General features: G+C 41.0%; 2 protein-coding genes and 1 pseudogene across 2 annotated transcripts in view; 1 reads left to right on the forward strand and 2 right to left on the reverse strand.

Moving 5' to 3' along the window:
• Positions 1 to 18,733: 18,733 nt before the first annotated feature.
• Positions 18,734 to 80,598, reverse strand: CD38 (CD38 molecule). The gene is made up of 8 exons (XM_032135675.2): positions 80,285 to 80,598; positions 46,437 to 46,566; positions 40,442 to 40,577; positions 31,228 to 31,313; positions 27,439 to 27,512; positions 25,500 to 25,592; positions 25,080 to 25,166; positions 18,734 to 23,160 (listed from the first exon to the last, which is right to left on the reverse strand). The coding sequence occupies exons 1-8, from the start codon at positions 80,515 to 80,517 to the stop codon at positions 23,097 to 23,099; spliced, it is 903 nt and encodes a 300-aa protein (XP_031991566.1). The 5' UTR covers positions 80,518 to 80,598; the 3' UTR covers positions 18,734 to 23,096.
• A 45,717-nt stretch (positions 80,599 to 126,315) lies between these two features.
• The window catches only part of BST1 (bone marrow stromal cell antigen 1), a 30,149-nt gene continuing 12,285 nt past the window's right edge, over positions 126,316 to 144,179 (reverse strand). Inside the window, exons 6-9 of the mRNA XM_032135872.2 lie at positions 143,776 to 143,868; positions 140,038 to 140,124; positions 136,067 to 136,126; positions 126,316 to 127,179 (exon numbers count right to left, since the gene is read on the reverse strand). Coding sequence (XP_031991763.1) covers positions 127,074 to 127,179; positions 136,067 to 136,126; positions 140,038 to 140,124; positions 143,776 to 143,868 — 346 coding nt within the window. The 3' untranslated portion in view covers positions 126,316 to 127,073. The remainder of the gene's footprint in view (positions 127,180 to 136,066; positions 136,127 to 140,037; positions 140,125 to 143,775; positions 143,869 to 144,179) is intronic.
• Positions 127,269 to 127,945, forward strand: LOC116456972 (large ribosomal subunit protein uL1-like; annotated as a pseudogene).

Here is a 144,179-nt window from a genome sequence, read left to right on the forward strand (position 1 = left end):
GGGAAAACTACCCCCATGATCAAATCACCTCCCATCAGGTGCCTCCGTCGACACCTGGGAATTAAATTCCAGATGAGATTTGAGTGGGGACACAGAGCCAAATCATATCAGAGTCCTTAACTTGCTGTGTCTTCCAGTCCTGAAGAACTGTATAATGATCCTTACCCAATTCTAATCAAGCCTGTTTTGAAAGACCCACCTTAAAACAAACCCTGAAGCCCCATGAACATCTAAACACCTTGACTTTGTCCTCTTTGCTCTGGGAGTCTACTAAGGCTCTGACGGGTGGCACTAAACTCCACTTGGCTGACTAACTGGTTGTTGCAGTGGTATTGTCAGAGAACAGGGATTTGAGAGTAAAAACGAGTGAGTAGCCCTGCATCTGAGCTCTGTGAAAGTGTGCTTGGGGTGTGAATGTGCGTGTGTCTGTGTGCACGTGCGTGCGCTCAGGGACTTTCTGAAGAAAGGGATATCTAAGTGGAGCCTTTCTTGGGCCAAATAGTTTTGCATCCTATTTACCTGTTTTCATCCAATCTGCTGTCATTAGGGATCCCTTTATTTGGGCCATCACTGAAGTTTGAAAATGGTAACAGTTTCAGTAATTGTAAAGGTCACATTGTACAGTGGGTGGACTTGGAACCACGGTGAGTCTTTGCCCTGCCACTTACTAGTACAATGGTTTAGGGGATCTCTCTTAGCTTTTGAGCCTCATCTTTAAAATGCAGGTAACACTATGAGTTAGTCATGGTTCTCCAAGGAAACAGAACCAACAGGCTGTGAGGAGAGAGAGAGAGAAAGAGAGATTGATTTTAAGGAATTGGCTCACATGACTGTAGAGGTTTGGCTGGTCCAAACTTTTCATGGTAGCCCGGCCGGCTGGAATCCCAGGGAAGAGTTGAGGTTCCAGTCCAAAGGCCCTCTGCTGGCAGAATTTCCTCTCCCTCAGGGGACCCCAGTCTTTTCTTTAAGGCCTTCAATTGATTGGATGAGGCCTGCCATATTGTGGTGGGTAATCAGCTTTATTGAAAATCTGACTGTGGTGTTATGATATATATTAGATTCGTCCACAGTTCCTGGCTCATAACTCTCAAAGCCCCTGTATGGCATTTTGTTATAATGTTGGGTGGGTTAGGCTTCACGGGCAGGGCTCTGATCTCCTGCCCTCCCTTCACTCTAATTTTCCCTTACATTTCTGACTGTGGGTCTTAAGACTCTCCTACAAGAGGGGCCCACCCTATACCTTGGGGAAAGGAATCCTGATGTCATGGAGCTTCTGTAAAAACCCGAGAGGGCTAGATTCAGTGAGCTTCTGAATAACTGACCCTGTGGAGGTTCCTGGAAGGTGGTGCACCCAGGGAGGGAATGGAAGCTCCATGCCCCTTCCGCCATAACTCACCCTGTTCATCTCTTTGTATCCTTTGCAATATCCTTTATAATATATCACTAAACATGTTTCCCTGAGTTCTGTGAGCTGCTCCAGCAAATTAATCCCACCAAAAGAGGGAGTCATGGGAACCCTAACTTGAAGTTCTGGAGGTACAGACTTGCACCTGGTGTCTGGGGATATGGGGAGCAGTCTTGGGGACTGAGACCCCAACTTGTGGAATCTGATATTGTCTCCAGGTAGATAGATAGTAGGTAAACAGTGTCAGAATTGAACTGGAGGACGCCCAGCTAGTGTTCACTGCTTGGTGCATGGGGAAAACCCCCCATACTTGATCACAGAAGTCTTCTCCTGTTCTGATAATTGTGGATTGAGAGTAGAGGAAAAAACACAGTTAGAGAAAGTTTTCCCTTCACTCTGATTTAAATACTAATTTCATGTAACAAAATACCTTCACAGAAACGTCTCCAATAATGTTTGACCAAGTATCAAGATATAATGTGGCCTGGTCAAGTTGACATATAAATTAATCATCACATAATATCAGACTTTGTTTTAGCAACAATAACAAGAAATCCAACTTGATCTTATGTCGTTTTTCCGAACTCCCAATCTTACCATTTTCTCCTTTTCTAAAGTCATCAATTAGCAGTTACTATTTTTCTTTAAATTGACTCAATTTTAAACTTGTTTATTTTGTTTTATTTATGTTTTTGAAACAGGGTCTCACTTTGTTGCCCAGACTGGAGTGCAGTGGCATGATCTTAGCTCACTGCAGCCTTGACCTCCCAGGCTCAAGTGATCATCCCACCTCAGCCTCCCTAGTAGCTGGACTACAGGTGAGCAGCACCACACCCAGCTAATTTTTCGATTTTTAGTAAAGATGGGGGTCTCACTAGGTTTCCTAGACTGGTCTGGAACTCCCGGGCTCAAGTGATCCACTTGCTTTGGCCTCCCAAAGTGTTGAGATTATAGGTGTGAGCCGCAATACCCAGCCTTAAATTTTTTTAAAAGGAGGGTTTATTTTGTTTTTTATTTTATTTTATTTTAATGTTAAATTAAAAGCTGGTATAATTTTATATATCAGAAAATAATTATAAAAATAAATACTCTGTGAAGAAATTTCAGTTCTTAAAGTCTAGCTGGAAACTGCTGCCTCATCTAGTCTCTGAGACTGAGTCCTGCTCCCTCTTTGAAGAAAGAAAGAAAGAGAGAGGAAGGGAGAGAGGCAATGAAGAAAAAAAGATGGAAGAAAAGAAAAAAAGAAAAGAAAAGAAAGATGAAGAGCATGGGGGAAAAAATGAGACATAATGAAAGGAGAAAAAAAAATTAAAGGGAATAGTTTTCTTCACCCAAGACTCGTTATTATGTTGTTTCTGGGAATTATCTAAAATCATTAAAAGTACCACCAAAAATTGTCTTTCATGGATATTTATTTTACTTCTTAGAAAACATAGATTCCTAAGAGGGAGGCTATGCTTTCAAACAGAGGGAATTCAGTGTGTAAAGCTAAGAAAGAGAGAGAGAGAGTCCATGTTTGGTGGATATTTGGGAAATGAAATGCTGCATGCACTGTAAACTTTTTTCTCTCTTTTCCCTAAAAACCTATCAGTAAAATCTACTTGGGATGCTAAGCAATTAATTCCTTTAGAATGTAGAAAAAGCACTGAGTTGTGCTTCAAAGTTGCTACTTGGCAAAAACAAAATCAGTCAGCCAGCCAACACATGGGCATAAATGCCAATTCACTCAACAAGCAGGGATTGGACATCTGTTAAGTCCAGGCTCTGGCCCCGGCACTGGGAGAGCATGGAAATGGAGAAGACCTGCTCCCTCCTCTTGTGGTGCTCATAGTAATTAGATGGATGTAGTGGGGGTGGGTTGTCTCCCACAGAACAAACGAGCTTTCATAGGGTTATATGTTGAATTCTCTATTTTTTTTTTTTTTTTACATTTTAGAGTAAGAAAAGAATGTTTAAAGACCATTGTGGTTTTAAAACAACTTAAAAAATGAGTTTCACTAGCCAGTGATTTTTGTCTCAACCAATCCTGACTAAAGTTGGAGCAATCAAGCTGGTAGCCCCATCGGTGTTACAAATTCAAGATTTCCTCTTCCTGTTTTAATCTGCTATCAGTGGCATACATTGGTAACCGCTTCAGAATGTTGCTTCTTAAGTCTGGCCAACAGATTCATTCATCAGTACTCTTGGGTCTGGAGCCAACCAAATACTATTGTTCAATAAGAGTCACAGTGTTCTGACATTTAAAGATGAATCAGATGTCCCACTGGTGACTTACTGCTCTATAGATGATTCTTGGATTATAAGAGCTTCCCTGTGGAGGAAATCTAGAGGGAAATACCAAGCAATCGAACTTGTATTGAACATGTTTGAGCCTAAAGATGGTGAAAAGGACATCAAACCTCTCTGCCCACCAGGCTGTCAGGACAGGGTTCAAAAAAGATTCTCGTTGAGACCAGTAATGAGTCACCTGCTTTAATCAGTTTCTTCGTGTCCCACTAAGTGTTAGGATTAAAGGAAGTGAACTTTGCATAAGCCTGGAGCATCTCTTAAAGTTCTTTCAATACTGGAATTGAACAGAAAAAGCACTAACCATTTGCTTAAACCAGTTAAGCAAAAAAAGACATAGAATATTTTATCATTATCATTATTATTACTAAAAATCCCTCTTAGATAAGTCTTTACATTTGCTCCTATTTCCAAATATCCCATATTAATGCATTTATTTGTTCACTGTCATTCATTAAACATTTGCTATTCATATCTTATGACAACCACATAAATTGCCTTTTCCCTTGAAGAACGGATGGATATAAATAAGCAAATTGGCCATTTTGGCACATTATCAGCAGCTAAGACAGGACGGTCAGGAGAGGCTTCCTGGTGTCAGAAAATGGGATTTTAGAGAGAACAGCACAAAGGAAGGACTAAATCTGGGAAAAGAATGAGAACAGCAGATGCTCAGTGTGACTGAAGAGATGGCACCTGGGGGTGATGGTGGGAGAAAAGTTTACAGAGTTTTAGCCCAATCACAAAAGTAATGGAGAGCTATTTAAGAAATTTAAATTAACTTGGTCCCTTCAGTACCATGTAGATGAAGTAGTAGTAGTACCACTGACGGTAAGGGCCATCTCACACAAATTTTTTTAAAAAGTACATCTAAAACCACAACACAGTATCTTCTCACCCCCATCAGACTGGCTAAAATGGAAAAAAAATAAACACCAAGTGTTGACAAGGATGCGGAGTGACCAGAAGTTTCATACCTTGGGAGAGTGTCTGTTGTGACAATCACTGTGGAAATTTTTGGTGGTAGCAACTACTAATGCTGAGCACATGTGTAACCTATGACTCAGCCATCCACTCCTTAAACATACCTAAGAGAAATGTGCACACAGGTTCGCCAAGAGGCGTGTACAAGCATGTAGCAGCGTTACTCTTATTAATCCCAAACTGGAAAGTACCCAAATGCCTATTAAGAGTAAATAAAGAAACAAATTATGATATATTCACAGAACAAAATACTGGGTAGCAATAAGAATGAGAAAATTATAGCACACAGCAGGAATGAATCTTGCAATCACAATGTTGATCTGAAAAAGCCAAATACAAAAAAGTTTATGAAGTGTCGTTCCATTTATATAGATTAAATAAATGTCATTGGAGACCATAGAGGGAAGAATTCTGAATTAATTCAGGTCCTGAAATAAGTATTGTTCAAAAATATGTGGTACACATAAAACTTTGTGGCACACAAAGTTCAAAAGAGGCAAAAAACCACTCTGTGGTGTCAGAAAGCAGGATGTGGTTATCCTTGCGGGTCAGCTACTGGAAAGGGTATGAGGGAGGTTTTACAGTGGTGCAAATGTTCTTTCTTGACCTGGGCGCTTGTTACGTGGTGTGTTCATGGGTGTTTATTGTCCATGTGTGGTGAGAGAGGCAGCAAGCTCTCTGGGACCTCTTCTTATAAGGACACGAATGCTGTCAGGACAGGGTCCCATCCTGATGACCTCCTGTAACCTTAATTACATTGTTAGAGGCCCCGTCTTCGAATACAGCCACATTGGGGGCCAAGGCTTCAATATATGAAGTTGGCAGGGAGTGGGAGCCACAGACGTTCAGCTCATAACAGGAGCCACAAACACTTCGTATCCATTTTTAATTTGCCACACAGGGAGTGTTCAAGGTACTCAAGGGCAAGAAATGGAGCAGGAGCTAACAGGAAGTGGAGCTGGACACTGGGAATCCCGGGAAGCTGAGGGTGCCTCTCACTCCTTGTTCTCCCTCAGTGCAAGTGCTCCATTCTCTTCTCTCTATACCGATTCCTGGGTCTATTGCTTGTGGGGTATCCCTGACCCTAGACCTTGAACTCCCAGTTTTTAAGACAGGTCTCACTCTCTCGCCCAGGCTGGAGTGTAGTGACATGATCTCGGCACCTTGCAACCTCCGCCTCCTGGGTTCAAGCAATTCTCCTGCCTCAACCTTCTGAGTAGCTGGGATTACAAGTGCCCACCATCATGCCCTGCTAATTTTTGTATTTTTAGTAGAGACAGGGTTTGACCATGTTGGCCAGGATGGTTTTGAACTCCTGACCTTGGGTGATCCTCCCACCTCAGCCTCCCACAGTGCTAGGATCACAGGCATGAGCCACCACGCCCAGCTGGTTTTCTATATCTAATCATTATTTTGAGGATTTAGAAAAGATATTTATTCCTCATGGATTAATCACAGATGGGACAAAATGGCTTGTTCTTGAAATTCTGTGAAGGAGGTAGGAGGCAATCAGATTGCAGCCTTCTGCACATGCCAGGAGACCATAAATTCTTTGCTGATTTGCTGAATAGCAAAGCACTTAGCAGAAATAAGGACATATCCATTCTATGACTGCAGATTTTATCAGACCAAACAGTTACCGTAACGGCCAGTCAATTCAGGACAGAAAAGTAATTTAGGAAGATGATTTTACAACTTTAACTGGAAAGAATATCTTTTTTAAAAAATTACTTTATTTTCACTGTCCTCAATCTCAATGAGAATGAGAAGAATGTCTTGACTGAAAAAGATACAATTGCCCCTGACAAAACAATGCAAACCTTGACCAAGCAGTATAATCCAAAGATGATCAACATTGCCAGATGGATATGCACCAGAACTGTTGGGTACAGACCAGACAGAGATGGATGTGAAATTCCAGACCAATTTGTTGTAGGATATGTCCTTGACTATAATTAATGCTTTAAGGATTTGAATCATGTTTGTGTCATTAGCAAAATTGGAAAAGCAAAATACAAAGGCAAAAATGAGGGTCAAGTTGAGTAGCAGAGTTTGGGAACATCTGGAGTCTCATTGACGTTGCCAGTAAAAGTGTCAAATGTTACATTTCTGTGGTCATCTGCATAGTAGAGCTTTTTGCATGGATCTTCTGAGAATTTTATCTGTTGTGTATTTTAGATGTAACAGTTGCTGCCATCCTAAACTCATTGTTAGCACTAAGAACCAATAGATCATCAGTTCCCTTTGGATAGGTTGTTATTCCACTTGTGAATAAAAAACCTCTCGGAAAAAAACAAAACAAATAAAAATCTCTTTAAGAAACATTGAAAGAGAAGATATATTCATTTATTATTTGGTATATTAATATTTATTTAGTCATGAATTTATGGAAAGAATAGAATTAAATACAATTAATTATTATACCACTTTAAAAACCAAAAAGCAGTCAGTTTTCTTATCCTACAGCATATAAGACGTTTTATTGTATTGCATAAACCACGTTTCCTGGAATCATCTTAGTAGTGTTTCAATAGTATTAACTGAATTTTCCCATTTGTTGAGATTATTTCTGATGAGTCAGTCACTTTCTATGGTTTCTTTAAATATAAATTAGTGTGTTTAAAAAACTTTTACACATTTGGAATTCTTCAATAAAAAATCCTTAAAAACTGCCTGTTTTTTTTTTTCTTTTTTTATTTTTTCAGAGTTTTGCTTTTGTTGTCCAGGCTGGAGTGCAGTGGTGTGATCTCAGCTTACTGCAACCTCCACCTCCTGGGTTCAAGCGATTCTCCTGCCCCAGCCTCCCGAGTAGCTGGGATTACAGGCATGTGCCACCACACCCGGCTAATTTTGTATTTTTAGTAGAGACGGGATTTCTCCATATTGGTCAGGCTGGTCTCGAACTCCTGACCTCAGGTGATCTGCCCACCTTGGCCTCCCAAAGTGCTATGATTACAGGCATGAGCCACTGTGCCAGGCCAAGACTGCCTCTTTAAAAAGGAACAAAGATATAGCCTTTTAAAACATCATCTATTGATAAGCTACATGTTGAATGGCAGGGACAAGAGATGAATGAGATGCTTAGGGTACTTGTGCAACCCTGAGAAAGACGTCTCCTTCGATTTTGTGCTCCCGAAGCCCCTCTTGCTTACCATAGTTGTGAACCTGCTGAATAGAATGGACTTGGAAAATACCCTTTACCTGGCTGTGAAGTTTCTTTTTTTTTTTTTTTGAGATGGAGTCTTCCACTGTTGCCCAGGCTAGATGCAGTGGCACGATCTCGGCTCACTGCAAGCTCCGCCTCCTGGGTTCATGCCATTCTCCTGCCTCAGCCTCCCAAGTAGCTGGGACTACAGGTACCTGCCACCATGCCCGGCTAATTTTTTGTACTTTTAGTAGAGACGAGGTTTCACCGTGTTAGCCAGGATGGTCTCGATTTCCTGACCTCGTGATCCACCCACCTCCGCCTCCCAAAGTGCTGGGATTACAGGCGTGAGCCACAGCACCTGGCCGGCTCTGAAGTTTCATATTCCCTTTGAAGTTTCTGATTCAAAACATACACGCACACTCCCAATTTGGTGATAGTTCATGAACAGAATGTCTTACTTGAGTTAAGAGGAAAACCCAATTTTCAAACACTCTATTATTTATGCAGCTTTCCATTTCATTCTACCAACTTTTTTTTCATTCATACATAATTTATTCAGGTAAAATATCTTCCCATCGGGTATTTTTTAAAACTATGTACTGATCTTTCTATTCAATTAGGAGACTAGACTGTATTTTAAACAAAAAAGACCACAAATATTTCCATCCCAAAACATTTTAAAGAGTGTATGTCTTAATTTATAGAAATAACACAATTTTATCTATCTTCTTCAGATAATTTTTAAACACCTGGGAGAAGCCTTAGGAGGGATGTCCTGGGGAACACACCTAGCCTTTCAAACACAATAATTGTGAACCCAAACAGTGAAATCCCAAGAACTTCAGAGCTGAGACGCTTTCTTCTGAGGAAGACACGTGGTCTTCATTTGAGCAAGTGTGTGTAGATGGATAATGATGATAATGATGATGGTAATGGACATTGGTTGTAGACTTACTGTGTGCCAAGGACTAAATGGTAAACATGTGTCTCAGCAAAGTAGCTGTCTCTCCAACACCCATTCTTACCTTCATCTAAAGGAATAGCATTTTTAGGTGGTTCATGGTTGGACAGAATAAAACTTTCATTTTCTTACCTCTTCTCTGAGTGATAAAGTCACATGACTAATTTCTAGTCAATGAGGTGTTACTACAGGTGTCCTATGGCTGCTTTCTGGAAACTTCCTTAAAAGACAGTGCAAAGTTAGTTACTCTTTGGTTCTTTGTCATGCTTTTTCCTCCCTTCCATTACTTGGAGCATCAGTTTGATGACTGGAGAGCCATCTTGGACCATGAAAATTACAGGATGATTTTTAGTGATAAGGAAGGCAGCCAGGATTCTGAGGATCTTACAGAGCAGAGCTGTCCTACAGGCCCCAGACAACCAGCCTCTGGGCTTTTACATGAAAGAGATGTAAACATCTATCAGATTTAACTCACTGTGATTGCAGATTTCCTGCCCCTTGGAGCTAAGCCTAGTTTTTACTAATTCTTATTCAGCCCTCACAGCAACCCAACAAAGGAAGTTACTGCTGTAATTCCCGTTTTACAGATGAGAAAAGTGAAGCACAGAAAAGCTTACAGCCAAAGGGAGAAGGAGCTGGAATCCTCACAGTCTCGTCCAGAACAGGAGCTCCATGAAGGCCCTGTTCTCATTCTTACTCGTTGTCTCTCAAATTGGAACTCTACAAGGCAGTACAGGCTTTAGAAAGTAATAATACTAATAGCAGCTATGTACTGAATCCTCATGGCAAGCTAGGCACTTACTATTTTATGCTTAGGAAAGCTGAGGACTGGAGATGTTAGGCACATTGGCCTAGGTCACACAACTCACAAGAGTCGCAATAGAATTCAAGCTCCGTAATTCAGCCCAGAGCCTCATTCAACCACTAAATTTTACTGCCAGACAAGAGTATGCCAGCCAGAAAGCAGTGTGTGCTGAGGGTGGTGGAAGAGCAGGCATGGAGGAAGCTGGGGCTGACGGCAAGAGGGAGAGATGGTGAGAGTGGAAGGATGAGCAGGGCTACACCTTTCCCCGAGTAATCACCACTGATCCTATTCATTACCTTTCTACTCACTGCTCAAGGATTAAAAACAGGGAATTTCTTATTCGAAAATGGCTCCCTGGGTGAGACGTGTTCTTTTATCAGGTTCCCTCATCTGCAGTGGAGTCTGTTTGTCCACCCTGTTCTGGTCACCTGCACGTGAAAGCACACAGCCACTGTGAGGATTTGCAATACTAACCTTCCTCAGTCGAGGGGAACCACAAGCAGTCTTGCACCTCTTGAGTCTTTCTATGTAGATTTAGAGCATTAGAAATCCTTTAATGCATTAAACTTCTAAATTCCTCAACCACCCCCAACTCAGAGTATTCCAGAAAGGATGTCATTAACCCCCCTGTTGCCAGTTTCAAGGGCTACCTTTCTGCCCACGATTTTCTTTATAATTTCTGACATTTCAATCATCTATGAACCTTCCCCCTCCCCTCGCTTTTCATAAGTGACTTTCCTTCTACCCCTCCGGCTGTTACCTTTCAGATTCTTACTCACACATTTTCCTTGGACTCCCACTGCCTGGGAGGGTTGTGGAAAGAGCTTCTTCATAGCCTCTCTGTGTCCAGTGAAGCTACTTTCCCATTAATTCTCTATAGAATCACCAGGGTACTGTTTCTATAATGCAGATCTGATCATGTCTCTTCCATGTTTAAAATCTTCCCAAGTGTTGTTGATTGTAAAAACAATTTCCACAAATTCCATGTTGTATTAGTCTGTTCTCATGCTGCTGAGAAAGACTTACCCGAGACTGGGAGATTTATAAAGGAAAGAGGTTTAACTGACTCACAGTTCCGCATAGCTGTAGAGGCTTCAGGAAACTTACAATCATGGCAGAAGGAGAAGCAAACACATCCTTCTTCACAGGGCATCAAAAAGGAGAAGTGCCGAGCAAAGAGGGAAAAGCCCCTTATGAAGCCATCAGATCTTGTGAGAACTCACTCACTATCATGAGAACAGCATAAGGGTAACCACCACCATGATTCAGTTACCTTCCATCAGGTTCCTCCTACCACATGTGGGGATTATGGGAACTATTATTCAAGATGAGATTTGGGTGGGGACACAGCAAACAATATCACATCTGTTCTTATGTATACACATTCCTTTGCAATGTTAACTGGTAGTTTCCCAATCACAAGGTAAAGTTTATTTCTCTACCTCTTGAATCTGAGGTTGGCCATGTGACTTGTGACTTGTTGGACTTGCATTGTTTATAATGGCTTGTTTTTCTTTTTAATAAATGTTATTTTTTCGAGTAGTTTTAGTTTCACAAAAAAATGAGTAGAAGGTACAGTCTCCATATAATCCCTGCCCCCACACATGCACAGCCATCCCAACCATGGTTTTTATAAAAAATGGAAATAAAATACATGTATCAAATTAGGGGATGAATATATTATCGCACAACAATATTCATTGCCAATGAAAAATAACAACGCAGAGCTCTATTTATTGACTTAGAAAGATATTCACAACATATTAGTTTGAATAAAGCTAGTCACTGTAGGGTGAGATAGCATTTCTCTAAACATATGATCCCATTTCTCTAAAATATACCTATTTCATTAGATCTAAGATGTCATCAGGTATAAGATAGACCATTAATTTATTCATTACTAAGAAAAAGGATGCTTCCACTTAAACTGTCATGTGTTGCTTTGTAAATACATTGATTCTAAGATACAGCCTGATTCTAAGATACAGCCTGATGTCAGAAATTCTAAAATCTTTTTAAAAATGTTTCTTAGCTTGTGTGTATGTGGTTGATACAAAAATATAATTTTTAAATTTATTGATACGTAATATTTGTACACATTTATGAGATACATGTGATATTTTGTTATGTGCATTGAATGCATAATTATCAAGTCAGAGTTTTTAGGGTATCCACTGCCTTGAGTATTTATCATTTCTATGTGTTGGGAACATTTCAAGTTCTCTCTTCTAGTTATTTTGAAAGATACAATACATTGTTGTTACTTATAGCTACCTTACTCTGTTATGAAACATTAGAATTGATTCCTTCTATGTAACTGTATGTTTGTACCCATTCAGCAACCTCTCTTCATCCCCTCCACCACACACACACACACACACACACACACACACACACACACCCTTAGCCTTTGGTATCATTCTACTCTCTACCTCCATGACATCAGCTTTTTAAGCTCCCACATATGAGGGAGAATATACAATATTTGTCTTTCTGTGTCTGGCTTATCTCACTTAGCATGATGACCTCCAGTTTCATCATGTTCTGAAAGTGACATGATTTCTTTCTTTTCCATGACCAAATAGTACTCCATTGTGTATATACACCACATTTTCTTCATCCATTTATTAATGGATAATTCATTAATTCATATCTTTGCTATTGTGAAAAGCACTACAATAAACATAGGGGTGCAAGTGTCTTTTGATATACTGATTTATTTTCCTTTGGATAAATATGCAGTCGTGGGATTGCCGGGTCATATGATAATTCCATTTTTAGCATTTTGAAAACTCTCCATACTGTTTTCTATAGTGACTGTACTAATTTACATTCCCACCAACAGTGTATAAGAGTTTCCTTTTCTCCACATCCTCATCAGCATTTGTTAATGTTTGTCTTTTTAATAATACCCATTCTGAGGTAAGATAATACCTCATTGTGGTTTTGATTTGCATTTTGATAATTAGTGATGAACATTTTTTCAAATACCTATTGGCCATTTGTATGTATTCTTTTGAGAAATGTCTCTTCCTGTCCTTTACCCACTTTTAAATGGGATTAATTGTGGGTTGGTTGGTTTGTTTTTTGTTGAGTTGTGAGTGCCTCGTATATTCTGAATATTAGTCCCTTATCAGATGAATAGTTTGCAAATATTTTCTCCCATTTGACAGGTTGTCTCTTTACTCCGTTGATTATTTTCTGTGCTGAAGCTTTGTATTCTAATATAGTCCCATTTGTCCATTTTTGCTTTTGTTGCTTATGCTTTTGAGGTCTTAGCCATAAAATCTTTGCCTAGACCAATGTCTTGAAGTGTTTTCCCTATGTTTTCTTCTAGTAGTTTTATAGCTTAGGGTTTTGTGTTTAAGTATTAATGCATCTTGAGTGGATTTTTTGTATATGATGAGAGATGGAAGTACAGTTTTATTTTTCTGCATATGAATGTCCAATTTTCCCAGCACCATTTATGGAAGAGGGTGTCCTTTCTCCAATGTATGTTCTTGGAGCTTTTGGTGAAAATCAGTTGGCTATAAATATGTGTATTCATTTCTGGGTTATCTATTCTGTTCTATTGGTCTATGTGTTGGTTTTTTGTTTCTGTTTTTGTTTTTGCGAGACAGTCTCACTCTGTCACCAGGCTGGAGTGCAGTGGTGCCGTCTTGGCTGACTGCAACCTCTGCCTCCCAGGTTCAAGTGATTCTCCTGCCTCAGCCTCCCAAGTAGCTGGGACTACAGGCCTGTGCCACCACACCCAGTTAATTTTTCTATGTTTAGTAGAGACGGGGTTTCACCATGTTGGCAAGGATGGTCTCGATCTCTTGACGTCGTGATCCACCCACCTCGGCCTCCCAAAGTGATGGGATTACAGGCGTGAGCCATACCACCATGTTGTTTTGGTTACTATAGCCTTGTAATACATTTTGAAGTGAGGTAGTGTGATGCCTCCAGCTTTGTTCTTTTTGCTCAGGATTGCTTTGGCTATTTAGTTCTTTGTTTTTGTTCCATATGAATTTTAGGATGGTTTTTCTATGAAAAATATGATTTATATGAAAAGTGTACAATATATACATAAGATGTTATCAGTGGTTACCCCTGGGTGGTAAGATTATCAATGAGTAGAAAGTATAGCACTGATAGATTTCAATGATTTTATCTTTATTTTTTATTATCTGTATTGTTTACATCAAAGAAATGGTAACTTGGTTAAAAAAAAAAAACAACATTTTAAAGGAAAACTCTCAATCTCCCGTTTGGGGAGGCTTTCATCATCCTCATATCACCCCAAATTGTACTTTGTGCTCATGGGGCATATGTTTGTGTCACTGACAGTCTTAACCATCTCATTCTCAGTCCTCCTAAAAGACCAGAGTTTTCCAGACAACCCAATGGGCAGCTGGAAAGGGGTATGGGGGAAATGACTTTAACCAAGTTCAGGCTGAAGTAGAGATTCCCCCTTGAATACACAGGGAGTGGGCCATCTGCTCCACGGCAGTAGCCCATGTCTGTTTCTGTCAATACTCTATCACCAGCACCTTGCACCTAGAAAAGGATCAACTAATCCTGATGATCAAATAATCAGCAGGTCAATTATTTAATAGTGAGGCTAAAGTGGCCAGCAAAGGCAAGTCTGGACAAAGAAACTGAGCTACACAGGTGAGGATCAAAGAGGGCATTATGGAGACAAAAGCTCTGAGAGCAAATACTGACTGAGTTTCTGCTATGTGTCTGGGATTGAGGATAAAGCAATGAAGAAAAAGACCAGGTCTAGCCATCATGGAAATGAGATTCTGGGTGAAACTATATCAGATGAAGAGAGGAAGAAAGAAATATCTTTCTCTAGAGTTTGGTACCCTCTGCTTATGGCTTCCATTTTCTAAGTCCAAGGCTGCTGCTGAAATTTCATTGTTTTTCAGCAAAGTAAAGGAGATAAAAATGAAAATTTAGTCCATCAATGATAGACTGGATCAAGAAAATGTGGCACATATACACCATGGAATACTATGCAGCCATAAAAAAGGATGAGTTCATGTCCCTTGTAGGGACATGGATGAAGCTGGAAACCATCATTCTGAGCAAACTATCACAAGGACAGAAAACCAAACACCTCATGTTCTCACTTATAGGTGGGAATTGAACAATGAGAACACTTGGACACAGGGTGGGGAACATCACACACTGGAACTTATTGTGGGGTGGGGGGAGGGAGGAGGGATAGCATTAGGAGAAATACCTAATGTAAATGACGAGTTAATGGGTGCAGCATACCAACATGGTACATGTATGCATATGTAACAAACCTGCACGTTATGCACATGTACCCTAGAACTTAAAGTATAATAAAAAAACGAAAATTTAGAGCAAGTGACTGTTTTTAAGGTGACTAGGCAATTGCATTAATCATGTCCATTCACATCCTATTGGCCAGAGCCAGCTGCAGAGCTGGGATCTGTTCTCTAGCCGTGAAGTCATGCCCTGATTAAAAATGGCAGATGGGGAAATACTGTTTATTTTTTTAAAAAAAGAAGAAAAGAACAGATAGTAAGCAACAGTTAGCAATCTCCACCACACCTGTTTGTGGATTCTTAGGCATTTTGATAGGGAAGAAAGACATGGAAGGAGAAAACCTTGACTCCTAAACTACTGCTCACAACTCAACACACACCCTCCACAACCCCAGAAGAAGGACTTAGTATCTTCACTTGTCAAGTAAAGTAGGTGAGCCACTGATCTGCCACAATCATTTGCACGGTTCTTTCATGATTCTGTAATAAATTATTACAGAAATGTCTATTTTGTTACTTTTACTGTGAAAGTATTTGACATGTCCATGGTTATGAGTGACACTTAGAAAACAACAGGCCTGGCGTGGTGGCTCACGCCTATAATCCCAGTACTTTGGGAGGCCGAGGCGGGAGGATCACAAAGTCAGGAGATCGAGACCATCCTGGCCAACATGGTGAAACCTTGTCTCTACTAAAAATACAAAAATTAGCTGGACGTGGTGGCGCATGCCTGTAGTCCTAGCTACTCAGGAGGCTGAGGCAGGAGAATCGCTGGAACCTGGGAGGCAGAGGTTGCAGTGAGCCGAGATCATGCCACTGCCCTCCAGCCTGGCTACAGTGTGAGACTCCGTCTCAAAACAAAAACAAAAAAACACATTTTAAAAATAATCCCATCTGATAACACAGAGTCACCTGTGTTCTAAAAGGCTGACAGCAGGAAGGACACCTGATGAGATTCCACCTTGCTTCCTTCCTCTCACATCACCAGGCCAAACAAGCTGTGCCTGGAGAAGCTCATGACTTCTGTGGCCCAGCGCCAAAGTCATCAAATTCTGAGCATCTAAGAAGAATCTGGGACTTAGCAGCAGCTCCCACAGGGCGTCTTTCCCTCCAGCTTGTATCTGATTATTCTACCAATGCAGGAAAATTCCCTGAAAGGCAATGCTGGGAAAACTGAACCAATTATTAAATATTATTCACAATGGCAATGCTAAAGGAGGCTGTTGAACTCTTGATCAGCTTGAAGGATGAGATTTATACATGTGAACTTCTTAGATTCGGAAGCAGCGGAGTCTATTGCTGCACTTTTTCAACCTCCAGCTTGGGATGGGCCAGCTCTTAGTGAAAGGTATCTGGCCCATTTCTCTCTTAGGTGGGAAAGTTCTAACCATCTAGGATGATTGATTCAAAGCTTGTGAGAGACTGTAGCTGATCCTGTTGGTTAGCAAGAGAGCCATTCTCTACCCTCTTCTCCATTGCCCCCAAGGTCTCAAGGTCTCAGCATCTAAACTAGGTAGGCTTGTCAAGGAATTTCCTCCAGAATAAAAACAGGATCAAAAAAATTAAAAAATTAAAAACCTAACATTGATACAGTTCTTCCTATGTGTTAAGGATTATCCTAAGAATTTTGCACATATCACCTTACTTAATGCTCAAAACAACCCAAAATGATAGACACTCTTATCACTCCCATTTTACAGAGAAACTGAGCTCTGTCCTAAGCATTTTACCTGTATCAGGCCCTACACACTGAACATATCTGTGCAACCATGAATCTGTGGCTGGTGAGGAAGGAAAGCAGGTGCCATGCACCATCCACCATTCTCTTTGGTTACTTCTATTTCCAGAAATAGCCACGTCTGTGTTCTGGCGGTGATAGGGCGACAGCCAAGTGTCTGCAGGGCAAGTGGCAACTTTTCTACATGACAAGCCAGTTGAGTAATTTGGAGTGTTGTTTTTGGCTAAGTGACTTCCAAACTATTTTCTCACCCTCGTAGACAATCTATAAGCTCTTGATAGTTTTTAGAAAATTCGCTTTCAGCCTGTGATGGTTAATATTGGGAGTCAACTTGATTGGACTGAAGCATGCAAAGTATTGTTCCTGGGTGTGTCTGTGAGGGTGTTGCCAAGGGAGATTAACATTTGAGTCAGTGGACTGGGACAGACAGACCCACACTCAATCTAGGCGAGCACCATGTAATCAGCTATCAGTGCAGCTAGGATAAAAGCAGGCAGAAGAACATGGGACGACTAGACTGGCTGAGTCTTCTGGCTTCCATCTTTCTCCCATGCTGGGTGCTTCCTGCCCCCGAACATCGGACTCCAAGTTCTTCAGCTTTTGGACTCATGGACTTACACTAGTGGATTGCCAGGGGCCCTCAGGCCTTTGGCACAGACGGAAGGCTGCACTGTTGGCTTCTCTACTTTTGAGATTTTGGGACTTGGACTGGTTTCGTTGCTCCTCAGCCTGCAGACGGCCTGTTGTGGGACTTACCTTGTGATCATGCGAGTCAACACACCTTTATAAACTCCCTTTCATTTATCTATCTATCTTTAGCTCTGTCCCTATAGAGAATCCTAATACACAGCCAGGGTGCTGTTCTGTTGTTGCAGCTGAGATCACAGGCTGATACGATGTGTGAAGTGCCTTGTACAATAAACATTGGTTTTCTCTTTTCTGCAGGTTGGCATTTTGCATCAAGTTTTTTTGTTTTTTGTTTTGTTTGTTTGTTTGTTTTGAGACAGCATCTAAATATCTATTGTCCAGGCTGGAGTGCAGTGGCACAATCTTAGCTCACTGCAGCCTTGACCTCCTGGGCTCAAGCAATCCTCTCACCTCAGCCTCTCAAGTACTTGGGACTACAGGAACATGCCACCATGCCTGGCTAATTTTTGTTTAGTTTTTTTCAGAGATGAGATCTCATTATGTTGCCCAGGCTGGTCTCGAACTTCTGGGCTCAAGCAATCCTCCCTTCTTGACCTCCCAAAATGTCGGGATTACAGGCACTAGCCACCCTGCCAGGTCTTTTGCATCAAGTCTTTAAGTGTTGCTTCATGTTTATGTCACTTATTAAGAATCACACACAAGATCCTTTGCAGGGACATGGATGGGGTTGAAGACCGTTATCCTTAACAAACTAACGCAGGAACAGAAAACCAAATACCTCATCTTCTCACTTATACGTGGGAGCTAAATGATGAGAACACTTGGACACATAGCGAGGAACAAGAAACATTGGGGCTTATCGGAGGATGGAGGGTGTGAGGAGGGGGAGGATCAGGAAAAATAACTAATGGGTACTAGGCTTAATACCTGGGTGATGAAATAATCTGTACAATAAACCCCCATGACACAAGTTTACCTGTGTAACAAGCCTGCACCTGTATGCCTGAACTTAAAAGTTTTTTTTTTTTTTTAAATCACACATTTTGTTTTCATTATGTTAAATCCTGTGAGGTCTCAAGGTGAGTCTCCTTAATAGAGAATAAAAGATGTGTCATCATGTGATTCTCGAATGTGAGACTCCTACTGAAAAGCAAACAACATTCTTCTTCAATGTGTTGAAGAATAAAGAGGTGTGAGTAAGGATTTTCAGGTCTTTGTAGACAGCAGCACTGGACCCTTGTTGGCATCTATTCCCACTTATTCCACCACTGAGACATACCAGGACAATGACCCATCCTTTCCCCAGCTACCTAACTCACTCAATCGTGGGGTGCGGTAGGTGGGAAGTCCTGTTGTCTTCAGCAGTGTGCCACCCACTGAACATGTCCCTTAATTCTTTCAAGCCCGGAGACAACTCCTTTTAAAAGAATTATTCAACATCGTTCTTTATTATACTTTTATTGTTTGTATAATTCATTTTGTCTGTTACAGATAAACTTCAAACTAGAGAGTCACAGATGTTAATAAACTTGCCCAATGCATCACCTGCCTCTTAATTCCATAGTTTCCACTGCCTTGTGCTACTTGCATTGTGATTGGAGAATGGTAATGTGTGCCTCTCTGAATCAAGTTCAAGAATAAATGCCCTGTTAGGGGATAGTTCAAAGCCTGTTGTGCTTTGTGTGTGTGAACTAAGGCCAAGCTAATCACCACTTCTCTGGGCAGCACCTCTCAACTGCCTACTGAGTTCTTGGTGGATTGCTTAAAATATATATTAAAATGATGACTATTCATAGTATAAATAAATTAGCTGCTTTGTTATTCTAAGAAAAACTGTGGGAAAATATCTGGATTAGCACTGTGTTGATAAAATGACTTAAAGTTATACAGTATTCTAGGTGTATTTTAATATTTTACTTTATACAATTTTTATCTGTCATACATAAAAATTATCTAGCACATATAACAACTTGCCTTTTAAAAACCCACAAAAGCAGTTTTTCTGTGCAGTATGGAATCTTCCTGAGAAACTTAAGTTACAGATTTAGGAATTGTTCTAAGGAGGAATAAGGCACCAAGAAGTAAGTCGATGCTGTCCCCCTTGTGTCACAGTGTGCAGACATGGGTTGAGCTTCTTCCAAACAAGAGCTACAAAAGGCACAGAAAGTTGCCAAGACAAAGCCAAAGAAACAATGCGTTTTGCCAAAATATTTGATAGCTCTGCCAGTTACACGAGAGACGTGGACATGGCACTAAACACGTTGACACAAATGGTGACTCAGGGCTAAAGTAAGACCTACTGGATGCTGCAATTACTGTGGATTGAGAGACACTGTTTTTGTAACAGGAAAGTGTATATACAGTCATGTGTCGCATAACCACTCTTCAGCCAATGATGGACCAAACAATGGACCACGTATATGATGACGGTCTCATAAGATTATAATACTGCATGTTTACTGTATCTTTTCTATGTTTAGATATGTTTAAATACACAAACATTTACCATCAGGTTAAAATTGCCCACAGTATTTAGTACAGTCACATGCTGTACAGGTTTGTAGCCTAGGAGGAATAGGTGATAACATGTAGCCTGGGTGTGTAGTAGGCTATACCATCTAGGTTAGTGTAAGTACACTCTATGACGTTCACACAATGACAAAATCATCTAATGATGCATTTCTCAGAACATATCCCCACTGTTGGCATATGATGTATACAGGCGTGTGTACGTGTGTTTGTGTATATATCATATGACTGTATACAGGCACATGTGTGTGTGGAGGGGTGTATACAGTCATATGCACTTACGTGTGTGTGTGTGTGTGTGTGTGTGTCCTTTCAAGTATTCAGTCTGAAATCAAAGGACTATATTTGAAAAGGTGCCTCAAACATTATAAGGTCAAGAACCATTACAATAGGAGAATGGTGAGCCTTAGGAATTTAGAAAAGGGGCATTAGGGCCCAGGTCATTCCCACAGCCTTTGGGTAAGCATGATGGTGGGTGAAAGTTGGGATGGTAAGAGAATTTTCTACAGCAAATGAGAATGGAGTAGGGAGACAGGGAGTAGTAGATTTATGAGTAAAATACGAGGTGTATGAGCAACCAGTAATCCAGTAGAGAAGTCACTTATAAGAAAAGTAATACATGTTGTGAAGGGGTATTTATACATGTAGATCAGAAAGTCCTTCGGGCCAGAGATGGCAAAGATACCCACGTTGGAACTACAGAGGGAAAGGAGGTAGAGATGAGGCATTGTGGTAATGAAGACAGACACACAAGGTCATGCACGGAGAAAAGAGCACCCAGCCCCTCACCACCTCTGTGGTTCCCTGGGGCCCTCTACAGCACAGTGCAAAATCCTTGTGACCAGCTTCCCCTAAGGTCTCCACTGGCTCTGAACTTGAACACTCAAATGAGTCTTCCTAGGAGAAATTTCAAAAATTGATTTCTAATATTTCCATTTCTTGTTTGGAAGGGGATGTGGCCCAGGCAGCCACTTCAAGGGGTATCCTGTTGAGCAAGGACTCGATGAGTCCAGAAAGCAGCAACCAAAGTGGAAAGGGTCTTAAGAGGAAAACAGTCAGGTCACCCAGTAGACCGACCAGGCCCTGACTCTGAAGACATTCTGGAGGGGGAGCTAATGGCAACTTGGGGCAAGTCTGACTCTCACTCAGAACTGGTCCCAAACTCCCATCCTCATGTCAAGCCAAGACTAAACTCCCACAACGATGTCCGCCAGGGGAGAAAGGGCTAGTGAAGAATCCCTGGACTGACCATGGTGGCTACAGCTACAAAGGCTCCTGTGGGAAACTGGATTGTCAAGCAGGGGAGAAGGAAAGGAACCAGCACTGCTGAGTGCTTGCTTATTTAGGAAGCTCTGTGCTGGACTCAATTTTTGCTGTCGTCTTTAGTGCTTACAGGGATAAGTTTTGTAATCCTTATTTGAGTGGCAAGGAAGCTGAAGTTCAGAAAGGTTAGGTATTTTGTTCAAGATGGCAGCACGATGTCAAAATATGAATCTAGAAATGCCTGACTGCAACATTTAGGCTATTTTCAATAATTGTGGTAATTCCCTGAAGGAGTCTGAAATTAATTTGTTAATGCTTTATTCAACACATATGGTTTATTTTATTATTTTTGTTTTTAGAGACAGGGTCTCACTCTGTCACCCAGGCTGGAGTGCAGTGGTGTGATCACCGCTCACTGCAGCCTCAACCTCCCAAGCTGAAGCAATCCTCCCACCTCAGTCTCTGCAGTAGCTGGGATTACAGGTGCACAACATGGTACCCAGGTAATTTTTTTTAGAGATAATGTCTCACTGTTTTGCCTAGGCTGGTGTAAAAACTCCTGAGCTCAGGCGATCCTCTTGCCTCAGCCTCCCAAAGTGCTGGGGATACAGGTGTGAGCCACCTTGCCTGGCTTATGTTTTTTTCAAAACTAGAAAATCTCCAGATGTTAAAAACTAAGCACATATTTTTATATAACAATGAATTTAAAGATATTTTTAACCGAAGGATAATAAAGAGAGGCATATAAAAACAAGAGCTGCAGCTAAAGCAGAACTCAAAGGAAAATGTATCGTTCTAAAATCTATGTATACAAAAAGAAAATGAGCTGAAGGATCAATGATCTAAACTTCCATCTCAAGAAGCTGAATAAATAAATCTACCCAAAGAAATTAGAAAGCATTTCTATGTTTCCAATGATAAAGATAAGAGCAAAACCCAATTAAATAGAAAAAATCAATGAAGCTAAAGCTTGGTTCTTTGAAAAAGTCATACAGTTGTTAAAGCCCTCAAGCAAGGTTAATCCATGAAAAAAGAGAGAAAACATAAGCTGCCAGTATCAGGAACAAGTATATTTTAACTGTAAACTACATATATAAAACACTGAGCATGAAGAGGAGGAAGAAGACAGGGGAAGAAAAACGTGTTTTGGAGCCATCCAGAAGAACTACATTCCAGATTCCATTCTAGTCAATTTAATCCAACAAGCATTTGTTGGAAGAGAATATAAACTACTATCAGTTTGGTATGAAAGGCCTAGAAGGAAAAAGCACGTGAATTTTGGAGTTGGACAGAGTTGAGTTCAAATTCAGTCTCTAGTTCATACTAAATGTAGGACTTATGGCTAATTATTAGGTTGGTTCAAAAGTAATTGTGGTTTTGCCATTCCTTTCAGTGGCAAAACTTGCAATTACTTTTGCACCAACTTAAATATATAAACTCTCTGAGCTCCCATTTTCTCATCTAAAAAATGAAATAATACCAACCTCACAGCACTGTTGGAAGGGTTAGAAGTAAAGCACCAAGGACGTGTAGCTTATATCCTACAGAATAATTTTAACCAACATGACTCATGACCATGAAGTTTATAGTTTGACTATCTGTAGGAAGGGTACAAAAATACATCATGCAACAAGGTCATTCATTTGGAAATGTAATGCTTTCTGAAAAACTTGAGCATTCACTTTTCTTCACTTGCCTGTTCTAATAAGAGAGGTTTCGTGTGGTGATTTTTCAGTAGAAAGGATGTTACCAATATATAAATAACATAAAAGGATCACATGAGAATTAAAGTGAAGTAACTTAATATACAATTTTCATTCTAATCTTATACAATAATTTTTCTTGACTATTGATAGATCACAATAAAAGGTATGCTGATGATATAAGTTATTTTAAGGCTTTGGGGAAAAGGCTTCCATCTCTGGCATTGACCTTATTGCGGAGGACCCTCCAAAATCTTCAGCTCTGCACCAGCAAGTACACTGAGTCATGTATGTTGACATAAACCACAAGGAGTCAAGGAGCTAAAACAACCACGGCAACTGGCTCAGATCTCAGATATGCAAGATGGATCCTCAGGATTTTTCACACACTGAAGAAACTTGTCAGGTCTATGACAAAAAAGCAAAAAAGGAAATCAAGAGGCCATAGGATACATCTGTCATCCAATTTGCTAATGGAGGAAGCCCCTTTTTTAGCGATGACAAGGTGCACAGACCCCTTAGCATCCATACAAACTCCCCTCCTGCGGTGACATGTCGGCAGAGGAGCTATCCATGTCAGCTGATGGTCAAAAAACAGCAGGAGCAGCAACCAAGGCCAGGGACCCCCACAGCTTCTGTGGCTAATTTGCTTCCCTCTCTTCTGAAGCTTCCTGAGGGAGTGTTGAATCCAGGGTAAGAGGCAGAGGTTATAGACCATCTGGGAAAAAGCTGGAGACCCTCAGCAAGGGGACCAAACTTGCTTTGAAACAAACCTTAGATAAGTACCTAACAGGTGAATGACTATTATTTTCATAAAAATTAGCTAAAGCAACAGGATCCAATGGGAGTGGCTGGCACATGAATAGGGGGATGGTGGATAGCGAGGAACGGGGTTCTTTAAATTTGATTTTGCTAAATATGAGCCAAGGAAGAGAGAGATCCTCAGAAGCAGCTGTCAGCATCCCTGGGCTTCTGAAAGGAAGAGGTGTCAGAACCTGCCCTTGTGATGGGTCACCCGGTTCCCATATGGGCCACTGTCTGTACAAGTCCAAATAGAAGCCATGCCCATATTTCTTTCCAGTTGGAGAATGAGTGAGCTCACTTGGAGCCTAAAGCAGACACAAATGAGGGGAGTTGATGAATTATAATATAAAGGTCTTCTGGTCATTCATGAGAAAAAGGTTAATGTTTAATAAGACAAAAAAAGATAAAAGAGTATTGGGGATAAGACCATCTTTATTTCCTTGTCTTTGTCTAGGTTTCTACTATTCTATTTTCTCCATGCAACATATCTTTGAACAGCTTAGACTGGTCAGATATCTGCAAGATCTCTTTTACAGTTGCTCCTTCATTCATTCTTTCTGTTTTCCTGTCTAACAGCTGTAGAATGCTCATGGCCTTTCCTGGCAGTTTCCAGATAGAAGCAAGGTGACTGATGGGCAATTCGGGTCATTTGGGAAACAAAAGCCATCAGTAGAGTCTCCAGAATCTATCTTTCTGCTTTTCTGATGTGGTTAGTGGGAGAAGGTAGTGACGTGGAGACAGGAACAATATTCTAGCATCTCAGCTTCTACCTCCTTTGAACAGCTTTTCCTCTCTGCATCAATCTTGTTCCAAGCTATTATATGTGGGAAAATCTCCAAAGATACTTCTACCAATGAGTCCCTACCTACACCATTGGTCACAACTGCTTAAAAATGAGTGAGGGGTCTCAGTTTTGAAACTAGAATTATAGATGACTTTAAATATATATATATATATCTGTAATTTTAAACTGTTTTCTAATAAACACAAATTATTAGAAAAATTTTTAAAATACTTTTTAATTTAAAAAAGATAGATCTTGGTAGACTGCCGTGTGACGCCTTATCACGTGTTAGGCATCTGTACTCAGATCCAACTAAGGAAGCTTCACATGCAAAATGATGTCAAGTCACAAGGATTTTACAACTTGGGAGAAAGGGCTTAGCAAAACATTCCCTTGCTCCCCTGAAACCTAGTAGGCCAGTGAACCCTGGGCTGGGCCACTCACACTGGGAACGAAAAAATATGCCATCAAAGGTTGTGTCAGCTTTAGAGGCAAGTCCTACTTGGGACCAATAGAGACGGATGAGGAAAGGTGGCCAAGTGAAGGCCACTAGCTTGGATACCTTCTGGACTCGGCTTGGAAGGAGGGACAGAGATCACCAGAGGTTGCCATCTGTGATCATCATCTAGGCCCAAGAAAGATTCACGCAGCCCTCCAAGCTCAGAGGAGGCTAAGGAAAAAAAGGAAATTCTACAGATGACAAGACAGTCATTTTTTTCTTCAAGAAGAATTTAATTACCTGTAGATATTCTTGCAGGAAAATTGAATATTCCTTTTGCTTATAATCGATTCCAGCTCTTTTATGGTGGGATCCTGGCATAAGTCTCTGGGGAAGAAAGAAGAAAGTATTAAAATTACAAGATCTCACAAACATTTTTGGAATCTCTTTGTTTTTGTAGCAGGCCCTGGATAAGGCCCTTGGATAAAGAGGTAAAGTAGAGGCCCAGCCTCTAAGAGCTCCTGGGTCAGCAGGAGAGCTGAAGTGTCAAGCAGTTAAATATATTTTGTGGAGATAAAGTTAAGGGGCTGTTGGGATTCATGTACATTCATGTACTTTCATTTCCTGAGTCAATTTGTTCCCAGCGCATTTTTGTGACTGTGGATTCTTTTGTGGACTGATTCATAAAATAACCCTTGGGTACAAAGTAGTAAGATATACCTGGAATCTTCTCTTTCACCATGTATCACCCAGGCCTCTAGTGTCTGAACCTTCTCTGGTTGCAAATTATGGACTTCCACACTCCCAAAAGTGCTAAAATAGAAGAAACAAAGAACCCCAAACGTCAACCCCAAACGAAAGCATCCACACCCCCCTTAAAACCCAGCAGGCAGAAAGGCACTAGCTAGGACCTATCCTTTGGAGTTGGCACATCAGATTGCAAATCAATAACCTTTTCTTATTCAGCATGACCCTCGGTTAACAAGATTCTCAAAATAAAATTCTTAATTTGTACATTAATGTTGATTCTTTAAATATTTGCTATTCAAAGAGTGGTCCATAGACCAACCTAATGAACATCACCTGGGAACTCATTAGAAATGTAGAATTTCAGCCAGGCATGGTGGCTCATGCCTGTAATCCCAGCAATTTAGGAGGCCGAGGCAGGCAGATCATGATGTCAGGAGATCGAGACCATCCTGGCTAACACTATGAAACCCCGTGTCTACTAAAAATACAAAAAATTAGCCGGGCGTGGTGGTGGGTGCCTGTAGTCCCAGCTATTCAGGAGGCTGAGGCAAGAGAATGGTGTGAACCTGGGAGGCTGAGCTTGTAGTGAGCGGAGTCCATGCCACTGCACTCCAGCCTGGGCAACAGAGCGAGACTCTGTCTCAAAAAAAAAAAAAAGAAAGAAATGTAGAATTTCAGCCACTATCACCTGCTGAAATGATCTGCAGTTGAACAATCCCCATGTGATTCACATGCTCAGCGAAGTTTGAGAGGCAATGCTTTGAAAGACTATGGTTGCCCTAATCCCATTCCTAAACTCTTCCCTGTTAGTCTCTGACAACTGACACTCCTGTTTCAAGTGCTTGACCCGTAATATCAGATCATAAAATTCTGAAATGTTAATGCTTTTACCCAAAAAATTTGGGATCAGAAGACAAAAGGACAAATGCTTCCTTGTAGAATTAAATATTAAAACAGGAGAGAAGAAAAATTAATTTGGGGCACCGAGAGTTTATAAGGCAAATTAATATATGCTTCCTCCTTTCAGTCAGCCTTATGTGGGATTGGAGAACAAAAATTAGAGAAGAAAGGCCAAAAAGGTAATCAATGTAGTAAAAACTGTAAGTATAGAAGGAGATCAGCCAAGGAAGGCACAGGTGTGGCCAGATTCAGTGGCGAGGATCAGCAAATGAGAATAATAGCTGATTCTCATTGAGCACTTTCTCTGTTGTCAGGCACAGAGCTCAGCATTTTTCATCTATTGTCTCAGTTAATCTTCCCGTCACCATCAACTCTTTGGTACATATGCAGGGGCTCACAGAGGTTGACTGCCCTGCCTAAGGTCACACAGATAATATGTAATGACCTCCAGTACCTGCTTTCAACCACTACAGTACATTGTTGACAATGTCTGCAAAAAGATAGTGAAGGCCAAGAGCCCAGCACAGTTCCCGATGTTCCCAGTAGTAGTTTTACTACTGAATTGGGGTACACAATTTTCCTGGAGGAGAGGAGAGTCAAGGCAGGTCTTCATGGATGGTGAGGATTTAGACAGAAGGGAGCAGGGGAGCAGGGGAGACAGGTCATATGGGGGAACAGTGTGAACAATGGTGAGCAATGGGTAGGGTGGAGTGTAACAGGAAAGAAAGCTGAGAAAATTACACCAGGCCTGGAAAAGTTAAAAGCAGGGGCCAGATACAGTGCAGTGGCCATTAGAACCTGGTAGACAATTTTTGGCAAAGGAGAAATCAGACAAACACATTGACTTAGGAGACAACTCTCTCCACAGAATTCAAAATTTTTACCTTTTTTGGCCCAAATCTTCAGAACTGACCTGAAACATGAAAAGCATATTCTTTCTAGAGATGAAATATCCACTGTGATATTTGCAACAGGATACTTGCAAACAAGATGCAAAATAAATGTGTACCTGTTTTTGTCAAAGATTTTACTGCGGGATCCATTGAGCATCACACGGACCACACCACAGGCAGCTTCTGCAAACTTAAAAAAAAAATGCCCACCATTCATCATGCAAATTTAATCACCATCCTCCAGCAGTTTCATTCAAAACAATACTTAGCAATAGCTGATTAAGGAAGGATATCCTATATGGTTTTAGCACAGGAATGTCAGGTCTACACAATTTTCATTCCAAGCCACTGGACGGATTATGCTTCATATCAGAGTTCTTGAAGCAGTTGCTCCAATCTGTAAGTGAACAACGTTCACTGTTATAGTTCATAGAGCTGGTGGTTCAGTGGTTCAGAAGTCAGAAGTCCAGATGAGTAAGATGAATGTGCTTTCTAAGCGTCATGCACTGTAGACACTATGCTTCACCTAGTGGGAGCAGGTGGATGATTCAGGGATAAGGGAAATGGGAACACCACAAGAGGGGAACCTGAGGAGAGAACAGGGGACCCTCAGGCCTGGAAAAGCACAGAGAGAAAGGAAGACTGAATAAGTGAATGAATAAATATGCTTGAGCAAAGAGTCTTATTTCTTCATGCAAGAAACATTCAGCAGGAATCTTTGTTAGACTTTGGAAAAAATGAAATGAACAAAATAAAGTGTTCTATATGCTCCCTCCAGGAGGCCTCCCCAACCCCAGGGACTAGCTCAAGTCCCGTTCTCTGACTCTGACAGCATCCTACATTCCCTCCACATTATCCAACTGTATTGTATTATAACGATGAGTTTAACCTACCCACAAAAATTAAACATTAAAAAAAAACACTGCCTCTGTTATCAGAAAAAGAAAGGGACAAGTCTGAAAAAAGAAGTCCATCCACATATGTCCATGAGTGATTGGCAAAATAAAGGTGCTGGTAGCTCACAAGGGCAGGATGCCTTCAATCACGTGCACCTCTGTATTCCTAGTGCCAGGGACTGAGTGGGGAACACAAGGAGGTTCTTGGTACATATAAAATGTGACTTGGCTTTAAAAGATTTTAGCAACAGCACTGCCCTAAAACATACCATAGAGTAGTGAAATGGAAACTATTCTCAGAAAAAGCAAACAAGCAAAAACTGTTAAGTGCCCATGAATGTTCACTGTCCATAGTAAGTACTCAATAAGTTATTTTTGAAGTGGGTGGATTTTGAGTTACTTTATAGGATAGTGGCATCTCATTTAAACATTGCAGTAGCCCTATGAAAAAGGCATATTTTGATTTCCATTTGACAAATGAGGAATCAGAAGATCAGAATGAGTAAAGGAATCTGCCCAAGTTTAAACATGGTCTCCTTATGTCAACTTCCAGTCTGTTTTCCTGTTTCCATCATACCAGGGTTTCCCTCTAAGACAGAGGTTTAGCTAGCTACCTACCTAGAGTTAAGATCAAACCTGTCATTTAAACGATAGAACCAATAAGCAGATTCAAAGAACAAAATTGAAGAGCATGGCTTTGGAATCAAGAAGACCTAGGTTAGGCTCTTGGGTCTGCAACTTATTAGTCCGGGGAACTTGGATGAGTCACTAAACTTCTGAGTCTTAGTTTCTTCACCTTTAATGTGGGGATTTGTCACACTACCTATGAGAATGACTCAATGGGAATGACAGAGGAATGCACTTCAAGGCTTGTCACAGATATGCTGCTATGATTTGAATGTCTGTGTTTCTTATGTTGAAACCAAAGACCAATGTGATGGTAATAAGTGGTGAGTCCTTTAGGAGATAATTAGGCCCTAAGGGCTCTGCCCTCATGAATGGGATTAACACCCTTAGGAAAGGGCTCCAGGGAGCTAGCTAGGTTCCTTTAGCCCCTCTGCCTCTGCCATGTGAAGATACAGCAAGAAGGCACCATTTTGGAATCAGAGAGCAGCCCTGACCAGACATCGAATCTGCTGGCACCTTAATCCTGGATTTCCCAAGTATCCTGGACAATGAGAAAATAAAACTCCTATCTTTAAAAAAATTACTAAGTCTCAGGTAGTTTGTGATAGCAGCACAAATGGACTAAGATATATGCACTTAACAAATACATTTCCACCTGCCCCAGCTCCTCAGATGTCTAAGTTTAATTTTGAAAGTTATAATTAGTATATTGTTACTCCCACCTTCTTTCATTTCTTTCTTCCTTCCTTTCTCTTTTTTCCCTAATACACTTGAAAAGAAATGTTTCCTTGTCCACTTAACACTGAAGCAACTTACAAGATAAATAAATATACACAGGTAGCTTTGAGTGAAGTCAGTAATAGATGGGGGTATATGTGCACAATGGTATTGTATTCAGGCATTAAAAAATGTATTCCTGGCCAGGTGCAGTGGCTCACCCCTGTAATCCCAGCACTTTGGGAGGCCAAGGTGGGTGGATCACCTGAGGTCAGGAGCTTGAGACCAGCCTGGCCAACATAGTGAAATCCCGTCTCTACAGAAAATACAAAAATTAGCCAGGCATGGTGGCCCATGGCTGTAGTCCTAGCACCTTGGGAGGCCAAGGCTGGCGGATCACCTGAGGTCAGGAGTTTGAGACCAGCCCGGCCAACATGGTGAAACTCCATCTCTACTGAAAATACAAAAATTAGCCGGGCATAGTGGCCCACACTTGCAGTCCCAGCTACTGGGGAGGCTGAGGTAGGAGAATCGCTTGAACTTGGGAGGTGGAGGTTGCAGTGAGCCAAGATTGCGCCATTGCACTCCAGCCTGGGTGACAGAGCAAGACTCCATCTCAAAAAAAAAAAAAAAATTGTATTCCTGTCATTTGCAGCAACATGGAAGGAACTGGAGGGCATTATGTTAAGTGAAGTAAGCCAGAAACAGATGGTTAAATACTACATATTCTCACTCATATGTGGAAGCTAAAATTAAGTTGATTTTATGGAAGTAAAAGGCAGAACAGAGGCCACTAGAGGCTGAGAAAAGTAGGAGGAGGAGGAGATAGGTAGAGATTTGTTAAAGGATACAAAATTATAGTTAGATAGGAGGAATAAATTCTGGTGTTCAATAACACTGTAGGATGACTATAGTTAATAATATGTAGTTTCAGCTAGCCAGAAGGGGGATATTGAATGCTCCCAACACAAAGAAATGGTAAATGTTGGAGATGACAGATATGTTAATTACCCCGATCTCATCACTATACCTTATATGTATCACCACATCACTATATACCCCATAAATATGTAAAATTATTATGTACCAATTTTTTAAAAAAATAGGTAGAGGGTGGAGTGGTGAGTATTTCCCAGCCTAGATTCTGAATCTGGAGTCAGACAGCTTGGGATAAACTCCCACATATGCCTCTTACTAATTCTCTATATTTAGTAGATTTCTTATTTACTTGTGCCTTCATGTTGTTATGTGTTAAATGGTCACAATACTCACAGCACCTGCTTCACAGGGTTCTGGTGAAGATGCAAGTTCTTAGTTCATGTAAAGATCTGACTGTACCTGCCACATAGTAAGGGATCTATACATGTAGATCGTTAAGATTGACTAATACCTGAATCAGAGGATTAAACCAAGCCCCAGGTTCCTGGTAGCCAAAGTCAGAGTGTGTACATGCAACTGGAGCCCATGGACCCTCTAAGAATGTTCTAAAATTGGATGTGTAAATTTTCTGACATGTGCTTCTGAACCTTTTTCTCAGGAATGAATCCTATATTTTCATTCCTAAAAGTATTTGTAATCCAAAAGTGTTAAAACCAAGCACTGACTGGATAACGTCTTAAGTTCTGTGGTCTCCAAAGCTCTAGAATTTCACTACTTGGTACTTACCCTGCGGGAAACCGTTTTCCAGAATACCGAAACAGGGTTGTTGCTGCAGTCCTTTCTCCAGTCTGGGCAAGATTGATAGTTTATTTCTAAAAGACATAGTTTGTAGAAAATAAAGTGGAAAAGAGAGAGTATAAATAAGCTCTACTCTTCCCTGGCTGTTCAGTCCTAGTGGAACCATTTTCCAATGTGTCACTGCCAAGATGGAGGCTGGAGAATGGACACATTTTGACCCAATTTAACTAAGTGTCCCCTGAATTCCTTCCAAGTTCTTACCTCATCTTCCAAATCCCAGATGGGAACGCAGTGGCAAGTTTTGAATCATGGTTCTGGGAAATACTAGCAAAAGTTCATCTGACAGAGACAAGCCCTCTAGATTATCCCCAGTCCAGGAAGAATTAGAGGTAAAACCAGTCCTTCTGTGGTTGCTTTTGCCAACTGCTTTTCTGCTTCCTGACAACTCTCTCTTGCTGAGCTTCCTGCCCCCGCTTTTTAAGTCTTCACCACTTAACTCTCAGATGGCCTCAGAGTCTTCCTACACTTGCCCTCATCAAGGCAGTCTTAGCCCTGAGTGAAGTACAATAGACACAGAGCACGAATACATAGTTTCTGTGTCACTTCTCCCAAGGATATCTGCCTTAATGCATATTTATTGAGTTTTAGGTCTTAGAGGTAGAAAGATAAAATAGCAAAATTAGATGGGAACTTTGCCTTCAGAGAGCACATGATACAGTAATTCTAGGAGTCTTGTAATGATTAAATGCTTTAAAACCAAAACCACACAAATAAAAAAGAAACACTCCCATGTATAGATATAAATAATTATTGTGGAGTCAAAAGGAATTATTTCCCAACCAAGGTAAAAATGTTGACGGTGGAATGGATATACATTTCGTAAGGTGCTTTAAAGTATATATGTTTTCATGAATATAAACCTCTTTTATCTTCACAATGACATCTGGAGAGAATTCATCACCTACTAACTGAAGAGCCCTTGGGCCCTGAAAAACCAGAAGTGATACCCATAAGTATGTCATGGCCCTTGGGTGAGACTCTGTGACTTGCTGGCTTCAGGTACAGCCACAGAGAGGTAGAGCACCAACTGGGCTTGGGGTCCCTGATTCCAGGATGTGGCTGTTGGATAGCATTTCTGGGCCTGCCCTGGGCCAGAGGGGAGCCCACTGCCTTGAAGGGTGAGTCCCAGGCCAGGCATTAACCACAAGCTGACTGAAGAGTCCTTGGGCCTTGGAATATTAGCAGTACACTGGCAGTACTCCCTGTGGGCCTGTGGTGGTGGCCATAAGTGAGGCTCCTCTGCCTTAGAAAAGGGGAAGACAGCACGGGAAGGACTGTGTTTTGTGGTTTGAATGCCAGCTTAGTCACAGTACAGTGCAATACTAGGTACACTTCTAAGGTTTTTTACTCTAGTCCCTGGCTTCTGGATGGCACCTCTGGACCAACCCAGGGCCTTGGGAAACTTGCCAACTTGAAGAGAAGAACATGGGTCTGCCTGGCTTTCTCACCTACTGATTGTAGAGCCCCAGAGCCTTGAGCAAATATAGATGGCACCTAGGAAGTGGTTACTGCAGGCCCTGGGCAAGTGCTGTACTGGCTTCAAGTCTTACCTGGCAAAGTCCTAGTTGCAGTGGAGTGTGTCACCAGCTTTATGTGGGTCAGAACAGAGAGACTCTGGGAGAAAGTAAAGGGACTAGAAAAAGAATCTCTGCCTGGTAATCCAGAGAATTCTTCCAGATCTTGTCCAAGACCATTAAGGTGGTACCTCCATGAGTATGTACAAGACCCACAGCATTACTAGGCTTGCAGGGCCCCCTACAGCAGACACAACGTAGATCACAACATCCGAGTCCTTCAGAATATCTGCAAAGCCTTTCCAAGGACAAGTACAAACAGGCCCAGGCTGTAAAGACTACAATAAATACAATGCCTAGACACAGAAAAATATCTACAAGTATCAAGACCATCCAGGAATACATGACCTCACCAAATGAACTAAATAAGACATCAGAGATCAATCCTGAAGAAACAGAGATATGCGAGACAGAATTCAAAATAGCCATGTTGAGGAAACCGAAAGAAATTCAAGATAACACAGAGAAAGAATTCAGAATTCTATCAGATAAATTTAACAAAGAGATGGAAATAATTAAACAGAATCAAGTAGAAATTCTGGAGCTGAAAAGTACAAATAACACACTGAAGAATGCACCAGAGTCTTTTTATAGCAGAACTGATCAAGCAGACGGAAGAATTTGTGAGCTTGATGACAGGCTATTTGAAAATACACAGTCAGAGGAGACAAAAGAAAAAAGAATAAAAAACAATGAAGCCCACTGGCAGGATCTAGAAAATTGCCTTAAAAGGGCAAATCCAAGAGTTATTGGCCTCAAAGAGGAGGCAGAAAAAGAGATACGGGTAGAAAGTTTCTTCAAAGCGATAATAACAGAGAACTTTGCAAACCTAGAGAAAGATATCAATATCCCAAGTACAGGAAGGTTATAGAACACCAAGCAGATTTAACCCAAGAAGACTGCCCCAAAGCATTTCATAATCAAACTCCCAAAGGTCCAGGATAAAGAAAGGATCCTAAAAGCAGCAAGAGAAAAAAAACAAATAGCATACAAGGGAGTTTCAGTACATCTGGCAGCAGACTTTTCAGTGGAAACCTTACAGGCCAGATGAGAGTGGCATGACATATTTAAAGCGCCGAAAGAAAAAAAAAAAGCTTTTACTCTAGAATAGTATATCTGGTGAAAATATCCTTCAAACATGAAGGAGAAATACAGACTTTCCCAGACAAACAAAAGGTGAGGGATTTAATTAACATGAGACCTGTCCTAGAAAAAATGCTAAAGGGAGTACTTCAATTAGAAAGAAAAGGATATTAATGAGCAATAAAAAATCATCTGAAGGTGCAAAACTCACTGGCAATAGTAAGTACACAGAAAACCACAGAATGTTATAACGCTGTAACTATGATGTGTAAACTACTCGTCTTAAGTAGAAAAACTAAATGATGAGCCAATCAGAAATAGTAACTACAATAACTTTTCAAGACATATACAGTACAATAAGACATAAATAGAAACAACAAAAAGTTTAAAGTGGGAGAATAAAGTTAAGGTATAGAGTTTTTATTAGCTTTCTGTTTGCTGCTTGTTTGTTTCTTTATGCAAACTGTGTTGTTATCAGCTTAAAATAATGGGTTATAAGATACTATTTGTAAGCCTCATGCTAACTTCAAACTCAAAAACATATAACAGTTACACAAAAAAATAAAAAGCAGAAAACTGAAAAAATCACCTTCACTGAAAGGAAGACAGAAAGGAAAGAAAGAAGGAAGAGAAGACCACAAAACAAATAGAAAACAAGTAACAAAATGGCAGGAGTAAGTCCTTACTTAAAAACATAACATTTACATCAAGTGTAAATGGACTGAACTCTACAATCGGAAGGCACAGAGTGGCTGAATGGATAAAAATGAAACTAGACCCCTATCTCAAATCGCATACAAAAATAAAATCAAAATAGATTAAAGATTTAAATCTAAGACCTCGAACTATGAAACGACTACAAGAAACCTTTGGGGAAACTTTCCACGACATTTGTCTGGGCAAAAAAATTATTGAGCAATACCCCACGAGCACCGGCAACCAAAGCAAAATGAACAAACAGGATCACATCGAGTTAAAAAGCTTCTGCACAGCAAAGGAAACAATCAACAAAGCAAAGAGAGAGCCCACAGAATGGGAGAAGATATTTGCAAACTACCCATTCAAGAAGGCATTAAAAGCCAGGATAGATAAGTAACTCAAACAACTCTATAGGAAAGAAATCTAATAATCCAATTTAAAAATGGGCAAAAGATTTGAATAGACATTTCTCAAAAGAAGACATACAAATGGCAAACAGGCATATGAAAATGTGTTCAAATCATTGACCATCAGATAAATGCAAATCAAAACTATCATGAGATATCATCTCACCCCAGCTAAAATGGCTTTCATCCAAAAGTCAGGCAATAACAAATAGTGACGAGGATGTGGAGAAAGGGGAACCCTTGTACACTGTTGGTGGGAATGCGAATTAGTACAACCACTATGGAGAACAGTTTTGAGGTTTCTCAAAAAAGTAAAAATAGAGCTATTATATGATCCAGCAATGCCACTGCTGGATATACACCCAACAGAAAGAAAATCAGTCTATGGAAGAGATATCTGCACTCCCATGTTTATTGCAGCACTGTTCACAATAGCCAAGATATGGAAGCAACCTAAGTGTCCATCAACAGATAAATGGATAAAAAAATGTGGTATTTATACACAATGGAGTACTATTCAGCCACAAAAAAGAATGTGTTCTTGTCATTGGCAACAACATGAATAGAACTGGAGGTCATTATGTTAAGTGAAATAAGCTAGACACAGAAAGATAAACATAGGATGTTCTCACTTATTTGCAGCATCCAACAAATCTAAACAACTGATCTCATGGACATGGAGAATAGAAAAATGGTTACCAGAGGCTGGGAGGTGTAGCAAGACATTGTGGGGAGGTGGGGATGGTTACCAAAAAATAGTTAGAATGAATAAGACCTACCATTTGATAGCACAATATAGTGACTGTAGTCAATAACAATTTTGTTATACATTTTAAAACAAGCTTGTCCAACCCATGGCCCATGGGTCTCACACAGCCCAGGACAGCTTTGAATGCAGCCCAACACAAATTCATAAACTTTCTTAGAAATTAGGAGTCTTTTGGGGATTTTTTTTAGCTCATCAGCTATCATTAGTATTAGTGTATTTTATGTGTGGCCCATGACAATTCTTCTTCCAATGTGGCCCAGGGAAGCCAAAAAATTGGACACCCCTGTTTTAAAATAACTAAAAGAGTAAAATTAGATTGTTTGTAACACAAAAGATAAATGCTTATGGGGAAAGAGACCATATTTTTTCATGATGCAATTATGCACTGCATATCTATATCAAAACATCTCATGTACCCTATAAATATATACAACTATTATATATGCACAAAAATTAAAAATTAAAAAACAAAATACATAAGGAACTCAAAAAACTCAAAAACAAGAAAAAAAATCAATTTAAGGGTGGGCAAAGGACCTGAATAGACATTTTTCAAAAGACATACAAATGGCCAACAAATATATTTTAAAATGCTCAAGCTTCCTAATCACTAGGGAAATAAAAATTAAAACCACAATGAGACATCGTCTCACACCTGTCAGAAGGGTATAATCAAAAAGATGAAAGATAACAAGTATTGGCAAGAATGTGAAGAAAGGGGATTATTTGTACACTATTGGGAAAGTAAATTAGTACACCCATTATGGAAAATGTGATGAAAGTTTCTCAACAAACTAAAAATAGAATACTACCATATGATCCAGCAATCCCACTTCTAGGTATTTACCCAAAAGATTTCAAATCAGTTTGTCAAAGAGATACCTGCTCCCCCATGTTCATTGCAGCACTATTTACAATAGCCAAGATATGGAATCAACCTGAGTCCATCAACAGATGAATGGATAAAGTGTGGTATATATACACAATAGAATACTATTCAGACTTTAAAAAGAAAGAAATTCTGTCATTTGTGACAATATAGATGGAACTAGAAAACAATATGCTAAATAAAATAAGCCACGCACAGAAAGACAGATGCTGCATGTCCTAACATATGTGGAATCTAAAACAATCAAGTTCATAGAAGTAGATAATAGAATGGTGCATACAGAAACCACAAGTTGGAAGGAATGGGGAGATGATGGTCAGAGTACAAAATCTCAGTTAGACAGAAAGGGTTTTTAAAAATATTTATTGCACAGCATGGTGATTGTAGTTAATAATAGTGTGCTGTACATTTCAACATTGCTAAGACAGTAAACTTCACGTTTTCTCACTACAAAAAATAAGTATTTGAGGCCGGGCCTGGTGGCTTACACCTGTAATCCCGACACTTTGGGAGACTGAAGAGAGTGGATCGCTTGAGCCCAGGAGTTCAAGACCAGCCTGGGCAACATGGCGAAACCCTGTCTCTAAAAAAAATACAAAAAATTAGCCAAGTGTGGTGGCATGCACCTGTAGTCCCAGCCACCTGGGAGGAGCTAAGGTGGGAGGACCACCTGAGCCTGGGAGGTCAAGGTTGCAGTGAATTGTGATTGTACCACTGCACCTCAGCCTGGGTGACAGAGTGAGACCCTGTCTCAAAAACAAAAAAAAATATTTGAGGTGGTGGATATGTTAATTAGCTTGATTTAATTATCCCACATTGTATTCATAAATTCATTTTGCACCCCACGAATACATACAATTATAAATTGTCAACTTAGAATAAAAATGAAATAAATATATATACGTCAGAAACTTGAAAGATAATCTATAAAATAAGAAGAAATTAAAAATTGAGGCCAAAGTATTAGAATGTAGATAAATAAAACTACATATACATAATTCAATTTAAAAGAAGGCAAAAATAAGGAATCCCGAACTGTAAATAAATCAGTTCTTAAAAATAAATTATTTCATTTTCTCTACTTTATTTCAAGAAAAATTGAACAAATTAAAAAATAAAACAAAAGGAGAGAAGTCTGCTGTAAATACATTTAAAAGCTAAAAACGTTAAATGAATGACCAACAAAACAGTCATTGTTAAAAGGGAAATTTAAAAAAGAAAACGTGAGACACGGGAAAAACTATAAAATCTAAAAAAAGAATGGAAAAACATATTTATATTACCATATTCTAGGTGGGAAGACTCAGATTTAAATATGGAAAATATTTTAAACATTGTGAAAGTAAAAATAGTAGGTGAAAATACAGAAGAATCCTTCTCTAAGAAAATCTTTTTAAGGAAGATATGAAACACAGAAGCTATAAGGAAGAGAACGAACAGGTTTTCTGCATTTCTGGGTGGCAAAAGACAGACCATAAACACTATGTAAAGTCCAAAGTAAGAAAAATAGATTCGCCACCTTGAGCCAGAAAGTGGGCAGAAAAACATGGCAGTTAAGAGCAAAGTTTCTCAAGTTAGTCTGAGAAACTTGCTTTGCCACTTACTGGCTGGCAAGTTACTTAACTCCGTGGTTCAGACTTCCTAGCTCTAAAATGGGATCACCGCATGACCTCATGGGGCTGTGGAGGATTAAATGAGTGACTACTTACATAGCACATGGAACACTGGCACTTTGTAAGTACTTAATACATAGTAGCTCTTATTCATTTATAAAGAACTTCTACTAATTAGAATAGATACCCCAGTACAGATGGTCAAAACATATGAACTGCCAGCTTACAGAAGAAACAGAAAATCTACCATTTATGTATATATAATAGCCTCACCATCAAAGAAGTTCATACTAAATTGAGGTATTATTTTCTTCCGAAATGAGCCAAAAATTTTAACTAACAATACGTGGTGTTAGTGGGGATATAGGTAAATAAACTATCTCATATAGATTCTTTTTTTTCTTTTTTTAGTATAAAATAGAGATGGGGTCTTACTGTGTTGCCCAGGCTGGTCTTAAATTACTGGGCTCAAGTGATCCTCCCTCCTCCGCCTCCCAAAATGCTGGGATTGCAGGTATGAGCCACTGCGCCTGGCCTCATATATACTCTTGATGAGGGTATAGTTACCATCTTTTAAATGACATGTTATCAGTTTCTATTACAATTTATCTTTAACATTGAAGTTTCTTTTATAAAAATTAATCGTTCAAGTATGCAGGTGTGTGTGTGTGTGTGTGTGTGTACACAAAAGTGTTTCTTACAATAATGATATAATAGCAACCAAAACTAAGGCAACTTAATATCCATTAATAGGATTCTTAATGATAAAGCCTTTTAAAAGAGTATAGCTATCTTTATACCTACCAATTTTAAGTGAATAAAGCAAGTTGCACAGCAGTATGTGTACATTTTAAATATATATGTTTACATTAGCATAGGAAAAGTCTGGAAAGATCTATATCAAATTGCTGACAATAGTTACCCTTTGAGAAGTGATGTGGAGGTAGGAGGTGAAGGGAAAATTCAGAGTGACATTTGCTTTTTGCTTTTATGCATTTCTGTAATGTGCAAGTATTTTTTTTCAAATAGTCATGCTTTATTTTTGTAATTGAAAATAATGCAAACCTGGGATGAAGAAGCTATAATAAGATAAGCTTTTAAAAACAAACAATGAAAAGTAGTAAAAATAAGAATAAAACTATATAAAGTAAAAATATCTACCATATAAACAAAAAGAAAAAAAAAGAAGTGAAAATTGCAGTAGGGTTTTGGTTGTAGGAAATCCCTTCGCCTGGTGAGGTGAGTCTTTCTGGGCAGGATAAGGCTACATCTGAAAAATGATGGCAAAGCCAGTGCCTGAGATGGAAGAGTCCAGTCCATGGCTACTGTGATGATTCTGAAGAGCAAGAACCTTGGTCTAAGTCCCACTGAGACCTCATCCTGTCCTAGACTTCTTTGGACCTGAACGATGATCTTACAGAGAGCAAAATACCAAGAATTCAGAAGCAGGCTATGTGAGCACTCAAAAGAAGGGAATTAGGGAGCGTGGGCAATCCCCAACTCTGAAGTCAATTTTTCAAGAAAACAGGGAATGCTACTTTATATCAGCCTGAGTTGCCATTAAGGGTAGTGCTATAGTTTGGATATTTAACTCTCCAAACCTTATGTTGAAATTTGATCCCCAGTGTTGGAGCTCGGGACTAGTAGGAAGTGTTTGGGTCATAGGGATGATCCTGCATGAATGGCATGGTGCTGTCCTTGTAGTAATGAGTTCTTACTCTATTAGTTCCCAGGAGAGCTGGTCATTACAAACAGCCTGGCACCTCCCCTGACCTCTCTTTGCTTTCCTCCCTCACCATGTGATCTCTGTACATGCCAGCTCCCCTTCCCCTTCTCCATGAGTGGAAACAGCCTCAGGCCTTCACCCGAAGCGGATGCTGGGTGTACAGCCTGCATAACTGTGAGTCAAATAAACCTCTTTCCTTTATAAATTACCCAGCCTCAGGTATTCCTTTCTAGCAACACAAATGGACTAATATAAGTATAGATGGCATCAGGATGGGTGCCTGTGGCTCTGTCCTCCACGCTGATCATTCAGGGCCCCCAGCAGAACTCACTCTGTTCACCCTACACATCCCTGGGCACTCCCACAGGGCCCAGAGCCTCACCGGAAGTGTTGAATTCTCCACACCATGTGAGGTCATCAGCAAGGTAGCCTAGCAGCGTGTCCTCCAGGGTGAACATGTCCTGCTGGACCTGTGTGAACTGATGGGCCAGATCTTTTATTCTGCTCCAAAGAAGAGTCTAAGGAAGAATAAATACAATCTATTACTGAGATCAATTTAGCATGTCAAAAAAATTAATCCACAGTTTTGTAAATGAAAAAAAAAAACAGCATATCAAAGTAAATCACCCATAGTAAGAGTAAGAATCATTGTGTGCATCAATGATTTCAGTGTGCAGGAGAGTGGGGAAGAGAGAGAGAGTGTGTGTGTGTATGTGTGTGTGTGTGTGTGTGTTCTAGGTCACAATGTAAATAAATCTTTTATTCTAGGTTGCAGTCAAAAAAGTCTGAAAGCCACTGATCAAAATCTTATAATCAACATAGGATCACATATGGAGGTGGCATTAGAGAGTTACAATATTCCTAAGGTTATCTCCAAAAAAACTTTGTCTACGTGCTATTTTCAGGAAGATGTGCTATTTGATTCTTAAAGAACTATGTAATGCCTTCCAAATTCCCTAAATATTCCCTAACCCTACCAAAAAAAAATACCATAGATTTTTAAATTTAAGGGTCCCTCTTAAAGGTACAGAGAGTCAAATTCTGCTTTATGAATCTATTACTTTTATTTTTATTTTAAGTTCCAGGGTATACATGCAGGACGTGTAGGTTTGTTACATAGGTAAATATGTGCCATGGGTTTGCTGCACCTATTAACCCATCACCTAGGTATTAAGCCCAGTATGCATTAGCTATTTGTCCTAATGTTCTCACTCCCCTCACCCCAACGCCAACAAGCTACAGTGTGTGTTTTTCCCTTTCTGGTGTCCATGTGTTCTCATTGTTCAGCTCCCACTTATAAGTGAGAACATGCGGTGTTTGCATGTTCCTGTGTTAGTTTGCTGAAGATATGGCTTCTGGCTCCATCCATGTTCCTACAAAGGACATGATCTTGTTCCTTTTTATGGCTGCATAATATTTCATGGTGTATATTTACCATATTTTCTTTATCCAGCCTATCATTGATGGGCATTTGGGTTGATTCCATGTCTTTGCTATTGTGAATGGTACTGCAATGAACATATGCATGCATATATCTTTATAATAGAATGATTTCTATTATACCCAGTAATGGGATTGCTGGGTCAAATGGTATTTCTAGTTCTAGACCTTTGAGGAATTGCCACACCGTCTTCCACAATGGTTGAACTAATTTACATTCCCACCAACAGTGTGAAAGCATTTCTATCTCTCCACAATCTCACCAGAATCTGCTGTTTCTTGACTTTTTAATAATGTCATTCTGACTGGCATGAGATTGTGGTTTTGATTTGCATTTCTCTAATGATCAGTGATGTTGAGCTTTTTTTCATATGTTTGTTGGCCACATGGATGTCTTCTTTTGAGAAGTGTCTGTTCATGTCCTTTGCCCACGTTTTGATGGGGCTGTTTATTTTTTTCTTGTAAATTTGTTTCAGTTCTTTGTAAATTCTGGATATTAGACCTTTGTCAGATGGATAGATTGCAAAAATCTTCTCCCATTTTGTAGGTTTTCTGTTCACTCTGATGATAGTTTCTTTTGCTGTGCAGAAGCACTTTAGTTTAATTAGATCCCATTTGTCAATTTTTGCTTTTGTTACAATTGCATTTGGCAATTTCATAATGAAATATTTGCCTGTGCCTATGTCCTGAATGGTATTGCCTAGATTTTCTTCTAAGGTTTGTATAGCTTTGGGTTATATATTTAAGTCTCTAATTCATCTTGAGTTAATTTTTGTATGAGTTGCAAGGAAGGGGTCCAATTTCAATTGTCTGCATATGGCTAGGTAGTTCTCAAGCACCAGTTATTAAATAGGGACTCCTTTCCCCATTGCTTGTTTTTGTCAGGTTTGTCAAAGATCAGATGGCTATAGGTGTGCAGTTTTATTTCTGAGATCTCTACTCTGTTCTATTGGTCTATGTGTTTATTTTTGTACAAGTACCATGCTATTTTGGCGTCTGTAGCCTTGTAGTGCCGTTTGGTGTTGGGTAGCGTGATGCCTCCAGCTTTGTTCTTTTTGCTTAGGATCATCTTGGCTATATGAGCTTTTTTGGTTCCATATGAATTTTAAAATAGTTTCTTCTAATTCTGTGAAGAATGTCAATAGTAGTTTAATGGGAATGGCATTGAATCTATAAATTACTTTGGGCAGTATGGCCATTTTCACAATATTGATTCTTCCTATCCATGAGGAAGGAATGTTTTTCCGTTTGTGTCCTTTCTGATTTCCTTGAGCAGTGGACTGTAGTTGTCCATGAAGAGGTCCTTCACTTCCACTGTTTGCTGTATTCCTAGGTATTTTATTGCCTTTGTGAATGGGAATTCATTCACGATTTGGCTGTCTGCTTGCGTGTTGTTGGTGTATAGGCATGCTTGTGATTTTTGCACATTGATTTTGTATCCTGAGACTTTGTTGAAGTTGCTTATCAGCTTAAGAAGCTTTGGGGCTGAGAGGATGAGGTTTTCTAGTTATAGGATCATGTCATCTGCAAACAAAGACAATTTTATTTCCTTTCTTCCATTTGAATAGACTTTATTTCTTTCTCTTGCCTGATTGCCCCAGTCAGAACATCCAATACTATGTTGAATGGGAGTGGTGAGAGAGGACATCCTTGTCTTGTGCCGGTTTTCAAGGGGAATGCTTCCAGCTTTTGCCCATTCAGTATGATATTGCCTGTGGGTTTGTCATAAATGGCTCTTATTATTTTGAGGTATCTTCCTTTGATACCTAGCTTATTGAGAGTTTTTAACATGAAGTGATGGTGAATTTTATCGAAGGCCTTTTCTGCATCTATTGAGATAATCATGTGGTTTTTGTCTTTAGTTCTGTTTATGTAATGAATTACATTTATTGATTCATGTATGTTGAACCTGCCTTGCATCCTGAGGATGAAGCTCCATCAGGTCATTTATGTTCCTCTCTAAACTAGTTATTCTGGTTAACAGCTCCTATGTTTTATCATGGTTCTTAGCTTCTTTGCAGTGGGTTACAACATACTCCTTTAGCTCAGTGAATTTCATTATTACTCATCTTCTGAAGCCTACTTCTGTCAATTCATCCACCTCAGCCTCAGCCCAGTTCTTTTTTGTTTTTTTAACATTGGGTAAATGTAGCTAGTATCTTTAGTTTTTTTTATACTTTAGGTTCTGGGTTACATGTGCAGAACGTGCAGTTTTGTTACATAGGTATACACATGCCATGGTGGTTTGCTGCACCCATCAACCCGTCACGTACGTTAGATATTTCTCCTAATGTTATCCTTCCCTAGCACCCACCCCCGACAGGCCCCGGTGTGTGATGTTCCCCTCCCTGTGTCCATGTGTTCTCATTGTTCAACTCCCACTCATGAGTGAGAACATGTGGTGTTTGGTTTTCTGATCTTGTGATAGTTTGCTGAGAATGATGGTTTCCAGTTTCATCCATGTGCCTGCAAAGGACATGAACTCATCTCTTTTTATGGGCCTCAGCCCAGTTCTATGCCCCTGTTGGAGATGTGTTAAGATCATCTGGAGGAGAAGAGGCACACTGGCTTTTTGAGTTTTCAGGATTTTTGTGCTGATTCTTTCTCATCTTCATGCATTTATCTACCTTTGATCTTTGAGGCTACTGACCTTTGGATGGGTTTTTGTGGGGTCTTTTTTCATTGATGTTATTGCTTTCTGTTTTTTCTTTTAGCAATCAGACCCTTTCTTCCATACGACTGCTGCAGTGTGCAGGAGGTCCACTCCAGACCCTATTCACCTGGGTTCCTCCCACACCTGAAGGTATCACCAGTGGAGGCTACAGAACAGCAAAGATGACAGCCTGCTCCTTCCTCTGGAAGCTTCATTCCAGAGGGGCAGTGGCCTGATGCCAGCCGGAGCGCTCCTGTATCAGGTGTCTATCAACCCCTGTTGGGTGGTCTCTCTCAGTCAGGAGACACAGGGGTCAGGGACCCACTTGAGGGGGCAATCTGTCCTTTAGCAGAGTTGGTGTGCTGTGCTGGGAGAACCCCTCTTGTCAGGATCAGCTGCTGTCTTCAGAGCCAGCAGGCAGGAACGATTAAATCACTGAAGCTGTGCCCACAGCCGCCCCTTCCGCCAGGTGCTCTGTCCCAGGGAGATGGAGGTTTTGTCTGTAAGCCCCTGACTGGGGTTGTTACCTTTCCTTCAGAGATGTCCTGCCCAGTGAGGAGGAATCTAGAGAAGCAGTCTGGCCACAGCCACCTTGCCACACCCAGTCCAGACTTCCCAGCCTCCTTAGCACTGTCAGGGGAAAACCGCCTATTAAAGCCTCAGTAATGGCGGACGCCCCTCCCGCCACCCAGCTCCATCATCCCAGGTCAACTTCAGACTGCTGTGCTGGCAGCAAGAATTTCAAGCCAGTGGTTCTTAGCTTGCTGGGCTCTGTGAGAGTGAGACCCGCTGAGCGAGACCACTTGGCTCCCTGGCTTCAGCCCTTTTTCCAGGGGAGTGAACAGTTCTGTCTCACTGGGGTTTCAGGTACCACTGGGGTACGAAAAAAACTCCTGCACCTAGCTTGGTGTCTGCCCAAACAGCGGCTCAGTTTTGTGCTTGAAATCCAGGGCCCCGGTGGTGTAGACACACGAGGAAACCTCCTGATCTCAGATGGAAATGCAGAAATCACCCACCTTCTGTGTTGGTTTCACTGGGAGCTGCAGACTGGAGCTGTTCCTATGCAGCCATCTTGGCTCCTCCCCCTATTCATTCTTAGTGGGAGGCAGTGAAGGATACTGGTTTAAAGCATGGGCCCTAAAATCCCAGTCCTTATTGAAGCCCAGCATCATGATCACTTATCAGGTGTTTCACCTTGAGCAACCAAAACATCACTAAGCCCCGCTTTCTACACCTGTAAAATGGTAATGATAATGACTGAAATAAACTAATGGGGTGCTAGGGAAATTAACTGAGATAAATGCAAGTAAATTGCTTAGCATACTATCCACTGCATAGTCACTTATTTGACAAATGTCAGCCTGGGTTATTATTTGCCAAACACCTTCTCTTCATAGGGCATCACGCTTGGTGAATGGAGAAGTTTCACAATGACTCCAGCTCACTAACAATTGAATGAGAGGCTGTAATCTCTGGATGGATTTAAGGGCTTCACAAAGAAAATTTTAGGCACGTGGAATTTTGCCTTAAACACTGACTATAGAAAAGGTGCACTCTGATAGACCTTTTCCAATATAACCAATGTATTAGAATCCAGGCCTCTGTGGCTCCAAGTCTCATACCATTTACATTTAAACTGGTCACTTTCGAGCCTGTCAAATTTGGGCAACACTGGTCACCTAAACATACCAAGCCTCAGTTTTCTCACTGGTGAAATTGGGATGCTGACACCTGACCGGCCCATTCCACAGAATGGCTGTGAAGGCCTAAGAAGATAAGGTTGGGATGCTGACACCTGAGCGGCCCATTCCACAGAACGGCTGTGAAGGCCTAAGAAGATAAGGATTAGGAGAGTCTTTTTTAAGCAAGAAAAAGAAAAAGAGAAAAAGGGCACTCTGCAAGTGTAACTTGGCATTGTTATTATTACTACTATGACTATTATTATCATAGGTCAGGGGAAAGTTTTGTTATTATATAGATCGTGTTAATTTGTTTGCTTGAGTTCGGTTTTGTGTTAGGTTTTTTCTGCCTAGTTTTTGGCCAAAGCCCCTTTCCTATTTCTGTATCCCCATTTCTATCTCTTATCTCCCTTCTCCAAGTGTCCTAAATCTTGATTATATCATGGCCCCTCAATGGCCTGCAAATTCCATGCCTAACAACCACACTCACACTATAATGTCTGGATTTTTTCCTCTTCCTTCATTCTAATCAAAATTTGGACCTATGAATTGCTACCACTGGCTTTTATTCCCAGTTTTAAAATCAATGGCATGCCCCCAATTACCTTGCTGCAAGGTACGGTCTGAGTTCCCAACTTCATTAGTGGCTGATAGTCTTCTTCAGTAATGTCGCAAGGATATTTTGAAATAAAGGCACCCCTGAATGCATCCCATACACTTTGGCAGTCTACATGTCTATGAGATAAAACACAGAAAATAAAACATAAATTATTCGATTTTAAAAATATTTTTGGAGCATAATTATTTTTTAGAATCTCATTTAAGAAGCATCTATTATATACCAGGTAGTTCATACATATCATCTCATCTAACATGCAGTCTACCAGGGGTACAAAGAGGAGCTGGTACCATTCCTTCTTAACACTATTCCAAACAATAGAAAAAGAGGGACTCCTCCATAGTCATTTTATGAGGCCAGTATCATCCTGATGCCGAAACCTGGCAGAGACACAATAAAAAAAGAAAATTTCAGTCCAATATCCCTGATGAACATCGATGCAAAAATCCTCACTAAAATACTGGCAGACTGAATCCGGCAGCACATCAAAAAGCTTATCCACCACGATCAAGTTGGCTTCATCTCTGGGATGCAAGGCTGGTTCAACATACACAAATCAATAAACACAATCCATCACATAACCAGAACCAATGAAAAAAATCACATGATTATCTCAATAGATGCAGAAAAGTCCTTCAATAAAATTCAACATCCCCTCTTGCTAAAAACTCTCAATAAACTAGGTATCAATGGAACATATCTCAAAATAATAAGAGCTATTTCTGACAAATCCATAGTCCATATCATACTAAATGGGCAAAAGCTGGAAGCATTCCCATAGAAAAGTGGCACAAGACAAGGATGCCCTCTCTCACCACTCCTATTCAACATAGTATTGGAAGTTCTGGCCAGGGCAATCAGACAAAAGAAATAAATAAAGAGTACTCATATAGGAAGAGAGATAGTCAAATTGTCTCTGTGTGCAGATGACATGATCGTATATTTAGAAAACCCCATTGTCTCAGCCCAAAACCTCCTTAAGCTGATAAGCAACTTCAGCGAAGTCTCAGGATATAAAATCAGTGTGCAAAAATCACAAGCATTCCTATATACCAATAATAGACAAGCAGAGAACCAAATCATGAGTGAACTCCCATTCAAAATTGCTACAAAGAGAATAAAATACCTAGGAATACAACCTACAAGAGACATAAGGACCTCTTCAAGGAGTACTACAAACCACTGCTCAAGGAAATAAGGAAACACAAACAAATAGAAAAAATTCCATGCTCATAGATAGGAAGAATAAATACTGTGAAAATGGCCATACTGCCCAAAGTAATTGATAGATTCAATGCTATTCCCATCAAGCTACCATTGACTTTCTTCATAGAATTAGAAAAAAACTACTTTAAATTTCATATGGAACCAAAAAAGAGTCCGTATAGCCAAGACAATCCTAAGCAAAAAGAACAAAGTTGGAGGCATCACATTACCTGACTGCAAAGTGTACTACAAGGCTACAGTAACTACAGTACTAGTACCAAAACAGATATATAGACCAATGAAAGAGAACGGAGACCTTGGCTGGGCACGGTGGCTCACGCCTGTAATCCCAGCACTTTAGGAGGCTGAGGAGGGCGGATCACGAGGTGATGAGTTGGAGACCAGCCTGACCAATGTGGTGAAACCCCATCTCTACTAAAAATACAAAAATTAGCCAGGCATGGTGGTACATGCCTATAATCCAGCTACTCAGGAGGCTGAGGCAGAAGAATTGCTTGAATCAGGGAGGCAGAGATTGCAGTGAGCCGAGATCATGCCACTGCACTCCAGCCTGGGCAACAGAGCGAGATCTCATCTCAAAAAAAAAAAAAAACAGAACAGAGACCTCAGAAATAATACCACACATCTACAACCATCTGATCTTCAACAAACCTGACAAAAACAAGCAATGGGGAAAGGATTCCCTATTTAATTAATGGTGCTGGGAAAACTGGCTAGCCATATACAGAAAACAAAAACTGGACCCCTTCCTTACACCTTATACAAAAATTAACTCAAGATGGATTAAAGGCTTAAATGTAAAACCTAAAACCATAAAAACCCTAGACGAAAATCTAGGCAATACCATTCAGGACATAGGCATGGGCAAAGACTTCATGACTAAAACACCAAAAGCAATTGCAACAAAAGCCAAAATTGACAAATGGGATCTAATTAAACTAAAGAGCTACTGCACACCAAAAGAAACTATCATAGTGAACAGGCAACCTATAGAATGGGAGAAATTTTTTGCAATCTATCCATCTGACAAAGGTCTAATATCCAGAGTCTACAAGGAACTTAAACAAATTTAGAAGAACGAAAGAACCCCATCAAAAAGTGGGTGAAGGGTGTTAACAGACACTTCTCAAAAGAAGACATTTATGCGCCCAACAAACATATGAAAAAAAGCTCATCATCACTGGTCATTAGAGAAATGCAAATCAAAGCCACAATGGATACCATCTCACGCCTGTTAGAATGACGATCATTAAAAAGTCAGGAAACAACAGATGCTGGTGAGGCTGTGGAGAAATAGGAATGCTTTTACACTGTTGGTGGGAGTGTGAATTAGTTCAATCACTGTGGAAGATAGTGTGGCGATTCCTCGAGGATCTAGAACCAGAAATAACATTTGACCCAGCAATCCCATTACTGGGTATATACCCAAAGGAGTATAAAGCATTCTACTATAAAGACACATCCACACATATGTTCATTGGAGCACTATTTACAATAGCAAAGACTTAGAGCCAACCCAAATGCCCATAAATGATAGACTCAGTAAAGAAAATGTGGCACATATACACCATGGAATACTATGCAGTCATAAAAAAGGAGTTTATGTCCTTTGCAGGAGCATGAATCAAGCTGGAAGCCATCATTCTCAGCTAAAAAACACAGGAACAGAAAACCAAACACCACATGTTCTCACTCATAAGTGGGAGTTGAACAGTGAGAATACATGGACACAGGAGGGGAAAAACACACACCGGGGCCTATCGGGGGGGTGGGGGGCAAGGGGAGGGAGAGTATTAGGACAAATACCTAATGCATGTGGGGCTTAAAAACTAGATGATGGGTTGACAGGTGCAGCAAACCACCATGGCACATGTATACCTATGTAACACACCTGCACGTTCTGCACATGTATCCCAGAACTTAAAGTAAAATTTTTTAAAAAATTAACATGTAAAAATCCATCAATTTAATATGCTGTATTTTGTAGAATAAATGACAAAAACCATATGATCATCTCAATAGACACACAAAAATAGACAAAATCCAACACTCTTGTGGTAAAAAAAACACAGAGCAAATTAGAAATAAAATTTCCCCAACCTGATAAAATTCATCTATTAAACTCCACAGCTAACATTATACATAATGATAAAAGACTGGATGCCCCCCTTTAAGATCAAGTACAGTTCAAAGATGTCTGATTTCATTACTTATATTCCACATTGTATTGGAGTTCTAGCCAAGGAATTTAGGTAAGAAAAAGAAACTAAACTCATCCAGATTAGAAGGAAGAAGTAAACCTATCCCCTTCACGGATGACATGATACTGTATATAGAAAATTATAAGAAATCCACAAAAAGGAAACTGTTAGAATGAGTAAACATGTTGAGCAAGGTTTCAGGTTACAAAATCAGTATACAAAAATCAATTGCATTTCTATATACTATCAATGAAAAATATAAAATCAAAATTTAAACAATTCCATTTATAATAGCAGCAAAACAATTAACATTCTTAGGAGTAAATATAACAAAGAATTACAGGACCGGAATACGGAAAAATACACAACACTGTTACAAAGAAGACCTGAATAAATGGAAAAACATTCTACATTCATGGATCAGAAGACTTAATATTGCTTTTTTTGTTGTTGTTGTTGTTGTTTGTTTTGTTTTTTTTTAAGACAGAATCTCACCCTGTTGCCCAGGCTAGAGTGCAATGGCACAATCTCGGCTCCCTGCAACCTCTGCCTCCCGGGTTCAAATGATTCTCCTCCCTCAGCCTCCCGAGTAGCTGGGATTACAGGCACATGCCACCATGCCCAGTTTTTTATTATTATTATTTTTAGTAGAGACGGGTTTTACCATGTTGGCCAGGCTGGTCTGGAACTCCTGACCTGGTGATCCACCAGCCTCGGCCTCCCAAAGTGCTGGGATTACAGGCGTGAGCCACTGCACCCAGCCAGAAGACTTAATATTGTTAAGATGGCAGTATTCGCCAAGCTGATTTATAGCTTTGATGTAATCTCTATAAAAATCCCAGTTCCCTCTTTTGCAGATAGTGACAGTTTAACTTAAAATTCATATGGAAATCTAAGGAACACAGAAGAGCCAAAAATCCTAAAAAAGAAAACCAAAGTTGAAAGACACATACTTCCTGATTTCAAAACTTACTACAATGCTACAGTAATCAAGACAATTGGTAGTGGCATAATGATGTAATCAAAGGACCAGTTCTAACTGGCCCTACTCTGTTGATAATAGTATGTCAAGTTATTTTACAGGCACAAAGCCAAAAAGTTGTAAGTCATGCAGCCGAAACAATGCAGAAAAGGAGACCTCAACCTTGAATAACACCCAGAAGAAAAATTCCTCTCCTGCCCCACCACAGAAGCAAACGGTCAAGACATGACTGGAACCTGAGGGCCCAGACATTTTTAAAAGCAAGAAACCTGAGCCCAGGCATGTCCAGTGTTAAGACCCTTACCATATCTTACCACAAATAGTCTTGTTTAAAGTACTTCCAGTTGAAACCTGCCCTACCAGTGCTTCTGCATACCAGCTTGCCCTCTCTAACCCATAAAACTTGTCCCAGATCCCAGATGGGGAGACAGATTTGAGCTTTGCATCCTGTTTCCTTGCAAGTCACAATAAAGCTTTTGCTTTTCTCAAAAACCAGTTCCATAATATTGGCTTCTCTATCTGTCAGGCAGCAAGCACATTGCTCAGTAACAATGATAGAAATATAGATCAATGGAATAAAGAGTCCAGAAATAAAGTCTTACAGTTACCATCAATTAATTTTAGACAAGAGTGCCAAGGCCATTCAATGGGGAAAAAAAAACCACTTTTCAACAAATGGTGCAGGGACAACAAGATATCCATATGCAAAAGAATAAATTAGGACCCATATTTTACACCATGTACAAAAATTGACTCGAATGAAAGACCTAAATATAAGAGGTAAAATTAGAAAATTCTTAGAGGCAAACATAGAATAAAAAATTGTAATAACCTTAGATTAGGCAATTATTTCTTAAATATGATACCAAAAGCACAGCAACAAAAGAAAAAATATATAAATTACACTTTATCAAAATTAAAATCCTATGTTCTTCAAAGGACACCATCAAGAAAGTGAAAATAAAATTCACAGAATGGATTAAAATATTTGCAAATATTATTTCTGTTTCAGGACTCGCATCCAGAATAGTAAAGAGCTCTTATAATTCAATAATAAATGGATAACCCAATTAACAAATGGGCCAATAATTTTATACACATTTTTTCATAAGAGATATAAAAATGGCTAATAAACACATATAAAAACGCTCAACATCATTAGTCACTAGGGAAGTGGAAATCAAAACCAAGACATGCCACTTACCACTCACTAGGATTGGATTAGGGGTTGAATTATGTCCCATCTGAAACTCACATGATGAAGTCCTCAGCCCAGTACCTTAAAGTGTGACCATTTGAAAATAGAACAGTTGCAGGTGTAATTAATTGATGCAAGGGTGGCATCCAACAATCATGTTTTAATAAGACCTCCAGGCAATTCTGATGCAAGTTTAGCTTTGAGAATCATTGGGTTATACACGAAAATGAAAATGTGAAGAGTTCAACAGCGGTTTCTTTCCAATATCTGAGCACCATATTTCCACTTCATCCACACTTGCCTTTGAAAGCCATGCCAGGAAACCATTATCAACCTGGTTTTCTCCGTACATTATATATTTAAGGAAAAAAAAGCTTATTACATTATGTACTTCAATGTCAATGAAAACTTATGGGGCACCATTTTGGATAGTTTAGAGAGAAGAGATTTGGCAGCGATTTTCCTTTAGAGCATCTTGTTTCAATTCCATTAATTAATGCAGTGGCCTTCTTGGGAACTTCCTGTTCCCATACTCCAACTCCCTCGTAAAACTGTCCTACATCTTTCCTTAGCAGCACCTTTGCAGACAAAAATGGAAGAATAAGATAATTTTCCACTACAAAAGATCTGGCAGGAAAGAGAAATTCATGTGCACTGAGCACCTACATGTACCAGATGCTTTCATAAGTATGTTCATATATAATCACCAAAACTTTCATTGAGTCCCACAGAGAATTAAAAAACCTCCAGAATTATTTTTATTCTTCTTGGGTATATATACCCTACTTCAAGAAACATTACCTCAGCATTCAAGAAAGTCCAGGTTACAAATTTAACAGAATTCCTTGTTTAGATGCAGCAGAGCTATAGAACATTAGAGTTGAAACAGACCTCGGAAGCGTTTGTAACTTAACTCTCTGCCCTTTCTACGTCTTATGAATCTGAGCTTTCAGTGTGTCCTACAAATTAGAGAAAATGAGGAGAGGCAATGAGAAATCTGGCGGCAGGTTTTATGAAACTATTTCTTTTATCCTTAAAGCCAAACACCTCACCTTGGTTGTGGAAGTCAAGTTTTTTGTTGGTTTAGATATATATGCTGAAATAAAAAGGGATTGGGACTGCAGTAGACAGGGATGGAGATGGATCTTTCCAACTAAAGAAGCAGCAGAGAAGGATTGAGTCATTTCTGGAAGTTCAATAGTATTTTTCTTCAAAGATTCTTCGTCAGAAGAGGTCTGGGGTGCCTGCAGTTGGGACAGGGAGACAGGGTCATGGCAATTGTTAGCTCAGCAGCTGTTCCTGGGAGCTGATTCTGTGCCCGTGATTCTCTCCTTCCTAAACCAGAAGTGCTGTTGGATTTCAGAGGTTCTCAGCCCTGGCCACACTTCAAGGTCACCTGAAGAGCTTTGGAAAAGCTGAGGCGCCTGCTTTCAGACCCACCAAGTGAGAATGGGGAAAATGGAAGACCCCAGAACCAAGAATTTCTAAAAAGGTCTCCCAAACGATTCTAATGGTCAACCAGGGGTGATGAGAAGTAACCTAACGAAACCCCTTCATTTCACAAATGAGGAAAAGGAAGTTTATAAAGGAAATGTGACTAGCCCGAGGTCACACAGCTGTTAAATGTTAGACAACCAGTTATTCAACTAGTTTTCCCCAGCACTTAAACTCAGGTAGAACCAGAACCTGCAAGTGTCTCCTGATTCCCTCCACCACCTCCCTCCGCTGCTACTGCCTTACTTTACTTTCATTTCTTACAGCCAGTTAGCCAACAATCAGCAATGACTAATCATTGTAATAATTGTAACAACCACAACAATTAGCATTTACCAAGTGCTTTCTTCACGCAGCCATTTGGCTAAGTGTTTTATGGGCATCTCATTGGATCCTCATTCACACAAACCTATTATCTCCAGTTTACCTATAAACTCAGAAGACCAAGTAACTTGCCCAACACTCCACAACTAGAATATCCCAGCCAGAATTTGCATCTTGTACTGTCCAAGTCCAGACCACATACCCCTAGACACTTCATCAGACAGCCTCCCAAGAGGCTATCCCAAACATTGCTTCCAAGAACAGACGGCGAGCCCTCTACAATATTTTTAGAGAAAGAAAAGCTTTTCTTAAATAGCTCTTTTTCCAGAGCCACCTGACTCAGCCACCATGATGGAACCAAATAGTTACCAGAGGACCCAGACAAGGCTAATGCAATCAAGCAAACAAATCTGAAAGTAATTCATAACATCGTTTTGAACTGTTCAACTATAATTCCTTCATCCTAAGACCTTAAAACCAGGGCATCTTCAATGATTTTCTGTCCAAAAAAAAACTTGGAGAAATCACCCCACACTGACCAATCCGTGTTTTAAAAATAGCTATCCCCGGACAGTAGTATAGAATTGTTTTGTGACCTTCTATTCTCCTTATATTCTCAATTTTTCTGTGATAAGCATATATTACAATGGGGGTCATAACAAAACTTTGATTTTCTTGTTAAATTGCCTGGGCAACTATACCAAATGTTGGAGAATCTTGGAGGGTCTTAGGAAATGGGAACATCTCAGGTCCAAGCACCCTTGGTGGTCACCTGTTATTTTTGTGCCTCTCCCAGGTCTCTTGGCCACAATGTACCCTTTTGCATCCCTCATCCAGATAAAGACCACACTGTGTAACAGGTAAGACAGTGTTGGTGCCCCCGACCCATGTGCTGAGGTCTAATGATGTGAATGTGGGGAGGGGCGGGAGGCTAGAACTACAGACCTCTTCCAATAGAGCTTTCTCCCCAAACACTTCCTTGCATCCTTAAGCAAAACTGGATACCTAATCACACAAGAATCACAGAACATACCCAGAATCACACTACGAATAATGTCAGGGAGACAGGTAATAAAGAGGCTCAAACAAAGCAAGGAGAGAATGGCACAACCTGCAAAGCCCCGCTCGTCCTCCCTTCCTTCCTGCATGGGACATATGGTTTCAGGCCCAGAAGAATGAATAAGGCCACTGAGTGAGGTTTCATGGGGTTCCTCACACAATCAAAGGGATCTAAGGGATGAAGTCTCCATTGTATTCCATAGAGAATTGTACAGCTTACAGGGAATCACGCCTCAGGGATTTTGAATTTAGTTTTCGGAAATAATCCTTTAATCAAGGACATCCTACTAAGGGCATTCTAGAGATGGATCTCTTTGTTTTAGCAAATATTTTCAGTCTATCTGCCTCGAGCTCCAATAGAAAAGGAGATTAGACCAGCTCATCTGCCTTCCTCTGGTTCCCTCAAGAGCACTCCTCTCCTCAAATGGAGTAAAGTGATCCCAGTCTAGCTGCTTTAGCTCCTTCCTTCTGGGACCTCACATGCACAGGCTGTATTGTACGTGGAGATGTTGGTAATGACAAAGCAGTGCAGCCCCCCGACACTCAGGAGCTGGCCTGGCCCCCACAGTTGGGCCTTAGTGCTCTTCACTCGAGCATAATCAACTCCATGGGACGCCAGCATCAGACAAGGCCACTGTGTACGTGACCTATCACCATGACAGACCATGATGTGAACACAAGCAAAAATAGCATCCAAACCATAAAGTAATAGCCAAACATCCTTTTATCATAGCTGATAGGAGTGACTGCCACTTCTTTACTTATTACAGCTTCAGCCTTCTCATTCTTCCAGCCCAGTAGAGGAAATTTATTTAAACATCCTACCACAGACTTACTACCATCCCACTACTTCCTGGCAGCATCCAGGAAAAGCCAGCCTCCTTGAACCTTTCCCCAAAATCTCCTAAAACAAGCGCAAATCTTCAGTAAGTCCTTTCTAACATCATCGGATAAAACCTGCCCCACCCTCCTGTGTCCCTATGCTGAGTGTCCTCCCTTCTTGCAGAGAGCAACAAACTCATCTTTTTCAATTACAGTGTGTTCCTGGTGGTCTTAGGTTGCGGGGGCACTGACAATAACAAACAATCTTGAAGGGGATATTAAAGAATCAAAGGGATTATGACAATTGGACTGCCATAATCAGTGTTTATGCTTGGCCAAAGCTCGGTGATCAGCTTCTGAACAAGACAACTAATCCACTGATGAAAGTTTTCCTGGAAGGCTGGAGAAGCCTCGATCTGTTAGCAGTTTTCTGCTCACCTCCGCAAATGGTGTCCTGAAGCTCAACACAGCATAGGCTTGGCACAAATGCCAAGATTCAAGGTCAATGGCATGTTTTCCCCTTTCCTACCATTCTGTTCCTGCCAACAGATCCCAGACCTCTCACTCACTCTATCGCCCTGTGCATCATTCCGTCGAGTTTACCTCCCACCACTTTCTTCTACCTTCTCTGACCTACCCAAGGTGGACTGACTCCAGGTGCTCAGAGGGAGGAGGCAGCACTACCAGGAGAAAGGGATAGTCATGATCACCAAAGAGCATTCACCACCTGCCACTGTGCCAAGTACCTGACATTTAAATCTCACACTAGTCCATGGGTGGGGTATTAGCATCATCCCTGTTTTAGAAGTAAAGAGACTAAAGCTACAGATGTTTATTACCTTGTCCAAGTGGCAGAGCTGCCTCACATGCCAAACTGTGTTGTTTTTGCAAAGCAATGCTGCCTCCCACAGGAAATTTACAACCATGGCCCTACCCGCAGAATAGGATTGGTTCTAACAGAAATGAGGATATGAGACCCCAAGAGGAGTTCTCATTTCCCTAGATGGTACACAAGGTTCAGGACCAGAATAGGGCACAGTTATTCCCCAGTGCTGGGGTAAAGTGAGTCTGATAAGAGGGTACAGGGCAGGAAGAGGTGAAAACACAGATATATTTGGTGGTTAAATCCAGTTTGTCTGTTGTCAGCCTACTTCAGGTGTCACAGCTCTGTGCTAGCACCTCTCTCTAAACCTATACCATTCTCACAAAGAGCAACTATGTTTCAAAGTCCCTGTCAATTAAGCAATATCACCTTCATAATGTGTCCCTCTCCAGGAAAACTCTCACCCCCTAAATCCTCTTGCCTAAAAGCACTCAGATCTTGCAGGGTAATTACACTCATCCTGTGAATTTTACAGCTGTCAATTCTCATAGGGCAGGCTGTCTGGGCTCAAAGAAAACAAGCAGGTTAACTCAGCTGTTCTCTAATTTGAGGCTACCAGACCCTGTGTTTAAGGTAAAGACTGCCACCTTGTGGGAGAAGTGAGTGATTGGTGAGAGTCACTGAGACAATTAGGATTATCTAAGTAGAATCTTAAAATCAGAAAACTCTTCAGGCTGAAGGAAAGCTTAGAAATCATTAATTCATCAACCCAGCAAATATTTATTGAGCACATACTAGGTGCTAGAAACACTTATGAGCACTTAGGGTATGTCAGTGAACAAAACACAGGTCTCTGTTCTTCTAGGAGTTTACATTTTACTGGAACAAAGATGGACAATAAACAATAAACATAATGAATATGTAAGTTATAAAGCATGCTAGAAATTTATAAGTTCTATGAGAAAAAAAATAAAAGAGACTAGAATGAATGTCAAGAGTGATGGGGGAGGAAGTGTCAGTGGTATTAAATAGGGCGGCATTAAATACGGTGGACAGTTGACCTTAAATAGGGTGGACATATTTGAGTAAAGAATTGAAGGAAGTGAGGGACTTAGCTCCACAAACATCCCAGGAACATTCTAGGCAGAAGGAATAAGCATCACAAGCCATATAAGAAAAAAGTTAACAAACTGGACCTTAACTAGATTTTTTTAGAACTTTGCTTTTTAAAAGTTTTTAAAAGTTTCCATTAAAGAAAATGGAAAGGAAAGTCACAAAACGAAAGAAAATATTTTTAGTACACATCCGAAAAAGGACTTCTTTCCAGAATATATAAGCTTCCTACGAGTCAATAATAAGATCAAAAAAACTAATTTTTCTTATCACTTTTAAATGACACGTAATTGCACATATTTATGGGGTGAAAGGTGACATTTCAATACATACATACAATGCATAATGATCGAATCTGGGTAATTGGCATATCCATTATCTCAAAGGTTTATCATTTCTTTGTGCTGGTAATGTACAAAATTTTCTCCTCTCAGTACTTGAAAATATACAATAAATTATTGTTCACTATAGTCACCCTACAATGCTAGAGAACACTAAAACTAAAACTTATTTCTTCTATCTGTATATAATTTTGTATTCATTGATCAACCTCTATCTCCCTACTATTAACCACTAGTAACCACTATTCTACTCTCTACTTCTCTGAGATCAACTTTTTTAGCTCCCACATGTAAGTGAGAATATATGAAACTTGTCTTTCCGTGCCTGGCTTATATCACTTAACATAATGTCCTCCAGGCTCATCCATGTTGCCACCAATGATAGGATTTCATTCTCTTTTATGGCTGCATTCCATTGTGTATATATACCACATTTTCTTTATCCCTTCATCTGTTGATAGACACTTCGGTGGATTCCTTATCTTCATTATTATAAATGAAACTGCAGTAAAGATGGGAGTGCAGGTATCTCTTCGACATATGATTTTATTTTCTTTGGATATAGGTCCAGTAGCGAGATTACTGGATCATATGGTAGTTCTATTTTTAGGCTGTTAAGGAACTTCCATACTGCTTTCCATAATAGCTGTACTAATTTACATTCCTACCACCAACGTGTGAGAATTTTCTTTGTCGCTTATACACTGTTGGTGGGAATGTAAATTAGTTCAACCACTGTGAAAATCACTTTGGAGATTTCTTAAAGAACTATTAATAAAAACTGAATTACCATTCAACCCAGCAATTCTACTGCTGGGTATATGCCCAAAGGAAAATAAATTGTTCTACCAAAAAAAGACATGCACTTATAGGTTCATTACAGCACTATTCACAATAGTAAAGACATGGAATCGACCTAGATGCCCATCAATGGCAGATTGGATAAAGAAAATGTGGTGGTACGTATACACCATGGAATACCATGCAGCCACAAAAAGAAGAATGAAATCATGTCTTTTGCAGCAACATGAATGCAGCTGGAGGCCATTATCCTAAGCAAGTTAGCACAGAAACAGAAAACCAAATACATTTTCTCATTTATAAGTGGGAACTAAACATTGGGTACACATGGACATAAAAATGGGAATGCCAGGCACTGGGAAGTAGGTATAAGAGGAGGGAGGGAAGGAGGAAGGAAAGGTTGCAAAACCACATATTGGGTACTATGCTCACCACCTGAGAGATGGGTTCAATCATACTCTGAAACCTCATCATCATGCAATATACACTTGTAGCAGATCTGCACATGTAACCCCTGAATCTAAAGTAAAAGCTGAAATGTTTTAAGTTTCCTTTTATCTGCATTCTTGCGAGCTTTGTTATTTTTTCTTCTTTTTGATAATGGCCATTCTAGCTGGTGTGAGATAATATCTCACTGTGATTTTGATTTGCACTTCCCTAATCATCAGTCGCATAGAGCACTGTTTCAAATACTTAGTGGCCATTTTATGTCTTCTTTTGAGAAACGTCTGCTCAGATCAATTGCCAATTTTAAAAATCAGATTATTTGGCTTTTTGCTGTTAAGTTCCTTGTATATTCTAGATATTAATTCCTTGTCAGAGAAACTGTTTGCAAATATTTTATCCCATTCTGTAGTTTGTCACATTACTCTGTTGATTGTTTACTTTGCTGCACAGAAATGTTTAGTTTGATGTAATCCCATTAGTCTACTTTTGTCTTTGTTGCCTGTGTTTTGGAGGTCTTATCCATAAAATCTTTGCTCAGAACATTTTCCTTATGTTTTCTCTTAATAGTTTCATAATTTGGGGTCTTATATTTAAGTCTTTGATTAGTTTTGAGTTACTTTTTGTATATAATGATAGATGGGGCTCTAGTTTCATTCTTCTGCATATGAATATCCAGTTTCCCCAGCAACATTTATTGAAAAAGGTGTCCTTTCTTCAGTTTATGTTCTTAGTGAGGTTGTAGAAAATCAGTAGGCCATAAATATGTGAATTTCTTTCTGGGTTCTCTATTCTGTTCCATTGATTTATGTGTTGCTTTAATGCCAGTACAATGCTGTTTTACTATAGCATTATAGTATATTTTAAAGTAAAGTAGTGTGATCCCCCCAGTTCTTTTTGCTCAGAATTGCTTTGGCTTGGCTAGGAGCAGTGGCTCATGCCTGTAATACCAGCACTTTAGGAGGCTGAGGCAGATGGATCACTTAAGGTCAGGAGTTTGAGACCAGCCTGGCCAACATGGTGAAACCCTATCTCTACTAAAAATAGGGCATGGTAGTGCATGTCTGTAATTCTAGCTACTGGGGTGGCTGAAGCAGGAGAATTGCTTGAACCCAGGAGGCAGAGATTGCAGTGAACTGAGATCATGCAACTGCACTCCAACGTGGGTGACAGAGGGAGACTGTCTCAAAAATGAAATGAAATGAAATAAAATAAAATAAAATAAAACAAACAATTGCTTTGGCTCTTGGGGTCTTTTATGGTTCCTAACAAATTTAAGAATCTTTTTTTCCATTTCTGTGAAAAATACCATTGAAAATTCGATAGAGATTGCATTGAATCTGTAGATTCCTTTGGGTAGTATGGAATCTTAACAATATTAATTTTTCCAATCCATGAACATGGGATATCGATCCAATTTTTTATGTCCTCTTCAATTTCTTTTATTAGTGTTCTGTAGTCTTTATTCTAGAGGTCTTTCCCTCTTTGGTTAAATTTACTCCTAGGTGGGGTTTTTTTTTGTGGGGGGTAGCTATTGTAAGTGGGGTTCCTTTTACAGATAATTATTGGTGTAGAAATGCTATTGATTTTTATATGTTGATTTTGTATCTCACAACTTTACTGAATTTGTATATCAATTCTAAGAGTTTTTTGGTGGAGTCTTTAGATTTTTCTATAGATAAGAGAATGTCATCTGCAAACATGGTCAATTTGACTTATTCCTTCCAAATTTGGATGTCTTTTGTTTCTTTCTGTGGCCTAATTGCTCTGGCTAGAACTTCCAGCACTATGTGGAATAAGAGTAGTGAGGGTAAGCATCCTTATCTTGTTCCAGTTTTTAGAGAAAAAACTTCCAACATTTCCCTGTTCAGTACAATATGAGCTGTGGATTTGTCATATATGGCCTTTATTAAGATGAAGTGTGTTCCTTCTTCTAAACCTAATTGTTTGAGAGTTTTTATCATGGAGGGATGTTGAATTTTATCAACTGTTTTTCTGCATCTATTGTGGTGATCATATGATTTTTGTCCTTCATTCTGTTGATGGGATGTATTATGTTTATTGATTTGCGTATGTTGAAACACTCTTGCATCCCTGGAATAAATCCCACCTGGTTTTAGTAAATAATCTTATTAATGTGCTGTTGGATTCAGTTTGCTAGTATTTTGTTGAGGAACTTTCCATTTATGTTCATCAGGGATACTGGCCTGCAATATTCTTTTGTTGTTGTTGTACCCTTGTCTGGTTTTGTATCAGGTTAATTCTGGCCTTATAGAATGAGTTTGGAAGAATTCTCTTCCCTTCAATTTTTTGGAATAGTTTGAGAAGAAATTGGTAGTTATTTTTTAAAGTTTGGTAGAATCCAGCAGTAAAGTCATCCAGTCCTGAGCTTTTTTTTTTTAATTGGGAAACTTGTTATTGTTGTTTAATAAACATTATTATTGAGGTTCCTCAATACTTGTTATTGGTCTGTTCGGATTTTGTATCTCTTCCTGGTTCAATCTTGGTAGGTTGTAGGTGCCCAGAAATTTATCCATCTCCTCTGAGTTTTCCAATTTGCTGGTGTTCATAATAGTCTCTTATGATCCTTTATATTTTTGTAGTATCAATTGTAACATCTTCTTTTTCATTTATTTGGTTCTTCCCTCCTTTTTCTTAGTCTAGGTAATGCTTAGTCAATTTTTTTTTAAAAAACAACTTTTCATTTTGTTGATCTTTTGTATTACTTTTCCAATCTATTTCATTTATTTCTGTTCTGATCTTTATTATTTACTTCTTTCTACTAATTTGGAGTTTGGGGGTTTTGTTGTTGTTGTTGTTGTTTTGCTTTTGTAGTTTCCTGAGGTTCACTGTTAAGTTGTTTTAAATCTTTCTACTTTTTTGATGTAGGCAATCATTACTATGAACTTTCCTCCTAGTACTGCTTTTACTGTATTCCATAGATTTTGGTATGTTGTGTATCAATTTTTATTTGTTAGACATGTTTTCATCATTTCCAGTAAATTTTTTTATTTTTCTTAAATTCTTCATTGACCCATTGGTCATTCTGGAGTATGTTACTTAATTTCCAAGTATTTGTACAAAAAAACCCCTAATTTTTAAAGATGGGCAAAAGATTTGAACACATACTTCAAAAAGCCTATGAGATGATCCTCAGCATCATTAGTCATGGGGGAAATGCAAACTACAACCACCATAAAATAACACTACAAATTTTTAGATGGCTAAAATTTAAAAGTCTGACAATACCAAATGTTAACAAGGATGTAGAACAACTAGAATATTCACACACTGATGCTACACATGTAAAACTATACAATTGCCTTATAAAACAGTTTGGTGGTTTCTCAAAAAGTTAATCAACTTATCTACCATATGGCTCAGCTATTCTATTTCTGGGTGTTCACTCAAGAGAAATAAAACAGTATGTGTAAGAATTAAAGAAAGAGGAAAAAACACGAAAGGTGGCTTGCCAGTTTGTTTTAGAGAAAACAAACCTGTGAGGAGCTTTTGGCTGAGCTAGGTCAAAGGCACACTCTCTTACAGACTAAGAGTTTTTAAGAATTTAGGATAGGAGAGTTTATTAGAGGCTTGGACTGCTTTTGTGTTTTTTGTTGTGCTTATTTTGGAGTGAGAGTTGTGTGTCTGTTTTTATACATTTTTCTGCAGCTGCAGGCATACCCCCCGAGTCTGCTTTTAGCTTCCCTATTTTAGTGCACCTGAAGGGAAAATAATGTGTTTATTGACGCCCACTGTTTTACTGGGGCCCACTGTATGAGGATGAAGTTTGGCAGTTACCCAAGAGAATTTTCTCCCACCTCCCTCTGTGCCTGAGCTGTTTTATCTGTGTTTTACTGTTTGCTCTTTCTGGCTACTTGTAGTTAGAAGAGAAGTGATTTCCCTGAGATGTGTGAGGCTAAAAATGGAGCTGGAACTTAAAGTGGCAGTGTTTGTCCAAGAGGACGGTGCTCCTGCTCTGTCAGTATGTCCATACAATAACTTGTACACTAATGTTCATAGAACCTATATTCATTGTATACAAAAAGTGAATACAAGCCAAATGTCTATCAACAGATAAATGGTGATATATACACACAATAGGTCCAATAATAAAAAGGAACAAGCTATTAATACATACAACATGGATGAATCACAAAAACGTCATGACAAAGACATACAACTCAGACACAAAAGAGTACATGACATGTATTCCATTTATATAAACTTCTTTAAAATGTAAATTTATCTCCAGTAACAGAAAGCAGACATGTTCTACTGGATATCCAAGCATTAGTAATTTAAACAACGTGGCAGTGGTATAGCGACAAACAGACCATAAAACAGATTGGAGAGTCCAGAAATAAACTGACATACATAAAGAAACACAAGATGCAACAGAAGTGGCATCAGAAAACCCTCGATAAAGGATGGATTATTTGATAAACAGCACTCACACACCTGACTATCTATCTGGGGAAAAATGAAATGGGCTTCCTAATTTCACCACACACAAAGATAAATTCCAAGTGGATCAAAGATCTAACTATGAAAAGAAAAGTTTAACATTTTTAGAATATTTATAACCCTTTTGTGATCTCACCTTAAAGAAATCAGTTCTTAAATAAGATACAAAAGGCACAACCATAAAGAAAACATAAATTTGATCATATTTAAATCTTTAGTAAATAAGGGACGTGATAAATATAGAGTCAAGAGTTAAGCCATAGACTGGGAGAATATATTTGCAATCCACATAACTGACAGAAGATTAGAATCCTGAACGTGTAGAGACAATTCAACATAAGAACAAGCAAAAGACAGAAATAGGCTTTTCACAGAAGAAACCTGAATGACAGATAAACACATAAAAAGATAATTACTTGTGTTAATGATCAGGGAATTAAAAAAATAAAACAACAAGAAAATGGGCATTTTTTTAATTTGAGAATTCCGAATGATGATGAGGATGAATAGCAATGAGGATTTTACACCAATTTTGTGAAAATAAAGTGATACAACAAATTTGGTGACCATTTGGCCATATGCAATGTGGCAGATGCAGCTGGTCCCGTACTCTCCAGAAGATTTCTTTTACCCTTCTTTCCTATTGGCAAAGCGTGTCTCCTATTATGATTCAAAATATCAAATTCTCACTTCTCAAGCCTCTTTTATAGCTTTGGGTAACTGTGTGGCCCGATTCTGACCAGTGAAATTTAAGAAGCCTAGAGAGGGTTGAAAGAGGGCTGCTGGGAAATACGTTATTTTGGGATGAAAAGAGACTTGAAATGGGGGTGTGTTCCTGCCCCTCTCCCTGCCCTCTGTTCCAGGTGTATGAGGACATAATGCAGCAACCTTGTGACAAGAAGCTGAAAGCCACTCAAGGGAGATGGAAGAGTGGAAGGAAAGGGCCTCAGCCATCACTGTGCTGCTGAACCGACCCTATGACCACCCCACTTCCGGATGTCTTGTTATGTGTGTCAACAACATTTTCAAGTGGCCAGGCTCTATGGCTCATGCTTGTAATCTCAGCACTTTGGGAAGCCAAGGTGGGAGGATTGCTTGAGGCCAGGAGTTTGAGACCAGCCTGGTCAACATAGTCAGACCTCATCTCTATAAAACATTTGTTTAAAATTTAAAATATATTTTAAACCTTTTCAGTTGAGTGTTCTGTTAGTTGCAGCCAAAAGCATCTTAATTGGTATACCTGTTGTTATTCCTTGAATTTTACCCCCCCAAAGGATGCTGAAATCCTAACCCCTAGTACCTCAGAAAATGACGTTATTTGGAAATAAGGTTTTACAGATGATCAAGTTAAGATGAGATCATTAGGGTAAACCCTAATCCCATACGACTGGGTCCTTATAAAAAGGGGAAATTCGGGCATAGAGACAAACACAGAGAGAAGACAATATGAAGACACTGGGACAACACCATCAACAAGACAAGGAACGCCTGAGGTTACTAGCAGCTTGGAAGAGGGCATGAAGCAGATTCTCTCTTACAGCCTTCAGAAGGCACCCACCCTTCTGACACCTTGATTTTAGACTTCCACCCTCCGGAACTGTGAGACACTACACTGCTATTGTTGAAGCCACCCAGCTTGTAGTACTTTATCAGGGCAGCTGCAGCACACTAGCATTCCCAGTAAAGGTGAAGATGGCACACCTGGCACACCTCACAACCTTAGTCATTCTACCTTAGTCATTCTATTAAACACACTGGGAAAAAAATCCTATGCACAAGTAGACGTGTATGCTTTAGCATTGTTTATGTCCGCAAAAACTGACAAAAAAGATAACAGACTAATTAATAAGTAGATAATAATAAATAAATGAGTAGTATGGTCATTCAATAGGATACTATATAGCACTTAAAATTGATGAACCAGAGTTTATATATGAGCATGGGTAAATCTCAAAAGTGATGTCATTAAAATCACAAAAATATATTGTTGGCTAGAAAAGTAAAGTTCACTCTACAGGGCAAAAACACATAGTAAATGCAAATAAAGATTAAACTGAGGTAACATTCCCTTATCAGACCGGCAAAAATCAGAAAATTTGAAGATACTCTGTGTAGTATGGGTATGGGGAAATAGGAGTTCTCATTACCTCAAGAAGATAATTGCCTTCTGAAGAGAAGTTCGACAATTTTTTCAAAATTAAGTAGCATATGCTTTAACTTAGCAATTCTACTTCCAGAATTCTATCTTATACATAGATCCACGCATGTTTACATACAGAAGGATTTCATTGCAGCATTGTCTGTAATGTTGCCAAAGGTTTAAAACAATCTAAATGTTCATAGATACAAGTCCAAAGTACGGTAAATTTGTAAAGTGGAATCTACATAATTATTAGAATGAAACAAAGCTACACTGATCATCAAGATACATCGTAGAATGAAAAAAAGTAAGACATGGAAGAGATACTATGTGTGGAAAAATATATGGATATATGCTTATATATGCAGAGAATATTTCTAAAAAGATACAAGAGAAGCAAGTAGCAGTATTTGCCTCTGAGACAGGAGAAAAGGAAATTGGCGGAAGGAGTATTTTGATTTTATTTGGAACATGTTATTTCTTTAAAAACTAGAAAAAAGATGTAAAACAAATATGGTAAATTTTTATTGTCTATTAACTCCATGTGGTGGGTAAATGGGTATTTGTACTACTATTCCATGAACATTTCAGTATATTTAAAATGTTAATAATTTAATTTTTAATTTTAAAAAGGAAAAATTGAGAGGAGATACTGACTGAGAAACATTGAAGGAGGATATGAGGATATTGAAGGAGGAAAGGGAGTTCCCTCGAGTAGGAAAAATGAAGAAAGCCAGACCTGGGAAACACAGTTTTCAGAGACAAATAAGTTAATATATTCAGATCCTGGGGTTCAAAACTACCCTTGAAAAAATTTTATCTGGAAGTATTAACACATAAAAGCAGGACCCCAAAACGTGAACAACTAACTAAATCTTACATTTTTTTGTGGTTTTAAATCTCTGTCAGTTTCAACAAGGTGTTTTCAGTCCTTCTTTGCTTTTATTAAGAATTCCCATGGAGATTTAATTACTGCCAACTTAGACCCTGCTAGAGATAAGTTAACTCATAAACTGTCTCTCTTAGGAACCAAGATAATCAATGAAGCAGTTTTATTTGGAATTTCACAATATTTCATCTATGAAGTGCCAAATTCACAAATAACTTTATAATATTTGCTTGACAGTCATAAGAGAAAATGAACATTTGGACAATATCAAGGCAAGTATGGATCATGGCCAGAGAAAAATATGCCGTGGGAAATTTATAATGTCTCTTCAAATCAAACTTTGCTAATTGCTTCAAAACATCCAAAGACCAAAAATGTAGAATAACTATCTACTATGTGGATGCAGCATGTTTGATACATTCTAGCAGGGGAGTAGACAACTGAGCTTAGCAATTTTTAAAAATATCACATAATAAAAAAAATTAATTGTAACTGTAAGACTGCTTATGCTGAGGCTGTCCATTTAAGCAGTTATATATCTTCCTTTTGTGGATCTCCTTATTTATTTTTTTAAATTGTGGGTTTCTCCACTATTTAGAATTCTACTCTGGGGCTTAAGCGATTTTACACTCTTTTCTATATTTTTGTATTCATCCAAATGTTCTTCAATGGGCATGTTTTATAATTTTTAAAAAAGAAGAGTCGTTAGAGGGAACAAGAATGTTAGCATCTTGCTACATTTACTCTTTAAATTTCTGACCTCTGTCTTCACCTTTTTGGTCTTTAAATACAAGATTCTTATCCTCTTTTTCCAGAATAGACATTTGCTGGTAATATTTTGCTGAAAAAAGATAATCTCCTATTCCCTATTAAGATCAACTACAAAAATCTGTGCATATAACCATTCCTCCCCTTTCAGCCCGTCTGTGAAATACACACACACACACACACACACACACACACGTGAAACTAATTCTTGATTTCACCTATTGTTGAGTTTCCTGTTTTTTTCTCAGCATCTTACATCCATTTTTTCCCACCACCCCCTTATTTAAGAAAACCATCTTTGTGGTTTTCTGACCTGATCTGTTTCTAAGAGTTTCCTTTAATGGAAGAATAATGCCTACCCAATTCTAAATGTACTTATTGCCTCAAAAAATTCAACTGATACCTATTTAACTGACTCACTATACTAATCAACACTATTCATTCTGTCTATAAAAGCAAGTTTTCTGTCTTCTACACAGCTAATAAACTACTCTTTTGTACACCTGAGAATTTTTGTTTCTATCTACTTTGTTATTTATTTATCTATTTATAAACATGTTCGTGCCTGTGGTTTTTACTTATATAATTTAATTAAATTGTGCACAAAATTGAATAAGTAGAAAAAGAAAAACCATTTTTTTCCTATGAAAACTAAGTTTCATGTTTTGGAAAACATCCAGCCACTACTTCACTTGTATTTCTGTTCCCCTGGTCAGCAAAACCTCTTGCAAGAGTTGTCTGTGCACAACAATCTCTAATTCCCCTCTCTTCTCATTTGTTTTTTTCTTGAATTTGTTCCACATAAGCTTTCATCACTACTACTCCTCCCAAACTGACCTTGCCAAGTCACCAATCCATTGGTCAATTTCCAATCTTCATCTTCTTGGCCAATCAGAATCACTTGAACAAGCTGATTATAGCCCCTCTTTCTGAAATGTTTTCTTTCCTTGTGTCTGTATATGCTGTTGACTTCCAAATTTATATCTCCAGCCCAGACCTCTCTCCAGGACACCCAAACTCATATGAACCAGTCTTCTGGTCAACATCTCCACTAAAACAGTAGTCTCCCTTATCTGCCAGGGTTATGTTCCAAGCCCTTCAGTGATGCCTGAAACTGCAGATAGTACTAAACCCTATGTATATGTATTGCTTTTTCAATCTGATAACTGAGATGGATACTAAGCAAGTAGCCATCTACTTGCTTAGGCAAGTAACAGGCAGGTAAAATATGCAGCATGGATATGCTGGACAAAGGGTTGATTCACATCCAGGGCAGAAGACAGCAGGACTTCATGAGATTTCATCACACTACTCAGAAGAGTGCTCAATTTAAAACTTATGGGTTGTTTATTTCTGGAATATTCCATTTAATATTTTCAGACCATGGCTGGCCATGGATAAGTGAAACTGCAGAAAGTGAAACCCTAGATAAGGGACGGTTACTGAATGTGGAAAACACTGCTGCTGTTTCCTTCCCAACTTGCTTTACCACCGTCTTTCTCTTTTCTGATAAATGGAAATTCATTTTTCAGTACCTCTGCCCCAAAATCTTGGAAGCATTGTTGTTTCTTCTTTTTCTCTCACATTCCATATATTAGCCCATGGCAAATCACATGGGACCTACTTTCAAAACGTATCCAGAATCCACCCACTTCTCAACATCATCCATCACCATCCAAGCCAAAATCATCTCTTATCTGCATTACTAAAGAGCTTCCAAATGGCTTCCAGGCTGATGTCCTTGTCCTGCTACCATCTGTTCTCAATGCAGCAGCCAGAGAGAGCCTTTAATTAAGGTATCAAACACTGGTACATAGTATTTTGACTACACATCACTAGTGGGATAAGTCCTGTGTCCCAAGGACCAAAAGAATCACAGAGAAAATTTACATCATTCAGTAGACCTTTCATTAGCAATAATATATATGCACATATGTATATATAAAACAATTATATACAACATATATATATGGGAAGTAAATACATAATTATATTAATGTCATTGGGAACTAAGATTTTCAGTGTAAAAGAGAAACAAGCATAAACTTAAAATGTTAAATAAAACTTTGTTCCCTTTACTTTGAAATGAAATTATCAATATGAGCTCATACCTTGTCTCTTTCTCAAAATGGATATATTGTCTAGCACTGGATACTAAAAAAATCAGAAAGTTATGAAAAACACAGTAGCAAGCAGAAGTACTGGAGAGAGGTCTGGGCTGGAGATATAAATTTGGAAGTCAACAGTGTGTACAGACTCAAGGGAAGAAAACGTTTCAGAAAGAGGGGGTGTAATCAGCTCATTCAAGTGATTCTGATTCACCAAGCTGTCAGTCAACAGATAATAAAGGGAATAGAGGAGGATTTTAAATAACACCACAAGGATGTAATTGGCCAAACCCAGAAGGTAGGAAATTCTACAAGATGAATTGCCCAGTCTGTTTAATAAATTAGTATGCATTCTTAAATGGGGGAGGGAAATGGTTGTAAATTAAAGGAAATTTAAGATACATATATTTTTAGTGCAATGTGCAAATCTTGATTAGAACAAATCAATTATAAAACTACATTTTAAGGAAAATTAAACATCCGATCAATATTGGATGATATGAAAAATTACTCAGTTATGTCAGGTAGGATGATGGTATGACAGTTGTGTTTTTTAATGTTCTTTTTAGAGTTACAGACTGAAAAATTTAGAGATACAGACTGAAAGATTTACAGACAAAATTATATAAACCCTGGAATTTGCTTTAAAGTATACTTTTTTTTTAATGGGTAAATAGATGAAATAAGAACAGCAGAATGTTGACAGTTGTTGAAGTTGGGTAATGGGTAAGTAGGGGTTCATTGTATTATTAGCCCTAGTTTTACATATCTTTGAAATTTTCCATAAGAGAACATTCCGAACACACTGGCTGGCTTGCTGCTTTCCAAGGCCTTTGCACACGCTGTTCCTTTCACCAAGGAGGTTCTCCCCAGATATTTCTGTTTCGCTCTCCCTCTTTCTTTAGGTCTTTGCTAAGAGGCCACCTTCCAGTAAAGCCTTCTGTCTTAGTCACTCTCTGTTGCTTATAGCAGAATACCTGAAGCTGGGTAATTTATTTTAAAAATGAATTATTCCTTAAAGTTATGGAGGCCAAAAAGTCCAAGGTTTAGGGGACACAGCTGGTGACAGCCTTCTTGCTTACCAGAACTCTGCAGAGTCCTGAGGCAGGGCAGGGCATCACATGGTGAGGAGGGTGAGCATGCTAGCTCAAGTCCCTTTTCCTCTCCTTGTAAAGCCTGCCATTTCATTCCAAGGATAACCCATTGATCCATTAACCCATTAGCATATTAATCACTAATCCATGAATGGATTAATCCATTCATGAGGGCAGATCTCTCATGACCCAATCACCTCCTAAAGGGCCAATCTCTCATCCTGCCACTTTTGGGATTACATTTCAACATGAGTTTTGGAGGGGACAAATGTGCAAACCATAGCATCTTCTTTATTTTAGGTTTCCATACCTAAAAAAGAAATCCCCAAAGTTTATGGCTTTTTATCGCCCTGAGAAACTAACCACTTTTAAATCTACTCAGTGCCTCAAGATGTTCTTTGAACTGAGTTTATCATCTTGCTGATTCCTTCATAAATGAGTAAGTTGTAAACACCACACAGCACTCTTTTTAATACTTTCCACCATCTGTCATACTATATATTTTTCTGTTTCACTCAATGTCTGTCCCCCCTACTAGAATATAAGTTCCATGTGAGCAAGAATTTCATCTGTTTTGTTTACTGCTATATCTCCAGGATCTAAAAGAGTTTCTGGGACATCACAGGAGCTCAATACATATTTATTGAATACATATGTTACAAAAATACCTAAAACGTGGAAATAAGGCAAAAAGATGGGCAGCATGTCTTTTCAGAGTCACACTGGGGCACTGTTGGCCAGGTTTACCAAGAATTATTTAATTATCTGGTAAAACATATATTTTTTGTCTTTTCTATTTACCATTCATTAATAACTATGAAGTTTTATTCTAACTTTATGAAGTTAGATTGTAACTTGGAGATCTTTTCTGTTAAGTATGCAAATAATTTGTCTGATAAAAAAGAAATCCCCAACGTTTATGGCTTTTTATTGCCCTGAGACACATTAACCAGTTTTATATCTACTCAGTGCCTCAAAATATTCTTTGAACTAAGTTTGTCATTTTGCTGATTCCTTCATAAATGAGTAAACCAATCTTTGATGTGTGTTGATTCTGCATGCTATGAAAGTCACCCTCTTAACTTTTTGAAAACTGATGTTAAATTGTGATGAGCTGGGCAAATTCAGCTGTTACTCTTGCCTATTCACTATTCGGGGTCCTGATTCTGATGTGTGTTTACACAGCACACACCTACCCCCGTGCAACAAGTCTATTCTTCATCAGCAGAGAACAGCTGGATGCACCCCACCTCCCATCAGATTCATCCAATCCAAGCAGCCCCAGGCCCTTGACCCTCTTCATCTGGCTCCTCATCCTGCCGCCCCTCTGTCTGGGGACCTGCGCTCATATGTCAGTCACTTTTTTTTAAAGTAAGCTCCCAGGACTGAAGGTGCATGGAATGATGACAGGATCTTCCTGGGGGCGGATAATGTGTCAGGTTTCCCTGTTTCGGCTGACAAACAACATGATTCTAATGCAGAATCACAAGGAAATGTCACCTCTCAGAGCAACTCCAACCAGTTGGTAGCATCTCCATGGTGCACTGGGTGGAAGATTCTGAGGCTGAACCAGGCTCATCCAACATGCTCTGAACAATCAGCAATGCCCATCATGGGCACAGTATTAGGAGTGCCAGGTGCATGCTGCATACTTCCTGACCCAGCTCTAAGAAGTGATTGTTAAGGTGAGATCAAATATAGGAGATTGGTCAGAGTAGTGGGAGAACCGATAGGGAAAGAAGCAGACCTTTTGAAAGGTCAGAATGCTCTGCAAAGCTTCCGGGGAGAATAAGCTGAAGGCAGCTGTTCTCTCACCCTGACGCAGAGGGCGAGGAGTGGGTACAAGGGAATGTAGGGGATTTTGTCTAAATAAGCTTGTTTACTTCCGGAAACCGACCTTTGATCATCCTCTGGCGAGACTGCTCCCTGCAAGGCGGAACAACGATGTTAATTACCCACAGATTGCGTTGGCTCCAGGCTTTCGGCATTATGTCTGTACTGAATAAAAGTGAGCAGCTCCAGTTTATCGAGACTGCTGACTCTTCCGCAGTCCCCTAGCCACTCTTTCACTGCATACCTGTGTCTGAGTACTCCTTTCATCTGTCTCTCAGCCAGGGTCTGCAGGACAGACCCGGCAATCAAACCACAAGGAACATATCCTGGCAACCAGGACAGGACGTGGCATTCTGCCGCTTGACCTACAGAGATTCGTAATCATTCCTGAAGTACAAAGACAAGGCGTCGTGGCTCCCTAAAAGGAGGCCAGTGACCCTGAAGCCTCGGGACTCACCTTTGAGGTCTACAGAAAAATGAGCAGACACCCTGTCCCTGCAAGCATCCCTGTGCCCAAGAGGGCTCAACATTAAATAGCAACCAAACACCAGCATGGCAGGTGGAGGAAGAGACCCTGGAAGAAAGGAAAAGCTGTTTCCTGCTTTTTGAAAAATGAGCCCCACATTTTCATTCTGCACTAGGCTCCATAAATTACATAGCCAGCGTGACTATAGCATATCACCAAATTACTTAATCTTTCTCAGGATCCATTTCCCCAACCCTAATGAGAGGTGACAATGTGCTGGTGGCCCTCACTCGCTCTCAGCGCCTCCTTGGCCTCAGCGCACCCACTCTGGCTGCGCTTGAGGAGCCCTTCAGCTCACTGCTGCACTGTGGGAGACCCTCTCTGGGCTGGCCCAGGCCAGAGCCGGCTCCCTCTGCTTGCGGGGAGGTGTGGAGGGAGAGGCACCCGCATGAGTTCCGGGTGCGCGTGGGCTCCCCGGCCTCGCACTCTGAGCAGCTGGCAGGCACCGCCGGCCCGGACAGTGAAGGGCTTAGCACCCAGGCCAGCAGCTGTGGAGGGTGTGCCAGGTCCCCCAGTAGTGCCGGCCGGCTAGCGCTGCGCTCAAATTCTTGCTGGGCCTCAGCTGCCTCCCCGCGGGGCAGGGCTTGGGACCTGCAGCCTGCCATGCCCAAGCCTCCCCCCACCCACCCCACTGTGGGCTCCTGTGCCACCAGAGCCTCCCCAACGAGCACTGCGCCCTGCTCCATGGTGTCCCATCCACCGTCCAAGGGCTGAGGAGTGCGAGTGCACGGTGCCTGACTGGCAGGCAGCTCCACCTGCGGCCCTGGTGCAGAATCTGCCTGGTGAAGCCAGCTGGGCTTCGGAGTCTAGTGGGGACTTAGAGAACATTTATGTCTAGCTAAGGGACTGTAAATACACCAATCAGCACTCTCTGTCTGGCTCAAGGTTTGTAAATTCACCAATCAGCACCCTGTGTCTAGCTCAAGGTTTGTAAATGCACCAATCAGTGCTCTGTGTCTAGCTAATCTACTGGGGACTTGGAGAATCTTTATGTCTGGCTAAGGGATTGTAAATACACCAATCAGCACTCTGTGTCTAGCTCAAGGTTTGTAAATGCACCAATCAGCACCCTGTCAAAACGGACCAATCAGCTCTCTGTAAAACAGACCAATCAGCTCTCTGTAAAATGAACTAATCAGCAGGATGTGGGTGGGGCCAGATAAGGGAATAAAAGCAGGCTGCGGGAGCCACCACTGGTAACCCACTCGGGTCCCCTTCCACGCTGTGAAAGCTTTGTTCTTTTGTTCTTTGCAATAAATCTTGCTGCTGCTCAGTCTTTGGGTCCACACTGCTTTTATGAGCTGTAACACTCGCCGCGAAGGTCTGCAGCTTCACTCCTGAAGCCAGCGAGACCAGGAGCCCACCAGGAGGAAGAAACTCCGAACATGTCCAAACATCAGAAGGAACAAACTCTGGACACACCACGTTTAAGAACTGTAACACTCACCGCGAGGGTCTGTGGCTTCATTCTTGTAGTTAGTGAGACCAAGAACCCCCGAATTCTGGACACACTAAGATGTGGTTCCTGGGACTTTCCTGACAGGACTCAGAGGACGTTTAAAAAGAACCAACTACGTAGTTTCCAGCACATTGCAGGCAACCTGGAAACATTGATTCCCAACTTTTTTCCCTCCAAAATATCTAAACTGACATTTGGCAGCTGTTTTTCAAGAGTCCTAAGACAAAGAGGAAAGGAGGAAGCAGAGAAGCCATGAGTGTTTATTGTGATTAAAAAAAAAAAAAAAAAGAAAAGGGACGTTCTCCAGGCTGAACACCACCACTTCCTGCAGCTATTATGACACCAGAACAAGGAGCAAAGTGTGTGTCTTGAGCAGCGGGTTCCACTGACTTTCCTGGGAACAGTGTCTGAAGCAAAACACGAGGCCAAAAGGTATAGAAATAGGTATCTTCTTCCCCCTCTCCTGATATCTGTTGTTTCCCACTGAGCCTTTTCATCCACTCCGGGGGCTTCCAAACAGCCTTTGCTTCAAGAAGATTCTATTCCCTGGCTGTATTCTCCATCATATCCTGGTAGCACCCCAAGCCCCCAGAATTAGCTAATTTGCATAAGTACTCCACTCTACTCTTCCTTCCACAGGTAACTGAGACCCATAGTCTCACTTCCCATTTGTAACTACAGCAGCACCCAGGCCCCAGACCTCGAAGGCCTGTTTCACTTCCCCTTCCACATTCAATCTGTCTCGACTGCACCTGAGATTTTTTTTTTTTTTGGACAGAGTCTTGTTCTTTCATCCAGGCTGGAGCGGAGTGGTGTGAGCTCAGCTCACTGCAGCCTCCACCTCCCAGGTTCAAGCGATTCTCCTGCCTCAGCCTCCTGAGTAGCTGGGACTACAGCTGCGCATGACCACACCCAGCTAAATTTTGTATTTTTAGTAGAGATGGGGTTTCACCATGTTTGCCAGGATGGTTTCAATCTCCTGACCTCGTGATCCACCCACCTCAGCCTCCCAAAATGCTGGGATTACAGGTGTGAGCCAATGTGCCTGGCCTGCACCTAAGATTCTTAGAACCCCAGAACAAAACGTAGGACTGAAGGAAGCCTTCAATCATAACACTAAGCATTGAGAAGAGACAGGTAAGCATGATGCTTTCCAGCACTCTAATGAATCTCATGGTCTCAGTGGGGACACTGATGTTGAGCAGGTGGTCATTCCATCACTCCAGGGGGAAAACATGCTGGAATTCTGTCCTGTGCAAAACGGTCACCCTCATAGTCTCTCGTGTGCTGACAAGGTCCAGGCGTGGACAGACCAAGAGGAAGTCCAGACCCTCTCACCAGCAGAATCCTCCCCAAGATCCCAAAACCTTTAAGGGTTTAGTCAATCAATTGGCCAGTCTTCCCTGGCAGTAGCATCTTATCTGACCGCCAGGATTTTCTCAGCAGGTTAGCACACACTCTTCAGAGCATCCTCTTGTTGAAATTCTACCTTTAAAGGAAGACCTGAAATGCTATTTCTTTCATAAAGTGCTTCCTGACTCTGCCCCACCACATGGGGCACGTCTGCATCTCCATGGCATTGTGCTGGCACTCCGCTCACATATTCAGCAATTCACATAGTCTTTCTTGTTTGATAGGAGTACATCTCTTACATCCCTGCAGAATCTAGTGCAGCACTAACTGCACAGAAGCAATGGCTCCTTCCTCAGTGACCTCTTGGCTGTGCACAGGCCTCTTTGTCATTACAGATCACATGGTGCTGCACTGCTCTGTTCCCAGGTTGGTCCTCCGTGTACCTCCCACTGCAGGATCCTGGAGATCCATGCTTGTGTTTCTTCATTTGTGAATCTCCCATGTCTCACCCTAGCACTAGGCAGAAGCTAAGTCTTTGCTGTGTTTGCATAAATTTGGTATTTTGCACATGTTGTACTAACAAGTTTTGCTGAGTAGACCCTGAGAAAATCCTACAGTCATTACAACGGGAGGCATGGGGAAGTAAAAATGGAGAATTGGCTCCCAAGAAATCCTGCCAGAAATTTTGAAGAGGAAGTTAAATAAAAAAGAAATCGACATGAACATGAATCAGAAAAGATAGTCCTCGTGGGCACAGAAGTGATCATTAGAACATAAGGTAAGACAGATGAAAGATTTTCTCTGATTAAGTCTCCCACAATTTCTATTTATGTTCAACCAGCATGATGTGGACTCAAGGCAGCTCAATTTAGCAAGCTTCTATTTAAGAGACTATTAGGTGATCAAGCAATGTGTTAGACAACTGGAGATGCAGAAGTGAATAAAATAGTCCCTCCCCACAGGGCCCCCACCTTGCCTTGGGGCAGGGATAAGGGGAGCTCTCAGAAATGCCTGCTCCCATCCCTGAATGCTTGCCTAGACCACCAGCAGTCTGCAGCTACCATCAGTACCTGCAGTCACCATCATCCTTGGAGAGGGCTGGTTTTCACCCAGGTGAGGAGATTAGTGGAACTGAAGTTACACTCTCTGGATATCTTCCTAAATTCCCAGCTTCCCCTAGGTGCTGGCTCTCCATTCCCTCCTGCAGGCCCCACCCCACCCCTGACATCACCTGGGTCTGTCCTGACTATCACCAGACACTGGGCTGCCTCCCACAGTACCGAGATGCTGTCAGCGCTGACAGCAAATGCTTTGTTGAGTCTTGGCCATGTGTCTTTCAGGTCTCATGTGCCAAGAGCCATCTTGGTCAGAAGGCAGCTCTTGTGTGTGGCCCTTGAGACAGCAGAACCAGAGGTGATCTGTTCAGGAATATTCTGCAAGTAATGCCCCTGGTTCAACTCAAAGAACCAACCTGGTAACAGCAAGAACAAGCTTCAATACTCACCTACCCACACTAAAAAACTTGCAGAAAGTGAGTTTCTCTGGAGACCCTTACTACTATACCGTGGCGTTAGTACTAAGACTGTGTGACAGGCAGGAGAGGAGAGTTCTAAAGGAGACTGTTAGTGCAGGCAAGATGGACTTGGGGGAAATTGTTAGCAACTAGAAGAAAGGCAGCCCATATTATGTCCTGGTAAAAAGTTTGGTAACACTGTCACCTGTCACAATACAAAGTGCAGAAAATATACCTAACGATCTTACAGGTTTGGTAAGGAGATTTCCAGGCAGAATGTTGAAAGTGCCAACTCACTTCTTTTTTTGGTTTGGTTTGGTTTGGTTTGGTTTGGTTTGGTTTGGTTTGGTTTGGTTTTGAGACGGAGTCTCACTCTCTTGCCCAGGCTGGATTTCGGCTCACTGCTACCTCCTCCTCCTGGGTTCAAGCGATTCTCCTACTTCAGTCTCCAGAGTAGCTGGGATCACAGGCATGCGCCACAACACCCGGCTAATTTTGTATTTTTAGTACAGACGGAGTTTCAGCATGTTGGCCAGGCAGGTCTTGTACTCCTGACCTTAAGTGATCCACCTGCCTGGGCCTCCCAAAGTGCTGGGATTACAGGTGTGAGCCACAGTGCCTGGCCCAACTCACTTCTTTTAGCTGTGTCTGATAAGGTGCAGAAAGAAAGAGAGAAAATAATTATTTTTTGAAAGCAGAATGAAGAGCAAATATTTCCATGCGAGGATTTGTTGGGTTTGAAAATAAAACTGTCATTCTTAGTCTTTCCAAAGAATATCAAAAAAGAAATAGTCTCAAGGCAATGATTGAGTTCAGAGTGCTGCCAGTAAAACATGTTCACAAGGTCAAGATTTCAGGGATGTGGCTGTAAGACTGTGTGTGTGTGTGTGTGTGTGTGTGTGTGTGTGTGTGAGAGAGAGAGAGAGAGAGAGAGAGAGAATATTATCTAAAATATATAAAAATTTCCCATAAGAAATAAATAAGCAGCTCAATAGAAAGTATCAAGTATCTGGACAGGAAAATGACAGAAAAAAATATAAATGGCAAATAAACATACAAGATGCTTAGACTCACTGATACTGAGGGGACAGTTAGATGCTCTTTTTTCTCTTAAGTAAAAAAGCTGAAAATATTCAGCATTGAAGAGATTGTGGGAAAGCATCCCCTCTGATAGACTGATGATGGGAGAGTAAAATGGCACAACTATTTTGGAGGATATTTGGAATACCTGGAATTTGGAAAAATCAAAACTTAAAATATGCATAATTCTCCCTTTTACTCAGCGATTTCATCACTAGAAATCTATCCTATAGAAATACTCCCATATGTACACACAATATATGTATGAAGATTTTCATTGCATCATGTTTCTCCCAACTAAGGTGAAAATTTCATGAGTGAGAACTTTGTCATTCACTCTTGTGTCATCAGTAGCTAGATCACTGTCTGGAACACAGTGGGTGCTCAACAGATACTTGTTGGATGAATGAATGGGATTGAAAAATTGGAAACAAGCTAATTTCCTGTCAATAGGAAATGGTTACATCTAGTTTATGAAACACTATGGGCTGTCAAAAGAAATGAGATAGATCTTTATGTACTCACACTGAAAGATCTGCAAGACCAGTGTTACTTTTTTTTTTTATGAGGTTGCTTTCTAACATTACCATTTCATTTTGGATTTCACTTCATACTTTACAATGCAGCCTGGAGGAACGCCTCAACTTCTAGTTTCTCTCTCCATTAAGTATCTAATTATGTGTAAATAGAAGAACTAACGGGATGCTGGGAATCCCAGGAGGCGAGCATTTTTTTTTTTTAATAATTAAAGAGATTTATTTATTTTAAGGAGGCGAACATTTTGCAACCGGAACCGTTGAGTGTGCACGAAGAAGCGAGGGAGGTCTTTTTGCTCATTTCCTGGGATTGTTTAAATGCGGGATTTTGCTATCCCGAGCACAGAGCGTAAAGTAGCAGCTCCCCCTGCCTGCCTTCCCGGCTTGTTCTGTTTTACAAGCAACGATAATTTCCCGGTGAAAGCGAGGCCTGGCAATCAAATCCAAAAAGCAGTTCCCTTTAGGAGAGGTTAGTAGCTGGGAAGGAGCATGAGAAAATTGGAAGGTCCCCTAAACTAATGCGGTGGTTTTTTTTCCCAAGGTTTGTACAGATTCACTGAGTTGCTGCGCCTTATCATCTAAGTAATGTCTCAGTTTTTAGAAGTTGACATTGTTTTGTTAATTACTTCTCTGGTCACATGCATTTCAGGCCGCGCAAAAAGAATCGGAGTGCTGCTTTATATAAATGAATAAAACTAAGTTCCCTGGTTTGGCCCTTCTACACCCTCCTCCCCTACCACAGGCTTTGCAAACCACTTAATCAAGTGTCTTCTGTAACCATCCGGGGACACTTTCGGGTCAGAGACCCGAAAGTCTTTTTTGGGGGGCGGAAATCGCAGAAAAAGTTGAAAATGTCAGCGACCTCCTGCATCTGCGAGTTCTTTTCTGTCCCTGAAGCAGTGAAGTGGGGCTGAGCGCGCCGAGGGTGGGCTGCAGCCCGGCGAGGGGCTGGGCTCAGGGCACCTTGCGCAGAAGGCGGGCATCGGTGCCAAGTGTTCACCGGCTACGCAGCAGAGCCACCGAGCAGCGCTCCCCCGCCCCCCGCGGGCACGCTCGGTGCCAAGGCCAGCTGCTCCTGCAAGCGGCCCGCGGAGCTCAGAGCCCGGGACTCCCTACTCAGCACCACTCGGCGGGGTCTCGGCTGACCCGCCACGGAAGATGCCCGGATCCGGGCGGCTCCCCCGCGCGCGGGGCCCTGCTGTCCCCGCAGTGCCCACCGGTGCGCCTTAGTCGCCAACCCACCTCATCTCAGGATGGATTTCAGTGTACTTGACGCATCGCGCCAGGACGGTCTCGGGAAAGCGCTTGGTGGTGCCTGGACCGCTCCACTGCTGGCGCCACCTCGGGACGACCACCGCGACCACTACGACGAGGATCAGGACCAGGATACAGACGCCAAGACAGAGTTGGGCTCTCCTAGAGAGCCGGCAGCAGGGTTTGTCCCCGGACACCGGGCTGAACTCGCAGTTGGCCATAGGGCTCCAGGCGGGGTCGGCTGGGCGAAGATGAGGCCGGCGGGAGGCTTGGCAGCAAGAGAGAGGCTGGCTGGGTTCTGAAACTGCACCTCCCCTTCTCTTTCACTTGCCTTTTCTCTGTTTCCCTTCCCACCCCCAACCCCTTGCCTCAGAGTTCCGTGGCTGGTTACACCAATAAGAGTTTAAAAGACCAACAACTATAGGCTCCTGTGCAGTGACCCACCCACTCCACCTCCAGGGAGAAACAGCCACCTTAATCCTCTGCAGGTGTCCTAAGGGGGCAGACAGTACATCCTTATACTCCCTCCGCTAACTCCCTTCATCAACCGGCCACTTCACACCTGAGCCACATTTGCTTCCTGGAAAGCATGAGGGTGGGCTGCCCGCTTCTATACGTGTGTGCACACAATGCCCTGTGCCTGGAAAAGGATGTCCCTACCTCTCTTTCTTAACTCTGACAAATGCCTGGTCAACCACCTTTAAAGACTCAAGTCTGACTCCTTCTCTCAAGAGGCATCAGTGGCTAAGCTCTGGGTTCAAATTTAGTTCTTGCTGGATGACATGGGGCAAGTTACTTAACCTCTCTGTACTTCAGATGTAAAGCCGGGATAGTAGCAGTACCTACTTCATGGGATTGTTACGAGGATTAAGTGAGTTAATATCTACAACGTGTTTAGCACAATACCTGGCACATAGTAATCACCCAGTAAATGTAAGTTGTTACTACCAGCTCCAGGAGCTGCTCAGAGATGCAATTTTATAGTCCATGGAATGTGTTTGAAGCAGGGTCTGGCACACAGTAATACTGCACTCTATGTGGGAGTTTAATAAATAATAAAGTGGCTTTTCTTGCCTCTTCTTTGTTAAGAGAACATCTGTGACATTCAAGCAGAGACCTAAGTAATGTGAGTGATCAAGTCACCCAACTCCCTTGGGGCAAACATTTCCCAGAGGAAATGGCAGGTGCAAAGACTCTGAGGCAGAAAAGCTCTTGGCCTGATCCAGAGCAGCAAGGAGGCCAATTTTATTTAGGCTAAAGGGTTGAGGGAAACAGAACAGAAGTTCGGAAAGTAGCAGGAGACCAGATCACCCATGGCTCTGTAAGACAGGATGACTTTTTGAGACCGGGCGCGGTGGCTCACGCTTGTAATCCCAGCACTTTGGGAGGCCGAGGCGGGCGGATCACGAGGTCAGGAGATGGAGACCACCGTGAAACCCCGTCTCTACTAAAAAATACAAAAAATTAGCCGGGCGTGGTGGCGGGCGCCTGTAGTCCCAGCTACTCAGAGAGGCTGAGGCAGGAGAATGGCGTGAACCCGGGAGGCGGAGCTTGCAGTGAGCCGAGATTGCGCCACTGCACTCCAGCCTGGGCGACAGAGTGAGACTCTGTCTCAAAAAAAAGGATGACTTTTTGGACTGTGTGTTTTATTTGTTTTTTATCTTTTTTATTTTATTTTATTTTGTTTTAAGTTCTGGGATACATGTGCAGGACGTGCAGATTTGTTACATAGGTAAATGTGTGCCATGGTGGTTTGCTGCACCTATCAATCCACCGCTTAGGTATTAAGCCCCTCATGTTTTAGCTATTCTTTCTGTTGCTCTCCCTCCCTCCACTCTCCCCAACAGGCCCCAGTGTGTGTTGTTCCCCTCCCTGTGTTCATTGTTCAGCTCCCACTTATAAGCAAGAACATGCAGTGCTTGGTTTTCTGTTCCTGTGTTAGTTTCCTGAGGATAATGGCTTCCAGCTCCATCCATGTCCCTGCAAAGGACATGATCTCGTTCCTTTTTGTGGCTGCACAGTATTCCCTGGTGTATATGTACCACATTTTCTTTATCCAGTCTGTCATTGATGGGCATTTGTGTTGATTCCATGTCATTGCTATTGTGAATAGTGCTACAATGAACATATGCATGCATGTATCTTTATAATAGAATGATTTATATTCTTTGGGGATATAACCAGTAATGGGATTGGTGGGTCAAATGGTATTTCTGGTTCTAGATCTTTGAGGAATCCCCATACTGTCTTCCACAATGGTTGAACTAATTTACACTCCCGTCAACAGTGTAAGTGTTCCTATTTCTCCACAGCCTCACCAGCATCTGTTGTTTATTGACTTTTTAATAATTGCCATTCTGACTGGCATGAGATGGTATCTCATTGTGGTTTTGGTTTGCATTTTTCTAATGATCAATGATGTTGAGCTTTTTTTCATATGTTTGTTGGCTGTATAAATGCCTTCTTTCGAGAAATATCTGTTCATGTCCTTTGCCCACTTTTTAATGGGGTTGTTTATTTCTTGTAAATTAGTTTAAGTTCCTTGTAGATTCTGGATATTAGACCTTTGTCAGATGGATAGATTGTGAAAATGTTCTCCCATGCTGTAGATTGTCTGTTCACTCTGATGATAGTTCCTTTTGGTGTGCAGAAGTTCCTGAGTTTAATTAGATCCCATTTGTCATTTTTGCTTTCGTTGTAATTGCTTTTGACATTTTCATTATGAATTATTTGCCCATGCCTATGTCCTGCATGGTATTGCCTAGATTTTCTTCTAGGGTTTTTATAGTTTTCAGTTTTACATTTTAAATCTTTAATCCATCTTGAGTTAATTTTTGAAAAAGGTGTAAGGAAGGGATCCAGTTTCAATTTTCTGCATATAGCTAGCCAGTTTTCCCAGCACCATTTATTAAAAAGGAAATCCTTTCCCCACTGCTTGTTTTTGTCAGGTCTGTCAAAGATCAGATGGTTGTAGATATGAAGTCTTATTTCTGAGATCTCTATTCTGTTTCATTGGTCTATGTGTCTGTTTTTGTATTTTATTTTTAACCCACTCATGTGCATTTTATCTTTAACCCCTACAAGGTCACCAAATGACTTGATCGGGCATATTATTTTAAAGGCTCAATCTGGCTTTGGTATTGAGAATAAATTGTAGGAGGATAAGGATGGAGAACAGTTACAATGGCTGTGGTCGCAGTAATGAAGGTGGCAAAGAAAAAAAAAGATGGATTGTGAATAGTTTGAAGGTAGCAGCAGCAGGATTTGCTGATGAATTGGATGTAGCATTTGCAAGAAAAAGATGAGTCAAAGATGATGCCAAGATTTTTATTTGCATAACTGACCAAAGGAAGGAAAGCACTGCAATCTACATGGTGGGAAAACGGGAGGTGAAGTAGATTTGGTCTTGGGAAGAGATATGAATCAAGAATTTGGTTTTTGATGTGCTAAGTTTGAGGTGTCTATTAGACCCCCAACAGGAGGCATCAAGGAGCCACTTGGGTGTAAGCTTCTGGAGTTTGGACAAGAGATTAATGCTGGAGACACTAATAAGGGAGGCTTTAGCTATGGACAGTTTTTAAAACCAAGAGTATATATAAGATCATGTGAAGAGTGTGTGCAGAAACAGAAGAGTTCCAGAGGCTCAGCCATGGGCTACTCCTGTGGCAGAGGCCAGAAAGATGAGAGAGCTTCAGCAAAGAGAACTGGGAAGGATGATCCCTGAGACAAGAGGGAGGATACTCTGAAAGTTATTGATGATATTGACAAGAGAAATCATTTTAGAGGAATGATGAGGACAAAGCCCACCCACAGTAGGTCTTGGAGAGTATGTGAGAAGATAAGTGGTATCAGTAAGTTAGCTGGGGTTTGTGTGTTTGTGGAGAGCTTTTCTGTAAAATGGAAACAAGAAATAAAGCCATACCTAGAGGATGCTGGGCAGTCAGGAGAGAATGTTTTGTTCTGAGATGAGATTATCACAGTATGTTTGTAGGATGCTGGGATGACCCAGTAGGCAGGCGACAATTGACAATTGCTCCAGTAATTTCCCTCGACCTGCTGAGCTCAAGCGATCCTCCTGCCTCAGTCTCCCGAGTAGCTGGGACTACAGGCACGCATCCATGGGCCTGGCTAATTTTTTGTAGTTATTTATTTATTTATTTATTTTTGTAGAGACAGGGTTTCACCATGTTGCCCAGGCTGGTTTTGAACTCCTGGACTCATATATTGGTGAGAGGTATCAAAAGCACAGGTGAGAGTGTGGGTAAGAGTTCTACCACCTCACAGAAGAAAGATGGAAAACACAGCTTTTGGGGTTGGGAGGTTCATGGATTTGGTGATGATGATGTGGATGTACTTTTCTGCTGCTTCTCAGTGAAATGAGAAGAGAAGGTCATCCTCTGAGAGTTGGTGGGGTGCTGGTAGACCTGGAAGGAGACCAGGAGAGCAAATAGACTGTGGATTCTCAGGGTATCATCAAGCGGTCAGGAATTTTTTAAAAGGTCAGTTAGTGGTTATGTTCTTTTGCCCAGCCACTCCCCACTGTTTAAACAGAAGATTGAAAGTGAGCAGAGCTGGATTTGACGGGGTTTTGCTTTGCTGTGTGTATTTGTGTTCTAGGGTTGCCATAACAAAGTGCCACAACTGGGTGGCTTAAGCAACAGAAATGTATTGACTCACAGGTCTGGAGGCTCCAAGATCAAGGCGTCACCAGGCTGATTTCTTCTGAGGCCTCTCTCCTTGGCTTGTAAGTGGCTGTCTTCTCACTCTGTCTGCACATGGTCTTCCCTGTGAACTCGTCTGTGTCCAATTTTCCTGTTTTTATAAGAACACCAGTCATACTGAATTTGGGCTCACTTTAATGGCCCCATTTTAACTTAATTACCTTTTTAAAGCTATTACCCTATCTTCAAATACAGCCACATTCTAAGGTACTGAGGGTTAGGATTTCAACATATGAATTTGGGGGGTACACCATTCAGCCCCTAACACCAGTAAATATAATGGAGAAAAAAACGTCAATGAAGTAGAAACTTTAAGCAAGAATAGGTTTGGTTTTTGTTTTTTGGGGGTTGTTTTGTTTTTGTTCTTTGTTTTTTGTTTTTTGTTTGTTTGTTTGTTTTGTTTTGTTTTGTTCTGAGACAGGACCTTGCTCTGTCACCCAGGCTCTGGATGCAGTGCTGAGACCATGGCTCACTGCAGCCTTAACCTCCTGGGCTCAAGCGATCCTCCTGCCTCAGTCTCCTGAGTAGCTGGGGCTACAGGTGTGCACTACCACAGCTTATTGTATTTTTTTGTAGAGATGGGCTTTCGCCATGTTGCCCAGGCTGATTTCAAACTCCTGGATTCAGGCCATCCACTCTCCTCAAGGATGGGATTTTAATAATGATCCATGACATCTAAGTCCCGCAGAAACTGAAGCGGGGGCAAAAGGAGGGTGAGAGATCACAAAAAGATGAGAGAGCTCATGACTGGGAGGTCCTGAAGGGACCAAAGAGTTGTTAGAAAAGACAACGTTTGCATTTGAGTGCTTTCATAGGCAATGCAGACTCACTCTGTCCAAAACTGAACTGTTAATCTTTCTCTGTCAAACCAGCTCCTCTTCTGGTCTTTTGCATGTCAGTGAAAAGAACCAACATCTCCTGCAGTTACTCAAGCTAGAAATTTCCCAGTCTTTGACTCTTGCCTCTTCCTCATTCCACATATCTGCATGAACAGCAGTTCCTACTGCCTGCAAATTATTCATTAAATATCCATTTCTTCATCTCCGGTACCAAAAACTTAGTCCAAGAGAAAGTTAACCTCCTTTCTCACCCAGGAAGAGCTTCCCCACCATTCTCCCGATTCCACTCTTTCCACCTTCCTCCATGTATTGTCTATACCACAGTCAGGCTGCTGGGTTTTTTTTTTTCCAAGTCACTCCTGAGACAATACCCACCTCAGAGGCTCTGGTCTGGACCCCCTAGCCCAGGAATGCACACTCTGAGAATGTCTTCAGGGTGTTCCCTCCTCAGGAGACCAGGAGTTTGCCCAAGGCTAGGTTGGCAGCAATTGAAATTTATTCTCTTAGCACCCTGGGATCAATTTGATGTCTATAAATGCTGGTTGAACAAACCAGTTAGTGAATGACTGAGAAATGTGGGTTTTGCCTCTGGATTCATTTCTGTAATTTCTGACCTTGCTGTGTTCCCTCCCTTCTTCTGCTCTCTTGTTCTGGGCATGTGCTTTCTTTCATGATCCCTATACTGCAAGGTTCAAAATCAGTTACCATGCAAGAAGGTTTGCCACCTGCTGTTTACAAAACTGAACCATTAGGAATTATAGCTTTCCAGCTTGCGAAATGAAACATCTGAGTCCTGCCACAAAACACACCCCTTTGAAAAGGCTATTTGTTTCTGACAATAAATGTGATAAACACACGTGGAATAAACGTCAAATAGATCAAAGGGCTAAATTCAGAAAACAATTCTTTCTTCTTCCCTGAACTCCCCTTTTCCCATTTTAATGAACAAGCAGCATACAGAGAGACAGGGAGAGAGAGAGAGAGAGATATCTTCATTGTTTCATAAAAATCATAGCATAGGACATATCCTGTTGTGTACCTGGCTTTCCTCACATGCTAACATATGTTGAAGACATTAAATACCAGCACATGTTGCTTACCCAGTTCTTTTAGATGACCCCTAGAATTCTATTGTATAGTATGCTAGAGTTTACTTAACTAGACTTATATAAATGAGTACAGAATGCTACAACAAATATTCTTGCAGCAGCATATTTTTTGGGTGTCCAAGTCCATACACTCCTAAAAGTGGACTTCCTGGGTCAAAAGACACAAGCACTTAAAAATTTTGAAAGATATTGCCAGCCAAAGGGGTGGTACCAGTTGGTCCTCTCACTGATGGTAGCTGAGAATGTGGGTTTTTCAACACTCACACAGTTACAGTTTCAAGTTTGTTTTGTCTTCATTTCCGATTATTAATCACCAGGGATGTGGCAACTTCAGATGTTAGTTTCTCTTTCTGTGAAATGTAATAAACACTTGAGAAAATAAAACCTAAAGGAACCCTATAGCCCTTTACTTCTGCTACATCACTTGGTTTGTGAATATTCTCATTTTGCATTTTATCTTTCTGCAGGCAAGAAGCTTGGCTACAAACGTCTAACACTGTGGTATATTTGGGGGGAAGAAGATATTGCACAAGAAACTACCCAGATCCTCCTACCACACCCTGTTGCTGTAGTATGATTTGGGGCAAGTTACCAATATTTTTTGATTTCTATTTTCTCATCTGTAAAATAGGTGCAGTGCAATGTCTACTCATCAGCTTGAAGTGCGGATTAATTGATAATGTACACACCTAGAACAGGCTAGACACTCAACATATGGTAATATCATTATTGCAGACTTATTTGTGCATAGTTACACTGCACTGAGGCTTGAAAAATGGCATATTCTGATATTCATTCATTCAACAAATATTAAGGACTCACCATGGGCCAGGTACTGTGTTAAGTATTGAGGGCATGGAAATAAACTGGCCTTGAGGAATCCCTGTATAGCCCAGCACTTAAGAGCACTTGGCGGTCAGGTAGACCTGGGTGGGCTTTGCTATTTGGGCAAATAATAAAGCTTCTCTGAAGGACAAGTTTCTCATCTGTCGAACAGGCTGAAAAATATCTGTGGGCGTCATTGAATTCTTTTGAGAGTTGAATCAGGTAATGTGTATAGAGAACATAGCTGAATGTCTGGCCCCCAGCAAGTAGTCAACAAATAAGCGCTAATATTGCAGTGGTGATGTAGCAAACAGGGGTAATCACAAGGAATCGGAGTGGTGTTTGTTTGTTTGTTTGTTTGTTTGTTTGTTTGTTTCTTTGTTTTGAGATGGAGTCTCACTCTGTTGCCCAGGCTGGAGTGCAATGATGCAATCTCGGCTAACCGCAACCTCTGCCTCCCGGGCTCAAGCGATTCTCCTGCCTCAGCCTCCCGAGTAGCTGGGAGGCACATGCCACCGTGCCCAGCTAATTTCTGTATTTTTAGTAGAGACGGGGTTTCACCATGTTGCCCAGGCTGGTCATGAACTCCTGACCTCAGGTGATCCACCCGCCTCAGCCTCCCGAAGTTCTGGGATTACAGACGTGAGCCACCACACCTGGCCCGGAGTAGTTTTTAGGAAGCCTTTGAAAAGACAGTGACACCACAGCAGGCTGTCGAAGGGCAAGCAAGGTTTGCAAAAAGGAGGGAACAGCATATAAGCAGAACGGTGGAGAGAACAACAGATCTGGGGACACCTGGGGACAAGACGCATGACTATCTCCAGGCCACACAGCTGGTTAGTAGAAACGTTGGTTCTAGAATAAAAAGTACACATGTTCTTCTTTCTTTGGTCAACTTCGTTAGTCATTTTAAAATCATTCAAGTAAAAAATATATATATCACATTTTAGCCATGCCCGGTGGCTTACGCCTGTAATCCCAGCACTTTGGGAGGCCAAGGTGGGCGGATCACTTGAGGTCAGGAGTTCGAGACCAGCCTGGCCAACATGGTGAAACCACGTCTCTACTGAACATACAAAAGTTAGCCAGGCGCAGTGGTGCACACCTGTAATCCCAGCTACTCAGGAGGCTGAAGCAGGAGAATCACTTGAGCCTAGGTGGTGGAAATGGCAGTGAACTGAAATTGTGCCACTGCACTCCAGCCTACATTTAAAACTACATTTTAAAAGTGGAAATAGAGAAAAGAAGAAAAATGCTCCCCCTCATAGCCCAACTACCATTAACATTTTGGTAGTATCTTGCCTTTTTTTTCACTAATCTTTGATAGCTTTAAAAATGATTATAAAATATTATTTGATATTTTATATATATATATACACATATATATATATAGAGAGAGAGAAATTCTGTTCTTTCTACTTCAGTGTGTATACATGGCTCCTGCCAGGCCATATCTCCTCTCCCAAACCACCAGAGCCCAGACTCCAATACCAGCTCTCCACCCCCACTAGCTCTTTGAGCCTGAGCATCTCATGTAATCTCCCTGTGACTCAGGCTTGCTGCTAGAACATGTGAGTGTATATGTCAAGCAAAAAGCAGCCAATTTCCCTGGGAAAGCCCCTAGAAATGGGGGAGCCTCCTGTCTTCGGTTCCCCCACTGGAAGGGCAGCTCCATGCCAACAGGGCCATTGCCTGCCTTTGTTCACCAGAAATACTAAGTTCTCTGTCCCTAGCACCAGAACCATGCCCAGTATGTGGTTGGCACTCAAGCGATGCCTGCAGAATAAGCAACTCCTTCTCCCACAGTTCAAACTCAGTGACAACAGGCTGGACATTCACCAACAGATCCAAGGTCTTCATCGGATTCACCTGCTAAAACCATCTATCAACAAGCATCTGTTGGCTCATTTGCTGAGAAATAAGGCACAATGTTGAAGGGAGAAAAGGGAGATGCTACAATTCATACATAATTCTTGTTTTTATTTCTTTCAACAATAATTGTTAACATCGTTGAGTGTCAGGTCCTTTGTGAACTATACCCTCACGACACTGCCATCATGTAAACATGTGATGATTTGCATATCGTAAGTGTGAAAACAAAGGCTTACAGTTGACAAATTCAGTCTGTTCTCAAAGGGGATTTATGCTCCATAGTGGGAACTTCTGGAAACATGCTCTTGGGTACGGGTCTGTGGCAGCTGTCAGGAGGCCTTTTTTTCCCCAAGCCAAACTGTATTCAGCTTTATTAAAGAGACTGTCCATCAACACTCATGGTATTTCAGCAGGACGTGGGCAGACAATCATTAACAGTATACAACAACTTTCAAACTCTCTTCTTCCATGGACTACCAAAAATCAGAAAGCCACTCTAAAACCCATGAAGCTTTCGACTGATGCTCTGAACAGGGAATGTTTAGAGTGAGGGTTGACATTTCACATTTATCACATTGTTTAACAACTTTAAATTCTGCCATTTTTATTTCACTTCCTGAAAGTCAGGGTTATCTGAAGATCCACAGTCTAGAATCAGAACCGCTGCTCTTTTGAGTGGCATCACTGGAAAGTCCAGATTGCCTGACACACTGGCAACCAATTATTGGGGTCAGGTCCCAACGGGTGCCTGGATTTAAGGGAGTTAAGTCTATGCTGAAAGGCGGAGAGGAAGAAGAGGATTTGAAAATGAATGAATTTGTTTTTCCATACCACAAAGCTTTTGTGCCAAGGTGACTATGTGGTCAAAGTCACGGAACCCCTCCTCCTGGGAGCCAAGAGGAAGTCTTTCAAAACCACAAGGGGGCTGGGCATGGTGGCTCATGCCTGTAATCCCAAAACTTGAGGAGGCTGAGATGGGCAGATCACTTAAGGTCAGGAGTCTGAGACCAGCCTGGCCAACATGGTGAAATTCCATCTCTACTAAAAATTAAAAAAAATTTAAAACTAGAAGGGAAAAGTGTTTTCCCCACATCAATCCAGCTTCAGAGAAATTCTATTAGTGACGTATGCCCCTTCCCCAAAAAACAATAAAGTGTTCTGTGTACTAACAACATAGCTTTAAAAAGAGTAAAACAAAATTCTGATTTTTATAAAACTTGATTAAAAAAAAAAAGTAGGGCCGGGCACGGTGGCTCATGCCTGTAACCCTAGCACTTTGGGAAGCCGAGACGGGCAGATCATGAGGTCAGGAGATCGAGAACGTCCTGGCCAACATGGTGAAACCTGTCTCTACTAAAAATACAAAAAAATAGCTGGGTGTGGTGGCACATGCCTGTAGTCCCAGCTACTCAGGAGGCTGAGGCAGGAGAATGTCTTGAACCCGAGAGGTGGAGTTTGCAGTGAGCTGAGATCACACCATTACACTCCAGCCTGGCGACAGAGCAAGACTCCATCTAAAAAAAAAAAAAAAAATGATAGAAAGCAGTATTTCAAACTGTGCAGCCACCAGAAGTACACAGCTTTCAAAAATGCACACACTTCCCTCGGCACCCCCAGCACCTTCGGCTTTCTGTGTGCCTGGTCTGTTCGGGCATCTCCATTTTCGGCAGGGTTATCCGCTCCTTGCCAGCGTCAACTTTTCCCTTTGGGTACCTTCTCTCCCTTCTTTGCAGGGGCCTTTTTAGGCTTCGGCTCTGGCTTCGGAGGGGCAGGTTTAGCAGACAACTTGCAGATCTACTATGTGGTTCAGCCTTCACCTTGGCCTTATCTCGTATAGCATCCCCTTCAGCCGTTCTCTTGGGCATGCTGGCAACGGCAGTGGGATGTGGGCACTGGGTGTGGGATGCAGCAGCGTGTGGGCTTTTGTTGGTCCAGGGATTGTTCTTGCCTTTTCTTCACACTTCTCCTGGTCAGAAGGTTTTGAGTGTCACCAGGAAGCTCAGGGTTAACCTGTTTTGGTTTTTTTTTTGTTTTTTTTTTTTTTAGGGAGGTTTTGTCTCCTCAATATGCTTTGTGCCTCCTCAAGTCAGGATACCATCACGAAAACAAGAATAGATAAATGCTGAATATCAAAAACAACAGAAAAGCATGCTCATTGATGCCACACAGATCACACCTGTGACCTGCTTCTTTCTAGCAGATTCATGTAAGACAGCTGCATGATTTCTCCTCCCACATCCTGAAACCGAGCAAGGCTGAATCTTGTATTTACTACCCTTTCTGTATTTTTTAATGAAATAAGAGTAAATAGAACTTGGTAAGATGCCTCAAAATGCTTTTAATTCACTTGGGCTGCCTGCCCTTCATTCTAGGCTTCCTTGTTTATTTCATCAGAGTAAAGACAGGAGTTCATCAGAAGTCAACTTCTCAGCCACATCCTCCCTTAGGTCTGACCGCAGCTTAACAGATCTGGTGACTTTTCAGCTCTCCCACTGCCCCACCTCCCTCACCCAGTTGCTGTTCCTTAACCTTCAGGTGACAGTTTAGACACTCCAAATCTGAGACATCTTTTACAGGCCTTCATGTCTGGATTACAAGCTCGTATCATGGATAACCATATGCATCCTATACTTTCTGATTTTTTGGGACAGTTTTGCCACCCCACCTCCATCCCCAATTAGATTATAGAAGGATGCCAAACAATCTTTGTTTCAGGTACGTCCTCAGTGGCTAGCAAGTCCCTGGTGCTTAGAGGGCACTGCACAACTATATGTTGATGAGTATCACACTGTAATGCAATTCTTTTTACTTCCATACCCTTATTCAGCCATTTGTGCATTAAATATTACTGAGCACCATGAACTATTTTAGTACTGGGTTTATAGCAGTTAAACAAATTCAGTTGCCAGAAGCTTATGTTTTAAAGGGGAATAGACATATAATAGACAAGATAAGTAAACCATAGCACATGTGAGGTGATGATGAGGGCTAAGAAACAAACTCAGTAGGGAACAGGATAAAGACTTGGGGGAAGGTTGCAATTCTGGGTAAAGGACCAAGGAAGGTCTCACTCAGAAGGTGGCACTTGGGTAAGAATCTGAAGAAGGTGAGGTGAAATCTGGGGGAACAGGGCTCCAGACAGAGAAGAGCAATTGCAAAGGCCCTAAGGCAGAAGCAAGCCTGGTGTGTTCAGAGAACAGCAGAGGTCAAGTAACAGGTGCATGGCACAGGATGAACAAGGAGAAAATATGTGGGAGATGAGAATAGAGATGTAATTGTGTGTTTGGGACCCGGAGATAGGCAGGCGCTGGTGCACAAGAGTCACATGTCCTGACGTGTTTTGTCAGGCTCACTCTGGCTGTTTGTTGAGCAGAAATGGAAGTGGGGCGGGGACAGAAGCAACGACACCATTTTGGAAGCCATGGTGCCATAATCCTGACAAGAGATGATGGTGCCTTGAACTGGGTTGGCATCAGCAGATGCAATTAAATTCTGAATACATTTTAAAGGTATAACAGACAGGATTTGCCAATAGAGTAAAGAGACAATGAGGTGGTCAGAGACAACTCCAAGATTTTTGGCTTGAGCAACTGGAAGGATGGAGTTGTCGTTTACGGAGTGGAGAAAGACTATGAAAGGAGAATTCATTTGAGGTATGTCAAGTTTAAGATGCCTGTTACATATCCAAGTGAAAATGTTGAAACAAACACTGTGCCGTGCTCCACAAAGGTTAACTTGTTCAATCCCCATAAGAACCTCATGAGGTAAGTAGTATTGACCCCATCTTACAGGAAAGAGACTGAGGCCTGAAGCCCAGAGAGGAAGAGTGATTTTTCCAAGTTTACCTAGCTGGTTGGTGGTGGAAGTGGGGAACTGAGATTCAAACCTAAGCAATAGGGCTCCGGAATTCATGCTCTTCTACACTTTGCAAAACACACACACACACACACACACACACACACCCCTCACCTCACCTCATTCTAGTCACTTAAGATATTTCTTGCCATGAGCACTCATTGAGCCCATTTATGAGCCAATCACTGTGGCCAGGGACTGGAGTGCTCCAATTAGATTGGGTCTGTGTCACTTTCTGTGGGCCTGATCTTGAGGGTGGAGCCCCACATCGGTTGAGAGTAAAGCAACGGGCAGCTCTCCAAAGGAAAATCAGGGTATCGTCACCAGAAATAGGGTGAATAGATGCTGAATATATATATTTCTTAAAACCCATTCTGATATCAAATTTAGCCCATTGTAGCACATGGACAAAGTTTATATATGAGCCATTCTTTATATGCATTTCAAACACCCAGAACACCAACTTGTGCCAAAATTTTCTCAAAAGATTTTCTAATAAGATGTTTACTTGATTCCCTAGGACAATTACACTTTCCATCCTTATATTCTAACACGAAGAGGCTGAAGGTCAAATATCTCAGCTGAGAGGAGGAACACATTCTTGAATATTTAAGAAGCAACTGTGCAATGCTTTCTCAATGCAGCATTTTTCAGAGCAAGTTAAAAACAAAAGCAAACAAAAATTCCAAAAGAAAGCCCCAAATATAATTCATTGAAAATAGGGATACTGAATATCATTCACTGATTTTTTTTTATTTTACTTTATTTTTTAGAGCAGCTTTAGGTTTACAGCAAAATCCAGCAGAAAATAAAGAACGTTCTCCTATTCTCCCTTCTCCCTACACATGCACAGTCTCCCCCACTATCAACATCCCACCCAGAGGGGTACATTTGTTAATATCAGTGAGCCAACATTGACATGTCATTATCACCCAAAGCCCATAGTTTACATTAGCGCTCACTCTTGTTGTACATTCTAGAGGTTTCAACAAAGGTAGAGTGACGTCCACACACTATTATAGTATCATACAGAATTGTTTAACTTCTCATTCATCACTTCCTCTCTTCAACCTCAGACAACCATTGTTGTTTGTTTGTTTGTTTACTGTCACTGCAGTTTTGCCTTTTCCGGAATGTCATACAGCTGGAATCATACAATATGTAACCCTTTCATATTGGCTTCATTCACTTAGCAATAGGCATTTAAGATTCCTCCATGTCTTTTCATGGCTTAATAGCTCATTTCTTTTTAGCACTGAATAATATTCATTTGTCTGGATGTACCACAATTTATCCATTTACCAACTGAAGAATGTCTTGGTTATTTTGTTTTGTTTCCTGACAGTAAATTTTTCTTACTCTAATAAATTATAAAATTCTGCTTATTAATATTTTACTAAATAATTAGTAATCAAAGCAAAATTCAAACGTATATTTCAGAAAGACATTCCTTCGTGAAAAGTAATAAGCTCTACAAATAATTTTTCAGGTTATAATAGCAATTGTGTGCTTATATATAATTTTGAAAAATAAGAAGAGTACAAAGAAAAAATACAACTACTTGTAACTTCAAAATTCAGAAATAAATGGCATTAATATTAATATTTTGGTGTATTATATATACATTTTCCTGGGAATTTATATCCTAAGATTTTAACTCCACATTATATGATACATAGTTTAGCTTATCTTCAAGTATTCTTCCTTTTTAATTTTTTTCCTCCTGTATACATACATGGATAAATATTCTTCTGAAATAGCATTTTTATTTATTTTATTTTAAAACATATTCTAAAGCTATAATCTTTAAAAGTCATGTAGAAAAAAGTAACTCAGCTCTTTAAATTAGATTGTCAAAAACATCAAGAACCTAGAAATAATTTTTTTCTTTTCAAAAATGCATTTATTATACATTTCCAGATCAATAGTGTAATGCATGGTTTTTTGAAAAGTAATAGGAAAATAACCTCATGTTCATTACAGCATTATTCACAATAGCCAAGATATGAAATCAACCTAAGTATCCATTGTATTCATCAATGGATGAATAGATAAAGAAATTGTGGTACACATATACAATAGAATATTACTCAGCCATAAAAAAGAAGGAAATCCTGCCATTTGTGTCAATTTGGATGAATCTGGAGGACATTATGCCAAGTGAAATAAGCCTGACACAGAAAGACAAATATTATATGATTGCACTTATATGTGGACTCTAAGAAAACCAAACTCATAGCAGAGAGTAGAATGTTGATTGTCAGGAAGTTGGGGTTAGCAGAAATGGAGAAATGATCAAAAAGTACAAACTTTCAGTTACAAGTTCAGAGAATCTAATATAAACCAAACTCATAGCAGAGGGTAGAATGTTGATTGTCAAGAAGTTGGGGTTAGCAGAAATGAAGAAATGGTCAAAAAGTACAAACTTTCAGTTATAAGTTCAGAGAATCTAATATAAACCAAACTCATAGCAGAGAGTAGAATGTTGATTGTCAAGAAGTTGGGGTTAGCAGAAATGAAGAAATGGTCAAAAAGTACAAACTTTCAGTTGTAAGTTCAGAGAATCTAATATACAAAATGGGTGATGATGGATGTGTTCATCTGATTGTTGTAAGCTTGTATGCTTTGAATATATTCCATCTTTATTTTTAATTAAATATTTTTAAATGAAATAAACTTTAAATATAATAAAATATAAACAATTACAAATAAGCTTATAAAAAACATCCATAATCATACTACCTAGAGAAAATTATGTTTTTACTTACCTTTCTACTTATGTGTGTGTGTGTATATATATGTATATATGGGTATGTGTGTATAAAAGAAAGTTGTATACATACACACACACATGTGTATGCATGGTTTTGAATTAAGTTCTTTTTTTTTTTTTTGAGATGGGGTCTCACTCCATTGCCCAGGCTGGAGTGCAGTGGCGCGATCTCGGCTCACTGCAACCTCTGCCTCCCGGGTTCAAGCGATTCTTCTGCCTCAGCCTCCCGAGTAGCTGGGACTACAGGCAGATGCCACTATGCCTGGCTAATTTTTGTATTTTTAGTAGAGATGGGGTTTCACCAGAGTGGCCAGGTTCGTGATCCGCCTGCCTCAGCCTGTCTCGGCCTCCGAAAGTGCTGGGATTACAGGTGTGAGCCACTGCATCCGGCCGAATTAAGTTCTTAAAACCATCTAAAAAAAAAAGAAAATAGCACATAAACATGAAAATCATGTAACAAAAGCTCACTCATTCATTCATTTATACACTCAAAACCTGTGTTGAGCCTCTGCTATTTACCTGGCTGCGGGCTGGGTTCCAGGAATATAAAGACCTTCAGGACAAGGTGTCTGTTCTGTGCATGTCTATATTCCATCCAGGAGAAGGAATTTCTATCACATAAGAATAATTTATCACTGTGCACACCGTCATGCAAGCTCAAGCACAGAAATGTGGTGGCAAAAGTGAGACAATGGTGAATTAACTAAAATTACAACTTCATCCAGATTCTCATTCATAAATTATTTTCTCATATTTTATGTTCTGAAGCTTGGTTTTCTAGCTACCAAGCTAGCAACAGACTGGAAGATAACAATAAAGAAATTACTTTCTTGTTTTTTAGCACTTCAATACGTTCCCTGTATTATTGTATACATGTATTGCCACATACAATTTTATCTCACATAAGTTTCATGCTCAGTTAATTTCTTTTCCTTTCCAAGTGAGAAGGTGGCACACAGGACAACACAAAAAAAGCCTCTTTCCCAGAACTGCACAGCTAGAGTAGAATTTTAAAACTCCATTTTTAACAAACAGCAATTGCCAATTTACAAAACTATACGCCCATGGAGAAACTCCGTCTCTACTAGAAATACAGAAAATTAGCCGGGCATGGTGGCGCATGCCTGTAATCCCAGCTACTCGGGAGGCTGAGGCACAAGAATCACTTGAACCCGGGAGGCGGAGGTTGAGGTGAGCCGAGGTCGTGCCACAGCACCCCAGCCTGGGCATCAAGAGCGAAACTCTGTCTCAAAAAACAAAACAAAAAACTATATGCCATACGTAATGTTTAAACAAAAATATTTTGGCTGGGTGCAGGGGCTCACACCTGTAATCCCAGCACTTTGAAAGGCCAAGGCAGGCAGATTACTCAGAAATTTGAAACCAGCCTGGGCAACATGGTGAAACCCCATCTCTACTAAAAATACCAAAAAAAAAAAAAAAAAAAAAAAAAGCTGGGCATGGTGGTGCACACCTGTGGTCCCCACTACTCATGAGGCTGAAGTAGGAGGATCATCTGAGCCCAGGAAGTGGAGACTGCCGTAAGCCAAGATCACACCACTGCACTTCAGCCTGGGTAAAAGAGACCCTATCTCGAAAAATAAATAAATACATATACAGTATATATTTATATATTATATGTTTATTTATGCATGCTTACATATATAAGGAAAAATTATGTCTTTACCAGACAACTATTAATTCATTTATTCAATTTATTTAATAAATAGTTTTAAGTTTACCATACGTCAGCACTGGATCAGCGTTGAACAAACCAGACAAAAATCCCTGCCCTCAGCTACTTTGGAAAATAATGTGGCAATTCCTCAAAATGTTAAGCAGAGTGAACATGACCTGGAAATTCCACTCCTGGATATCTACCCAAGAGATACGAAAACATATGTTCACACAGAAATGGACACGAAGGTTCATAAAGGCATTATCATAATAATTGGAAAACAGAAACAACCCAAATGCCCTTATGGATGAATGGATAAACAAAATGTGATATGCCCACACAGCAGAATATTATTGAGCCAAAGAAAAAAAATGAAGGGCTAACACATACCACAACATGGACGTACCTCAAAAACATGCTAAGTGTTAAGAAGCTAGTCACAAGATGTAACATATTGTATAATTCCACTTAGGTGAGATATCCAGAATAGGCAAATCCACAGAGACGGAAAGTAGATTAGAAGTTCCCTAGGGCTGGATGGCGGGGAATGAGGAGTGACAGCCCAGTAGGAATGGGGTTTCCTTGGGGTTGAGAGGAATGTTCTAAACTTGTGTGATAGTCACAAAACTGGATATACTAAAAACTACCAAATCATATACTTTCAGGGTAAATTTTATGTTTGTAAATTCGATCTCAAAAAAAGATGTTAAACAAAATCCCTCTTCGCATAGGGTTTATAGTTTCTGGTGTAACTCATTTCCATTTTTCCTGGTTCTGATATGAAGATAGCCTATTCCAGATTTGATGCCACTGGGTAAATACTGGGAGTGGAGGGGGGGAAGAAAAGGAGAAAGCAGGGTATTGAGCATTTATTAATTTATGGTGATATCCAACTAAATAGTAGCTCTTTGGTGCTGTACCCCATGATACCCCCTGTCACAGAAACAGGGAAAATTGTTTCCATTGGCAGAATAGTCATACGCTGCCTCTTACCAACTTTTAGGAAGAGAAAGAAGGAATGAGGAAGAAGAAAGGGGATGGAAGAGAAGTGAAGAAGTGAGAAAAACAGGAGGAGGAGGAGGAAGTTAGAGAAAGAAAAAGAAGAGGAAAAAAGAAAATAGATGAGAAGTTAAGGTAGAAGAAAATGAAGGAGGAAATGAAGCAGAAACATTAACTGAGCATTTACTAAGTGCCAAACACCATACTGGGGTGTTTCTATACACTGTGTTATCAAATCTGCAAAATAACCCCATGAGGTAAATATTCTTACTGTACTTGTTTTACAGATTTGAAAACTTGAGTGTGGTGAATACAGCATTTTCAGAGCTACCACTGCTGGGAGTTCTACCAGTCAGCCCTTGAGCAGCGCATCCATCTTCTTTCGCCCAGAAATCTGGGTAGTGGGCTCCATAGTGGACCAGTAGTATAATCTGTGTTATTGTTGGCTCTTTCCTTAGTCCTTCCCCATCCCTGAGACACTTGAGCTTCCTAATATTCTGTAATATACACCAGGAGATAGTTTTGATATACATAACTAGGAATTTTGCCTATGGCAGACAGAGGTCAGATAACTTAACTGAGGACACACAGATATATGTGGTGGAAATGGGACTTGATCCCTGTCCACCTGATTCCAAGCATTGACTCTTAGCCATGATTTCCTACAAAAAGCACTGAGGTGTGTAGGCCATAGCTCCGTGATCCACCCGCAGTGAAGACAACACCAGCATGCAGGTTGTGGTTCAGGTGGGAAACGTTTTCTTCTGTTTCATTCTATAGAAATATGTAGGCATAGACACCAAATACTTTATACATACTAAAACTTAATTAATTGATCTTAAATAATACTGCATACTCTCACTTAAATGAAGAATCTAAAACAATCACACTCGCAGAACCAGAGAATAAACTGGTGGTTACAGAGGCTAGAGGGTGAGGGTATTAGGGAGATGATGAACAAGGTACAAAAATCTCAGAAGGAATATGGGGTTTTTTTTGAGATCTATTGCATAGTGTGGTGAATATAGTTAATAAACAGTACTGTACATTTCAAAATTGCTAAGAGAGTAAATTTCAAATGTTCTCATGACAAAAAATGCTAAGGATATGATTTCATTCTTTTTTACGGCTGCATAGTATTCCACATATTTTGTAGCAACATGGATACAGCTGCAAAAGATGTAGCTTAGGATAATGGAGGGCATTGTCCTAAGTGTATTGATGCAGGAACAGAAAATCAAATGCCACATGTTCTCACGTTTAAGTGAAAGCTAAACATTGAGTACACATGGACATAAAGATGGAAACAATAGACGCTGGGGACTACTGGAGGAGAGAGGGTGGAAGGGGAGGGAGGGCTGAAAAACCAGCTATCAGGTACTATGCTCACTACCTGGGTGATAAGATCATTAGTATACCAAACCCCAGTGACACACAAATTGCCTGTGTAACAAACCTGCCCATGTACCCCCTGAAACTAAAATGAAAGTTGAAAAAAATGCTAAATATTTGAGGTGATGTGAGGTGATGGATATGTAAACTAGCTTAATTTAATTATCCTACATTATCTATATATATACATAGATATATACTACTTAAATATAAGTAGTATATATCTTTGAAGGAGTCTTTTTCGTCTCACCCAAACTGAGTACAGATCCGTGGATTAATCAAATTAACTCTCAAGTGACAACATGGATGTTAAGATAAGTTTCCTTATTTGTGTCTAACCTGGGGAAAAAATTAATTGTATGTCTATAAAAAGAAAATATGTACATATGTTATAAATTATAACATCACTTTTTACCCAGAAATATACACAATTATAAATTGTCAATTTACAATAAAAATTGTTATTAAAAATGCTGATGTTATTGGGTTTTTAAAACATTAAACATTTAATGTTTCAGAAAATCCCACCGGGCACAGTGGCTCATGCCTGTAATCCCAGCACTTTGGGAGGCCAAGGAGGGCGGATCACCTGAGGTCGGGAGTTCGAGACCAGCCTGACCAACATGGAGAAACCCTGTCTCTACTAAAAATACAAAAATTAGCCGGGTGTGGTGGCGGCATACCTGTAGTCCAAGTTACTTCGGAGGTTGAGGCAGGAGAATCACTGGAACCCAGGAGATGGAGGTTGCAGAGAGCCGAGATCTTGCCATTGCACTCTAGCCTGGGCAACAAGAGCAAAACTCTTTCTCTAAATAAATAAATAAATAAATAAATAAATTTTTAAAAAAGAAATTCCCTATAAAGGATTCTCTGTAATATTAATGGAAAGAAATGGTGAAGAGGGAGTGAAGTTGAGGGGAAGTTTTCTTTAACGGGGGACCACTGTTCAGAACAGTCTGGGAGATGTGTGCTTTTGTCCTCTTTATAGACAGGAGGATCATTATTCTGCTCAGCCAAGGTCACAGGACTAGGACAGTGGAGCTGGTATTTGACCTTGGGCCCACAAAAATACACTGCAATTTGTGCAGGGAGAACCAAATGGTGTACCTCCACCCTCCTGGGTTCTTTGGCAGGGCTATGAATTAAATCGGCATATAAGAGATTAGCAAGAAAAAACTATGTTTAACTACACATGTTGGCACAGGGGTCCCGCGAAAATATGAGAGTTGAAGAAAGACCAGATGATTGAAGCTTATATAGCAGCCTGAGCTACAGAAAGGAATAGGAGGAGCTTGGGGCCTCTGGGTGTGGTAGAGACAAGCTATGAGAAGGGGAGGGAGGAAATATAAGGTGAATAAAAGTTTGTCTTGTTATGCAAATAAAGTATCTCAGGTAATAAAAATTGTCTAGGAACAGCCCTCTTCCTGATACAGATAGTTTTACTAATATAGATTTCTTTTACAAGAAACGTAACTTTCAATTTACATTAGGCATACATTTCTTTTACAAAGGGCAGCTTTTCAGAGATACTCCTGAGTCTGCAGTTTATCTGAATAACCAGCTTGAAATATGCCAAGAAGTGTATTTTGGGGTGGCACATCTTGTCTCCCACAGTATGTTTTGAGGTGGTGCATCCTGAGCCCCAACAAATGAGCATCTTGGAAAGAGATATGGCTGGCCACTGCACAGCCAGGGCACAGAAAAATGTGAATAGCACTCCAAACCTCCCCCTCGAAGGCCACTAGGGGGAAAAACAGCTCTCCACAGCGCAACATACCTGCTAGATGTTACAATAACCCAAGCCTATGATGATGGCCTGAGTCATTCATAGAAGAAATACCCATTAAGGGCATCATCTTCACAAAACTAGTTATATGCAACACGTCCTATGTCAAAATGTTTCTCAACATTTGTTAACCTATCAAACACATTCTCAACTAATCTCCACCCAGGTCAAGAAAATGTGATTGAGTGTCACTTCCTGAGTCTGGCTGGTATTGCAAAATATAAATTCAACATTTTTTCAAACACATCTCACCCCCAGACCTGCCATTGGCATGCACATATTTAACCACAAACCACATCATTGAAAATGAGAAAGAAAACTCTCCTCTGGCTGGGTGCTTCATTGGACTAGCCAGGTGAGACCATCTCTGAGGGTCTTTGACAGTTCAGTTTTACTGCATAATCTGTTTTCAAGACCCTTTAAAAGACTACATTGTCTAGTACTTTTCTTTTATGAGAAGAGCTTCCCCCAACCCACTCTGCTGTCTTCTAGCAAAAACACCAGAAAGTCAGTTTTCTCCCCCTTGTTTTGTTGTTGTTTTTATTGTTCGTGGTGGTGTGTTTTGTTTGTTTTAGTTTTATTTTTTCAAATCCCACGGTTATTTTCAAAATGAAGATCTAGCTTACCGTGTAATTTTTAAGTTTATGTTTATGTTGCAGAGACTGGGAGAACTGTTTAGTCACCACCTTGAGAACCTTAACATCATCTATCAGTTTACATGGTACTTGCCCTGTGGAGGAATTCAGACTCTCAGATTGTTTTACCTTTAGTCCCTGGAAGCTTTGGACTATTGGAATATAAGCTGGAATAAGAAACTCATCGATTTGAAAGTGGAGTGAAGTGATTATCTGTCTAATAACCCGATGGTCAAGTTTTTTTTTTTTTTTCAAATAGGGTTTTCAGAGTACACAAATGAGCACACACTCACACACTCACAGATGCATAAACACTCTAAGACATTCATCACCGGTTGTTACCATCACTCTACATCGACTGAAGCTTATATCTGGACTCAGCATTTCTTTTTTCTTTGCGGATTTTCACCCATAAATAATATGCAGTTGTTCAATTTATTGCTAAACTACAGAGATCCAGCGAAGAATGAATACATTAATATTGCAAATGCATTTACTGTTTGACTCACTGACCCCATTTCTAGGAATTCAACCTACAAATATCTCTGCCCATGTGAAAGATAATAAATATACCAGATTAGTCATTGCAGCATTGTTTATAAGAGAAACTGGCGCCGGGCGCGGTGGCTCACGCCTGTAATCCCAGAACTTTGGGAGGCCAAGGTGGGTGGATCAAGAGGTCGGGAGTTCGAGACCAGCCAGACCAACATGGTGAAACCCCGTCTCTACTAAAAATACAAAAATTAGCCAGGCCTGGTGGTGCACACCTGTAATCCCAGCTACTCAAGAGGCTGAGGCAGGAGAATCACTTGAACCCGGGAGGCGGAGGTTCCAGTGAGCTGAGATTGCACCACTGCACTCCAGCCTGAGTGACAGAGTGAGACTCCATCTCAAAAAAATAAAAAATAAATAAAAAAAAGAAGAGAAACTGATTGCAAACAACCTGAATGCTGTTCCTAACATGGGGTTGGGTTAAATAAATTACAAAACATCTCTCCCATGGAGTATTATGCAGCTGTAAAAAATAAAGTGAGGAATCTCTGTATGTATTGATACAGAATAATCTCCAGGATGTACTATTAAGGAGTACAAAGTATTTTGTATTGAATGTTTCCTTTTGTGTAAGAAAAGGTAGAGAATAATAACCTGTGTTATTCTGTGTATGTATGTGCTTGCATTTTTGCAAAGAAACCCTAGACGGATCTACATGAATCTTTAACAAGTAGTCATCTGAATAAGAGGTGTGGGACCAGAACAGGGGACAGGAGTAGGAATGAGTTTTTTTCATAGTGTCTTATTTTTAAGCCATGTGTATACATTACCTTTTCAGAAATAACATAAAAATCACCAAATGTAATCTAAAACAAATCTATATACTTAAATTACAAAAATGGACCATTGGAAAAGAGCCCGTTTTTTCCGTGTTATCAGGCATGCTTATCAAATACTTCAATTGGAAATTCAACAAAATAAAGTTTGTGTGCAGCTACATCTGACGTTGATTCTTTATCTCATTCAAAACCACACAGTGCTGAAGCAACATCCTTCCTCTCAGCATTCATGCTTCTGCTACCACCCAGGGGCACTGAGTTCACAGCCAGCTCACAGAAGGTAAGAAACTGCACACAACCCTTAGAGAGGAGACAATCTTAGGTAGGTGCATGCTTCAGAGAAGAACATCTGGAAATTCTGCAATGTTCCTGAACTCAACATACCCCTGTTCCCTTGGGTCCTTTTAGGCCAGCGTTCACAATGGGGTCACACTAATCCTCACAACCTCTATTTTAGCGGCTCATGAAGCCTCTATTGTTCTGCAGAACACCTTCCCCTTTCAAAGAGCCTCCCTCTCAGTATTTCCGGGGGTCTTCGCAGGGATTATCTCATCCGTGCTCGAAAAAGCTGCCCACAGTCCCATGACCTCCATCATGGTTTCCCTCTCTTCTCAATCCCCACTGGTGATACACACGAAGAAGCTGTGGCCTCACACCCCCGACTTGGCCTTCCAGATCCTCCAGCCTCTCCCTTTGGCTCTCTGCCTTGGATCCAGCCCCAGTAGGCTCTCCCAAAGGAAGGAAGGCGACTAAGGTCCGGTTATCCATTTCCTCAGCTGGCTTCCTCCCTGCAGGGTTGCCTCAGGCCACTGGGTTCCTTGACAGAGGCCACTGCTCTTCTCAAGATGACCTCTCCGTGGGACTCTCTCCTTCCAGATTCCCAGGACCTCCCTATTGCCTCACTCCGTGGGGCCTTGGTGCATCTCTGTACACATCAAGGCTTGGCAGATAGTCCCTATTAAACCTCCTCCGGATTTTCCTGATTTGAGTGTGCCATCTGTGTGTCTGGATGGGGCCTGACCGATTTGGACTCTCCCTGCCTGCAAGGCAGTTTATGTATGTCACATCATTGCCTTTGGTGGGCACCATCTCTGTGAACCTCCAGCTGTGCCATGGCTGGGCGGCACTTAGAGAGCTGGGTCCTATCCCAATACTATTTGTGGCTCTGTGTCTCGTAACATTCTTAAAGACCCTACTCTTTCTCCTTAGGGCTCACCTAATGGAGAGGGTTGCTACTAATAATTATGCAAGGACAAAGGACACCCACTGGCGCGATCATGAGCCATTCGGGATGTTTGGTTTCTACATATATACACAGGAGCACACACATACATAACAAATCTCTGCTACAGATATGATGGATATCTTCTAATTCTTCTCCCTTTTCCAGACCAGCTTTATCTGAAAATAATCCCTCCCACAAATGGACTTCTGAAAGCCCCATGCTATCAGCTCTGATGTATCTGAGCCCCAGAGAGAGACAGCTGAGACAAAGGCTGGAACATATCTAATCTGAAATTTTAGAAGAATGCAGCGTGGTGTATTTTGGATATGACATTTATATCAGAGAGATGAAGATGGAGGGTGATATATTGCCAGATGAAATGCTAAGAGGACAGCCACTTTATCTTCTTAGTGATTTATATTTAAATATTTCTTAATGATTTATATTTATATTTCTTAGTGATTTATATTTAAATATTTCTTAGTGATTTATATTTAAATCACTTTATCTTCTTAGTGATTTATATCTTCTTAGTGATTTATATCTTCTTAGTGATTTATATTTACTATTTACATTATCAACCAGCATCAATGTGCAGTGGCCAGAAGTCTCTCTCCAGCGGGCCTTTACTGGCTTTCCATCTCATTCCAACAAAAGCCAGTGAAACAGCCTGCAAGGCCTGACCTGATCTGGCCTATTTCCTTCCCTCACCTTGATCCTGCCATCCTGGCCTCCTTGCCGTTCCTCAAATAGTTCAGACACATGGCTACCACGGGGCCTTTGCTTCTGCTCCTTCTGCTTGAAATGTTCATTCTACAGATAAAAGAATGGCTTGGGAGGCCGAGGTAGGTGGATCACCTGAGGTCAGGAGTTCGAGACCAGCCTGACCAACATGGAGAAACCCTGTCTCGACTAAAAATACAAAATTAGCTAGGCATGGTGGCACATACCTGTAATCCCAGCTACTCAGGAGGCTGAGGCAAGAGAATCACTGGAACCCAGGAGGCAGGGGTTGCAGTGAGCCGAGATCGCACCATTGCACTCCAGCATGGGCAATAAGAGCAAAACTCTGTCTCAAAAAAAAAAATGAATAGCTTGATTCCTTCACTCCTTCAAATCTTTGTTTAAACATCATTTTCTCAATGAGGCCTATCCAGACTTCTCATTTGAAACCATAGCCCCCAGCCTAGCTTTCCATGTTGTATTAATTCCTGGAGCACGCATCACCTTCGAAAATACAATTTATTCCTTATACAAGCTATTTATTATCTCCACCCACTAGAATGTGCACTATAAGAACATATGCACAATTGCCCATTTACTGAGTAGATCCTAGCACTTAGAAGAACACCTGGAACTCATAAACACACTATGATATCTGTTTAATGAATTAATGATCAAAGCACAAATCTGATCATACACCTCTCTTGTCAAAGTTTTTTAATCTTTTATGGTTTTCCTTTGCTTTCAGGACAAAACTAAATCTCCTTAGCATGTTTATAAAATGGCAATAATTCATTTTCTAGTCTTATACAAGCCATGTTCCCCACTGCCATGAGTTGTTGCAAGAAATAAATTGTTATAATACACGAAGGAGAAGTGCTGGGTTTTGTGTGCTGTGATGAGAAAAGAGACTGAGACATAAGCATATTAAGATGAAGAAATTAGTGGCTACAGTGTATATTTATATACATTATACACAGTACATCTATACATAGATGTATATACATAGATATATACATAGATGTGTACATACTATAGGTGGATGTATACATTATATCTATGTATATTTATATCTAAGATATACATATACTATATAAATATAGATCTATAGATATACATAGATATAGTGTATACACATAGATCTATATACATAGATATAGTGTATATCTATATACACTGTATACACAATAGTGACTATGATGTATATGTCTAGATCTCCACTATGTAGGAAGAGTATTGCATCTTCCCAGCAGCCTCCCTTTATGGACCAGTGCTACCTTTCTTTTGAGGAATTGCTTCTCTTCCTCTTCTGAATAAAAATATCTGTCTTCTTTCATGGTACCACCTCCCTGATCACAGCTAGTCAATTGTAATATCAACACAGCTAGCCATAGTCATTGGCCCATGGTGGTCATGTGACTCTGGCCCTGCCAATCAGAATGTTCCCTGAGGTTTTTTTCAATTAAAGGGGATTATAAGGGGAAGTTATTTCAACTCACAGGCCTAACCACCGCACACGCTACGCACTTTTCTACCTTGTAAAACTCCACTCTTGCGACAAATTAATTCATATATCCCCTCCTCTTTAAAATCTTCTCTAACTTGCTCACTCACCTGCCTGTCCACTCCGTGCACCACCCCTGCTGTAGTATAAGTCTTTGTAGTGCGTGAACTCTGTTACACCTGATTCATGCCTCTGGTAGCCCTGTCTTCTCAATTAAATATTACTGTTTGCCTTCTCCAAACACTGGGCAGAGAGCTACTTGAGGATAGAAAATCATGTGGATTCACCTTTGTATTTCCAGAACCTACTATAATGAGTTTTGGCTGATATTGCACACCATTCATAGTGGACCACCTGATAATTTTTTCTTGATCAGTACTGACCAGTAGAAATATAATATGAGCCATGTATAAAATTTTACATTTTTATAAGTAGCTATATTATTAAGGAACAAAAAAAACCCAGTTACAATTAATGTTAAAATATATTTTAATTAACCTAACATATCCAAAACAAGCATGATCATTTCTACACGTAATCAATATAACAATTATTAATGTGATATTTTATATTCTTTTATCTTTCTGCTAAGTCTTTGAAATATGGTGTTCATTGTACACTTACAGCCCATCTTAGTTGGCACTAGCCACATCTCAAACGCTCAGTAGCTGCAAGTATTTTGTGGCTACCATACTGGACAGCATAGTTCTGGATAGTAGTTCCTTGAGAGCAACATCTGTCTTATTCACCTGGTTCTCTTTCACAGATAATTAATAAACCTCTCTCTAGTTCCAAGCAGAGACATATTAAAAGTCTTCCACCTGAAGGGATGGGAATGAATTGCCAAATGCTCTTTGCTTCTGTTGAGTGAAGTAAGCCAGGGCCAGAAAAACAAACATCACATGTTCACACTTATTTGTGAGATCTAAAATTCAAACCATGCCGGGCACAGTGGCTCACTCCTGTAATCCCAGCACTTTGAGAGGCTGAGGCTGGTGAATCACCTGAGGTCAGGAGTTTGAGACCAGCCTGGACAACAGAGTGAAACAAAATCTCTACTAAAAATACAAAAATTAGCCGGGCATAGTGGTGGGCACCTGTAATCCCAGCCACTCAGGAGGCTGAGGCAGGAGAATCGCTTGAACCTGGGTGGCGGAGGTTGGGCAGCAAGAGCAAAACTCCGTCTCCAAAAATAAAATAAAATAAAAATCAAACCATCTGAACTCATGGACATAGAAGGTAGAAGGATAGTTGCCAGAGGCTGGGAAGGGTAGTGAGGGGATGAGAGGTAGGTGGGATGGTTAATGGATACAAAAAAAAAAAAAAGAATGAATAAGACCTACTGTTTGATAACACAATAGGGTGACTATAGTCTATAATAACTTAATTGTGTATTTTAAAATAATTTACAAAGTGTAATTGGATTGTTTGTAGCTCAAAGGATAAATGCTCAGGGGGGGTGAATACCCCATTTTTCATGATGTGCTTATTTCACATTGCATGCCTGTTTCAAAACACCTCATGTACCTCATAAATATATGCTACTATGTACCCACAAAAAAGAAATTTCAAATAATAAAAAATACTCTTTGCTGTCATTTGCTTGTGAATGCCACATGTGCTACATTTCAGGTTTGTTATGCTGCTAAACAGGGAAGCTCTTTAGTTCTAATTGAAGAAGTTATTTCCAGAGGTATTCTTTGCTTTGAAAAAATAATAAAATTACCAGGACAGTGATAGAATAGTAACTCTTTCATTCATGAAGGCAGATCTGTAGCAATAATGAATTTTGAGGTAGAGGCAAAATTGAAAGGATCCCAGAAAAGATCCCCTGAATAAAGTAAAATAACAACAACAACAACAACAACAAAATCCAGACTCTCAACTGGGAAGCATTTGGATCAAGTGACAGAAAACCCACTCGTAGCAGAAAGTGCTGGTGTCTCGTGCTTATCCATCTTGGCAATGACCATTTCTGGACCCATCCTCTCAACTTCCAATGGGAAGCACCTGTGACTGCCTGAGAGTCTTCTCTGACTTCCAATACCTGGTCTGCCCCCACACGGGGCAGCCTGGAAGTGTCAGGAATTAATATCCTCCCTGGGAGCGCCGTCAACCAATGACTGGCAGGAATGGAGGATAGAGACCTCAGCTTCCCCATGTCCTTGATTAATTAACTCTGAGAAATGTGCTACACAGTCAGCCAAAGGTCCCCGCAGGATTAAGCTCCAGTTGCCCTCAGTGACAACTTGCTTGGTAACGCATCCTTTATGGGCTGCTTCCCTCCTTCGTCTCATCCTCCCTTCCTCTGGTGTGCTGTGGCACTTCAGTTACTGCGACTCTTGCGTGAAGTGAACTATGATGGAAGAAAGAGAAACAGATGCACTGACTTACATGCTATTTATAGTAACTGAGAGATGTCATAAAATGGTAATGATAAGGAATGTAGAATTAGCTGTTTCTTTCCACTACCATCATGTGCTGACGGAAGAAAACAACAGGATCAGATCAACTACCAACTACCAACTCGGGTGTAGTGTGAAGTCAGAAGACCTCAGTGGCCCTCAACATTGAAGGAGCCCCTCACCTCCTGCAGCCAGAGGGCAGACTATGTGAAAATCCTACAAGCACAGCATGTTCATTGTGATCACAGCAGAATAATCAAGAAAACTTGGTCTCTATTCCCATCCCTGGCAGATGTCCTTCATTAAAGTCAAGGCCTTGGTGGGGAAGGAGTAAGACCCTGAGATGGGATGGGGCCATCTTTGCCTATGTAATGGCAAACCTTGAAACCCTAGATTCCCATGACCTCCCGGTGAGTTGGCAGGAGTCACTTTCTCCTCCCTTACTGAAGGATAGCAGCTCCCTTTGCCTGGAGACTGTGCACAGCCTTGCATTGCAAGAGGTTGCTTGCCCTCTTCAGAACCTGGCTCCCTTCACTGCTTCTAGACCAATAACTAAGCTCCAGTATCGGCACCATGCTCCTGGGAAGTACTGTCCCTTATTTTAGAGAAAAGGGATTGTTAACCAAACGAATTGTAGGATCTGCCTAAATATATGTCAGGAATTGTGAAAGCATGCATGAGAATGGTGTTGGACTGATAATGGTGGTACGTAATACACAAGGCTGGATAAGAAAGAATGAATTGATAAAAGGGTACTCTCTCATGACTCAAAATTTAATGACCTGGCAAGGCACTTAGAGCTGGTCCTAATAAAACTGTAGGAATGGCTCATTGAAATCTGGAGAAAAGAAGGCCTGAAATAAATGAGATAAGATTGGCCGGACATGGTATCTCATGCCTGTAATCCCAACACTTTAGGAGGCCAAGGAAGAAGGAATGCTTGAGGCCAGGAATTTAAGACCAGCCTTGGCAACATAACAAGACCACATCTCTACAAGAAATAAGAATTTAAAAGATTAGCTGGGCATGGTGACTTGTGCCTGTAGTCCTAGCTACTCAGGAGACTGGAGAAGGAAGATCACATGAGCCTAGGAATTCGAGGCTGCAGTGAGCCATGATGGAACCACTGTGCTCCAGCCTGGGAGACGGTGAGAACTTGCCTCTAATAAATAAATAAATTAATGTTTTAAAAAACTAGATAAGATTTATTTACTACTGTGCTTCAGCTCAGGGAGATAAGCTTACTCCAAAGAATGACATAGAATAACATAGCCAGCTGACAATGTTTCCAGGACAGTCCAAGAAGATGCTCTTCATTAAAACAGTAAAGAATGTGATAGTGATGGGGTTACTGGCTTCACGGAAAAGCTCCAAAGTGGTTTATATTCTGAAGGCCAGGATTGATGGTAGCGATATCATTATGGGACTGGGATTCCTAGTACCAAGAAGCAAAATAGGATTCCGGAATAGTGGAGGCTTGGTGGCAGCAAGGCAGCCATGACTACTACAATGGCATAAAGGCAGCATGGCAAACAGGGGCCTGACAGGCACAAATCTGAGACTGTGGTTAATATATGCCATGGTTCCTAAGAGCTCTTAGATGTGCAATTGATAAGGATATTGTTTGACCTTTACAATCAAAAGTGATCAAGAGCAAGAGAGCCAAATGTTGATGATGTCAGCTACCACAGTGGACTATCACAGTCTGATACCCAGTTCCCAGACTGGTGTCTGGAACCTCAGGCCCAGATTTAATCACTTAAGGGAGAGGAAGAGGCCTGTAAGCCACAGCAAGCATATAACGTAGTGATTCTCCCAACCCTTCCCCAAAGGGACCCATACCCATTTATTGGAGTTCCTGCGCATTTGGAGGAATGGAAATACTCAGATCTTCTGATGGCTCGATCACAGAGTCTGAGCTGTCACTGCTACAAGACCCAAAACACAATCATGGGCCCCCTCAGTTAAATAAGGACTTACTGAGGCTAGATGACAAATGGACTCCAGGACTAAGTTTATCAGGACCCATACTGTGATAATTTCCCTAGCCCCCTCTCACATTTGTTCTTTGACCTGTGGAGTAAGAGCCATTATAGTAGGAAAGATGAAGTAAACACCCTTGAAGGTGACCACCATTCCAGAGCAATATCACATCCTAGGTTTCTATGGTTTGAATGTTCCCTCCAAACTTATGATGAGATTCAATTGTCACAGTAACCATATTAAGGGGTGGGACCTTTAAGAAGCAGAGCCCTCATGAAGAAATTAATGGTGTTATCACAGGATCGGGTTGGTTATTGCAGGGGTCCTGGTAAAAATGATGAGTTTGGCACACTTCTCTCCCTGCCTCATGCACATGTTTCTTCACTTTGCTATGCCTTCTGCCATGGAATGGCCCCACCAGATACTAGTGCGATGCTCCTGAACTTCCCAGTCTCCAGAACTGTGAGAAATGTTTCTTGTCTTTACAAATTACCCAGTCTATGGTATTATGTTATAGGAGCAGGAAATAAACTAAGACACAAGTGTAATGCAAGGGCTTGGAACCACCCTTAGAGACTCAAAAAAGAAAGAACAGTGTGGTGATTTCATCATATCCTCCTTTAATTCATCAATCTAACCCCTGGAAAAAAACAAACACTAAATGGACTATGTCAGATAATTTAGCCAAGTGGTAGCCCTAGTTCGCAGTTGCAGTACAAGATGGTGGTATTTTATGACAGCAAATTATCACAGCCTTTGACTCTTGGTATACTGCAAATACCTTATTTTCAATCTCCTTTGGGAAGAAGAATAAGATGCAGTTCATTCACCTTGACTACGCAGGTAACTCACCATCTGGCCCAAGGGCTACATTAGCTCTACTCTCCTCTATCCCTGTGTAGTCTAAAAGAACCTTAATCTTTGTCTAAACATTCTATATAACATCAGTCTGGCCCCTTATATTGATAATATCATGTTAACTAAAATTAGTAATCATAAGGTGGCAAGTCTTCGAAATGCCCTATTAAAACACATGCAGGCCAGAGGGTGGGAGATAAACCCGACAAAGATTTGGGACTGAGATTATAGTGAGCCAGTGGTCTGGGGACATTCCAGAGCATCCCCTACAAAATAAAGGATATGTTATTTCATCTTCCACCTCCTACCACTATGAAAGAAGTACAGCCCATGGAAGGTTTCTCTGGATTTTGAAGACAGCGCAAGCCACATTTAGGAATATGGTTCTGATCCATTAATCGTGTAACTCAGAAGGCTCTTGATTTTGAATGACCTCAAGAACAAGAGAGGGCTCTGCAGACAGTCCAGAACCTGGATCTTGACATTTCAGCCATATTACCTAGAAGAAACTATGATTTTAAAGGCAGGGCCAACTACACAATTTTGGTGGCAATGCAAAATGAAAACGTGAAACACTGTTCAAAAAGCAGAAAAAAAAGTACAGCTAAGCTAAACATATTAAAACAATACATTTTCCTTTAAAAAATTATATTACTGACAAAATGTAATCAGAGTAATAGTTATGAATAACAACATAAACCTACAAATTGCAAGAAAATATTGGTGTCATAATTTTATATTTGTATATAATTCAATGTATAATATGTAATTTTATATGACATAGTAAACCATAATACTTTCTTAATGTGACACCTTGATTTATTATGAGGTTTCTCTAATTCATTCTTCTGTAAATTTATTTATTAGGTATCAAAATTTATGCTTTTTGAAACTTCATTATTGATCAATATAATTGAAAGTGATATCAAACACATTTATAACCTGCAAAGTTGCAGATAATTTTAATAATTTTAAATTTTGGAAGAATTTTCTGCTAATACAACTGTTACTGAAATGCTAAACATGTTTTATAGCATTGGAATAAATCTGAAAAAATATTTCATTATAAAAATTTTAGCACGTCTAGAAGCGATGACTTACAGAAAATTTTTTCCAAAAAATTTAACTCTTCATACAAATCAGTTCTGTGTAACTCTGAATTTTTATTTGAGCTTTGAACATTCATTATCCTTGTTTTTAACACGATTTTCAACTTTACGTAATTTTTGTAATGGCTGGTTTTAACAAGTGACTTGCAACAAAAATTCATGAAAATTGAACAATCAGCCCTCCTGAGTGGGTATAAGCCAGCTCCAGCGCTCCTCTGTCCCTAAGCTTCACGATTACAGTGTCCACCTTATGATATTGGCCAAAGGGAGAGAGTCTTGGAGGTGCTGCTTATTGTTGAACTTTCTTTTGGAATGTGATATGGTTTGTCTGTGTCTCCACCCAAAATCTCATCTTAAATTGTAATCCCCATAATCCCATGTGTCAAGGGAGAGACACCAGGTAGAGGTGATTGGATCATGGGAGTGGCTCCCCCATGCTGTTCTCCTGATGGTGAGTGAGTTCTCACAAGATCTGATGGTTTTATAAGTGTTTGGTGGTTCCTCCTGTGTCATTCCCTTTCCTGCCACCTTGTGAAGGAGGTGACTTGCTTCCCCTTTGCCTTCCACCATGATTTGTGAGTTTCCTGAGGCCTCCCCAACCATGCAGGACTCTGAGTCAATTAAACCTCTTTCCTTCAGAAATTACCCAGTCTCGAGCTGCTCTTTATAGCAGTGTGCGAATGGACTAATACAGAAGGTATGGGAGAAAGCAGGGAAAGGAATCTGTAGGCAGACTGCCATAAAGGAACCACTATTCTTTTCACTTAAATTCAGCTGTGGGTGTAAGTCTTCTTTCTTCCTCATCTGTATACTATACAGAGGCCCAGAAGGTGAAGGGATTAGTCACAGGTCCAGAAAAGGAAAAGATAAGAGGACAAGATCCCATCCCCCAAGGAAAGAAAGACTCTAATGCAGAGGGAGCAGGAGCTGTGATGGAGACAGCCATTGCCTCTCTCACCCTCCATTCCCATCCCTCAGCTCAAGAAAGGCAGATGTAGCAGAGTGGGACAGATGCCGTTTATTGGTCTGACCAGCGTCCCTAATGGAAGGCTCAGACAGAGCCTCCTATCAGTCATGGCTCCCATCTTCCCTTTCCTGGGAGCTCATGACTCACACCAACAGAAAAGAGTGTCTTGAGCAGGGGAGGCAAAGCCAGGGTAAAAATCTCAGAGTTGGGATACAAGAGGGGCTCAGGATGATGTAGAACCTGTGAGATTGCTAGGCCATCCAGATAAAACATCCATCAGGGCAGAAGAGAGACTGTTTCCCTGCACAGACCACTCTGCCCTTGCCAGAAATAGGAGGGGCAGGAGGAAGAGCTTCCCCCAGAGGCTCCCAATTGGGCCCTTTGTGCCATCAGCATCTCCCAGATGTTGCCCTCAGCTTCCTTAACATTCTGCTCTAGGTAGGATTTTTTTCTGTTTTTGTTATTTAATTTTTTTTCTTCTGCTATTTTCTGACTTTCTAACAGCTTATTGTGAACTGCCTCCTTGGATTGAAGAATAAACATTCTTCATCTTCATACATATATCCTACACCTTCAAACAGATTAGTCTCATCCACCGAAGTCATGATGCCTGCATCTGTAAGATGTGCATGCTTTTTTGTTCTTTTTAGCTGTTTGGTCGGTATGTCTGTAAGCTTCACCTTCTATTGAGTGTCAAAAACTTTGGCTTGAAGCTCTGTGAAGATCCATGGGGGTTACCATCTTGGTGTCTGAATTTTATTTTAGATGTAAAATTATGCAAGGGAATTTTGATGTTTCCTCTGACATTGTAACTTTTGGAAGTTGGTGCAACAAACTGAAAGTGGGTTCATAATTTTCACATACTTCAAAAGGTCTGTTTATGCATCCTCTCACTGTACCTTAAATTATAAGGAAAAATTAATTTCAAAACTGTCCTCCTTGTAAATAAGTGGCTCATTTGAAACTTCATATGAATTTGTTTTCTGTCCATCCCATCTCTGCCGTAGCTGGTGCCAGTTGCCATCTCAGGGCAGGCCCAGTGTCCTCTTGGGAGCAGTCCTGAACCCATGACTGACAAATAGATAAATATCTCAATCTCCTCCCGTCTCAGGTACAATCAGTCTGAGGTACATTCTGCACTGCATGCCTTAGTTCCCCAGCAGGCTTCAACCCCAGTTTCCTTCAGTGATAACAGCCTGGTAACACTGTATTGGCTTCCTGCCATCCCTAACTCAATTCCCACTTCTTCATCAGTGTTTCCTGTACCTCCAGGTCGTTTATTACCTCCCAAATAAACTCCCTGGACTTACCCTCTGTCAGAGGGTCTGCTTCTAAAGAAATTCAAAGTCAGTCAACAACTTTGTCTTAGTCATTTAGTGTTGCTGTAACAGAATACCTGAGCCTGAGCAGTTTATAAAGAAAAGAGGTTTATTTGGCTCAAAATTCTGGTGGCTGGAAAGTTCAAGATTGGGCATCTGTATCTGGTGAGGGCCTCAGGCTGCTTCGACTCATGGTGGAAGTGAAAGGGGAGCCAGAGTATGCAAAGAGATCACATGGCAGTAGGGGAAGCCAAGGAGGGAGGGAGACAGGTGCCAGGCTCTTTTTAACAGCCAGTTCTCAAGGGAACTAAGAGAGTGAGAACTCACTCACCCACCCCCAAGGGAGCACAGTAATTAATTCATGAGGGATCGGCCCCCATGACCCAAACACGTCCCAGTAGACCCCACCTCTGAACATTGCCACATTGAAGATCAAATCTCAGCATGAAGTTTGGAGGGACAAATATTCAAACCACAGCAAACTTAATCTGGCTTAAATAATAAAGAGGATTCCTTGATGCACAAGAGAAGAGACCACCTTCTTCTCCATCCCAAACCTGAAAAACCACTTCTGGGCTTGTCACAGCTTTGGCAGCAGAGCTGAGCATGATAAAATAACATGGAGTTTTATTTGTTTGTACTGTATGTTGGTGAAGGAGGCAGCAGCAACAGAGACTGGGGCATTATGCACCAACCATATTATGCATCTGGAGATTCCCAGTGCAGCAACTGGGACAGGGCCTACTGAATCCCTCAGACTTTAGGCCATAAGCCAATGAAAATTTGCTGTGAAAGGTGAGATAATACTTTTCACTTTGCAGGCCATGCAACCTCTGTTGCCACTACTCAACTCTGCAGTAGCTTGAAAGCAGGGTAGACAAGCATAAACAAACAAGCATGGCTGAGTTCCAGTAAAACTTTATACACTAAAATTTGAGCTTCATGTAGTTTTCAGATGCCATGAAATAATGTTCTTCTTTTGATTTTTTTCAACCATTTAAAAATGGAAAACCCACGTGTAGACAAGCCAGAATGGGCCCCTGCTATGGGCCATTGACACGTACTCTCAGTAAGGCTGTGAATTACAGGTTTCCCTGCACACAATGTTCTAAGCCCCTTGGAGGTTTGGAGATTCTAGCACCTACGACTGATTTTTCATGAAAGTTATTGAGGATGTGAACAGAATGTTTCAGTACTTTCCCCATCTATCTGCCTCAGCTTTCCTCTTCCTACCCTTCCTCCCTTACCAGGAAGCACTTCTATAATAATAGCATTGCTAGGAGCACAGAATTCTTGGGCCATGTTTTACTTCTGGACAAGGTTACTTTACTCCAAGTATGGTGTCCTCCCTGGCCTGTCCACTTCAGCTGTAGACAGGGATGGCCCCTAGAGGGAAGCCTGACAATCCAGCTGTTACATAATGAGAACTGATCTCCAATCTGTGATTCTACTTCTCTGTAGCAGCCCCGTTTGACAACTTTGTGGGAGGAGGAGTTCAATCTGTTGTCCCTGGATATAATACCAAAAAACTGTCACTGCTCTTCCCAAGACTCCTAATCAATATCATCAGTAAATACTGGCTGAGTAAATATATGCAATCTCTGTCACAACTACCCAACTCAGCAGTTCATGAGGGATCATGAACCCTGTGGACTCCTCACGAACGGCGGAGTTGAGTAGTTGCGACAGAGGTTGCATGGCCAGCAAAGCTGAAAGTATTATTTCACCTTTTACAGAAAATGTTCATTGGCCTATGGCCTAAAGCCTGAGGGATTCAGTAGTCCCTGTCCCAGTTGCTGCACTGGGAATCTCCAGATGGATAATCTGGTTTGTAAATAATTTTCCAGCCTCTGTTGCTGCTCCTTCTTCACCAACATATAAGAAATAAAATTACATTTTATTTTAATATCCTCAGCTCTGCTGTCAAATATTTGTTATAATTTAACAAATTAATAAATTTGTTAAATAAAGTGCAAATGCTGAAGACAAACTCAGTAGTTGAGAACATAAACCTTTGTATGGATTAGTCTACCTACCTGAAAATATTTCCAATCCACCCCCTCACACCTTCACCTCTCATCTGGCTAATAGCTCTCATCTTTCCAGGTTCAACTTAAGGAACACTTTTTCTGGAAAGCCTCCTTTCCTGATGCTAGACTATGTTAGGTTTCCCCCAGTGCACAGTCCCAAAGGACTCTGTTTCATCTTCATCCCACAAATGAAAGTAGATAATAACTACTAATTTAGGCCCGACATGATGGCTCATGCCTATAATCCTAGCACTTTGGGAACCCAAGGCGGGTAGATCACTGTGGTTAGAAGTTTGAGACCAGCATGGCCAACATGGCAAAACCCCGTCTCTAGTAAAAAGAATACAAAAAATTAGCCAGGCATAGTGGTGTGTGCCTGTAGTCCCAGCTACTAGGGAGGCCGAGGCATGAGAATCACTCGAACCTGGGAGGCAGAAGTTGCAGTGAGATGAGATGGTGTCACTGCATTCCAGCCTGGGTGACAGAATGAGACTCAGTCCTCCCCATCCCCAACTAATTTAGTTATCAGCCAGTGAGGGTCAGGAGAGACACTCTCTCCCTCTCTCTCTCTATCTTTATCTCTCTCTCTCTCTCCCTTCCTCCCTCTCTTTCTCTGTCTGTCTCTCTCTCTATCTCTCCCTCTCCTTTTCTCTCTCTCACCCACTTCCCTCCCTCCCTTTCTCCTTCCCCCTCCTACCACCAAATTTTATTAATAGCAACAGTGGTGAACAATGACTTCACTCTGATTATAATTCCGTACAGATCATTGTACCCTACAAAATTCAATCAAGTTTAATGTGTTGCCCTGAGAGCTTGTCACTGTGTGTTAACTATTTTTAAATTTCACAAGCACCATTTTAGAGTTACTATGTCACATGTCCTACAGCAAAGTCATGAAGGTGCAGCTGGCACAGGTCAAATGAAAACCCTTCTACTTTTGTGTAGGGGAGAAACACACACACACACACACACACACACACGGTTTGGCTTTTTAACATGCATTTTTCTCAAATAAGTAAGTCATTTCAGTGGAGAGTTTGGGTAATTCTGACAGCTGCCCTTTAATAGCTACATGATAAAAGAACTTCCAAAGGACCAAATCACATAACAATGAATACATGTGCTTTAGAGAACCTGCTGCATTCTACATCTTTTAGGGGGAAAAACAAAACTATATTCCTAAAATGCTAAGCAGAGTGATTTAATATGTATACGTTTCATATTGAAACATGTTTTAAAGAGACTACCAAGAAAACACAAATACATAAGACTTCAAGTAATGAGTTATTATGGTGAAATTAGCGTAGTTCAGATTTTCCAACCTGCTTCATTGGTTATGCATGTGGGTGTTTGAAACCCTTGACAGGTCTTTAAAAACAAGCTCCCAGTCTCAGCAATAGCTGTGCCCTGTTCTCCAGCATGGGCTTTCAATTTGCCCTTCTCTTTGGTGCCAAAAGTCTCCTGAGAAGCGTAAGGCTGAGTTCTGGGTTTCAGATGCCTGTGAATGAAGTTCTAGCAACTGCAGAGTCTCCAATGATGATTCATTGTCCTGAGTTCCACTTTCTTACCCTGGGAAACTTCAGAAAGACTGACTAAATGGAAATGAGCATTAGGAGCTAGGTCAGCTTGCCTGGGCTGTCTCTCAGGTTAGTGGAACTGGGATTACTTCTCAATCAGCCGTGTTCATTTGGCACCTTTGGCAAACCTCAATTTTCACAGCAGGAGAAACAAAAAACCTAGTGTTCACTTGGCACATGCCTGCTTCTAGTCTTTACTTTGGAAATGTTCATTGTTGTGTTAGCTTACTACGGTGGCCATAACGAACTATGAATTTGAGGGAACACAATTCAGTCTGTAACAATTGTGTTGAAGCTGAAATTCAAACAGGTAAGCTATCAGCTGGCCAACGTGTGGTCATTCCCACTTCCCATCAAGGTTTGTTTTTTTATTTTCATTTTTTTTATCAAACTCTCGTGCCTTCCAACATATATTTTTAAATCAACCAATATTTAGGAATGTTTCCCTTGTCTTGATTCCCCAAACCCAAGGATCTCACTCAATCTGATCAAATGCTGACTAGGTCATGGCTGGTCGGGGTAAAGTATTATGACAGACACAAAGACAAAGAGGTGAAGTTGCTGTCCTCAAGAGAGACATAAAAACAAATGGATCTGGAACCAAGTAAGGCTTTGAGGAGGAGGTGAGCAAAGGTACCAGATCCAAAGGCTTATGTTGAGAGTAGGGAACTGAGAGAAGGTTCATGGAGAGTGCAGTGGGGTCTTCTAGGACACAGACCTAGTAAGGCAGTTTAGGGGCAAATGGAAAGATCTTGAATAGCAGAATTTTTTTTTTTTTTTTGAGTCAGAGTCTCACTCTATCACCCAGGCCGGAGTGCAGTGGAGCAATCTAGGCTCACTGCAACCTCCATGTCCTGGGTTCAAGCAATTCTCCTGTCCCAACCTTCAGAGTACCTGGGATTACAGGCATGCACCACCACGCCCAGCTAATTTTTGTATTTTTAGTACATACAGGGTTTCACCATGTTGTCCAGGGCTCCTGACCTCAAGTGATCCGCCCACCTTGGCCTCACAAAGTGCTGGAATTATAGGCATGAGCCACTGTGCCTGGCTTCTTGAATAGCAGATTTTAAAATTTGAAATTTGTCTTGCCAAGGGTAGGAAACCATTGCTGATTTTGAGCGAGAGGACAATGCACTCAGGATCCTAGCATAGGACATTGCTCTGGCAGCATTGTGGAAGTTAGGCTGAAGGAGAAACCAAGCAGAAGCAGAGAGACCAGTCAGAAGGCAATGATATGTTTGAAACCTGTGATTTACCTTGTACAAAGGCTAGAACCGGCAGTTGTATGGTTCTGCTCTGGGTTGCACTCCTGATGTCCCACATAGCCTCTCGGGTCTATAAATATAAATATGTGCATAAAAACACATAGAAAAATGTCTGCTACTCTGCATGTAGTATGACAGATGAGATTTGCCTTCTTCCCAATTTTTCTATATTGTGTAGATTTTTTTTCAAGTAAGCAGCCATTATTACTCTTATATTCAGGAAAAAAAGTGAAGTTACGTTTAGTTTTTAAAAATAAAGCCTTATTTTTCCTATGGAACTCAAAATGGCATTCTCTAATTGAGTTGCAGGTCACTGTGCTGTGAGTGGCTAAGTCGCCTGGTAACCCAGGCAACATGAAGGCAGCAGACACTGTGTTCTCCAAGCTTGGCCTAAGAGACACCCCTTGGCTGGGGCTCCCATGGGATTGGCCTGAGGAGTCAGACGGTCCTGAGACAAACCATGAATTACGAATTGGAAGTTGGTTGGTTGGGTCCTTTTCTCTTTCTCTAAGTACCCAAAAGTCTTATGCTGCTTGTCATCTTCCCTCAAGGCTCCCCTCACACACCCTAGCAATATCACACACTTCAAGTGTTCTATGAAAGTATGGCATAAATACAGAAAAGCATGGCACACCATGTTATTAATCTTCCCTTGTACCCTCCCTGGCCTCCTCCAACAAAAGAAAGCTAAAGAATCCCCCACCCTGTGTTTTCCTCTATTAAACTTGGTTCATTCACACTTGGAAGGTCTACTTCATCCAGGCAGGGCTAGGCTAGGGCTGCAAAGATGGGTGAGTCTGCAAAGAAGCCACAGTCCCAGGGTAAAGTCAGGCAAGGACCCAAACACTGCTGACACCATGGAGATGGGCCCTGTTAGGGAATTCTTTTCTCTTTTGCAGGGAGAGAGGTCAACAGAAGGATCCAGGGAGGAGTTGATGCTTAAGGTATGTCTTAGAGTCTGCCAGATGGGAGACAGGGCAGGAAGGAAAATCAGCACAGAGAGACCAACACATTCAAAGACCCTGAGGAGGGAGAGAGTAGAGAGCACATCTGGGTAGAGCACCAAGCAGCTTGGTTAGAGGAGCCCAGCCGAGCACACCTTCTGTAAGAAGCTGATACCACTTTTACAGTACACACGAGTGTCTACACCAAATGAACATGTTCTACCACATTCCAGGTTTTCATGGATTTCATTCCTCTGCAGTCTCACTTCCCATAGTCTCTTTCCTTAACGCTTCTGAACGTGGCCTGGTTCCTGCTCCTGCCTGCTCCCTGTGGCAGTGTCCGACTGAAACCAGCCCAGCTGTCCCAGAGAAGTGATGTCTACTGTTTTTTGGATAAACATGAAAATTGACCCTCTCATCTTAAAGATTGAAACTTACGTTTGTCTCATCTGAATTTCTTCCTCAGGAAACTGACCCTTAGGCCACCCAGTTAGTATTAAGGAACCAAAAGTCACCAGACCACCCCGTCCACACAATTAGATGCCAGACCCTTCATCCATCATGATTCCTGTTTAGCAGCTTCTCTTCCTTACCCCTCCGCCATTCCTGTTTTCTCTCATATAGTTACATTTCCTTCCTGTTATATAAACCCCTAAGTTTAGTCGACTGGTCGAGGAGATAATTTTGAGAATGATTTCCCGTTCTTCTTGGCTGCAGCACCCGAAAAAGCCTTCTTCCCTGGCAATGCTCATCTCAGTGGCTTGCCTTCTGTGCAGTGAGCAACAGGACCTAGAGCAAACCCTGGCGTTTCGGTAACACTACCAAAACCTGGCCCCACAGTGTCCCACGGAGGAAGGAATCCACTGTTCTGCCAGGTGCTTTGGAGTATGCTGGGCATGGAAACTGGAAGGCATGACAAGTATAACTCAGTGAATGCTTGCTGTGATCATGACCAAGGTGACTGATGGTGATGGTCAAGTAGCCTGGCCCCTCCTGCCGTGCAGAGACAACCCCTGGATTGAGCACCATGGGGCGGGGCAGACCTGTGTGTAGACCCCACAAACTGGAGGTAATGATGGGAGATGAAAAGTCGGAAGAGAAAGAGGCAGACGGCACAGGAAACTAGTTAGACAGCCATTGTGTGGTTTCAAATGAAAGAGACTGAAGTTGGCCCAAAGCAATGTCCGAAAGGATTTCTAGATATTCACAAGGTTGAATTGTAAATACATTGTGTTTTCTATATTAGGTTGGTGCAAGTAATTGCAGCTTTTGCCATTAAAAGTAATAGCAGTCTTTTCTGTTTTTCGAATAGGTTTTTTTTGTTTTTTTCTTTTTTTGACAGAGAGAGTCTCACTCTGTCATCCAAGCTGGAGTGCTCTGGCGTAATCTCGGCTCACTGCAACCTCCACCTTCTAAGTTCAAGCAATTTTCCTGCCTTAGCCTCCCGAGTAACTGGGCAGGCGCACACCAACACACCCAGCTAATTTTTTTTTTTTTTTTTTTTTTTTAAGGCGGAGTCTTGCTCTGTCACCCAGGCTGGAGTGCAGTGGTGCGATCTTGGCTCACTGCAAGCTCCGCCTCCCGGGTTCACGCCATTCTCCTGCCTCAGCCTCCCGAGTAGCTGGGACTACAGGCGCCACCACCGCACCCAGCTAATTTTTTGTGTTTTAGTAGAGACGGAGTTTCACCGTGTTGGCCAGGATGGTCTCGATCTCCTGACCTCATGGTCCGCCCTCCTCGGCCTCCCAAAGTGCTGGGATTACAGGCGTGAGCCACCACATCCGGCCTATTTTTTTTTTATTTTTAGTGGAGACAGAGTTTCACTATGTTGTCCAGGCTGGTCTCAAACTCCTGACCTCAAGTTTTTGCCATTACTTTTAATGGCAAAAACCACAATTATTTTTGCACCAACCTAATATCTATCTATATACATGCAATAACCATAAAGCTGTGCATTTTCCTAGTTTTATAGTGAATATTTGGTCAAGTGTCCACAAAAATTGAGTAACGACACTGCCAGGAGGATCTCACCAGAGATGGGGGTGGCAGGGTAAGGAAGAGAGAGCTTGGCATTCAGAGCTGTGGGGCTGGAGAGAGGTCCTGTGGCTGCCTGGGGTCGCCAGGGCCTGCATGGGAAGTGTTCCATTTTCTCTCTCGAGATCTATAGTACCCTACAGGAAGGTAAGGAGCTCCTCTGCCACTTGCAGGCCCTGGGGCATCAGAATTAGAATCATCAGCTTTCATGTCTAATGACTCACACTTGCTTTAGGTCAAAGAAGCAGTAAAGAGATCATAGAAGTGTCTGTGAAGAGCTTTTGGTTTTGTTTTTCCCTTCTGGAAATGTTTTATGTCAGGTCAAATTACTACACATATGATGTGTGTGTCTGTGTGTGTGTGTTAGTGTGTGTGTGTCTGTCTTTTTCTGATAATAAAAGCAATGCATGCTCATTGGAGAAAATTTGGAAAACACGAAAAAGTCAAAAGTCAGAAATAAAATATGACCACCGTCTGGAGAAAACTGCTTCGCCTTTTGGTTTATTTTCTTTTGTGTCATTCATTTATAATATATGTATATCATCTGCACACACATTCATAATATATTAAATTTGTATCATACTTTAGACATTTGCATCATACAATTAAGTTTTATATTTTATCTCTTACACATTTTCCTATGTTATTAAATGTTCTTTGAAAACATTTATTTTTGGTTTACATAAAATAAAATTTACTCTTTTTCATGTACAGGTCCATGAGTGTTGACAAACACATGGATTCATGCAATCACCACCACAGTCAAGACACAGAGCAGTTCCATCGCTCCCAAAATTTTTCTCACTGTCGCTTTGCAGTCAGCGCCTCCTTCTAGTCCTGATCATCCCCAACCCCCACAATCACTGGTCTGCTCTCCGCTACTATAGTTCTGCCTTTTCGAGGATGTCATATAAATAGAATCATACAGTTGGTGGCCTTTTGGTGCGGCAGCTCTCACATTTGGGTTTCATCCATATTGCTGCATATATCAAGGTAGTTACCTTTATTGCTGAGTAGTATTCCATGGTATAGATTTACCAGTTAGTTTATTCATTCACCATTTGAAGGACATTTGAATTGGTAAACATGGCTTTTACTTGTTGAATGATACTCCATTCTACAAATATACTAAAACCCATGTAAATAGTTCTGATATGGTTTGGCTCTGTATCCCCACCTAAATTTCATATTGAATTGTGATCCCCAGTGTTGAAGGTGGGGTCTGGTGGGAGGTGATTGGATCACATAGTTGGTTTCTGATGGTTTAGCACCATCTCCTAGTGCTGTCTCATGACAGAGTTCTCACAAGATCTGGTTGTTTGAAAGCATGTAGCACCTCCCCCTTCAGTCCCTTCCTCCTTCTCTGGACTGGTAAGACATGTCTGCTTCCCTTTTGCCTTCCATGATGATTGTAAGTTTTCTGAGGCCTCCCCAGCCATGCTTCCTGTAAGCCTGTGGAACTGAGAGGTGAAGCCAGCTGGACTTCCTAGGTCGAGTGAGGACTTGGAGAACTTTTCTGTCTAGCTAAAGGATTGTAAATGCACCAATCAGCACTCTGTAAAAACACACCAATCAGCACTCTGTGTCCAGCTAAAGGATTCTAAATGCACCAATCAGCACTCTAGGTCTAGCTAAAGGATTGTAAATGCACCAATCAGCACTCTGTAAAATGGACCAATCAGCACGCTGTAAAATGGACCAATCAGCAGGACGTGGGTGGGGCCAAATAAGGGAATAAAAGCTGGCCACCGAGCCAGCAGCGGCAACCTGCTTGGGTCCCCTTCCACACTGTGGAAGCTTTGTTCTTTCACTCTTCACAATAAATCTTGCTGCTGCTCACTCTTTGGGTCCACACTACCTTTAAAAGCTGTAACACTTGCTGCGAAGGTCCGCAGCTTCATTCTTGAAGTCAGCGAGACCACGAAGCCACCAGAAGGAAGAAACTCCAGACACATCTGAAGGAACAAACTCTGGACACACCATCTTTAAGAGCTGTTAACACTCACCGCAAAAGTCCACGGCTTCATTTTTGAAGTCAGCAAGACCAAGAACCCACCGGAAGGAACCAATTCCGGACACAGAACTATGAGGCAATTAAACCTCTTTTTTATTTTTTTTGTAAATTACCCAGTCTTGGGTAGTTCTTTATAGCAATGCAAGAACAAACTAATACAAGTTCCAAACAGTTTCAGTAAATATGTAAATATTACTGGATATTTTGGGTTTTACCCTCATTATAAGTAACTATTATGGCTGGATGTGGTGGCTCACGCCTGTAATCCTAGCACTTTGGGAGGCTGAGGCGGGTGGATCACCTGAGGTCAAGAATTTGAGACTAGCCTGGCCAACATGGTGAAACCCCGTCTCTACTAAAAACACAAAAATTAGCTGAGTATGGTGGCAGGCACTTGCAATCCCACCTACTCGGGAGGCTGAGGCAGGAGAATCGCTTGAATCCTAGAAGCGGAGGTTGCAGTGAGCTGAGATCTCACCACTTCACTCCAGCCTGGGCAAAGGAGCAAAACTCTGTCTCTCAAAACAAAAAGGAACCATTAACTGAACATCTTTATACCAAATAAATGAAAACTTTGCAGACCATATATGCATACATTTATATAGTATACATATGTCTTAAGCAATCAACAAGCATGCAGTGTGCGTGCTGCTGGAGATATAGGAAAATATAGATTACGTAAAATACAGCTTTATTAGAATTCTCTAAAAATGTTTGATAATATGCAAGCAGTCTGACTCCCAATGCTTTGTGTCATTATAAAAATAAGAAAATAACTTGCTTTAATTCTAATGTAGCATTTTTTAACCTGCTAAATAGAACTAATTTTTTGTTTCTGAAATCCTGAACATATGCCTCATTGAAATACCATTTTCAGGACATCGTTTTCCCAGCAAAAAGCTTCTTTAGACAACAGAATCATTTGGTATACACAGAACACGAATGATGACTGCAAGGGGAGGCTGCAGGGCTGGAGGAGGGTTAGAGCAACACAGTTTCCAGTTACAGTTGAGTCCCGGAAGCCAGCACCAGAAGGAGGGGAATGATAAGACCCGCACTTTGTTCTGCATAAAGACTTGGGGCTTTTCTTTGAGTAGTGGCTGCTGCCCTGCAAATTAACAAGGAAATAGAGAAAGTGTCAGTATTGTTGTATGGAATCTACACTCAAAAATATATATGCAGTATTAGTCTCTTTTCTGGGTAGCGCGGAGCGAGAAGCCATGAGCAGCAAAGTCTCCCGTGACACCCTGTGGGAGGCGGTGTGCGAAGTCCTGTACCGGAACCAGCGCAAGCACCCCAAGTTTCTGGAGACGGTAGAGTTGCAGATCAGCTTCAAGAACTATGACTCCCCAGAAGGACAAGCGCTTCTCGGGCACCCTCAGGCTTAAGTCCACTCCCCGCCCCAAGTTCTCCGTGTCTGTCCTGGGTAACCAGCAGCACTGTGACAAGGCCAAGGCTGTGGATATCCACCACATGGAAAACGAGGTACTGAAAAAACTCAACAAGAATAAGAAACTGGTCAAGAAGCTGGCCAAGAGTATGACGCATTTTTGGCCTCAGAGTCTCTGATCAAGCAGATCCCACAAATCCTCGGCCCAGCCCTAAATAAGGCAGGAAATTGCCCCACCCTGCTCGCACACAAGGAAAACATGGTGGCCAAAGTGGGTGAGATGAAGTCCATAATCAATTTCCACATGAAGAAGGTGTTATGTCTGGCTGTGGCTGTCGGTCATGTGAAAAGCACAGACAATGAGCTTGTGTGTAACATTCACCTGCCTGTCAACTTCTTGGTGACATTGCTCAAGAAAAACTGGCAGAATGTCCGGGCCTTATATATCGAGAGCACCATAGGCAAACACCAGCGCCCATATTAAGGCGCATTTGAATAAATTCTACTGCTATCAGTTAAAAAAAAAAAAAAAAAAAAAAAAGCAAATCGTGCACACCGTGGAGAAATTTACATAGTATATAGGAAGTTATAAAGTGGAAAGTAAAAGTCTCTTAGTCTCCTCACTTGCACTTTCCATAGAAAACCAACTGTGATAGTTTGAGTTCTCTTTCCAGGAATGCAATGCACACATACATGCTAAACCTGCTCAATAGAACTAATTCCTATTTCTGCAATCCTGAGCACACATGTCATTGAAATACCATCTCAAGACATTGTTTCCTGAGCTTCTCTAGACAACAGGACCTGCTGCTGTCCTGCAAATTATCCTTAGATGTCTTTAGATATCCTTTTATCTAAGCACAAATGGAATCTGCAACGTGTGTTCTTCACCTAACATCATATTTTGAACATGCTTCCATATTGGTACACAGGGAGTTAATTCATTCTTCCTTGTGGATGAATTCTTATTGTATGGATGGAACACAGTGTTAGCCAGGTTTCCTACTGATGGCTATTACATTATCAGAGTTTAAGTGGTGAAGAAAAACCTGTCCTGACATGAAGACATCAACAGAGGGCCTGCCCAAAATATGGACCCTATTCATAGTAAACAGTATCTGGCCACTGGGTTTGTAAAAACAGAAATTACTGAATTCTTTTAAACCAACTAAAAGATGAATTTTTAAAATTATGAAACCACCTAATGTTGGCTTGGAAATATATCCCATGGCTCTGGACTAGTGGCCCTGTCCTTAAAAGTTCCTGACTCCATTTGAATGCTGGTCCTCCCTTCTTTTTCCTAAAGAAATCTCACCCACAGGTTTGTATTAGGGCTCCACCTACCGGACATTTTCTACAATTGCACCTGTGATGCAGTTAATGTCCCAGACTTGATTCACTCAAAATTTAAAATTACTTTTGCTTTCAAATAATTAACTAATTAACATAAGGTTACATTTTTCTTTACTTTTTTAAAAAATAAAATAACTCATAATTAGATACACTAATGATGACAGCCTCCCTTCATCTTTTTCCAGTTCCTATTCCTTTGCCTAGAAGGAACCCACAGTTAGGAGCTTGCAGTTTACTTTCTCAGAACTATTTCTATCGCTATATCCATTATCATGCACAAATAGAAACATGCTGTTTTGCATTCTTCTGCTTTACCTGTCTGGGTTCATGTTCTGTGCATTGGTTTGTCACTTTGTAGCTTAAAAAGCTTTTCTTGTCAATGTGAGACTATACTTGAGGGGGTAACTGCACTATTTGCAGTTACTTTGATTTTTAAAATTAATTCTTGTTATTGCATTTATACACTCAAAAGCCTAATTTTCCCATGCCCTTTTATTTAATTTATTAATCACACTGTTCTATTTAAAAACCTAGTGAACTCTGACAATAACTCTTAAGGATGTGTCACACTTACTTAATTCCTGTGATGTTTTAAACTCAAGTTATTTCAGGTTAAATTATTATTATTATTATTATTATTATTATTATTATTATTATTATTATATTATTATTATTATTATTATTATTATTATTATTATTATTATTATTATTATTTGAGACAGGGTCTCATTCTGTCACCCAGGCTGGAGTGCAGTGGCGTGACTACAGCTCACTGAAGCATTGACCCTCCTGGGTTTAGAGAATCCTCCTGCCTCAGACTCCTGAGTAGCTGGGACCATAGGTGCACACCAACATACCCGGCTAATTTTTTGTTTGTCTGCTTGTAGAGGCAGGGTCTCGCCATGTTGCCTAGGCTGGTCTTGAATGCCTGGGCTCAAGTGATCCTCCCACACTGATCTCCCAAAGTGCTGGGGTTACAGGCATGAGCCACTGGGCAAGGCTTCAGGTTATTTTCAACTTAAATATTAAAATATTACATCTTTTTTAAAAAATGCTTTAAATGACTTTAAATTAGCAAAACTTTCTCAATTACTTGATTGTAGTAAACCTAATAAATGCATAACATTTAATCTTAATTCTTTTACAAATGCCAATACTGGTTCAAAACTTGGTAAAATTCTCTTATAACTTCCTACTAAAAATCCCAAGCCTAAAATCAGTTACTTGGCTGAGTGTGGTGGTTCACACCTATAATCCCAGCACTTTGGGAGGCCAAGGCAGGAGGATCGCCTGAAGTCAGGAGTTTGAGACCAGCCTGGCCAACATGGTAAAACTTCATCTCCACTAAAAATACAAAAATCAGCCAGGCGTGGTGGCTCACACCTGTAGTCCCAGCTATTTGGCAGGCTGAGGCAGGAGAATCACTTGAGCCCGGGAGATGGAGGCTGCAGTGATGAGCGAAGATCAAGCCACTGAACTCTAGCCTGGGTGACAGAGCGAGACTCCATCAAAAAAAAAGAAGAAGAAGAAAGGAAGGAAGGAAGAAAATTTTCCAGTAGTGCTGGCTTGCTCCTCTAGTCTCAGCCACTTGAAAGAATGAGGCAGGAGGATCACTTGAACCCAGGAGGTTGAGGTTGCAGTAAGCCATGATCACACCACTGCACTCCGTGCCTGGGTGACAGAGCGAGAATCTGTCTCCAAAAAAAAAAAGAAAAGAGAAAAAGAATTAGTTACTTAATAGTAACGCATATACCGGCATCACAGGTTTAATCCAACAGCTGTTCTTATATGCTACATTCTCTAAAATATTGCCAATAATTAAATAACAAAACATACAGATTGTCCCTAAATTTACCACAAAACTATTAATAAAATGGGTGGATTTACAGCAACAGTTGTTTATTTCATTTGAAACCTTTGCAGATTAAAAGCCCTTTACCCCACTATTCCTAAACAAGTAGAGATGAGTAGTCCTGCTCTGTGGCCTGGGGCATTTAGGATAGAGACTTCCAGCTAAGTTAAGAGATCTGATGTTTGCCCTTGGCCCTCAGTGCCACAATGAGTCCTCATTCCAGTACTATATGTCTGTTTTCTCATATCATCACCAATCCTGCAGATTAAAAGTCTACTGAACTTTTGGCCAATATTATAACCTATAAGCGCTAAGGTTGGTTTTTTCCTCTTGGATTGTTCATGGGGTCTTCTGCTTGCTGTAGGATTATCCTACCATTGTCTTTAAGGGCTTTAAGGGCTACATTCTACTCCCTCCAGTAAGTGTACTCTTTGATGTAACTGTTTACTTGTCAGTGGATATTTGGGTCCAGTTCCCAGTATTTCAGTATTATAAAGAATGCTCTGGCGAACATATTTGAGCATATAGGCTGTATGCACGTTTCAAATCACTTCTTTGGAACAGGGCACCAAAAGTACCCTACAGTGTGACCTAGGTCAAAGACTGTGATGTTTTTCTAATTCTTGACACATATTGTCAAATTGTTTTCCCAAAGCACTTTATCAATTTACAGTGACATCAAGCGTTGAATAACATCTCTAAAACATTTTTCTGCTATGTTTTAATGTATGTCAAAAAAGTTTAGGTGAAAATGACACCTTATTGAATTTGTATTTCGTTATTATTAGAGTGATTAAATAATTTTGTATATTTGCTATTTGTGGTTTCTCTTTTGTAAATTATCTATGAATATTCACTGCTAGAATGTTTAAAAAAGAGATTAGTAAAATTATTTCCAGGGTGATGAAAGTTGGAGAAAAACTTGGCAGAGTGAAAGACAGTTTTATCCTTGACATTCAGAGGAATCCGCCAGAATTGTCAAAAATGTCCGCCAACAGTCACTGAAAGAATGCCCACACACAGGGAAGAACAGGTCAGGAACTGCAAACCCCTTACTTACCTGCTGTGGTGTGAGCCCCAGAGACATTTTAAGGCAGTGTGGTGTGGTAGGAAGAACGAGAACTTTACACACAGACAAACCTCGGTTTTGCTTCTGCCTCTGAGTAACATTAAGTGATTGCTTAATCTCTCTGAACCTCGGCATCATTGATGACAATCAAACTGTCTTCCTTCCAGGAATGTGGTTGGAGTAAAATGAGATGATCACACCAGAGTGCCAGCTGGAAGCCTGACACTGCAAAGTGCTCAGAAATACTGAGGAAAACTCAGGAGGCTGAGGCAGGGGAATTGCTTGAACCTGGGAGGCGGAGGTTACAGTGAGCCAAGATCACGCCACTGCACTCCAGCCTGGGCAATAGAGTGAGACTCTGTCTTAAAAGAAAAGAAAAGAAAAGAAAAATACTGAGGAAAAGTGAGAAGAGCTGCCCTCGTTCTCTTTATACTTCATGCAGCAGGGTAGCTAACCCAAGGCACTGGTGCTAGGATGGCACCATTTGCCCATTTCAGGAATGGTGGTGTAGGGTGCAGTGGGTTTTAGAACAAGGAATTTTACATGGTCTGTTTCTGTATAGGTTGACAGTCTAATTAATGAGACAAAGAGTAAAACCATGCAAACCTAAGTAATTCTAACACCACAGACACTTCCCTATCCAAGTCTTATGAGGTTCCAGGCTCCTTAGAAAGTCTATACCACTAAATCTTTGCAACAACTTTATTCCCCCCTTTTCCACATAAGTGAGCCACAGAAGGATTCTTTTTCTTGCAATCAAAATGTAGAACTTATGTATATGCAGTCTCTGGGCACTTCTCTGAAGCTGTTTTAGAGCATTTGTGATTCCTTCTGGCTGCCCAGCACCTTTGAACATCGTTCTTCTTAAATCTATGCCTTTCCAGGGTAGAATCCAATCATTCATTCATTCATTCATCTATTCATCCATTCATTGATTCATTCATTCTTAAGTGTCTACCAGGTTGCAAGCTCTGTTTGAGGTCCTTAGAATACCATCTTCAGTGAACAAAACAGGTCAAAGTCCCTGACCTCCTGGAGCTCGTGTTCTAACAGGTGGGAGGCGCTAAAGAATGAACTTCCCAGCATGGGCAATATAGTGAGACTTCATTTCTACCAAAAAAAAAAAAAAAAAAAAAAAACTGTAAAAGTTAGCTGGGCATAGTGGTGAGTGCCTGTATCCCCAGTTATTTGGGAGGCTGAGGTGGGAAGATCACATGAGCCCAGGAGGTCAAACCTGCAGTGAGCCGTGATTGTGCCACTGCACTGCACTACAGCCTGGGTGACAGAGAGAGACCTTGTCTCAAAAAAAAATAATAAGAAAGAACTTCATAAGTAGGTCAGTCAGAAGATAAACACTATAAAAAAGAAAAAAAATGCAGTCACATGAGGGTTTTGAAGAGCCACAGTTGTGAGATGGCGGCTATAATTTTAAATATTGAGATGAGGGATCAGGGTAACCTCATGGAGGCTTTGTAGATAAAAAAAAACTGACAATTTCAGATCATCTGACTAACTCAATAAGAACAGAGTATTACTGCTGCCGAAATGGTGTTTCCACAGGCTGATGAGCAGGAAAGAGTATGATATCTTATGGGAAGTGGATCAAAACTAGCCTTGAAATAAAAGTTCCAGGTGAGAAGCAGTGGGTGACGTGTCTGGAAAGAGTCTGATGAACCTGGAAGATGGGACTAGAAGTCTGAACTTGGTAGCAGGGAACTTTGAAGGTTTTTGAGCAGCAGTGATGTGAGGGTGGACTTCATTTTCAGGTGAGGAAACGAAAGACCCGGGTTCACAGGCTATCCTTTATCTCCTGTGAAAGGACTCAGAAACGATGCATGCCAAATTCACAGGGAACGAATAGCATTAAAGAATGAGGAGAGGACTTAAATCCATCACTGAACCCTGGGATGCTGGCTCCTAGAATACATGCTGGAGATGATGGGTCTGTTGTCCTAATTTCCAGCCCAAAGAGCAAGACATCTGCCAGAGTGAATTTTGACAGTTCTCAGACTCCTTCAGATCCTGGTTCTGCCTGCACTAGCTGGGTGGTCTTGGGTGAGTCCTTCATTAACTTCTCTGAGCCAGAGTTTCTTTGCTTCTGAAGGGAGAATATGAACCTACCCACATTGGATCAAATAAAAGTCTGGCTTCTGTCTAAATGACAGTGGCTTAGAGAAGATAGATGTTTATTTCTCTCTCAGTAACTCTCCAGGGCTGGTAGAGTGGTGCCATGGTACAGAGGCACCCAGCTTCCTTTTGCTGTGTTACTCTGCCACGCCCAGTTGAAGACGCTCACCTCCACATCTTGTGGGCCCATACACCAGCCAGCATAAAAGGAGAAAGGGAATGTATGTCCCTTCCTTTCAAGTGCTAAACCCAGAAATTGCATGTCACGTAGCCACAGTGGGTAGGGAGGCTGGGATTGTTATTCTTGATAGCCATGAACCCATCTAAAATTCAAGGGTTCTATTACTAAATGAAGAAGAGAAGAAGAACTACATGGGGATGACAAGCCAGCTCGCCAGTGCATGTACTCTCTCTCTCTCTCTTATTTTTTTGCTTTATTTTATTTTATTTATTTTATTTCTTGAGATGGAGTTTCACACTTGTTGACGGGGCTGGAGTGCGCTGGCGCAATCTCAGCTCACTGCAACCTCCGCCTACTGGGTTCAAGTGATTCTCCTGCCTCAGCCTCCCAAGTAGCTGGGATTACAGGCATGCACCACCACTCCTGGCTAATGTATTTAGTAAAGATGGGGTTTCACCATGTTGGTCAGGCCGGTCTCGAACTCCTGACCTCAGGTGATCCACCCGCGTCAGCCTCCCAAAGTGCTGGGATTACAGGCATGAGACACCACACCCAGGCTGACTCTCTTTAATGTACTAGTTATTCAGATAAACATACTATTTTATGTAGTGCACAGAGCAAATGCCTAGCATATAGTTGCTGTGCACTCTGATTAGTTCTCTTCCCTTGTAAATGGAAGAATGGATCCTACAGGCATAGATGGTGCACCCACTATGTGCAACTGTAATGAAAAATACTAAGAGAAACACAAAGAGGAAGGCAGAGTGAGGCAGGCAGATGGTACAGAATGAACGATAGCAGGGCTAGGAAGAGTAAAGCGCTGTCATCAGATTGTGTACAAAGTCCTTGGGAGCAAAGAGAAGGGAGTTCCTCAATCAACGTGGAGAATGAGGAAAGCCTCATAGAGGAAAGAACACTTGAGTTAGATTGTCAGGATAAGTATGATGTTAGTAAATAGATTTCGGAAGAGAATTCGAGTGGAGTGATCAGAAATCTTCCTGCCAACACAAACTGAAATGACAATAATGCACTATGTTTTACCCTTAAGATTGGCTAAAATGATATGGCTATAGGTACATGCACAGATACAGATATGGATATAGAAAATACATAATGTGGAGGAGTGCAGAAGGGGCACTCCCAGCATATACTGGTGGTGGAAGTGTATGCTGGCACAGCCTTTTTGAAACATTATCAAAATTTCTCAGACCATACCAAAATTTAAAATACACAAACATTCTTTGACTCAGCAACTCAATTTCTGGGAATCTATCCTACACAAATACTTGCACAACAGCTTAAAGTATATAATCAAGGACTATATTTCAGCATTGTTTATAATAGCAAAACAACTACTATAACAACATACAACCAAGCCAGCCCATGACTCAGAAAGGATTACATAAAAGGTGGTGTGGGCCAGGCGCGGTAGCTCGCGCCTGTAATCCCAGCACTTTAGGAGGCCGAGGCAGGCGGATCACAAGGTCAGGAGATTGAAACCATCCTGGCTAACATGGTGAAACCCCGTCTCTACAAAAAATACAAAAAAATTAGCCAGGCGTGGGGGTGGGCGTCTGTAGTCCCAGCTACTAGGGAGGCTGAGGTGGGAGAATGGCGTGAACTCGGAAGGCAGAGCTTGCAGTGAGCTGAGATTGTGCCACTGCACTCCAGCCTGGGCGATAGAGCGAGACTCTGTCTCAAAAAAAAAAAAGGTGGTGTGACCATTCTACAGATTGCTCTACAGCCACTAAAAGACTGGGACAGAAGTATGAACAAACTTTAAAGGGTGGCCCCATTACACCAGCAAGTGAAGAAAGCTCACAGCAGGACGTTATGTGTAGTGTGATTGCTTTTTGTACAAAAACTAAGACAGATACATATAAATAAAAATAAGGCCAAACCAGAACCAAATGAGCACACTTACATCTGCGTCTGATAATATGTTCATGTTTGTGAACTGAAAACTTCTGAAAGGAGATGGTTATCTTCGGAAAGAATGATTTGGGTTAAGACATTTACTTACGAATTTAAGGCACAGTCAGGATGAGTGCTGTGGTCCACGCACTGTAAGAGCTTCACTGGTCTACAGAATGAAAATAATATTTAAGGTATTATTTAAATAACTTTCATCCATCAAACATTTATGGCTTGCCTGAAAAGTCCTGGAGATACAGTAGCCTCTGACCTCAAAGAATACACAAACTATTTCCTCTAAAAATATTAGTGGCCCAGCCCAGTGGCTTACACCTGTAATCCCAGCACTTTGGGAGGTTGAGGCAGGAGGACTGCTTGAGACCAGGAGTTTGAGACCAGCCTGGGCAACATAGTGAGACCCTGGCTCTACAAAAACAAACAAACAAAAATCTAAAAATTTATCTGGGTGCAGAGGCTCATGCCTATAGTCTCAGCTACTCAGGAGGCTGAGGCTGGAGGCCCAGGAGTTCAAGGCTGCAGTGAGCTATGATTGCACCACTGCACTCCAGCCTGGATAACAGAGTGAGGCCCTGTGTCTAGAAAAAATAAAACAAATAGAAATATTAGCCAGCATTTATCAAGCACTTACTATGTACCAAGACATTTGATTATATCTTTTGTAAGGATCATGTCATCTAATCCTCATAACAACCAAATGGAATAGGTGCTTTATCTTCTCCAATTTACAATTGAGAAAGCTGACCACAATAATCCGCCCAAGTTCTCACAGTAGCAAGTTGAAGGGCTGAACTTGAACTATGCAGGCTGACTCCAGGGCCCAAGCTTCTAACCATTTCTCTATGCATATACAACATGTACCACCTGATAAGTACTTTGGGCAGAAGGTTGGACTTGAACCACATGGGTGATGGCCAGTGCTCAGGCATCAAAGAGGAAAGCTAACTTGCTGTGCACCATAGAGGGAGAAGATGTGAAGTTCCAAGGCACCGGGAGTGGGGAAGGGAAGCAGCAATGAAGAAGGAGTCAGGTCTTGGTGGCACACGGGGAGTTAGGTAGGAGGCAAGCCTAGACAGGATCTCTGTGGCAGGATCACTGCAGGGACTATGGAAGAATAGGAACATGATATTGTTCTCTCTACGGCATGCCATGTCTTCTGTCCTTGACTCAGCTACCTTTCAGTAATGTCTACTTGATGCACATTTTTTTTTATTATTATTATACTTTAAGTTCTAGGGTACATGTGCACAAAGTGCAGGTTTGTTACATATGTATACGCATGCCATGTTGGTGTGCTGCACCCGTCAACTCGTCATTTACATTAGGTATATCTCCTAATGCTATACCTCCCCCGTCCCCCCACCCCACGACAGGCCCCGGTGTGTGATGTTCCCCACCCTGTGTCCAAGTGTTCTCATTGTTCAATTCCCACCTGTGAGTGAGAATATGCGGTGTTTGGTTTTCTGTCCTTGCGAAAGTTTGCTCAGAATGATGGTTTCTAGCTTCATCCATGTCCCTACGAAGGACATGAACTCATCCATTTTTATGGCTGCATAGTATTCCATGGTGTATATGTGATGCACATATTTTTAATAAGAGTAGTTATCTGTCATTGTTTATGCCTAAAAACAGGCATGGAGTTTCACTGAGTCTGTTTCAACACAGTGCTGGCAGAAACCAACCAGGAGGTAAGGGAGGCCATGAAAAGATAAGCCCCCTCCAAAATGAGCAAGCACCTCAGGGAGAACTTTTTACTGATGTGGGGCAGAAGGCAATGCCACCTGAATTGTGAGGGGCAGGAGTTTCTCACATCTGGGTTGGAGTTGGATTTATGTTAACCCTCATCACTTTCCCATTTATACCTTTCATTATATCCTCTCTGCTCCTGACACTAACACAGAGACAACCTATGAGCAGTAAAGAAATGGGAGCTTCCTCGTTTCTTTACTGAGTCAGTCTCGGAAGAGAAGAGCCCTGAGGCTGACTGAGGTAGGGACACAATGGAGAGGAAGGACATAGCCCAGACCCTGGGCAGCTGTGAGGGGGAAGGAGACTTGGGCTCTGGCCCTAGCCCAGCTGTTACAACTCAGCCCAGTGACATAAAAACAAAGCAAAGTGGTTGTGAATGCAAAAATTTTAGCTATTATTTTCTCCATCATTGAGCTTTTTTTTGGTTGTTTGTTTGTTTGTTTCTGAGGGGGGCGATGGCGGGGGGTTTGCTTTGTTTTATTTTGAGACCAGGTCCTGCTCTGTCACCCAGGCTAGTGTGCAGTGGCATCATCAGAGCTCACTGAGTGCAGTGGCACCATCATAGCTCACTGTTCCCTTGAACTCCTGGGCTCAAGCAATCCTCCCACCTCAGCCTCCCAAGTAGCTGGAACTACAGGTGCATGCCACTGCGCTTGGCTATTGAGCTGTTTTGGAGTAAGAATTGAATTTTTTTTTTTTTTTTTGAGATGGAGTCTTGCTCTTGTCACCCAGGCTCTTGTCACCTTGGCTCATTGCAACCTCCACCTCCTGGGTTCAAGTGATTCTCCTGCCTCAGCCTCCCAAGTAGCTGGGCTTATAGGCACCAGCCACCATGCCCGGCTAATTTTTGTATTTTTAGTAGAGATGGGGTTTCACCATGTTGGCCAGGCTGGTCTCGAACTCCTGACCTCGTTATCTGCCCACCTCAGCCTTCCAGAGTGCTGGAATTACAGGTATGAGCCACCGCACTCGGCCAAGAATTGAATATTTTTAAAAATTTACTACTAGAGCTTTGATTAAGGAAGGAAGAGCTTGGTAGCAGGAAGGAAAGAGCATGCTTTAAGGCCATGCAAAGCTGGGTTCAAAACTCAGCTCTGTCACTGAGTTTAAAACTTACAGAAAGATAAAACTAATAAATGACATTACAAATCTAAAGAGTGGTTACTATGGGGGTGGTGACCCACAGAGGCCAATGGGAGCCCCTGGGGATGTTGGGGATGTTCTGTTTCTTGGTCTGAGAGCTGGTTGTAGGTATGCGCTAAATGGGGGAAACTTCATCCACGTGTGTACTCATGTTTTGTATATTTTTCTGTACATAGATTATATTTCCAGAAAACGACATTCGCCTTGTTTTGTTTTTAAGAGGGGGTGATAAACAACATCTAACTTTTGAGAGCACTGGCAATAATATATGAGTAAAAGGTACAGATAACAGAACAGCCTTGAGGGGCTCCTTGTCTTGAGGAGACATGGAGTGGGAGGGAGTGGTTCACACTTTTAGGGTGCTTTGCTCAGCTGGGAGAATGATCTGGCCCATGGGGCTGCGGGGAAGGCAGAGAGTGGCAAAGAAGCAGGATAATCAAGGGTGTTGGGCAATAAGAGAAGACCACTGATGTCATTTCCACCCTGTGACACTCAGAAATGTTCAAGAAAGCCACTCAGTTTTTGCAGTGTTGGATTCCAGCCCCTTGCAGAATCAGTAGGTCCACAGTCTTAGAGGCTGAGGCAGAGAGAGCCAGAGGCAGGGATTTGAGTCCAGAGATGGCTTGCAACTACCTTAGGGCTTGAGCCAAGATTTTAAAAAAAAATTTCCAAGCAAGAAGGCCCACAAATGATATCTGATTATAAGTATATAAAGTGTCTGGCCCATAGGTGCTCACCAAGTGGTAGTTATTATTATTTTCCTATTGGTCTGTGGTCAAGATGTGTCTGTAAATATCTCAAACTCCCACCTTAGCACCTGTCATGCACAAGGATCCCACAGAGATCGACACAGGAACCTCAGTCCCTGTAATCCAGTGTCTCATTGCACAGTAAGCACAGTGAGGAGAGAACTGGGCATGAGCAAATGAGAAAGTGCTGCTCTGTGTGTCCTTTAAACGTCCAGTGCCATGAAGATGGACTCTGGACAGCAGTGGGTGGAGCCCTGGCCAAACTCAGGCCAGAAAGTGCTCCTTGCCTCCACACCAAGAAGCCACCCAGAAGACACCATGGTCTTCAGAGCTGAGAGCCATCAATACCCTTTTGGCAGCCCACCTCCTCCAAAATCATACACCACCTCTACAAGTGCACATTGATGTATAGGCCACCTACCGGTAATCATTAATACAGCTGTACTGGAACCCCATGTCCTTCAGCCTCTTTTCCAGGACTTTCATGCTGCCTTCCCCGCAGGATTCCCTAAAACATAAAAATATATAACTAAAAAATAAGCAAATAAGAGGAGGAAGAGGAAGTTGTTTCTGGGTTAAACATAATTTCTTTTGACCATGTGCTCCTGGATATTCTGCTCTCAGAAGGAAAACTGGAATGTCTCTGGTTTAAAAAGGGCTGCTTCCAGTAAACCTGCAGGACCCAGGAGATGATGCTCTGAGGACCCCAGCACCGGGCCTGAAGCTGGGCAGCCAGGAGCACTGGGAGAGCCAGGGCCAGTGCATGCGTGTGGTGTCAGCCACCTGTGCAGTCTGTCCCCAGACAGTGACACATATCTGCAATGTGCTCCAGGGGCTCGGCACAATGCTACCTGCCAATTTGTTCAGCCTACACTACAGTATATTCATTTGAAGTTTTAAGTAACCACCAAAACACACAAATTTTAAAATATTAGAAAATGCAAATAAACAAAAATTTTAAAAAATTATCCCAAATCTCACACCCCTAGAGATAGCTCTATTAACATTTTGGTGTATATAGGTCTAGTCTTTTAAAATATATTTATTTCTGCAAGATTTTAAAAATACAGCAAAGGGTCTCTGCTATCCAATGTGTTTTGTAGTCTGCTTTAGCTCCTGTGTGTGTGTGTATACACACACACACACACACACACAAACACACACACACACACACACACACACACTTCTCTGCCATTATTTTTAGCTCCAGCATGGCCTCCCTTACATAAACAGACCATAACTCATGGAACCCATCCTCTCTTGTTGAAGACCTAGGTTGATTCTCTTATTTCAATACCATTTACACTACAACAAACTTTGTTGCTGTGGAGTCCTAATTAGGAAAAAGGAGCCAGGCTGGCAGGAGCAGGGGAAAGCAAAGAGACAAAGCAGATAAGCTATAAGTCTACCTTCTTCATGGTCCAGGACACATAGGCTTCCTGCAAAAATAACTCACAACCTTCCCATGCCCACCTATCAGCAGACGCTCAGCTGATAGAAAAAGGCAAGTTAGCTCACTGCAACCTTGGCATTGTCAGAACCGCACAAGTGCTCTTCAGCACACAGCACAAGCACCATTCCGTAAAATCCCCAGTAAGCCTTTGTCTCCCTGCAGTCAGCTCGTCTCTTGCTGACCTGCCAGTTGCACCTTGCAACATATTTTCATACTTTCTCTAATAAATCTGTCTTTCTTTACCTACAACTGTCTTGGTAAATTCTTACCTCCCATGCTACCAGCCCAGTTAGTCACTGATTGGAACTTCATTTTCATACACATTATTAATTATTTGTTCCCTTGGCATAAATTCCTGAAAGTAGGTTTTCTGGCATCAAAGATTTGAATCCATTTAAAGGCTTTTATATGAACGGCCAAATTACACCGTAATGAAGTATGAGAGTGGCAATTTCCCACACTCGTACCAACACTGATTCTTGCCCACTTTCACTAATGGTCACAATTAAGCAGGGAGAATTTACAAACGCAAACAGAGGTAAATACACAACACCACCAGCTGTGGTTATTAGGCACGGTATATTACAGGCAGGACCCTGAGTTTACATGAAATGGGATGGTAAACAGCCTCACCACCATAAAATTAATAGAGGGGGAGTGTACAGGGAGGAAATGAGCAATTGGAAATTTTTACAGAAGTGGAATTCCAGGCACTATAGGAATGAAGAAAGCACAGTGTTGAATAACATCATTTTTTAGAACTTTGCCAATACCTGGGAAAATGCCTTACTCGGGGCCAGGCTCACTACTTAGAATTTCTCTTTAGTAAGCAACAACATCTAGGCTGTAGGACACCTGGACACAGAGATAAGTGAATGTGTTGTTAAAATAACTATAAAGGCCGGGCATGGTGGCTCACGCCTGTAATCCTAGCACTTTGGGAGGCTGAAGCAGGTGGATCACCTGAGGTCAGGAATTCAAGACCAGCCTGGCCAACATGGTGAAACCTTGTCTCTACTAAAAATACAAAAAATCAGCTGGGCATGGTAGCAGACACCTATAATCCCAGCTACTCAGGAGGTTGAGTCAAGAGAATCACTTGAACTCGGGAGGCGGAGGTTGCAGCGAGCTGACATCTCACCACTGCACTCCAGCCTGGGCAACAAGAGTGAAACTCTGTCTCAAAAAATAAATAAATAAATAACTATAAACTGTTTATTTGAATAAAGGCAGCCCAAACCATGCTAAACACAATCAGGTGTTAGCCATGCTGTTTTTAGCTCTCTGTTTATGAGTTTTATTTTTTAAATAAGTTTTATTTTGTATATTTTAGGTGTACAGCATGATGTCATTAGGTACGTATAGATAGTAAATTGGTTATTGTAGTACAGCAGATTAACCATCTATCATCTCACATAGTTACTTTTTTGTGTGACAAGAGCAGCTAAAATCTACTTATTTAACAATAATAATCCCTAATACATTATAATTTTATTAACTATGGTGCTAATATGTTTTCCCTAAAATCTGAGCCAAGAGTCCTACTTCCTTAGATCATAACCTGCACCTCCATCCTGTGGCTCAAATGTACTACCAGGTGCTCTGACTCCTTTTGTAATCTCTCACAGCAGAAATGATGGGCTGAGATGACATTGAATTGCAATCCCTTTATCTCATTAAAGGTAGGTTCGAAGCACAAACTTTTTCTGATAGGTACATTAAAACAACAAGCAAGTATAACTTCTAGAGAGAGCAACTTCTCACAAAAATAAGACCAACGATACACGTTTTTCATGCATGCAAAAATAAGTATAATTTGTCTTCTGAGAAGGGGAACGCAGATCTTGGTATAACTTACGTAATTAAGCAGTTTGCAAATTTATCACAATCTATTGCCTAAGAGACGGGAAAAATAACCCCTTATATGGTGAGTCTTAGAAGGTCCTGGGGGCCGACACGGACACAAGGAATTCACTGAAGTTCTCCTAAACACTTTCAATGGGACCTGCACTCCTTGGGGTTAGTAATACCTTCCTCCATGTAGCACGGAGGGACTGTTCTGAAGGACAAGGCCTCAGCTTGCTTCTGAAGCTCCATCATGGCTGTCCAGCTTTATTTAGGCTGTGGCCTCGTTGGCTTGTCTTTAAGCCAAATCAGTTGAACTTTTTTATCTTGAGTTTGTGCCAGCAGTGCTCTTTACTGCTGAGAAGGATGAGTTTAAGTTTGCATTTACATGTAAACTCATGTGGTTTCCCAGAAAATGCGGATCATACTAGCTTTCTTAACCAGTTATTCAAGACCCAGTTGAAGAGCTGGTTGTTCTCTGAGAATGACATCCCTAGGTTAATTCTGAGAACCAGTGGTGAAGGCTTTTGAATTTCAAATGATCAGAAGGAGAAACTGGCTTAGACCCTCACAAATGCATAAGGAACTCACCCATCCAAAGCTACCCAAGTCACTCAGAAAGGAACACTGTCTTCGCTGGCTGAGAAGAATATCCCCGATAAAGGAGGTTTTCTCTCTGGGCTTGGGACTGGCTAGTGGCATTCCCAGAAAGTCAAGCTTTTGTCTTTCCCTACCAACCCCATTAGAAACAAAGAAGGCTGTCATTTCCCCCAAACTGAAAATGTTAAATGAACTTGGTCATGTCATATACAAGAAAAACAAACTTGCGCAATTATCATCATTGATATCACCATAACTTACACATTGGGTCCCCCAATTTCATGCATAACCCAGATCTCGATTTGTGTAATTTTTTCCTTCTGGAAGTTTGGAATTTCATAATCTGCAAAAAAACTGAGAAACATTTCTTAAAGCCCTAGAGCAATATGATATTTTTTCCATTTCAGTTGTTAGTTAATTTACATATTACTTTTCTTAAAAAAAAAATAAAGGGCTTTTAGAAGTTTTTCTTCTTTAGCTTTTATTTTTAGGTTACTTTTTATTCCTGTATTCATCAGCTGTTAATGGTTTAACTCTACAGACATGGCTCTGATCACCAGGTCATTCATCTGTTTTGCTTTACCTGAATTTACAGAAGCAAGCATGAGATGGGGACTAGGATAATTTTCTTTAGCCTCTATTTGAAACAATTAAATAAATATTTT

Source organism: Hylobates moloch, unplaced genomic scaffold, assembly GCF_009828535.3.
Source record: "Hylobates moloch isolate HMO894 unplaced genomic scaffold, HMol_V3 SCAFFOLD_17, whole genome shotgun sequence".
Taxonomy (NCBI): Eukaryota; Metazoa; Chordata; class Mammalia; order Primates; family Hylobatidae; genus Hylobates; species Hylobates moloch.

Bases quoted from the DNA above. Each gene is read 5' to 3' on its own strand.
- CD38 (XM_032135675.2), bottom strand. From the start codon at position 80,517: ATGGCCAACTGCGAGTTCAGCCCGGTGTCCGGGGACAAACCCTGCTGC. The intron at 40,578-46,436 runs GTAATTGGGGGC...ATTCTTCCTTAG, and splicing joins AGACCGTACCTTGCAGCAAG to ACTCTTCTTTGGAGCAGAAT. The intron at 23,161-25,079 runs GTAATTAAATTC...TTTTTGTCATAG, and splicing joins TCCTGCAAGAATATCTACAG to ACCTGACAAGTTTCTTCAGT.